Source organism: Trichosurus vulpecula, chromosome 7 (assembly GCF_011100635.1).
Source record: "Trichosurus vulpecula isolate mTriVul1 chromosome 7, mTriVul1.pri, whole genome shotgun sequence".
NCBI classification, from domain to species: domain Eukaryota; kingdom Metazoa; phylum Chordata; class Mammalia; order Diprotodontia; family Phalangeridae; genus Trichosurus; species Trichosurus vulpecula.
This window is the reverse complement of record NC_050579.1, coordinates 243,884,135-244,028,313: the sequence shown is the minus strand read 5'-3', so window position 1 is coordinate 244,028,313 and position 144,179 is coordinate 243,884,135. Positions and strand designations below refer to the sequence as shown.

At 40.1% G+C, this 144,179-nt stretch overlaps 2 protein-coding genes and 1 pseudogene across 2 annotated transcripts; all 3 read left to right on the top strand.

Moving 5' to 3' along the window:
* The first annotated feature begins 83,358 nt into the window (after positions 1-83,358).
* LOC118856566 (HLA class II histocompatibility antigen, DR beta 4 chain-like) lies at positions 83,359-94,168 on the top strand. The gene is made up of 6 exons (XM_036766939.1): positions 83,359-83,534; positions 89,614-89,877; positions 91,919-92,200; positions 92,682-92,792; positions 93,271-93,294; positions 93,462-94,168. The coding sequence occupies exons 1-6, from the start codon at positions 83,435-83,437 to the stop codon at positions 93,473-93,475; spliced, it is 795 nt and encodes a 264-aa protein (XP_036622834.1). The 5' UTR covers positions 83,359-83,434; the 3' UTR covers positions 93,476-94,168.
* Positions 94,169-98,673: 4,505 nt separating this feature from the next.
* Positions 98,674-99,422, top strand: LOC118857872 (annotated as a pseudogene).
* A 5,448-nt stretch (positions 99,423-104,870) lies between these two features.
* Positions 104,871-143,923, top strand: LOC118857871 (HLA class II histocompatibility antigen, DQ beta 1 chain-like). The gene is made up of 6 exons (XM_036768353.1): positions 104,871-104,898; positions 105,070-105,351; positions 105,837-105,947; positions 143,360-143,456; positions 143,649-143,734; positions 143,823-143,923. Exons 1-6 carry the CDS (start codon positions 104,871-104,873, stop codon positions 143,921-143,923), a joined length of 705 nt encoding a protein of 234 aa, XP_036624248.1.
* The last annotated feature ends 256 nt before the right edge of the window (positions 143,924-144,179 follow it).

The window sequence follows — 144,179 nt, the reverse complement described above, 5'->3', positions numbered from 1 at the left end:
TTTTTGTGGTCAGTTCATTTCCATGCAAGGAGTCGGGCTGCCCAGAATTTGCCTTTTCCTAATGAAGTTCATGGGAGGCTGTTCTTGACCAGCAACAGAAGTGTCAAGATGGGTGGAAATGAGGATGCTGGGCTTCATCTGCTCCACATCCAAGTTGGGCTCTTCTCCCTCTTCAGAGAATGCAGAAGCCTGTCAGGGTCAGAGCAGTAAATGTGAGCTAGGGAGGGAGAGAATGGCAGCTCCTTTAGGGAGGCTGGTGGGGGATGGGACACCCAAGACTGCTCAGCGACATTTCCTTTTGTACAGAAACAATGTCATCTCTGAGCAATGTTTCAGTTTTCCGTTTCTTATAGGTTCTAACCCATTGGAATATTTATGTTTTTTATCTCCACTAAGGAACTGTTGGAAGGATGTGGACATTTGTCTAGATTCTTAGAATCTAGGCTACCAGACTCCTTCATTTGGACAGATATGAATATCATGTATGAAATCATCATTTCTGGAAACAGATCTCAGGAATTTAGGGGTCTAAGGTAAAGTAGGAGAAAGGCATAAATCCCACAGGGAAGCAAGAAACTAAACGATTGTTAGGAACAGGTGTATATCAAGGGAGTTCTCTTTAGTCTCTAAGTAATCTGTCCATTTCCAAGGGAATTGCCCTTATGGCATGTTCTTTGGTGAGAAAGCAATAGACCATGGATTCAAAGACTTCACTGTTTCCTTTGATACACTTTTCCAGCAATCAGTACTCTTTGATTATGGATCATAGATCTAGAGTTAGAAGTGAAGGTGCCCTATATGGATAGAGGGAAAGGAAGGAGTAAGGAAGAGAAGAGGGAGGAAGAAAGCTGTGTTGCCCAACTGGCTAGTTCCAGTTGGGTCCCCACTCATTTTCTATTCACAGACGTTGATGTTTGTCCTTCAGAGGTGAGAGTATAGAGTCAAGACTGACAATGATGTGAGTCTCTACCTTCTATAGTCATAGAAGAATGAGGGTGGTGGGGAGTTTGGATTTGGGGCAAAAGCAGTTAGTTCAGTTTTGGACACGTTGGTTTGAAGATAACAAGACTACATCCATTTTAGCAGTATCTGATGAACAGTTAGAGATGGGAGAATGGAGGTCAGGAAAGCACCTAGTGTTGGACAAATAGATATGAAAACCATCTGTCTAGCGATGATGGTTTAATCTGTAGGAGCTGACCAGATCACCAAGCTAAATAATATAGAAGAGGAAGAAAAGAGAGCCCTGGGTTACAGAGGTAATAAGGATCAGAGTCTAGATTTGAAATTCTGTTCTTTTATTTCAGAACCAGTGATGTTTCCAGTGTAACGCTGCTTCACACTGGGTAGCAGGTGCCCAAAATAGGGGGGAAAGGAAGCCTCCTGGCTTTACTCTGTTACTTAGTGGGAAAATGTCATGTGTTACCTCTTTGCACGTAATGCTAGCTTGCAGTTTTAGATATATATTTTCATCATATTCAAAATTATAAAGATATATACACAGACACACACACACATACACACACACACGCACATATGTAGGTCAGAATATTTATGGCAGCTCTTTTTGTGGCACCAAAGCTTTAGAAACAAGATAAGTGCTCATTGATTGCTTAATGACAAAACAAATCATGTTGTGTAAATTTAATGAAGAGGAAGGATTCAGAGAAGACTGGGAAGACATATTAACTATTATAAAATGAAGAAGAACCAGAAAAAACATTATATACAATAATTATAACAATATAAAATGAAAGAATAAATCAGCAAAGTTAACGATGTATATTTATGACCAAACTTGGGCCTCTGAGAAGAGGTGAGTAAAAGGACATCCCTCCATTGCAGAAGCAGAGGATTATGGGTGTGAAATGATACATATGGTATTTCACTGCGTAATTGTCACACTGCGTAATTGTCGCACCCTATTTTTCAGTCCAAGCACTGGTTTATAACCTTACATCAGGTAATCGTTTCATGGTTTGTCTCTATTCATCCCGCCACTTAAAAGGTAAAGCAGCAATGTATTTACCAGTGGCGTATGGACACACATTTATCTCTTAAGTGTTGTAAGCTGCCAGCCTAGACTTCTCAGCAGTTGTGCATTGTCAGTGTATTTCCAAAAGCCAACTTGTGTGGTTTGTTCAGAGCGCCGCAGTACTTCACATAATGGTCACACAATTTTTTTCACAAAAAAATTTGTCATAAAATCTGAGGCGATTATGCAGCAAAATATGGTATACCATCAGAAATAGTTGCTGTGTCGGCTGTTTTGAGTGAAGTTTTTTAACAATTGTTTTATAATTTATGGGAAGGATGTATTCATAAAAATGGTCATGTGAAAACAAAAGATCAGTTTTTTAAAGTAAAGGAATCAGAACATCTGCAAATAGAAAAATAATAAAAGCATTTCCTTGTATATGTTTTGAAAAAGGAAGTAATAGGAAAGCACTGGAGTTAACTGAGTATGTGTGTGGGTCAGACTTATACCTTAGGAAAATTTCCTTGGGAAATCCATAAAGGATTGTTGTGGGAGAAATGAAGTAGGGAGAAAATTGGTAATCATGTGGCGATGGGGGCCTGAATTAGAAGTGGACATATATGACATGTTTTACACACACACACCACAACTAGTGTGTGTCTGGATATGTGAGGAGAGTGAAGATGACACTAAAGTTTCAGATCTGGATGACTGGAAGGATATCGGTACCCTCATCAAGAATAATGGATTTGGGGAAAAGGATTATGAGAGGTCAGGATCACATTGAAGGATAAAACTAGAAAACTTATAAAAGATAAAGAAAAACAGAAGAGAAGAAAAATCTTCTAGGAAAAGCACCAGCAGGACACATCAAGGCCAAAGCTACACTTGATATTTGCCTCAGTAGGTTGAGAACTACATATTAGGGGATACTACAGTAGTCCCAGGGGGTATTAATAAAGACCTCTCCTGTAGTACAGAAAATTAGGAAGAGAGAAGAGAGAACAAATATGAGAGATGTCCTGGAGGTACATTTAGCAGCAAGTAGTAGCTGGTTATGGGAGAGGAAGAATCAAAATTAACACCGGGATTTCCACAGGAGAGGCTGAGTGAGGGGGTTTTGACCAGGACTATGAAATCACAAGGTATGTTGTTACATCAAAAAAAAAAATGTCCAGAGAGTACTGGGAGTTAAGCACTCTGCTAAGCTGGGGGAATGCAAAGGGGGAAAATAGTCCCTGCTCCCAAGATCATGGTATAAGGGAGGAGACAACATGCAAACAGCTGTGCACAAACAAGAGCTATACAGGGTAAATTGGAGATAATCTCAGAGGTCAGGCACTAAGGTGAAGGAGGACTTGGAGAGCTTCTTGTAGAAGGTAGGACTTTAGCTGAGACTTGAAGGAAGTCAGGGGAGCTAGAAGAAGGAGAGAGAGAAGAATGTGTTTCAGGAATGGGGGACAGTGAATGAAAATGCCGGGAGATGGGTGATGGAGTGTCACATATCAGAGTACGTGAAGGGCAGTAAGATATATGAAGGTTAGAAAGTTAGAAAAAGCCAGTTTATGAAGGGCTTTAAGAGCCAAACAAAAGATTTTATATTTGATCCTAAAGGCAATAGGGTGCTACTGGAGTTCATTGCATTGAAGGGTGACATAAACTTGCTTTAGAAAGATCATTTTGATAGCTGAGTAGAGGATGGGGAGAGATGAGGCAGGGAGACTACCCAACAAAGCAGAGAAGGTTTGGGGAGAAATATGATAAACCCATTTTGGAGCAAGTTGAGTTTGAAGTGGTGAGAAATCCAGTTGTTGGTAGTCACAACAGGTTCCCAACCTCTTTTGGTCTAGGACCTCTTTGGTCACCTTGTGAAGCCTATGGACCCAGCTGTGAGAGAAATATCTCCCCTTTGAGCTTGAGTAGGAGGTCACTGCTACTGAAATAAATCCACCACAGCACAGAAATTATAGGATTATAAACTACGTTTTAATGTGCTCAAACATAGGTTCAAGTTTAAAAAAAAACCTGAAAAAAGATCGGAGTTTCTGGTAAATCTTTATACAGAAAATTATGTCAGACAGAGCAATAAATTCTTTTACATATTGCAGTCTCATATTCTTAAATATTGCAATCTAATAAATTCTTTTAGGATATAAAAAGTTTTTAAAGACAGATTTATAATCCCATACTTCCTTTAGTGTCATAAAGATTGAATACATTTTATCAAGCAAGAACACAATCACATACCTCCTAAGGAAACATGCCTGGTTAAACAGACTTGATAGGTAAACTAAGTCAGGTTACAGATTAAACACTAGGTTTGCAAAATGATACCCTTATAAAACATATAAGGCTACTTTTAAAAGATATCACAGTAGGTTAATTGATAGAGAGGGATTTTATATCACTAAGACTCAGTGATAGGTAAATTCTTCCACAAATAAAATGTTTTTGGAGGTTTTAAAGATGTTGTATTCCCTTCCCCTCATTTGGTTTTTTAGCTTGGGAATGTCAAAAGTCTTCTCTTGATACTCATTCCATGAGTCTTTTTCTTTTTTCGTAGCTGGGTGAGATTAACAGTAAATAAGTTTCAGGAGTCAGCCAGATATTCAGGAGAAAGGGCATAATATAAGAAAATGAAAGGTTCCCATCACTGTTTTCCCTGTTTTGGTTATAGAGAGGTCTGCAAAACCTCAGAGATCAAAGAATCACATACTTAATGAGGGAAACACAAGCACCAGGAAACATTAATGGTCACCAATATTAAATAAGATGAGATCCCCTTATTCCCGATTGCTCCTCATAACCCATTCCAAAACTCCTGTTAATCACCTTGTTTCCTCTTGGGCCTTGGCTGTCTCATGTAGCCATCTCATCCCACAAAACATTTAATTTCCAGGGTGGCTCTGGAAAGGACTTCTCCTAGAAGATTTGATTGCCATGTTCCAAGTCACTTGCAGAGGTTCCCTAGATAATGCTGCTAAAACTGCTAGTGATAAGACCTAATACAATTTAGTAAGGCCTCTTCAATTTTGTCTTCCAGTGACTTGTGTGTGGAGAAAACCAGTTCAAGTCTTACAGAACCAACCTTCTTAACAACAGAGCTATAAGAAGAATATCAAAAGAGGAACCCATAATTCACCTGACAGTTCAGAGAATTGCAGTTTTTGTATATCACTTGTTTTTTTTATCTTTACCTGAACACTGTACCTGATGAGGACAATGCTATCTACAGGCTGAAGGAAAACTTTTACAAGGATCCCTGAGGTCCTGAAACGTAAAATGAAGCCCTTCTGTCTCTTAATATTATCAGAGAAAGTCTTTGAAATAGGGGGAAAATCGTTTATCATTAGTGCAATTTTATATGTAAAAACCATAACTAATTTCTGAGAACTTATTATTAAAACATAATTAAAACAGGTATATCCCAGAAGGAAAAAAAGGAAAAAAATGTTTTCACGACAACAAAAAAATTCATCTATGGATGTTTGATTGAACCTGAAGGGTGATTAGTGCTTTTGTTTTTAAATTTTGTTCTTAATTACTTTAGGAACAAAAGAAAAAAATAGATGATCCAGGAATGTTATGTTTACTTGTACTTTTGTCATTGTTATTGTTAGAAACACTTGGAAGACAATTACACACATACACATGCGCGTGCACACACACACACACACACACATATTATTTCTTTTTGAGAAAAGATACTTGCTGCCTTTCTCAAAATAAAGTTTGCGTGAAACTTAAAACTTTTGCATCTTTATCACATCACATCTTCATCAGAGTCCCTTTTTCAGGATATCACACATACATATATATGTACATATATGTCCATATCCACATCTATCTATCTATCTATCTATCTATCTATCTATCTATCTATCTATCTATGTATCTGTCTACCTATCTCTTTCTTTCTTTCTATCTATATCATCAGTTCATCTAGAAAAGAGGTGCTGTTATGCAGACCTGATACTACACATAAATGTACAATCATTAACAAGGAGATGGATGGCCAACCTAAGAACTTATTTACCTGGTTATTTATGACAAGAACTTGAAAGAAATTATAACCACAACTTTAGAATACTCTTTAACACTTGTATAATATTACAGTAAGCCAGAGCTGTTTGAGTATTGCAACAACAAGATTCACTATATTAAAAAACAAACTTTTACAGTTTACCTGCCACGGTAAACACAATCCCAAGAAATTGTACCTCAAGTAACAAATTTCACTAATCACAGTATAAGGCTAGGTACAGTTATTAATATTTTTTGTCATGTTCTTCCTATAACAGTTAAAAATAAACACATAACGAGATCTTACCTTAGTCTGCCTTTACAATTAAAATCCATTCTGGAGCAGATAACAGGAATCAGAAATTAAGAAAATAATCACTTGTAAGTACATACAACATGACAGTTTACTCAAAACCCAGAAAAGTTCTGGCCACCTCAGCAAACCAATGGGAGATCCTGAGCCCCACTGTGGGGGAGGAGGCAAACGCAAACACCTAGGGCCCCCCATATGCCCTAGCTCAGTCACGGAAACTAGCAGACTCCAGCTCCCAGATTAATCAAGAACTTCAGAGAAGCCCCAGGAAAAAAGGAATCCTCCAATGACCAGACCTCCACATGCTTCAGCACAGTCTGGGACAAATAGGTGGATACCAGGCAGCACCTGGCCACTACACTTCCCCTTAACCTTGGGCAAACAGGCAGTTCCCAGAGGCCTGACAGCACATGCTTCAGCAAAACCACTGAAAAATGCAGAATCACCCCCACCAGGCCTCAGCATATGCCAGATACCACCACTAGGACCCTAGCTCAGCACCAGGTAAGCTATCAGACCCCTAGAGCCTCCAGCCCACCAGCCAACCCTCACCCTATCCCTACAGCACAGTACCAGACTTGAGAGTCCCCCATGAGCCTTAGGGCAGCATCAGTTCAACAACAGGTAAACAGCCAGGGCCAGCAGCCACTATCACAAGAAGCTAGAGACAGTGCCTCTCATGTCCTGGGAGGAGAGCTCAAACTTAAAAGAGAGGAAAAAGGGGGTGAAGAGCAGAAAACAACAAAAATGAATTTGACCATAGATAGTTATTATGGTGACAGAGAAGACCAAGACACAAACTCAGAAGAGGGCAACAATGTCAAAACACCTGCGGGCAAAGCCCAAAGAAAAACGAGAAGTCATCACAAGCCCAGAAAGAACTCATGGAAGAGCTCAAAAAAGAGCTGAAAAATCATATAAAAGAAGTAGAAGAATAATGGGGAAAAGAAATGAGAGTGATGCAAGAGAGTTATGAAAAAAGACTTAACAGCTTGGAAAACTGCTTAAAAAGTAGAATTGGCCAAATGGAAAAGGAGATACAAAAATCCACTGAAGAAAACAACTCCTTAAAGGGTACAATTGGCCAAATGGAAAAGAAAGTATAGAAGCTAATTGAGGAAAAAATGCCTTTCTGTCAAAATTGAGCAAATGGAAGCTAATGACTCCATGAGATGTCAGGAATCAATCAAACAAATTCAAAAGAATGAAAAATTGGAAGAAAATGTAAAATAGCTCATGGGAAAAACAACTGACCTGGAAAACAGATCCAAGAGAGATGATATCAGAATCATGTACTACCTGACAGCCATAATCAAAAGGAGGATCTAGGCATCTTTCAAGAAACTATCAAGGAATACTGCTCTGATGTCCTGGAACCAGAGGGCAAAATAGGCATTGAAAAAATTCACTGATCACCTCAGGAAAGATATCCCAAAATAAAAAACCCAAGGAACATTATAGTCAAATTTCAGAACTATCAGTTCAAGGAAAATATACTACAAGTGGCCAGAAAGAAGGATCACACAGGACTTAGCAATTGTAACCCTAAAGGATTGGAGGTCATGGAACATGATATTCTAGAGGAACTAGGGCTACAACCAAGAATCACTCACCCAGTAAAACTAAGCATAATACATCAAGGGGAAAAATGATCATTCGATGGAACAGAAGGATTTCAAGCCTTCGTAAAGAGAAGACCAGAACTAAACCAAAAATTTGACCTCCCATATCAAGACCCAAGAGAAGCATAAACAGGTAACAAAGGAAAAGAAAACAGAAGAGATTCATTGAGCTAAATTGTTTACATCCCAACATGGGATGATGATATTCGTAACTCTTAAAAATTGTATCACTAACAGTACAAGACAGAAAAAACAAACATGTAGAGAGCATATGGGTATAAGGCATATTTGAGGGAATGACACAAAATTATGCAATGGGAAAGGAGTAAAATGGGTGCAGAAAGGAGAGGTAGAATGGGGTAAATCATCTCACATGAAGAGGCAAGAAAGTCCTATTATAGTGGAGAGAATAATGGGAGGGGGGAGGCGATGGGCATTGCTTGAACCTTACTCTCATCAGCATTGGCTGCAAGAGGGAATAAAATACACAATCAGATGAATATAGAAATCTATCTTACCCAACAGGGAAGTAGGAGGGGGGGAGATTAAATAAAGGTAGGGGTGACTATCAGAAAGGAGGGCAGATGAGGGGAGGTGGTAATAGGAAAGGATGAAAGGAGAGGACAAATAGGAGAAAGAATAAGATGGAAGGAAATAAACAGGTAGTCATCATAATGGTGAATGTGAATAGGACGAACTCTCCCATAAAATGGAAGTGGATAGCAGAGCAGATCAAAAACCAGTATCTTCCAGTATGTTGCTTACAAGAGACACACACAGAGCAAAGGCAAAGGGCTGGAACAGAATCTATTATGCTTCAGCTGAATTAAAAAAAAGCAAGGCTAGAAATCCTGACCTTACACAAAGTAAAAGCAAAAATATACCTACTAAAAGAGATGAGGAAGGAAGCTACATCTTGCTAAAAGGTGCCCTAGATAATGAAGCAATCAGATTAGAAGAGGAAGGAATAGTCTACCTGTCAGGTCTATAGGAAGGGGAAGAATTCACAACCAAACAAGAGACAGAGAACATTACAAAATATAGAATAGATCTTATTAAATTGAAAAGCTTTTATAGAAGCAAAACCAATGCAACCAAGATTAGAAGGAAAGCAAAAAGCTGGGAAACAATCTCTACAGCAAGTGTTGCTGACAAAGGCCTCATTTCTCATATATATATATAGAACTGAGTCAAATTTATGACAATACAAGCCATTCCCCAACTGATAAATGGTCAATGGATATAAACAGGCAGTTTTCAGATGAAGAAAACAAAGATATCTGTAGGCATATGAAGAAGTGCTCTAAATCACTTTTGATTAGAGAAATGCAAACTAAAACAACTCTGAAATACCACCTCACACCAGGCAGATTGGCTAATATGACAAAAAAGGATTATGATAAATGTTGGAGAGGATGTCGAAAAATGGGACTAATGGTGGGGTTGTGAATGGATCTAACCACTCTGGAGAGTCATTTGGAACTTTGGTTGGTGCCCAAAGAGCAACCAAACTGTACATACCCTTTTGATTCAGCAATACCACTATTAGGTCTGTATCCCAAAGGGATCATAGAAAATGGAAAAGTACCCACCTGTGCAAAAATATTTATGGCAGCCCTTTTCATAGTGGCAAAATATTGGAAACTGAGGAGATACCCACCAAATGGAGAAGGACTGAGCAAGCTGTGGAATATGAATGTAATGGAATACTATTGTGCAATAGGAAATGAGGAACCAGCAGATTTCAGAAAAACCTGGAAAGGCTTGTACCAACTGATGCAAAGTGAGACAAGCAGAACCAGGAAAACATCATACACAGTATCAGCAACATTGTGTGATGATCAACTATGAATGATTCTGCTCTTCTCAGCCACAAAATGATCCAAGACAAATACAAACATTTCACAAAGGAAAATGCTATCCATACCCAGATTAAAAACTGTTAAAAAAGAGTAATGAACCAAGAATGGATCTCAATCTGAAAACCAGTCAATCCATTCCTCTGGGGATGGTGTCCTGACAATCCATATTTGAGAAATTTGTTACATTCATCCTTTTAGGTCAGTCTCTATGATAGCTCAGATAACAGATGAGGCTTTGCTAGCCTCTACCTTTCTATAAAGGGACTCAGTGAGACAGCCCCAGAATGAGACTGCCCTGGCTTTGCAGATGTAATGGCAAGCAAAGTGGGATTTTTTTTTTTTGCTGTTTTTCTATCTGTGTTGTTTAGTTTCCCAGCCTCAGTCTCACATGCTTCTGCTCTGAACCAATCAGACATTCATGTTGGCCCTAGCCAATCAGACACGTACATGTGGGCTCTAGCCAATCAGATACCTACTAGAACTGTATATAAAGAGAGCCAGTGGCATGAGAGAGCAGACATTGAGAGAGCCAACATTGAGAGGGTGAGCCAGTGCTGAGAAGAGAATGAAGAGAAGAGACAAAGAAGAATGAGCTTTGATCATTGAGCTGAGGGGAAACCTTTATGGGCTGGGAAGAGACCTCTGAGAGCAGGGAGGAGACCTCTCATGGCAGAGATTTGTGGAAGGAGCCTTCAAACTTTGAAGTGAGTGGAGCTGTAGGGCAGAGACCTGCCCATGGGAAGGAGGCTTAGCTTAAGCTCCTTTTGAGAGCTATTAAAGTGAACTGAGATGTTATCACAGGGTTTCGGACTTTGGAGGTGAATTGAGACAGTGGTGTTGGTGGTGTGTGTTGTTGCCCTGCTGTGGGACAGGAGCAGGAAGAGCTTGCAGTGGAGCAGTCCCCATGAGCTGAGACCTGGAACAGGAGTGGAGAGATGCCTACATGTGAATCCAGGTGAGAGTTGGGAGTGGTCAGCCCACAGACGAAGAGCCATGGGACTTGGAAGTCAACTTTGAGTCAAGATGAAAGAGGACTTTAGTTGGACACTTGGTAATGATTAAGGAGATTGTTGTTATTGTGACCTAGGGGTGGACAGCATGGTATTTTCTGCTACCCCTTAAGGATGAAAATACAGTGGCAAGGTAAAACATCTTCCTTAGATTAAATTTTCACCTGATAAAGTCTAAAGGCTACAGACTAAGCCATTTCTCCTTTTTCCTTTCAGGATTTCTAAGCATTCTCTTTTTTCTGTTTTCTTTTTTTTTCCTTTTTTATTACTGAAACTTAAACACACAAGAAGAAAAGAAATAAAAAGCATGTCATGTGCACCACAGAATATGAGAAGATTGAAAATATATAGCAATAAATTTCCATCTCAAGCAAGCTTATATAATAAATACTGTACTTTCTGTTGATAGCTGTCCATCTTTTCTTTGCTTCCTTGTTAGTTTTCTTTTGTTCTCAGCTGTGCACTTTTTACTTTGTTCTTTTTTCTCCCTTCCCCCCCCACCCAAGGCTACAATTAAACTTAGATACATAGAGACGTAGATATATAGATTCACACACACACACACACACACGTGCGCGCGCACACACACACATACATGCATACATATATACATATGTGAATAGATATATACTTTCCCTAACAAATCCTACATCTGATCTTTGTTATGTTTGTGTATATCTTTTATTTCCTATCCTTCCTAACTTCTTTACTTCTCCCCTCTACCTTGCCCTCCTCTTACTTAACCCACCCCCCTTCCAAGGATCCCTCCCTTATCTTCCCATTCCCATAAATCTATACACCCTTCTATACCCCTCTTTGACCTATTCCCTCACCTTCCCCTCTAGAGATCCTTCCTTAATCCTCTCCCCCTCCCTATCCCCTTAGCATTTTATTTCTTTCAGAATTTAGAAGACTTTATACTCTTCTAGATATACGTGTATTATTCCCTTAAAAGCATTCTCTAAATACTGAAATCACCATCTTTCTAAAACAATAAACCTACCACCCTCTGTAGCAGCAATTTAGGTTTGAAGATTTTCCCATCCATTAAGAGGCCATGTGACTTACTTATGTCACAGGAAGCCTAAGTCACATGTGGTGGAAGGAGTTTCCTGAAAGGAAAAGGAATTTATGTCACATAAAATGCTGAGACAGACAGAGAGAGAGAGAGAGAGAGAGAGAGAGAGAGAGAGGAGAGAGAGAGAGAGAGAGAGAGAGAGCTGTTATGGCTGTTAATGGGCCTTGTGACTGTTAGAGCTGAGGTAACACAAATCAACCTCTGAAAGCTGAACAGACTGTGACATCTGTACTGTGAGTCTGTTCTTGGAAGAACCCAGCAAGGGGTCAGAGTTTTGGGATGGTGAGGCTTCATATTGTGATATTATATATATTGAATGCTTTGCTGCTGTGATGAATTGGGTAGATGGCTTATGGGATAGGGTCCTCTCGTGTCTGAATAAATGTCTACCTTCTATGTGGAGAATCTCGTATAGTTTGTGATACAGAACCACACAGGCATTTTCACAATTATCATCTACATTGTTATTATTGTCTCACTGATACACCCTCCAGGGGAAAATGTTATTAAAAAGATCTTAAATGCTATTTGCATATAACCTTAGTCTTAGGGAGCTGCAATCCACCAACCTCCAATATAAAATTACTAAGATATTTCAGCATTTAAACAAACAGTCAAACTAAACTACCCTGCCAACCTTTCCAGGTGCTGGGTGTACCAGCAGTAAGGGAGGAGGATTACCTTGGGATGGAGAGGGTCAGAGTAGGAGATGGCCCTGTGCAGGCCACCAAAATGTTGAGGTAATGGGTGTGTGTATTGGTGTTGTCTTGAAAGAATTCAGACTAAGACTGTCTCCAAACCAAACAATGGTGTTTATTTGGGGTAATGTACCCAGCTGGTTCTTCTCCTTAAGAGAGGCAGCAGACTAGCCAAGGTGAAAGTGGTTCTTTTATGGAGCAAGAGTGCCTAGGATTGGTTGATGAAAAAAGGAGGCAAGCTGTGATTGTGGAAGAGAGTGAAAGGACCCAGTGTGCATGCGATTTCCCAGGGTGCATCACATTACCCCTCTAAGTGGGGGGACCACAATGCTCACTATATGTTAATGATTATAGGGTCACTGAAAGGTGATCAAGGGTTGGGTATGCACAGGTGCCCTTTTCAAGAAATTCCCTTCTGTGGTTTTATGGCCAACATCCTGTTTGCACTGTATATCCACTGGTCAGTTCATTTACCTGTGTTCACGTGAGGCACAAGTAGGAACTGCTTGTTTATTACTCACAGCAGAAAACTTTCTGCCGATCTCATCCTAGGGAACATAAATATATAACCAAGACGCATTCTCCAGAAAATAAGTGCACAAGAACAAACAGTTCTTAAACATAAAATTGCAAACTATTAATGACTAAATGAAAGATACCTTCAAATCATTAAAAATGAAAGAAATTCAAAGCAGAACAATTTTGTTATTTTGCCTTGTACACAGGAAATGGGACACGATGATAAGAAATGTTTATAGTTAATGTTGGAAGGGCTGCAGAAAGGTAGACACTGTAGTACTCTGTTGGTGAGCCTGTGGTCTAACCATTCTGGAGAAGAATTTGGAATGAAGTAGAATAATTGCTTAAAAAGTCCATACCATTTGAACCAGAGATACTACTGCTAGGTACATATACTCCAAGGATATAAAAAACAGAAAGCATGGTACCATACGTACTAAAATATTAATAGAATATATTTTTGGTAGCAAGTGTGGTTGCTCGATTATTGGGAAATGCGAAAATGAATTATGATACAAGAATGATAATTGGGCTAGGGACACTGGTTATGGAATATTCAGAAAAAACATTAGAAGAATTAAATGAGCTAATAAAGAGCAGAGTAAGTGGAACCAGGAAAACAGTATACACAGACTATAACACTACTTATTGTAAGCCTCCAAACCAACAGATGTCCATCTCTTAAGGTGTTGTATGTTAAACCCGTTAAGCAAACATTGATCTTCAACACTGGAGTCTATTGAAAATAAGTTAGCTCAAGATGTAACTTCAGTATATGCCATCCTAGACATATTTTCATAATTTCTGTCAAACACAAATCATCATATAAATGACTTTTTTTTTACTATAAACAAACTTGTAAGTCCTATTGCCCTCCCCACTTGAGCAGAGAATGTTTGTAATAGAAAAGGGGATCCCAGTTTCTCAGTAATTTTTGCTGTTGTTCAGTTGTGTCTGACTCTCCATGACCCCATTTGAGGTTTTTTTTGGTAAAGACAGTGGAAGACATTTCTTTTTCCAGATCATTTTACAAATGAGAAAACTGAGGCAGAGTTAAATGACTTGCCTGAGGTCACACAGCTAGTAAGTGTCTGAGGCCTCATTTGTACTCAGGATTTCCTGAATTTAGTCCTGCCACTCTATCCACCGTACCACATAGCTGTCTGTTTTTCAGTAAATAAATTCATTATTTTAGAATTTCACTGCGATTTCACTAATGATTTTATGACCTTGCCCAAGGAACCTGGTGAGTTTACAGATAAGGAGATTTTTAAAAGTCCTTTTTTTTTGTACTTTTCCCACACAGGAAATAATTTTCATTTTTCTTTTTAAAAACAAACCCAATTAAATACTTGATAGGTTTTAACACGACAATAGACTTCAATAACTGAATTAATATTTTCACAGCATCCATATCAAAAGAGAAGGTATTTTGCAATGACCCAACTGTTACATCCTCTTAACATTATTTCTTATTACAATAGTTTCCAAAAAAAATTAAATTAGAAGAAAATTTAGGGACACAATAATAAAACACCCAATATTCTGGATTTAAATCATGAAAAAATTTTGCCATTCAAATGACATCAGTTTAGTTTCTGAATTCATTTCTGAATTCAGTTACATAGAAAATAACCCCATTCATCTTATCAGTTTTGGCATTCTATAATGTTTGCATTCAAGACTAGCATATAGAGTAATTTTGATCCTATTTTTTGTATTCCTGAACATATTGCCTTAATACCAAATATTAAGTGTATTTTTCATTAAGGCCAGATTTGCTTATAGAGGGTCAAAGATTGCAAGTACTCTAATAGTAGAACACATTTTACTCAAAATGAGATTAGAATAAACTCAATCACATCTGGATCTGTATGTGTGAAAGGCATCATACCTAACCTTAATTTTCCTTAGGGTAATTTACTACCAATATTTCAAATTATCGGGCTTTCTCTTTTTAGTTAGTCTACTGCCAAATATTTAACGTGGCAGTCCTGTATTTTTCATCCCCTCTTTTAGAGTCCATGAGGATTTTCTGAAACATGGAAATTTCCAACATTACCTCTGTTCAATATTAAAGAGATTATATAAGTATATTTCTTATATAATGACTAAAATACACCCCTTAATGGTTTTCCAAAGACAACATTTTAGTATGCTATCATCATATAATTCCATGCTGTACATTTTTAATATAGTTTTCCATTTATTAAATGTTATAACTGGATAGAATCCTGCCAAGTTTAAAATTATTTTCCATGGTTCCAGCTATTTTCCCATAGCATAAAATAGAGCCGAATCAATGAAATAAGGTTCAGAGACCACAAGAAGCCTCAGAATTGATTGTGCGTTTTCCCAAATAATCTTTGCAAATATACAGGCGTAGAAGGTTTCTCTCATCCTTCTTTCCATACATTGCAATTCTTACTTTACATTTTCCCACTAATTGGGTTTCATATTTACACTCTGTCAGCATGGATTCCAACTTTCTTTAACTTTCCACTTATTCTCCTCTCATCTCTACTTCCTTAAACTTTCTCTCTTTCTTTTTATTTTCTTTCAGTGGATTTTGATCAAAACTCTTCAAACTTCTTTTTTTTTTCTTTTAGTATTCTGTTCTGACTCTACCCTTACTTTTTTCCTACTTTATTAATTTCTCTAGCTATATTTTCCAGTCATATCCCAGACTATCTATTGAAGTAATCTTCACTCTACTCCAAGGATTTTCTCCTTTCCAAATGATCTGAATGATTTATTATACAATACCAATTAATTGCAATATTTTTACCTTTTGGGGTTCTTAAGAGTTTACAAATGAATGGCCTATTCATATTTCTTTCAGGCAACTTTACTTCAAGTTTACCTAAATAATTAAGTTCATTCCCAAAAGAAAATACAGTACGAAACCCAAAACATTCTCCCGAATTAAACTCTTATTATTTTTAAGTTGCTCCTTGATTTTAAAGTCTTTCTGTTTTTGTGGTCAAGAGAAGAGTTAATAATAGGTGGTTTTTAAGTACAAGATGAATTTTAACTGCAGACTGAAAATTCATTGATTTCACTTTCAGACTTCACTGATAATACTTTCAGTTCTTGTCTTCTTTTTTTATTCAATGAAAATTACCTATCTCCCCTTCACTTAAACAATTTATCTGTCACTCTTGAGGGAATAAGTGATCAAAGGTCTAAGTGCTGTTTCAGTGTAAGGTTCATAAAGTTTTATTCTTATTATTCCTTAAAACAAGTTCTACAGGGTGGTATTCCAAAACTCACTAAAATATTTCAGCATTTATAAAAACATTCAAACTACAGTTTGGAAATTCATAATACAGAACTTATATCTCAATCACAAATTTAGTCTCTTGTTTACTCCACAAATTTTGGCAGACTGTGTGTGTGTGGGGCAGGATTTCCTTCCTTATTATCTGTGTCTCTTGTCTGTCTTCCCTTATTGATGAGAGAGAGGCAGCGGGGAATGGGGAGGAGGATTTTTTAGATGGCTTTAAAGTTCCATAGAAAAGTTTTCACCTTTGCTCTCTTTTTCTTTTGGTTGGTCAGGCCACAGGAAAAATCAATTTATCTTTACTAAGCTACAAAGCACAGAAATGCTTACAAAGAAAACCCTTAACATTTCAGGTTCCTGAAGCTTACTAGATTGGCCCGTTTGTCCTGAAGCATAGCAGATTGGTCCTATTTCTCCTTAAAAATACCAGAATGAGCAGCTTTTTAAACTGCTTCCCCAAAGCAGTCACCAAAGGTACCTTTGGCTGTCTAGATGTGCATTATGATCAGACCTTTATTTAGAATTCCCTTTTCAGGGCTGGCAGAGTGAGAGCAACCAAAGGAGAGGCTTTTTGATAGAAATTGTAGGGCCTCTTACTAACTTAGTAGTGGCAACTTTTCTACATGATAGGTTCACTCCACCTCAAATCCACCAGAGGAATCATATTATCATTACCATGATTGCTGGGTCTTAGAATCAGGAGGTAGAAATTATCTAAAGATAATGATAGGTTTACTGATTTTCCCATGCAGTAGCTAGAATACACGTAGGTTGAATACATGTGATGAGGTAGCTTGTGTGAGGGAATACACAATTCCCTTATTTAATTCCAATTTTTATGTCCTTCACCAAAAAAAATTCTGAGTGTTTGACATAATATTGATTCAAGTCCTTTTTCTTTTCCTGAAGACATTCTGTTTTTGAGGTCATCTATGCATCTCCTGTCCAAACAATCTTTCAGTTAATCAACAGCTCCATTACCTTCTTTTTCCGTTTTGCAGTCTTGTACATTGGCATGAATTATTTTCCCTTCTTCTGTTACACTCAAAATTTTAACCTTCATTTTAAGCTGGGGAAGGGGACATGATAGTGATTGTCAGCTACTCTACATTTGGTTTTTTTCATGGACCTGAAGAGAAGTTGTAATTATATGTCTTCTTTAAACAGCCCAGATCTCTTTTCTTTGTAGCTCTCACAAATCCTACCTGCCCCTAATATAGTTGTAGATCATTTAGTAAACAAACTCCACTAATGAGGAGAGCATCCCATGCAATTGGCCCTTTGAGTCAATGGTTACACATGTAAAAATATTACTATGATAAGTCATTCATAGAGTTCATCCTACTGCCAAAGAAGTCCAACATTCAAAAAAAGTTAAGAACCCTTTTAAAAAGATAGGGAACCAAACTTCTCAAAAGAACCAATGGTTACATTCCCTCAAAGAAGCTTTGTTATCAAAATATTTTGACAATTTTTATTTGGAAAAAGAAAACACAAAGTTAAAGAAATGTGCAAACTAAAAAAGGGTGTAGCATGATGAAAAATATTAGTAATTCTACAAAAAACTGACACAAAGTTGCCAGAAATAAAAAAAATACAACAAAATGAATCCAATATATGACCTCAGGGGAAAAGAAAATCTGAAACTTTCACAAGGCACATCCATGAGGATAATTAACATATAGAAGGAAATTACAGAACAAAATAATTGGCAAAGAAAGAATAGAACAAAATGATGATAATGCATAATACCTTGTATATATCTACTGAAAATTTATCTAAATCATGATTGCTCTGAGAAATAAAATCGTTCTTTTGGAAGAGAGAAGTTGAGGAACAGCCAGTGAATCAGCCAAGAGAGCTTCAAGTACAATTAGAAGAATGTTTAGAATTTTTGTTTTGTTTTGTTTTGTTTTGCTTTTTGGCAGGGCAATTGGGGTTAAGTGACTTGCCCAAGGTTACACAGCTAGTATATGTGTCAAGTGTCTGAGGCCGGATTTGAACTCAGGTCCTCCTGACTACAGGGCCGGTGCTCTACTCACTGCGCCACCTAGCTGCCCCCATGTTTAGAATTTTTACAAACAACTTTTACAAACAAATTTTTGATTTTGCAAATCAAGAATTATTTATTAAGTATTTACTATGTCAACAATACAAATCAAGAATCATTTATTAAGTACTTACTATGTCAACAATACAAATCGAGAATTATTTATTAAATATTTACTATGTATGGGACATTGTGCTAGATGCTGTGCATTCAAAGAAAGCAAAAGCATTCCTTGCCCTCAAGGAGCTCACATTTAAATGGGGGAGACAACATGCAATCAACAATATACTAACAAAATATATACAAGTAAATGAAAGATAATTTCAGAGGAAAAGTACTAGCATGGGCAAGGATAAAAAAGGGTTTCTTCCAGGAAGCAGGATTTCACCTGAGTCTTGAAGGAAGCCAGACAAGCTAGAAGGCAGAGGAGAAGAAGGAGAGCATAGAAGATAGCCAGTGAAAAGCTATGGAATCAGGAATGGAGTTGCTTGTACAATGACCAACAGGAAAGCCCGTGGAGTAAAATGTAACAAGACTAGAAATATAGGAAGGGGCCAGGTTCCTAAGGGCTTTAAAAGACAAACAGTGCTATGTATTTTATTCTAGAGGTAATAGAGACCCACTGTATTTTATTGAGTTGGACAGTGATGTGCTGAGATTTATACTTTGGGAAGATCATTTCAGCAGGAGAGTAAAGGATTGACTGGAGTGAGGAGAGAATTGAGACCAGATACCTGTGGCAATAGTTTAAACAGAAGTGATGAGGGGAAGAGAAGGGGGCTATGTCAATGATATTATGACAAGATTTAACAACATATTGGATACATGAGTGCTGGTGAAGAATAGAGCATGGCACCTAGGTTGTGAGTAACTGGGAGGATGGTGGTATGCTAGTAAGTAATAGGAAAGTTAGGAAGAGGAGTGAGTTTGGGGAGAAAGACAAGGGAATTAGTTTTGGAAATTTTGAGCATCATTTATCGGCAAGGCATCCATTTAGAGATGTCTAATAGGAATTATGAGACTAGAGGTCAGGAGAGAGTTTAGATCTAGATAAATAAATCTGAGAATCATCAGCACAGATGTGATAATTAATTTTGCAGAAGCTGACAAGGCCACCAAACAAAGTAGCATAGAGTGTAAGGAAGAGAATTCAGGACAGACCCTTAAAGGACATCCACAGTTAGATGGCATGGCCTAGATAAAGACTCAACAAAGGACATCTAGAAAAAGCATTCCAACAGCTAGGAGCATATCCAGAAGAAAGAATTGTTATGAAAACCTGAGACTCCAGAAGAAAAGAGTGATTGACAGTGCTAGTCTACAGAAAGGTCAAGAAGGACGAGGAGTGAAGAAAGCTTTGCCATTAGATTTAGCAAATAAGAAATCGTTAGTAACTCTGGGGAGATCAATTTCAGTTAAATGATGAGGTTAGAAGTCAGAACGCAGAGCGTTAGAAAACAGACTAAGGGGGGTGGAAGTGGAAGCATCAGTTTTAGATGGCTTTCTCAGTGAGTTTATCCATTAAGGTGTGGAATGACGTAGGATAATAGGTAGTTAGGATAGTTTGATAAAGTCAGGTTTGTTCTTTTTAAGAGTGGGAGAGACATATTTATTTTTGTGATCAACAAAAAAGCACCTAGTAGACAGGGAGTGACTGAAGACCAATGAGAGTTGGGATGGTAAAGGGGAATACTAACTGGAAATGGCAGGATAGCATGGAATCAATGGTACATATAGTGGGGTTTGTATTGACAAGAAGGGCCACTTCTTCATGGGAGATAATTCAAGGGAGGCAAGGATAAAGAAAGGCATCTAAATTATGTGTGATGAGCAGGAGGGGAGAAGAGGGAACTCTCAACAAATAGTGTAATCAACAAATGGATGTAGTCAACTGAACAGTGGTGTAGTGGAATATGTCTCGCAGGCAAAACTTGAAGAGAATACCCAAGACTTAGCCAACTCTCTCAAAAAATGTGAAAAATATAACAGCCTAAACACAGTACTTGGGAAAATCCACAAGAAAATATTTAATTCAAAAGACATTAGAAATTCAACAAGAAGGAGAAATCACCAAAGTAAATTTAATGGAAACTTTACAAGTAAAATGATACATCATTGACTCAATGTAACTTCAAACAAAAGAGAATTATGTTGATTCGTAATTTTAGAGCTTCCTCAAAGGAGGAACAAGGGACAAGGAAGAAGAGCAAGGAGTTCTTTTGGCGCCCTCAAGTGGCCATCTGTGGGAAACATCAGGTTGTCACAATACAGGGAATATGATTCACCAAGGCACCCATCTTTTTCTTTTAATGGTTCTTGATCTTGAAGGATGGCCAGATCCAAAAGGTTTGTCTATGGATAGACAAATGAGAACAGAAGTAGGAGTCTGAGGGCTGGAAAGGGAAGAGAAGAGGAGAAGATGGGGAATAAGTATTTCTTGAGTGTCCACTTAACCAGTGTTAACAGGATTTTTACTGAGCCAGTCTCTAACCTGAGAATGTTAGGAGCCGCACAAATCAGACCTAGAAATGGGAGTGCCAGTAATCATATAGTTTAATTAATCAATTTCACAGTGATGAATTTTCTCTTTGCTGAAGTAAATGCACAGGTTATATATTTAAATCACAACTGGGGAAGGTGGATTACAAACAATCATTTAGCAGTTTCCCCACGAGAAACCCGTAAGTCCCACAATAAATCTTTGGGAGTTGTGATCACCTCCCCTAAAGTACAGAAACAGAATTCTGTGATAGGAACAGGTTCTACATTCTTTGATTCACTTCACTTACCTTGAAAAGGTGAATATAATCCTGCAAGGCTGGGGAGAAGGTGGGGGAGGTGGCTTTTGGGAAGAGAGAACTGGAAAACTTTTCTGACAAAAAGACAAGATATTAGTAGGAACCTGAAGTACAAGCACAAGAATCAAGAGAAGGGAGGTGCATTTATTTGAGAAATTATAAGGGACAGTTTGATGATGGGGGAAAAGAAAAAATGTCCTTTCAAACCTTTAATGTCTTCAGAGGAGTTTGAGGACATTAAGCAAGAAAAACAGAAGGCTTGGGGTGTAGAACGGTTCTTCTCTGAGGGTTTTGAGAAGGAAAAGAAAGAGAAGCATCAAAGGAATAAACTGGTATAGAAAGGAGGAAGAAGAAGGTAGAATCTGCATAAATGCAGTGCATGAGAAGAAGTATATACACACGTGGTAGAAGGAGTGGGGGGCCGGGAATGAGCTTCATTACATGAATCTTAGTCTTATCAAAAATGATGGGATGATTGAGCACAGTTTGGTGTAGAAAGACATCAAATTCCCCAAGGGAAAAAATGGAGGGTGAGGTGGGTATGGTAATCAGGAATACAATACTAGGAAGGAAATAGTTGAAAAGAAGGAAAGAAGGAATGAATGAATGAAGGAAGGAAAGAAGGAAAGAAGAAAGGAAGGAAGAAGGGAAATGAGGAAAAGAGAAAGGGAGGGAGGAAAATCTTCCTGATCCTTAAGGGAGGATTAAAATAAAAAAATAAAAGAACTAGAATCTAAGAGCAGGTTCCCCATCAATTGGGAATGAGTGAACAAACTGTGGTGTAAGAATTAATGAAATATTATTGAACCATAAGAAGTGATGCCAAAGACTATCTCAGGGGATACTAGATAGTGTGAATTGAAGTAGAGTAAAGTTTGCAGAACCAGGAGAATAATTTATACCCAAAACCAACATTGCAAAGGAAAACAACTTTGAAAGGTTTAAGAACTCTAATTAATGCAGTGACCAGTCACGTCTCCTGAAGACCTGTGCTCATGCATGTCACTCACATCATGACAGAGATGTACTGGACAAAACCACATCCATTTTTTATCATGAGAATTCATTCTGCTTGAGTATGCTTATTTGTTACAAGGTTTTTTCTTTCTTTCTTTACTTTAGTTTCTTATTTGAAAGGCCTAAGTGTTTAAGGGGGAAGAGAGAGTTAGCAATACTGATGCCTAAAAAGAAAACCATTGAAATATTTTTTCTTTATGCACAGAAGACAACAGAAGGAATTTCAGATGGAAGCATAGACAGAAAGGTCAGTCTCGAAAAAAAATTATTATACTTATTTTAAAAAGGAGCATGGAGATAATACCTGGGGCGGAGCCAAGATGGCGGCTGGTAAGCACGGACTAGAGTGAGCTCCGTACCCAAGTCCCTCCAAAAACCTATAAAAATGGCTCTGAACCAATTCTAGAACGGCAGAACCCACAGAACAGCAGAGGGAAGCAGGGCTCCAACCCAGGACACCCTGGATGGTCTCTGGGTGAGGTCTATCCCACACGGAGCTGGGAGCTGGGAACGGAGTGGAGCAGAGCCCAGCCTGAGCGGCGTGGACCATCCAGACCAGAAGCCGGGCGGAGGGGGCCCTAGCGCCCTGAATATGTGAGCTGCGGCAGTTACCAGACCCCTCGACCCACAAACACCAAAAACTGCGGAGAAGGTTAGTGGGAAAAGCTGCGGGAGTGGAAGGAGTTCGAGGTTCGGCTTCCAGCCCCGGGGGCAGCGGAGGTGGGGCAGCTACAGCTGCTGCTGCTTCCGGCTCCAGGCCCACCTGGTGGAAGGAATTAAGTGGCGGATCAGAGCAGGAGTGCAACAGCCTGCTAAAGATCTAAGCCCAGTCTGGACTGGGGGTCCTTGGGGAAGGAGGAGTGCGGCTCTGACAGAGCTGGCACCTCCCCCCCAAACGTAGAACATAGAACTCGTAAGTCTACAAGCAGTCATACCCCACTGAAAAACTCAAGGGTCAAGTTAGTTGGTTGGGAATATGGCCAGGCAGCGAAAACGCACCCAGATTCAGTCTCAGACTTTGGATTCTTTCTTTGGTGACAAAGAAGACCAAAACATACAGCCTAAAGAAGACAACAAAGTCATAGAGCCTACAACCAAAGCCTCCAAGAAAAACATGAACTGGCCCCAGGCCATAGAAGAACCCAAAAGGGATTTGGAAAAGCAAGTTAGAGAAGTAGAGGAAAAATTGGGAAGAGAAATGAGAAGGATGCGAGAAAACCATGAAAAACAAGTCAATGACTTGCTAAAGGAGACCCAAAAAAATACTGAAAAATACACTGAAGAAAACAACACCTTAAAAAATAGACTAACTCAAATGGCAAAAGAGCTCCAAAAAGCCAATGAGGAGAAGAATGCCTTGAAAGGCAGAATTAGCCAAATGGAAAAGGAGGTCCAAAAGACCACTGAAGAAACTACTTTAAAAATTAGATTGGAGCAAGTGGAAGCTAGTGACTTTATGAGAAATCAGGATATTATAAAACAGAACCAGAGGAATGAAAAAGTGGAAGACAATGTGAAATATCTCCTTGGAAATACCACTGACCTGGAAAATAGATCCAGGAGAGAGAATTTAAAAATTATTGGACTACCTGAAAGCCATGATCAAAAAAAGAGCCTAGATACCATCTTTCAGGAAATTATCAAGGAGAACTGCCCTGATATTCTAGAGCCACAGGGCAAAATAGAAATTGAAAGAATCCATCGATCGCCTCCTCAAATAGATCCCAAAAAGAAATCTCCTAGGAATATTGTTGCCAAATTCCAGAGCTCCCAGATCAAGGAGAAAATACTGCAAGCAGCCAGAAAGAAACAATTTGAGTATTGTGGAAACCCAATCAGAATAATCCAAGATCTGGCAGCTTCTACATTAAGAGATCGAAGGGCTTGGAATGCGATATTCCGGAGGTCAATGGAGCTAGGATTAAAACCTAGAATCACCTACCCAGCAAAACTGAGTATCATGTTCCAAGGCAAAATATGGAGTTTCAATAAAATAGAGGACTTTCAAGCTTTCTCAGTGAAAAGACCAGAGCTGAATAGAAAATTTGACTTTCAAACACAAGAATCAAGAGAAGCATGAAAAGGTAATCAAGAAACGGAAATTGCAAGGGACTTACTAAAGTTGAACTGTTTTGTTTACATTCCTACATGGAAAGATGATGAGTATGATTCATGAGACCTCAGTATTAGGGTAGTTGAAGGGAATATGCATGTATATATATATGTATATATATGTTTATATATATATAAGTGAATGTGTATGTATGTATATATCTATGTGTATATGTATGTATGTGTATGTATGTGTATATATATATATGTGTGTTTATATATATATATATACATGTAAAAGAGAGAGAGAGCAGACACAGGGTGAGTTGAAGATGAAGGGAAGATATCTAAAAGAAATAAAATGAAATTAAGGGATGAGAGAGTAACATACTGAGAGAGGGAGATAGGGAGAGATAGAATGGGGTGGATGATCTCGCATAAAAGTGGCAAGAGGAAGCAGTTCTATGGGAGGAGGGGAGAGGGCAGGTGAGGGGGGAATGAGTGAACCTTGCTCTCATCAGATGTGGCCTGAGGGGGAATACCATACATACTCAGTTGGGTATCTTACCCCACAGGAAAGAAGAGGGAGGAAGATAAAAAAAAATAAAAGGCAGGGGGATGATGGAGGGGAGGGCAGATGGGGGTGGAGGTAATCAAAACAAACACTTTGGAAAGGGGACAGGGTCAAGGGAGAAAATTCAATAAAGCGGGATGGGTTGGGAAGGAGCAAAATGTAGTTAGCCTTTCACAACATGAGTATTGTGGAAGGGTTATACATAATAATACATGTGTGGCCTAGGTTGAATTGCTCAACTTCTTAGGGAGGGTGGGTGGGAAGGGAAGAGGGAAGAGAAGTTTTAAAATCAGATGTTCAAAAACAAAAAAAGTTTTTATATGCAACTAAAAAATAAGATACACAGGCAATGGGGTGTAGAAATTTATCTTGCCCTACAAGAAAGGAAGGGAAAAGGGGATGAGAGGGGAGGGGGGTGATAGAGGGGAGGGCTGACTGGGGAACAGGGCAACCAGAATATAAGCCATCTTGGAGTGGGGGGGAGGGTAGAAATGGGGAGAAAATTTGTAATTAAATCAATGCTGAAAACCAAATATGTTAAATAAATAAATTGCATTTAAAAAAAAAAAGGAGCATGGAGTATGACATTCATATTCAATCCTATATTGTTTCATAGTATATATATATACACCCATTTTATTGTTTGAATTCAAAATTTAAAAAACAAAATATGAAATGTGTACATATACACTCTTATAAAGATAATATACAAAAGAACTACAATGTTATTTCATTTCCCTACCAGTCATCCAAGTCTTCCTTTAATATTAGTCTCCTCCTCCACATGACTCCTTTTCCTGGTCCTTGTGTAGATTTATGTCACTTCATGAGGCCTTCAATGTAGGGCTGAGACAAGAGAAGATTGATGTAAGGCCATTAACCTGGATGAGCAGCACACGGGATGGGCCGTCAGCTCTGATGTCCAGTAGAAGAGGGCCAATATCTTCAGAGACAACATGGCACAGGAAAAGGTCTAAGGTGGAGACCAAGAAATTCAATTTCTAGCCTTGGTCCTTCCACTGATTAGTTATAAAACCTTGGGGAAAAATTCAAGGTGGGGGGAAGGGGAAGGGAGTGTAGAGGTAGCTGGATTCTTAAATTTTTCTTCCAGGATTCTAAGATTGGAAATGGAAAACATGAACACATATTTGAACTCAAACATCCCTTCCATAAATTATGTTTCAGACAAGTTAGGATGTCTGCTAGCTTGTACTTTGCAGCATACCCTCCCACTTGAATGGGAAGAGCTGGTCCCTAGGCTTGGGATGTTTTTCAGGATGTCAGGGACTTCAGCTAATCAGACTTTTCAGGTCTCGACTCCTCACACAGATTGATCTTGCTTCTCTCACTCAATTTCTCACCAATATGAGGCCAATTCTTCTGAGTAGAGTGTGACCCATTCTGCCCCAGGGACCTGGGTAACTCACACTCTTCTCCTCCCTCCTTGACCTGAAGGCTTCTCAGCTTCCCACTTTAAAGACCCCCTCCCAACTCAAGGACAGAAGACACTATGACATTTGTTTCTTATCCAAAGGGAGTCTAATTCAATCAGTCAACTCAAGGTGAACAGGGCTGAGTTAGGGGTATACAAAGAAAGACAAAATCATTCACTGCCCTCAAGGAGCTCACATTCTAATGAGGGAGACATGTGAATAGCTAAGTGGGCACCATTCAACCACAAAAAATATATGTAGGTAGGTATTTGTGTATGCATGCATTCATGTATGTGTATATATATATACACATATACGCATATTCATCAATACATACACACATTTATAGATATATAGGCATATATCTACATGTATAATGTATACATGCATATGAACATATATGGAGAGAGAGAGTGGGAGAGAGACAGAGAGGGAGAGAGAGAGGGAGAGAAGGGGGGGAGAGAGGGGGGGGGAGAGAGAGATGGGTGATGAGAGATGAGAGATGAGAGATGGGAAATGGGAGACAATCTCAGATGATTTGGCTGCTAGGGGATGTGCAAAAAGCCTCCTGAAGGAGACTGAGGTTTGAGGTCAATCCTGGAGGAAGACAGTCAGGGAAACTAGGAGGTAGAGGTGAGGAAAGTGAGCATGTCAGGAATGGTGGATGGCTAATGACAAGGAACAGTGATGGGCAATGAAGTGTCATGAGTGAAGGTAGCGGGTAGGCCAGGGTAGCTGAATGTAGAATAGGGGCAAAAGTCAAGTGCATGAAGACCGGAAAGGGAGGAAAAGGGAAGTTCATGAAGAACTTGAAATTCCAAATAGAAGAACCTGGAGATAATAGGGAATCAATGGATTTTATGGATTAGGAGAATAACATGAACACATCTATGTTTTATGAAAAAAAATTGTACCTGAATGGAAAAGGGATTGGAGGGCAGAGAAACTTGAAGTAGGAAGATAAATTAGAAGCCTATTGCAATGGCCCAGAAAAGAGTCACATCACCAAGTCTACAAGCATTTATGAAGCACTTACTATGTGCCAGGCTCCCCCTAACCCCGCCCCCCCAAGTACTAGGGATATAAATACTAGCACAAAGACAACCGTGCTCTCAGGTTACTTCCATTCTAATGGGAGGAGACAACATTTAAAAGAAGCTCACAAGGCCTTGGAGGCAGAGGGAGAGAGGGAAGATCCCGTGGAAGGCATGGTGTTGATATTCAGAAAATGAAATAGGACTATCTGAGGCCATTCCTCAAAATGGAGCTTCTGGGAGAAAACATCAATGACAGAAGAGGACTTTAGGGGCAAAGGAGGAAAGCAGCTGAAACATGGCAGCAAAGTCCAGAGAGAAGCATCTCAAGGAGTGATGAGGATCTGGATGAGGATGGTGGCTGTGTGAGGAAAGAGAAGGGGACAAATAGGAGAGATGTGATGGTAGAAAAATGGATCAAGGAAAAGCTAGAAACTTCTTGAGCAAAGGCTTCAAATTGACTTGTCTCCAAAGAACATGCCTCAAGACAATTTCCCTTCCCAGGAGGTACGTACAGGGACCTTCCTTATGTTCTAGGGTTCCCATCTGTTCATTTTCATATTTACCTATGTAATTATCTCCCACTGTTTTGAGTGGGAGAGATGATATCTCTAAATTCTGTGAAGTCTTTCCTGTTTCAAATGTTATGATTTCATAGATAATGATCATTTTTCCCAAGTGGGGACCATTGTAGCACTCTAGCTCTAAGAGCTACAGAGAACGTAGTCTTACATCCTCTTAAGAGGTTTTTGGAGGTTATCATTATCCACTAACCTACCACTTCTTCCCAGACTTAGTAGAGTCTCTCATTGAAATGAATTAAAATTGGTCCCGTCTGAGAAAGCACATCTCGTGAATCTCTAGAAATAGAGACAAAAGAGATGCCTACCAATCACAAAATATCTGAAGGATCTGAGCAGTACTACATCATAACAAATAGCAGAAAAACAATACTCAGAAAGACCTTAGAACTCTGATTAAAAGACAAAACAATAGTGACTTCGGAAGCTGGAAGTAAGTCTTCCCTTCTTCAACTAAATTGTGTGCTCCCCACAGAGCTTAACAATGCTGAGGATCAATACTGCTCAGATAGTTACTGACTCACTGATGCTCCTTATTCTTACTTCTATCCCATCCTACTAGAAGTTATATCCAGCCTGTGATCCTGAGGGGAGACGAATAAAGAGTGGAGATTAGTTGGTTGGTTTCCTTCATTTTCAAAGTAGGCCAAAATGACATCCCTAGGCTATTGTCACGTTTCAGTGTGTCTTACTGTGGCTGATCAGACCAATGTGAGCTTAGAATGCTCTACCACAAGTCAGGCACAAATAGTCTGTGTGAACATTTGGGGTAGATACACCAAATTAGCGCATCCTGCATTTCCTTTGAGCTGTCTCAATTCTGCTTTGCTTATAGAGCGTGGCACCAATGGTCTTGTGCCAGTGTCTCCCACATCATACAATCAATTCCAAAGTTCTTAACAGAGACCTTGAGAGTGTCCCTGCTTCTTCTGACCACCATGTGAACACTTGACCTGTGTGAGTTCTCCATGTCTTTCTGGCAAACTTACATTTTGCATTTGAACAATGTGGCCAGCCCATTGGAGTTGTGCTCTCTGAAGCAGAGTTTGAATGCTCAGCAGTTTAGTTCGAGTGAGGACCTCAGTGTCTGGTACCTTATCCTGCCAGGTGATCTTCAGAATCTTCCTAAGACAATTCAAATGGAAGCGATTCAGTTTCCTGGCGTGGTGCTGGTAGACTGTCCTGGTTTCAGAGGCATACAACAATGAGGTCAGCACCACAACTTTGTACACCTTCAGTTTGATAGTCAGTCTAATACCTCTTCTCTCCCATGCTTTCCTTCAGAGCCTCCAAAACACTGAGCTAGCTCTGGCAATATGTGCATCAACCTCAATATTAATTTGTACAGCCTGGAAAGTACACTACCAAGGTAAATGAACTTATCCACAGCATTCAAAACTTTTCTATTTGCTGTAACTGATGGCTCCAAGCATGGATGGTGTGGTGGTGACTGATGGAGCACCTGTGTTTTCTTAGTGTGAATTGTTAGGCCAAAATTAGGACAACCAGCAAAGAACTGATCCATAGTTTGTTGCAGCTCAGTTTCAGAGGCTGCGTTGAATGCAAATCATCTGCAAACAGAAAATCATGTACCAACACTCCCTCCACTTTGGTCTTGGCTTGTAGCCTTTTCAAGTTGAAGAATTTACCATCAGTGCAGCAGCTGACTTTGATGCTGTGTCTGTCCTCATTGAAAGCATTTGACAACGTGGCTGAAAACACTGTGAGGGCTTAGGGAAAATTATGTCAATATTTGGTTGCTTGGAGAAGTTCATCAGCATTGTACATCACTTTCATGACAGCATACTTGCCCAGGTTCTGGATGATGGACAATGCTCTCAGGCTTTCCCAGTCACTAATGGAGTAAAACAAGGTTGTGAGTTTGCTCCCATGCTTTTTTACATGATGTTTTCAGCCATGTTGTTAAATGCTTTCAATAAGGATGAACATGGCATCAAAGAGTGGAGATAAAGAAAAAGTCAATATTACCGAGACATCTGAAGTATTTGAACCCTCACTTACCCGCAGGGAATTCCCTATCCCCCTTTCTTCCAAGCATTATTCTGAAATGGCAGGTTCCTGTGCTGCCCAGATGGATAGCTGGGAGACAACTACCTCCAGGTGTTGATGGTGATGATGACAATGATGATGATGAAAGTCATCATGCTCCATTTGGCAGGTGCAGACATCTCCACAACTGGGGGGTGGTGGTGGTCATTTCCAATATCAGTAAGGGCCTGGAAAGTTCCAAGTCCATTATGGATTAAGCATGTCAAAACACTAGCTGCCTCTTCCTGTCCAATCAAGAGCCATTTGCTTTTAATAGTACCAGGAAGAAAACCAATGACAGAGCAGGCCGTCAGGTTGAGGCATCTGAGAGAACCATCTTTGTTGGATACTCAGTCATTCCATGCTGTACTAGAAAAAAAAAGAATACAATTCTGCCTGAGAAAGTCAGTGTAATTTTTTCTTATAAAAATCCTAACTCAGTCTCCATTTCATAGAAACGTTCCAGTGAGCCTGATTTTTTTTCCACACCATGGATGTAGGAATGATTCTCCGTAAGCCATACACCTTGGCTAGCAGGAAGCAGCCAGGGATCCACCAGGCTGAATTATAGCAGGTCAGACTCATCAGCATTCAGGGATATAGTATATTAGCAGATGAGGTTTCTGATTGTAGATTTTTCAACTTTACACCTGGGCACTTAGGTCATTTTTTTTGTAGATGCTTGGCCACTTCAAGAGTTTTTCAGATCAAACATTAAGAGATATTGCCAGACCACTGAATAAGTTATTTGAGTAAGTGTTTGCACCACTTTTGATAAGCAGTTAATTATCCAAGTTTTTCCTCCAAATCTCTCTTCTTTTTTAATTCTTTTTGTGTGCACTATTCTTTCATTTGCAATGTCACCTTAAACTCTTTTTAAAAGTATTTTTATTAATTCATTTTAGTCTTCCATATTTATTTCCACAAGATTTTGAATTCCAAATTTCTCCCCATCTCTCCTCTCCCCACCACCCCAAGATGGCATGAATTCTGATTACCCCTTCCCCCAGTCTGCACCCCCCTCTATCACCCTACCCCCTTCTGTCTCCTCCCCCTTACTTTCTTGTAGGACATGATAGATTTCTATATCCCACTGCCTGTACATTTTATTTCCCAGTTGCATGTGAAAACAATTTTTAACATTTGTTTTAAAACCTTTGAGTTCCAAATTCTCTCCCCTTTTTCCTTTCTCACCCATCATCATTGAGAAGGCAAGCAATTCAACATATACTATACATGTGTAGTTATGAAAAACACTGCCATAATAGTCATGTTGTGAAAGACTAACTATATTTCTCACCATCCCATTCCACCCCCCCCATTTATTCTCTTCTGTCCTTTCACCATGTCCCTCTTCAAAAGTGTTTGTTTGTGAGTACTCCCTCCTCCAATCCCCCTTCCTTTGTATCATCTCCCTCTTGTCCCCTTCCCCCTACTTTTCTGTAGGGTAAGATACTCAACTGAATGTGTATGTTATTCCCTCTTTAAGCCAAATCCGATGAGAGTAAGTTTCACTCATTCCTTCTCACCTCCCCCCTCTTCCTCTCCATCATAAAAGTTTTTTCTCACCTCTTTTATGTGAGGTAATTTACTCCATTCTATCTTTCCTTCTCCTAATATATTTCCCTTTCACCTCTTAATTTTATTTTTTACATGTCATCCCTTTATATTCAACTCACCCTGTGCTATCTATCTATCTATCTATCTATCTATCTATCTATCTATCATCTGTCTGTCTGTCTACCTATCCATCTGTCTGTCTGTCTATCTCTCTATCTCTCTCTCTATCTATATTATTAAGCTAGTTGGAGGGAATATATATTAGGGTAGTTGGAGGGAATACTCATTCAAATATCATATTTCCATGCAAGAATCTGAAAAGTTCAGCTTTAATAAGTTCCTTATGATTTCTCTTTCATGGTTACTTTTACATGCTTCTCTGGATTCTTATATTTGAAAGTCAAATTTTCTATTCATTTCTGGTCTTTTTATCAAGAATGCTTGACAGTCCTCTATTTTGTTGACTATCTATTTTTCCCCTGAAGTATTATGGTCAGTGTTGCTGGGTAGGTGATTCTTGGTTTTAATGCTACCTCCTCTGACCTCTGGAATATCATTGATCCCTTAATGTAGAAGCTGGTAACAGCAAGGAGATCGCTCCAATTCCCCTCTGATCATCCCCTCTATTCCCACACTATCTGTGGGTCCAGAGCTCTGGAAGCAAGTGCTACTCCTCCTCCTCCTCCTGCTGCTGCTGCTGTTCCTGCTTCTGCTGCTTCTGCCACCACCTCCACTGCACGGGGGTTGGGGCCAGACCATGCTCCTCTCTTACTAGGGTCAGACAGAGTTTCCCCATTGACCTTTTATGCTGAATTTGGTGTTTGTGGGCTGAAAAGTCTGGAACGGCCATCGCTGCCAGTGATTCAGTTCCCTGAGTCCTGCCATGGCCTGTCTGTGCTGATGTGGCCCTTGCTGGACTATGCTCTGCTTCCAGTCTGGTGCAATAGACCCTTCCTGTCAACCTTCCAGGCTCTCTTGGGCTGGAGATTTGTTTCACTTCATCATTTTGTAGCTTTAGAATTTGTTTAGAGTAATTTTTAGACATATTTGGAGGGGTTTGGCAGAAAGCTCAAGCAAGTTCCTGCTTTTACTTTGCCATCTTGGCTCCCCACCCCTTTAGAAATATTTTTAAAAATTATTGCATCATTTTTTCTAGGCATTACAACAGACCTGTCACCAAAACACCAAGTTCTTCAATCTATTTCCTGAGTTCTTGTCTTCTGAGTTGAATTCTCTGCACTCTAGCATTTATTTATACTGAGGGTAGCTTTGTCTACTCAATCTTCCAGATTTACTTCCCAAATTGATATTAGACAACATATTTCTCAAGCATAAATCAAGGTATTGAATGGTCATGGTCTAGATTCCTGCTGCTGCTTTCTCTGGGTATTGCCTTCTTTAAGAATCTCAGGGGCAGCTCAGACCATTAAATTGTTTCAAATGCTCTGACCTAGGGAATGGCCTGATTATTTTCCTCCTGGACTTTCCAGGCTCTAAACCTTTGGTTAAACCTCAGCAATTCAATTGCAGGACCCTCGCAGTCATTTGGTCCATCCTCTCCCCAACCTCTGTTTTATAGTTTAGGAAACCGAGGGCTACAGAATTTGAACTCCTGGACCAAGATTACACAGCAAGTCATTTGGAGAAAATCATTCCTTTTCTCCTCAGTTTAAATCTCACATGTTCTTTCCTGATCTCCCCAAGCTACAGGAAGATCATTTCTTTGAACATTTTTTGGCCTCCTGTATCAAAGTCTTGTTTGCAACATACGTGTTGTGCAATAAATTATTAGTTATATTCTCATATGGACAGGGACTATGTACAGTATTATTTTTGGATGTCCCATAACCCCAAGCTTGGTGCTGAGTAGTGAGTAATTCCTTAATAAGTATTTGAAGTTTGGATGACTGGCCACATGGGAGTGATTCCTACTTAGTATATCCACAGCTAACACAATTTCTGACTAGAATTGTGTGTTCTTTTAAGAAACCATGCCACCCTCCTGGAATTGAGAGTTCCTGCTGTCTTCCCATTGTCACTGCCCTGGTCCTGACAGGTGATCCCTGGCAGGCCCCTGTCTTAGGCTCAACACCTAGAAACCAGTGCTCTTCATGAAAAATACACCTACAGAGGTTGTACAGGATAAAATCATGAAGAAGTTCAAGGTTCTGACAGGTGTCAACCAAATTTTAGACACCCCCCAAAGATACAGTTATTGGGAACTCAAGCCACTGTACCAGGCCACGCTACAAGTGAGATAACTGGATAGTGTTAGAAGATCCTTCATCTAATACTTTCTACCTACAAGATAGCCTTGGCTGGAAGATAGTTCTGTTACAGCCCAGAGGACTCCTATTGTGTGATTCAAGAGCTGCTGGCTATAGATTCCAGGACCAGCAACTAGAAAAAGGAGTGGTACTAGTGGATTTGGGGTCAGGGAATTTGTCTGTCAACAGCAACAGGAAATGAACCCTACCAGGTTTAGAGATGGGGAAGTGAGAGAGGGCTTGATGAAGGTCTGAGAGGGCATGGTTTTTTTTTCCAGTTCATTAACATGCAATCATGAAGACAAAAGAAATTGCATCCCAGATCAGCCCCTCTTCTCTCCAGCACAGTATTGACTTCTGAGATGCTTACATAGTGACAGATGGGGAAAACTCCCTCATGTTATTCCCATTCCATAATGTTTTCTATAATGTCTAAGGTTGGGTACCAATGACCTCAGATTTATTGAAATACTTCCAGTCTTACCTGTAATGGGAAAACAAGCAAAGTTATGACCCAATAACAACAAAATTAAAATGAGCTTAGCAGTTTAAGCATGGCAGTGAAAATGGTAGGCGAAAAAAAACTTAGGCTGAGGTTTGATGGGAAAAGTTGGGACTTTTAGGCCCTCTGCATCTATTTTGGGGAAGTGAAGAAAAAGACTTTTGAGAAAACACCAACTTACATTTATTGTTGTCAGTTTTTTGGGGGGCAAAAAAAAGAATAAATGGACCTTTCCTTAGCATGGGAAATAATATCTATCTAAAACCAGAGTTAACATTATTTGTAATAGAGAAACAGCACTAAAGGACATTCCAATTATGTCAGGGCTAAAACAAGGATGTCCGTATTTATCATATTTATTTGGTATTGTTATAGATATGTTATCTTTTTTATTTTTTTAATCTTTTTTTTCCTTTTTAGTTGAGTTTCTTGTAAGCAACAGCTAGGGAGACTTTGTTTTCTTATCCAATCTTTCACTCACTCTAGTTTTATTGGATTGCTCAATATGTTCATGTTTAGTTATGAGAGTTAGCTTTATATTTTCTGATTGTGAACCTGCTGGTACTGAATATGTCATCCTTTGTTGGGAACATTCTAGGTAAATACTAAGCATCAACTCCGCAGAGAGCCCTGGCTGGGAGTACAAGGGAGGTATTCTTCCCTTAGATTGCTTGGGCTAAAGGAGTGGAAGTGCTTTTGCTTTTTCTTTGTGTCCACAGCACTTATCACAGTCTCTGTCACATTGTAATCCCTTAATAAATGACTGTTGACTGACTGACTGACCCATCGATTAGGAGCCAGGCTGACTTTCAGTCAAATCCCAAAGCAGGAGAAGCTGGTATTCAGGGCCCCCAAATGCTCTTCCTGTTTGCTCTCCTTCCTTTGGCCCATTTCCCCAAAATTTATTGCCATCTCCCCCTGAAACCTGAACCAATAGCTCTTTACACTTTTTTCTTCACTATTTTTATTTCTGAATTAGGACTTTATTCTCCTTCTAAATGATTACTTTTTATAGTTACTTTTCCTTAAAGTACTTTAAAAACTACCCTGTTTTCTAAGACTCTTTTCCCGTTATTAATAACCACTCCCTCCTGTTTGTAAATCCTTTGCCCAGTTTAAAAGTTTTTACTTCATTTTTGTTTTTTCTTTTTTCCTTATACTTAGTTACCTATTTTTCCTCTTCTTTTTCTTCTCTCATTTAATTCAAAATCCTCCCCCTCTAACTGTTCAAATTGTTCCTAAAAAATTACATTCTCTTCTGTAAAATGTATTTCTAATTTTTTCTATACTTTAATTTTCTCCCCCAATATGTATTTTAAAACTTTATTCCTCGATTCTTGGTCTGGATATGTATTTATTCCTTCATTAATGTCTTTGTGTTCCTCATCAAATTAAGGCTTCAAAAATACCAAGTTTTAGTTTCCTCTTCAAACCAATTTTTGATGCTATTTCTAATGAAGTTCTTGCTTCTTCTTCCCTCTTTCCTATTCTGCCTTGTTCTTAAAGTATCAATCGTAGGAAAATTGATGAGTACAGAAGCCTTGTCCCAAAGGAGAAATTTGCCCGTGTACCAGTTCACTCAGTCCAGTTTTGCTCCTCATTTTCCTTGTGACCATTTTTTTTCCATTTGCCATGCAATATTCTCTTTGAGTCCTTACCTTCTCACCCTTCTGGATTCCAGGAGCCCCCAGTAACTCTGATGTCCGTTCTGCTGAACAAGATTGTGGACCACTCTCTCAGAGGAAATAGTTTCCCCATGGATCATGGTGTCCCCATGAACCAACCCATTTTAGACTAGACATATCACTTGTTATGGAATATCTCTCTTCATATATAATGCTCTTCACTGAAATTCCTCCTCCTCTCCATAGAGTTATGATCTCTCTCTCTCTCTTTCCTCTTCTTTCAATCCCTCTCTGTCTCCTAAATTCCCATGTACCTTTTCCTCTTCCTGAGAGTTATCAGAACTCATTTTGATTTTTTTGTTTGCCATCAATTAGATTAGAGTACATCAAATATCCCCCTCCAAACTTACCTCCCCTCTACACTGGGAAATGTAGTGTTCAAAGATATATTGCTTCACCTGTAGGGTGGTTTATGCGGTTTAGTCTATAGCAGTGATTTTCATTGTTTTTTGATCCACAAATCCCTTTCAGCAGAAAAATGAGTTGTGAATGCCTGGGGTTATTTTACATAACAATCACAAAATTCCTTTATATTTATTAAGTGCTTACAATAACTACACTGGTAACTTCTGCTCCCAAAGCTCCAAATTAAAAATTGTATTATGTAGTAATGAAATACAAAATTTTGTTATACTTATGATTTTGAAAACACTAAATATAAAATTATAAAACTACAAAATAATATGCATATTTTATTTGAGATATTCTGTAAAATTAGAACAATAATTCAGGAAGCCCTCATATGCTTGCTGTTATTGATAAGACTTCATTTTAAATTTCTTTATTTTCCAAATTTTGTTGAAGGCCCTGGAGCAAGGCAGGCCCAGGTGGCCAGGCTCAGGGACAACTTTAGGTTGTTGGATTCCTTCTGGATACAGAGAAGGAGTGAGTGGGAGAAACAGGAGGGGAGGGGAAAGAGGAGGGGATTAGGGGAAAAGAAAGGGGAGGGGAGGAAAGGAGGATGAGATGAGGAATGGACAGGAGGAGATCAGGTGAGGAGAGAAGAGAGGAGAAGGGAGCAATGAGTGGAGTGTAGAGAGAAGGGAGGGCAGAGTGAGGGGAGTTGGCAGGGGAAGGAAAGGGAAAGGGGAGGGGAAGAGATGAGGGCTTCATTTTGAGCTTGTCTACTTCACAGGGACCTGGTCATATCTCTCTCTACCCTAGGGTCACCTGGCTTCAGGATACTGAAGGCCTAGACTTTTCCCAAAGACACCCTCCTGCCCAGAGATTTCTTCAGTGGATTGAAAGGGGAGGTGCTCTGGGAAGGAGCCTGTTGTAAAACTGAGAAATCGGTTTGCAATAAGAAAACCCCCAGCTCATAACCTTGATCAGTTTCTCTGAATGTGGATGAGTCCAAGGACTCATGGGGCTAGTTCTTGTCATCTAAAATGTCTAGCTGAATGGAAGTCTTGCCCATATTCTGGCCTTGGGGAAAAAGGAGACCTGAGCCTGGTTTTAGATGAGGGGACAGAGGTGAGGCCTGGACTAGGAAGATCTGCTCTGGTTTTCTCACTCAGAATCTTTCTTTTTTCTTCCAGTTGAGCCTGAAGTAACTGTGTATCCATCAAAGATGGCTCCTCTAGAATACCCAAACCAGCTTGTCCTGTTTTGTTACTGGTTTCTATCCTAGAGACACTGAGGTTAGGTGGTTCCTGAATGGTCAGGAGGAGACAGCTGGCGTTGTGTCCACAGGCTTGATTAGCAATAGAGACTGGACCTATCAAATCCTAGTGATGCTGGAAATGATCCCCAAGAGTGGCTATGTCTACACATGTGAAGTGGAGCTCTCCAGCCTTCAGAACCCTGTCATTATGATCTGGGGTGAGAAGCAGCTCCTGATCCTTCAGAACCAACATTCCGCAGGGCATACAGCCTCTATTTTTGGTCTCCTGTTGCCCTCTCTCCTCCCCTATAACATCTTCTCCTTTCCCCCAGTGAAACCCCCTGCTTGCAGTGCTGAGCTGAGGACTATGGGGCCCTAGGACCTTGGCATCCTCAGTGGCCCCCACCCTAGAAGCTAGCCTCCTTTGGGGATTCTGTACTTAGTCCATATGCTCCTTTCTCCTGGAATAGGGCAACTAGGTTTCTCTTCCTCCTTCCCTTTAACCAACTACTCAGATTCTAAGACTTGTCTGCTCACCACACCAGCATGGCTGCTGGAGGGAACATTGTGATTCTTGCTGTGTCTTCTCCCTAAAAGGATAGTCCAGATTAGCCCAAAGAAAGATGCTGAGTGGAGCTGAGGGTCTTGTGCTAGGGTTGGTCTTCCTTGTGGTTGGCTTTACTGTTCACCTTAGGAGTTCAAAAGGTGAGAAACTGGTGGGATGGCTCTGAGGCCCCCATATTCTCTCCAAGGGAGGAGGTGGGGACTGGATTTGCCTGGGGCTGTGATCTGGTGCAGGGATGAGGGAGTCCTCTGGCTCTGACTACAGCTCTTCATCACCTTGACTTTAAAAAGGAAGGCCAGATCTCAGGCCTCAAAGGGCTTTGGAGAATGTATTTTCATAGAGACAGCTCTTTGAGACATCTTGTGTTCCGCTCAGAGAGCCCACACATGCCCAGTAGCACAGAAGGACCTTCTTATTCCACTTTGCTCAGATGATCTACTCTCTTCCCTTTTATGGATCATGGATTCAGAAGGGTTTTGTGTGAATATTTCTATCTGTCAAATCTCCTAGGAAACCAAGGCTACTCACCAATGGGTAACTGCCTCTATCCAGATGGGGCTTAGTTCTTATAACAACAACTTTTTCTCAATAGGTCACCATCTGTATTCCTGCAGCCCTGATCCTTTATGCAATGCTCATAGCATGTACCACATTCAGCCTTGGTGCACATCACTTCTGGGTGTGTACTTTTGTCTCCTAGCTAGATTACAAACTCTCGGGGACAAAGGCAACTTTCTGTACATTTTAGTGAGCCCCATAGCTCCTGTCACAGTGACTCTCATGGAGTAAATTTTCAATAATTAGTCCTTGAGTAACTGAAGGAGGCATGTAGGTGCTCTAGGGGATAGAGCATCGTACCTGGAATCAGGAAGACTGAGTTAAATTCAGCCCCAGACACTTGCTAGTCGTTGACCCTGGGCAAGTCACTTAGCTTCTGTTTTCCTTAGTTTCATTACCTGTAAAATGGGGATAATGATAGCATTCACCTTCCGTTCTTGTCTTGACAATGAGATAATATTTGTAAAAAAACACTTTGCCAACCTTCAAACACCATATAAATGCAGGTAATATAGTGAAAGAACACTTAGGGACATTTACCCTGTGCTCTCTCTCCATATGGTGGCCCAGCTCAGATCCTGCCTGTTTCTTCCTTGCCCATCCCACACCATAGGAATTTCCCTCTGCTTTCCACTCGTACTGTACTTCCCCTCTATATCACACACAGATAGTTAGGGAGGAACTTGGATCATTAACTACATTTTCACGTGATACTTTGTATTCCCCAGACCCCCAAGCACAGGGGAACATTTACTTACTAAACTGAGCAGAGAACATTTACTTACTAAACTTTTTCATTTTGGATGACTGCTTACATGGGAGCACTGCCTGCTGAATCCACTAATGGCTGCCTCTAGGCTTCACTGAGTCTTAGGAACTGTCTAAGCAGCCATCATATTGTTGAGACTGAGATCCCCCTGCTGGGTTTCCCTTGTTCAGAAACTGACTGTTCTACCTCAGACAGCTCCGTCTCAGGTTTAGCCCCTGTCAATGGGAGTTACACATGGGACACTCTACCCAGAGGGTTTTACTAGGGTTGCAAGCATTAAGAAATTAAAGGGTTTCCTAGATACATCGTAGATGATGGATCCAAGCCAGAGGATTGACCTGATTAGGGAGAAGGTGGTTAGGCTGGGCAACAGGACAGGCTCTAGGGGAGATATTTGGGAGAACATTAAAGGGATTTTGATCTGATCACTATCTATCTGCAAACCTAGCTCTAGTTGGTGGGGTTTCTATCATAGTCCAGAAGGCTCCCTTTGGATGATGGAGGATTTTTGACAGTGTGGCCCAAACCTACCTTTTCAGTTTCATTATATACATTTTTTCCCCTCCATGAACTTTATGGTCTCACCAAATTAAGTTTTTTCACTGTCCCTATACTTGTATCTGTGTTTTTGCATTGACTGTTCCTTGTGCCTGGAATGCAGCCCCTCTTCATCTTTACCTCTTGGAGGCCCTGACTTCCTTCAGGACAAAGATCCAGCACCATTTTCTACATGAAGTCTTTCATGATCCCCAGACATGCTAGTGCCCTCTCTCCCTAAATTAGTTTGTACTTAATGTTTAATTCATTCTTTTGTTTCAACACTCTGGCTAGCAGCTTCTGTGGGGGTAAAAGATCCACCCACAGCCAGCACCCAGAAAGCTGCCAACAGCACAGGTTCTTTCGATCTGCTTAAGTAAGGGAAGCAAGGTGAAGAGGTTGACAAGCTTACTTTTAATTCAGCATTCAAATATTATTCAGTTAGTTCAGGGGAAAAAGCCAGCACCCTGAACTTCAAAACAAAATAAAAACAAATTACAAACATCAACAGACTTTATCTGATTCAAATCCTAACACAGTTACCAGAGTTCAACAAAGTTTCAACATCTGGGTTTACAAGCTGGAGGGCTCCTTAGTTACAGCTGCCCAGAGTCTCCTCATCAACACCACCTCCAGAGCCCCACACAAATGGCTCTGTCCTCCCTTCTTATAGGGCTTCAGACATCAAACATCATCTAAATCACCAGAGCTCAGGCTCTGGTGATTGGTTCTTGAGTTGGCCCCTCCCCTTAGAACCCTGGGAGGTTCACATCCACCTGGATTACATCAACACCTAATGGGGTTTGGGCCCGGGGCTTAGCACCTAGTAAAGCTCACTGAGATAAATTGAGTCACTCAAAGAAAACAAAGGCCATTCTGGTTACATCTCTGTAGAGTTCTATCTATACAACCTGTCTCCTCTCACAGACTCTAGGGCCCTTGAGGGCAGGAACTAGTTTGGGTCTTTTCCTTTCCTATCCCCAGCACCAAGTATAGTGCCAGATACATGGGAGGTACTTAATAAATGCTTATTGATTGGTTAATGGGTGCTATCTTCATGCAAGAAGTCCTATGATCCAGATCCTGGGTTCTGTGAGCAGTAGCAAGGAGAGAGGTGATAGCAGTGGCTGATTTGGGTGAGGATCTGTCAGCCACAACAGGAAATAATCCCAGACTGGAACAGAGAAGTGGAGATTTAGGAGAAATTGAACCTGGAATATTTCTTCAGCCTATTAACAAGGGATTATGAAGATAAAAGAAATCCCATCCTGGCTCAGCCTCCTTGGTCTCTCTGTTTCATAGTTGGCCTCTGATCTGCCTCAGGGAAATGCATAGGAAAAATGCCTGCCAATGCCTGCCACTACTACTTCAACCCTTAAGCTAGGGATGGATTCCAAATACCTTGGCTTCACACAAGGCTTTAAAATCCTCCAATTCTTCCAGGGAGGGGTAAGCAAAATGGGAAAACTCTTCCCCTATAAACCGCAAAGTTGAAATCTATTTAGCAAACTAGGCCATCTACGGGAAGGTGTTCAGGAGGACAGGAAAGTTTAGGTGGGAGTCTGATGAGTAGAGACTCAGAGCCCCTGAGAATGGGTAGGTTTAGGGATGGAGAAAGGGAGAGGAAGCAAAAGCATACTTGGAATGTGGATTAAAAGGAGGAAGGGAGCACAGGAACAGGATGATGGGACTTTAGAGACAAGATTCTTCCACCTTCCCATACTGCCAAGTGCCAGCCTGCTCCCAGACCTTCTTTGGTCTCAGTCACATGGAGAGGAGCCTTTCTCTTATTTCTCTACCTATCCTGTCTGGGGTGCTATTGCTGTATACTTACTTGGGCTGTCTCTGCCTGCAGCCATCAGGGAATTCAGCACCATTAGGGTCATCATCAGAACTTTTGCCTACAACCAGAGCATCCTCGGAACAGGGAAAGGACAAGAGACGCAGAGGAATGGCAGTCAGGGTGATCCCCAGCCCACAGGAACTGCCCTGAAAACTTCCAGACTAAGAACTTAAGTGCTCTCTTCTGTGCTCCAGGATTGGGCAGCCTCAGAGCCTCTCCTCTTCCTAATTATCCTACTATTGTGGAGGGCAACATCATCTTCCCATTCACCCAAGTTTACAACTTAGGTATCATCCCTGAATACTCACTCATGCTCTTTGTTTGGAAGCTGTGACCATTCTCTTTTCTGACACTGCCACCTCCCACACTACCTAGTATATGGATGATTGATGCAAGTTTAGAAACTCTGATTAACATGATGGTCAACGATTGATTTCTGAGAATATTGAAATATTTAACTAATGATTAAAAAGAATAAGACATATGCATAGATACATACATAATAAACATGTACAAGAACACAGAGAAAGCCAGACATACTGACGGAAAAATATGGCATGGCAAAAGTAGAATTTTGTTTTGCTTGATTACATGTATTTGTAAAAGGGGTTTTGCTTTTCTTTTGATCTCAGTGGGAGTTGTCAGCAAGAAAGAGATTCTTTTCCTGATTGAAAACAAATTTACCAAAAGAATGTATAAGACAATACAGATATGAGAAAAATAAAACCTACAGGATTTACTGAAAGGGTATATAGGTAGGGAAAAAAAGAAAATAATTAACCTTAATTTATTAGACAAAGCAGCACCATTAACAATAGGAAAGAAAGCAAAGAGAAGAATAAGATGAGGACCCTAAGACTGGAGAGAATTCTGAAAGATTTGTGAAAAAAGACAAGCCTAAGGGTAATTTCCAGAGATATTCTGCTCCTGCAAACTCAAAGGATCTAGATTATGAATTTTTAAAGGAATAATGGATATAATATTCAATTTTTTACTAACCCCAAAATTATATTTTAAAATTAGGCAACATAATTAATCTGATATAATATAATGCAACATATGAGATCATTCTCCTATAGATAATTTTTGAGGTTTTTTAAAAAAGACTTTACTCCTTTACACTGTTGAAAAAACAGCAATTCTCAAATGTAAGATCAAGATGCATTCTAACCTGTAGAGGACAGTTAAATTGTCATGAAACCAGAAATTATTGCCTTCTTTATTAGTTTATTACATTTATAAATTTGTTTAGCAACTAATATATCTCTTCCTGTCTTCTGCACTAAGACAAAAAGGAGCAGGAGTTTAGGAAAGGGAAGAGAGAGTAGCGAGTACAAGCAGTGATAGCCTGAAAGTGAGAGAAACTGAAAGTCACAGTAAGGATCAAAAATAGGATTAATGTCATAATACATAGGGACATGTGGTATTCCATGATAGAGAATAGGTAAAGGATACATAAAGGAATTGCAGAATTTCAAAACACTGAAGTAAAACATCTGTGGGTGATAGGAACAATAAAAAATATGAACATCCTCCAGCGAGTCAAAAACCATTCATTATGCACTTAATATGTGCCAGTCATAATGTTAAATACTGGGAATATAAACACACACACAGAATTGTTAGCATATAGGAATTCATATTCTAAAGGCAGAAGGCAACACATGAAAGAAAGCTGAAAATGGATTACTTGGAGAGATAAGGTAAAGGAAAGCCGGAGTGTAGCAGAGAGTGGGATAAGACATGGCTGGTCTGGTTTTCCTCCTTAAAAGGAGATTCTTGGAAAAAGTCCCATCAGAAGAAGCAGTATAAGCAGACAGTACTTCTAGAGTGTGAACTCTAGGGAGATAGGGATGCTTCAGAAGTAAGAGCTCTGGAGCCCAGCCTGGAGAAGAATGAATGCACCCCGGGTGAAAGAGAAGAATAAGTCATGGTGGCTGAGTACACTGGGGAAATTAGTGTTTGTTGTAGTCCTCGAGTATGAGGAGTTGGGATGGAAACTAAGACTGTCAAAATAATTGGAGAATTCCCTAGGGGAAGATAGACTAACAGGAATCAAAACCTGGATTGGGTGATAAATATGGCTAGGATGAATTTGACTGCATAAAACACAAAGGAAATTGAGTCAATCAATGGTGATTTGGGAATAGTCTGTATGTAGTAATGGGGAGCAAAGAGTATTTTATGACCCTTCACTAATAACAGTTGGCAGAACAGAAGTTATGAAATAAACTATAGCTACAATTGGAAAGGGTGTGCAACACAGTAGTGTCATTAAGAAGAGACTCAGGTTTGATTCCAGGAGATGGAGGTAAAAATAGAAAAGTTTTAAATGAAAGCTTATTAATTAAAAAGCTAATGATCCAAACAGAAAAGTGGAAGTAAAAAGGCCCAGTGAGGAGGGCTGAGTCAAGGAAGATGGAAATGGGAGTGAAGAGTATGATTTGAAAATACTCTGAATTCAGATTACTAAATTACCTTTTAGTTGTATATAAACATTTCCTTACTGATATAAATTAGATAAATTTCTACTACTCAGATGTTTTATGCAACAATATGCATCTAGAATGCCTATGAACTTAAAATTTAGAGTTAATTCTGAAAAGTCATTATTTGATCTGTTTGTACCGTACTTATTTTTCATGCACAAAGTAGCAAGGAAACTAGATTTTTCTTCATTCTCACTTGGTAAAATGGCAAAAATCCACTTTTTTATATGGAAGCTTTCTATGCTGCAAGTTCTCCAAAGGGTATGAAAAACATGATTTGCTGTCAAAATGAAATATTAATTTCTAATTGAGAAAGACATGCCATATTCCATATGGCACAATTATATTCAATAATTTAGGGGGTTTTCCAACCTTTCTCATTCCTTAACTCAATTTTGTAAAAAAAGGTTTCCATGTTTGATGCTGAGTTATTGAAACAGTAAGGTAATAATAACAATGAAGATGATAATTGCCAAAATGCCTATGAAGTTCTACATCATGAAGCAAAAGCACTCTCCACATAGAAGGCAGAGGTAAACCACTTATTCAAACATCAGAAAATCATATCCCACAACCAAATGCCCAGCTCCCACAGTCAGTCAGTCCACTTCATCATAAGAAGGAAGTCAAAACATTCAATACAGAATATCATAACCTGGAGGCTCAACATCCAGAAAACTCTCTGAACCCCCTGCTGGGGTCTTCCCCAAAACAAACTCACAGTACAGCTAAGTCAGCCTGGTCAGCTCTAACAATCACGAGGGCAGCCATTAGCAGCCACCAGCAGCCATGACATTTCTCTCTCTCTCTCTTTCTCAGCATTTTCTGTGACAGAACTTCCTTTTCCTGTCCAGAAACTCCTCCAACCATGTAACTTAGGCTTCCTGTGATGTAAGCAGGTCACATCACCTATTAATGGGTGGGAAAGATCCTCAAATCTAATTACTACTACAGTTATGTCCATAAAATGTCCTAACTTTCTTTGTGTTGCTATGATGCTCATTTATTTTATTTACTCTCATTAGTAAATAAAATTTCAATGACATTAATTCCTTAATTTTACAACTCCCTTGCTAATAAAAGTTCTAAGCATTCAAAGTCATTTAGTCACTAAATTTGTGATTACCACCTGAAGTACAATTCTAAATTTAGAATGCTAAGCATTTATGAGAATATGAAGGAAATATGCACTGTATTGTATATCCCTAGAGAACAAGAATTAAAATCAATAAATAATTAGAGGAAATAACATACTGGAGAAAGAAGGATACTTCAAGTCCTGTCTCTGGAATATGTTAGGCAAGTCACCACAGGTAAGTGAATTCGCATCTACCCGGCCCAGGCAAATCTGTTCATACTGTAAGTTACAGATGAGTTGCTTGTCTATATAAGGAGAAAGAATCCAGAAGAAAAAACAAAAAAGGGAGGAAAATACTAAAAAAAATATGACTACCAGCCACCCGTGTTTAGCCTTTAAAATTTCTAGATACTTCTCCCGCTCTCTATCCTTCAGAAAAAAAATGGAAAAAAAAAGGACACACAAAGGGGTGATAAAGCAATGAACTGTGCTCAATGTTAGGTAGCAGTGAATTGATATGATACCCAACAGGTGATATCATGTTAACTAGAAATGTGACGATAAGGAAAAGATAATTCTGGAGAAGTAAGCATAATTGAATCATTTCCTTTAGGAATTGCATTCCTCATTAAAAAGTGGAGGCCACGGAAACTTGGGAGGACAATGATTTAACAATATGAAAGCAATTGGGGAAAGAGACAGTCAATGTCACAGATTCAAGAAAAGGAGAATGTTCAATAGCTATAGTCCAGTGACCAAGAGAGATGGCAACTCTCAACATTTCATTGGGATTGGTGCTACATAGAGCACTAACAGTAGAACACTTACTTACTCCCAAAGTCCAACTGAATTTTCTTTTAAAAGAAGCAGTACAAGGAAGAGATACAGAGGACCACAAAAGTAACCCAGCTAGAACAGGAGGTAGCGTCTAGGGTAAAGGGTCTGTTTTAGATGGTAAAAGGTTTTTTATTTTCTTTTTCCCTGTGGGGCAGGTTATTGTTTTATTTTTGTAGAGAAAGAATTTATTGGGTTCACTTTGGTTTTACTTTGTCTTTTATTGTGGAGTGGAGTGGCTGTTATATTTAAAGGCAAAAGAAAGTCACTGGAGAAGGAGGGGTTAAAAGCTAAAAAAGAACATGACAGATCCTTATTGGAGTAAGTACAAAGCAGCAAAGTATGAGAGCCAGAAGAAGAAATAAATTATTCTCTATAGAGCTATAAGAGAACTGGGGAAAGAAGAAATACAGAATTCTGAATATATGATGATATCAGTAAAGAGTAGCTGGGGAACTTCACACCTAATGTTCCCCACCTTCATAGAGATGTATCTTAAAATCACCAGCTGCCAGGGTAGAGCACACTAGTTTTAATTTTTTTCCTTTCTTTTTCTATGAATAGAAAAAACCCAATACTAGAGACATGAATACGCTATTATTTCAAATGTAGAAACAATGAAAACACCCAATTACGCTCTCATTAGCAATAATATCAGGTTAGCTATATCGAAATGTGGAATAGCCTAAATTAGACAACATGTAATTCAACAATACACATGTAAACATGGTGGAAGGGAGGACAATGAAAAAGTATAACACCAGAGATTCGAGGGAGTAAGGACCTCAGAGATAGTCTAGTCCAACTGTCCTCATTTTGCAGATGATGAAACTGAGGATCACAGAGGTTGTAACATGACCCAAGGCCATACAAGCATTTAAGTAGCCAAGCTGGGATTCCAAACCAAGTTCTTCAATTCTTATTCTAGCATTCCCTTTCACTAAATCAGATATAATGTCCTTCACATATTTCCTACCTTGGTTTAATGCCAAAAGTATGACATCTAGAGTGTGAAGACCAGGATTCAAATGACAACTCTTTTACTTAAATGACATATGGACTTGGGTGAGTGACAGCATCTAGGTTTTAATTTCCCCATTCTGTAAAATGAAAGAGTTCACATGAAGTGACTTCTAGGGTGCCATCTAATTATAACTTTCAACACTCAGTCCTGTTGGTCCTAGAGTAGGGAGGGACTGAGGAGGGCAACTGAGAAAAGACAGAAAGATGGAGAATCAAAAGCTGAGTAAGAAAAAGAGACACAGATACAGACACACAAACAGACAGTGAAAAAGAGGGTGGGAGAAAAAGATAAGGACAGAAGAGGAGGAAGTACCTACGAAACTGGAAATATACCAATTTGAAAAGGAAAAACAGAATTTCAAAAAAACAACTATATTGCTTCTTTCCTTCATCCTTTCTTATCTTGTACACGACTCTCAAACTCAAAAAGTAGTGTGCACACAGAAAAATGCAATAAACCTAAAAAAACCCTAAAGGTTACTACCTTACCTGTTTATAGCACATTTACATTCTTATTCCATGTTACATATATTCAAGGTTCTTCCTGGTGAATAATTCCATGATACTGACACAATTTCCCTGACCTGCTCTTTTTTAATGTCGAAATTCAGGAAAACAAAAAGGAAGGAGTTCAAACAATATTCCTTTTTTTGTACTATCTTAGGCCAAAGGTTGGATAAAAATCTAAGCTGTACCACTGTAAAACTTGAATATCTTGCTGTTTAATTTAATACCTGTTCTGCTCTGGGATACTTTGAAAACATTTGCTTTGACAGTTTGAGCCTGAAACCCAGTTTTGATAGTTTTGCAGAGGGAACATTTCTTTGAATTTATCTTGTACAGCATTACTCCTTCATCAAGATAACAAAAGGTAGCTCCATGTGTTCCATGAATATCCAACTAATCCTCCCTCACGGCTACAGAAGTTAAAAACTCTGTAAGAGATGAAGAATACATCAATATTATCACCCAAAATTATTTAAAATCTATTTGATTCAAATAACAGGCAATTTTGAATCTACTACCTCTGAAGTACCCAACGCTGTGTAAAATATATAAGGCAAGGTGCATCTATTTTCCAAGTTTGCATTCTTGTTAATAAGTTAAAATTGACACAACTGAAACTGTTAAATATAGATAACATATAATATGATCTTGAAGGTAAGCCTTTTGAGCACAGGTTGATCTCAAATAACAGATAGGATTTGGACAAGCAGAAGAAAAGATAAGCGAAAGATATGACCAAAGAGATCAGTCATATTGGAACAAAAAAATATACACTAGAGTTAAATGTGTCACAGAATAATAGATGTAGAGCTGAAAGAGAACTTAGACATCATCAAACCCAATTCCATCATTGTACAGATAAGAAAATTGGTAATAATGTTAAGTCAAGGATTTGTCTAGGATCACACAATTACTTTCCAACCCAGGATTCTTCCTGGCTCCAATCAATGCTCTATTTACTCAGATGGTGGGTGTTTAGAACTTGCTACATTAGAGAAAGAGGTATTCCTAATAGGGAGGAGGGAGAAGATATGAAAAGAAGAGAATTAAGTGAGATAGTGGGAAGCACACTACACTTGTATTCAGGTGACTGGGGTTCAAATCTCAGTAGTGCCATTTATCATGACCACAGCCAGTCACCTGCTGGACACTAGGCTCTGGGCAATTTCTTTGGCTGTCCTCCATTCCTGGAAATCTGTCCCTCCTTTACTGTGACTATCAACCTCCCTAGCATCCTTTAAGACCCAACTAAAATTCCACCTTCTAATGGAAGTCTTCGGAAATCCTTTTCGATTCCGGTGTTGCCTCTGTTAATGACTTCCTATTTGTCTTTTGTATATATGTGTTGTCTTTCCAAATATATTCTAAGGTCCTTGAGGGCAGAGACCCTCTTTTGCTTCTTTTTGGGTTCCCAGCACATTAACACAGTAGCCCTCACAGAGTAGGCATATAATAATCATTTCCTGGGTAAATGAACAAATGGAGCCTTAGTTTCCTCACCTGTAAAAAAAGAGAAATGATTTGATGATCTCTAAGATCTCATCTAACAGTAAAACCTAAGACCTTATGAACTGATTTGACATAAATGAGAAGTTAGTTTTGAAGTATTCAGGATAGGTTGAAGGAGGCTGGGACATGAAATAACATGGAGTGACCAGAGAAGGTAAAATGTCCTGTATACATCACATCTTCCTCCCCACCAGAAGTCAAACTTTATGTGCAATTTTAGCTATTGCATCCGGTTTTAACTTACTATTTCCAGCACCTAGGATGGTGCTTTAGACACAAGACACTTAATAAATGCTTGTGGCATTGAACTGAACTTTCAGTTACTAAGGTGTTAATACATGAAAAACAATTCTGAAGGTGTCTTGCAATCTGCATGATAGAAAGACTCTATTTTCCTAAAAGGTTCGTATATACCAAATAGCATTTCATTCAATTTGCAGAAATACCTTCCTACAAATCCCTAAATCTAGTAATCAGGGCAAATTCTTGCAATGAAAAAAATTTGAGGTCATTCATGCAGAATAGCTATACCACCCAGAATGACATAAATAACATGAATTAGGGAAAATTGAGTTAAAGGACCACACCAGGTTTGTAATTCAATTTGTCCCATGCTTTTTTTGGTTAGCTTTCTGCCCTGAGCAAACAAAGCACTGTTTAAAAATTTCATCAAATGGTAAATACAAAGAAAGAGAACTCTATAATGAAAATATATACTATAAAGAATTACATAGTATCTACTTAGGTACCAATTTAGAAAAAGTACATTATAAAAACTAAATGTAATAAAACTTGTTTAGATCGCACTTCAGCTTTCAATTCAGGCAGATGAGTGAAAATTCTTGCCAATTTCTTACTCTATCACCAGCTCATATCCTACTAACTTAATATAAAATATTTGATGTGGTGATTTTCTAATTCCATGTGCACTTCAGACGCTAAATTCAGAAGTGAATCACAAAGGAAATCTCAGTCAGGGATAGTATATTTTTTGACACAAAAATACTTTCAGCAGACTTTGATACTCTTGAATATAAGGTGCTGACAGAATTGGATATTCATACTACTGTCATCAGAATATTGGTCATAATATTCCACTGAAAGGGTCTAGCCAAGTTAGCCATGTCCCTATAAGAATGCATAGATGCCTCTAATCCTGGGATAATTTGTGAATTTGTGAGCCATGCTGAATTTGATAAGTCAAGAAAAACAAAGTTTATTAAAGATTTGCGATATTCGTTAAGACTCTTGGGGATGTTCATTTCTGACGCTAATGCTAACATACCAGATTAATATAAGCTGAGCTAAATTCAATCTGAGCACCTTCATGGAGGCAAAATGAGACTTAATTATGGGAGAGCTTGAGGGGTGGTCAAATACTCTGGGGTGACTAGATGAGGGTTTAGGAAGGGTCTTGTGGGGTGATTAGAGGTTAAGACTCCAGGAAAAAAAGAGAATGGGATTTGGATGGGATCAAAGGTGGGAATGAGGTGGACAAAAGAAGGCTAGGCTAGGTAGAGATTTGGGCCTAGATAGGGAAAGGCCTATGGCCTTCAGTGAAGTCCAGATCAAGTGGGAAGATTCCAGGAGAGTTCAAGAGGGTTCCCATAGTCTAAACCCAATCATCCCACCCTTAAATCAATGACACCCAAATTCCTTTGGGCTGAGGGACAAAGGTCTCAGCTTCTGAAATTGTTTCCTTCTGGTAAGTGGTGTGGAGCTGTCCCTGCCTCACTGGGTCTCATTATTGGCCTACATAATCTGCCAAGCCATCTGGAAGTTGATGGCTTGGAGGAGGGAGAATACAAATCTGGCAAAGAGGTTAAGCAAACCAAAACCAAACAGGGACTAAAGAGTTTAGAGAGAGGACAATTTCCCAGCTTTTACCTAGGGGGCAGGGATTTATCCTCTATGGTGTGATGGTGAATGACTACATAACTCTCCTAACCACTTGTTCTGTGTCCCACACTACTTCAGGTTTCAGGAGAGTATATGTGGCATAACCAAATTAGGTCAGGGATAGCTAAGAGCAAGGTTTGGTAATTGGTGAGACTGTGGTTAACCAGGCACTGGTGGCTCTCTGCTCCTAGGATAATCTGAATTACATAAGGAGTTAGAACTTCGAAGGGCTGGCTAACTAGAGGTATAGAAGGTTCCTCAAATAGTGAGGCTGTAGCAGCCAAGGAGTCTAATTGTTTTGAAAAATAAGCAACTAGCTTAGGGTCAGGTCCGAAGGACTGGATTAGGACTCCCAAAGGCAGTTTTTCGCTTAATCAACACACTGAGTTAAAGGTTTTTCTAGATTAGGTAGAGTTACTGCTGGCATGGTGATCAACTTGGTTTCGAAAGTCTCAAAACCTTTAGCCTGGTTTGGGGCCCCTGTAGAGGGAATGAGTCAGGGTCTTGAGTAGCATTTAAAGGTTGCAGTCCCTCTCAGACCTTGGGCTTAACTGAATGTTGATTGCAATGGGGGAACACTTTAGGAAACTGGAGGGCAACTATGGCTGTAGGTGGCCCAAGAATTCCCTGAACCAAACAATTGGCTCAACTCTCTCCCACACCTCTGGGGGAACATGAGGAGGTCTGGTAAACTGAGAGAAAAGGAAGCTGGGAGGACTAACTAGAGAAAATTGGCTTCCCAATTTCACCATCAGCTCCCTACCAAACAAAGGGGCAGGACCAGAATCTAACAGAAAGAAGGAATCAGTGTTCAAATGAAAGATCGTCAAATAGACCGCTGAGGAGTGATGTATTGAGACATCCTTTCCCTGCCAGAGACTCATTGGGTTGAGGAGCAGCTGGGGGCAGAGTAATTACTTAAAACAAGAGAACATAGCCATGATAAAATAGGTAATCTTACCTTCATCCTTAATTTTGCCCAGGGCTTGGCAAGAGGTGGTGAAAGTGGGAGCAAACTCCAGGATTAGACTGCAAGGCCAGAGGATTACCGGAGGGGTAGGGGTCAGATGAGGAAATACCCAAAAGACTTGAGTGGGCATCACCTCAGAGAGAGGAGCCAGGAGAGAAAGCACTGTCTCAGGCAGGTCCCAAGGACAGAAAATGAGCAAATGTTGCCTCTAGTAAGAGTTACTGCTTGGAGAGGGGCTGAAGGGGAGCAGGAATTGGGAAGGAAAGGGCTGGGTGATGTTGGCGAGCAGGAGGAGGGGCTAGGGCTAAAGCCCTGGAGGCCATAAGGGGGTCATCCAAAATGTCCTGTTCACTCCCATTCCACCTTTGGGCATATACCTATGAGCATCTTACAGTCTTTTCTGTGAACCAAGTTCCAAGAGAGCTCCACAAAGGGAATCATGTAGGAAACGTCTACCCATTTTCCTTCTCTATGACAACATAATTCTAATTGTGAGTGTATTGTTTTAAAGTTCCAAAAATGGGCCACACTTCAGGACCCTCTAGGGTGACCCAGAGGCCAAACAATGTTGCCAAATAACATCAGCTTTTCCCTTTTTAAGTTCTCTAGGCAAACTAGGTTTTTCCCAATTTTTTAAAAGACCACCCAAAGGTGAAATGGTAGTAATTGAAAAGGATTGACCCGTTTCAGGAGTCTGGGCTGGAAGTTCCTTCCTCGGTATTAAAGGAGGTTTACACCTTCTCCATAGAGGGACAAATTAAAACAAGGCAAAAAAAGTGTGCCAAGTTTTCCAAATTCCCTAGTGCCGAAAGATCTGAAAGAATCTGGCATACGCTTACGCATGAAGCATCTATCCATGTCCACAAAGGTCCAGAAGCTGTACCCAGATCCATGGCCTCCAAATTAATCATTGGACTGAGAACCACCTGAAAGCTGAGCCATAAGGCTGAGTAAGAGAGAGCCTCCCAGCAGTCTGACCAACTGGGATCCAAAAGCACCTCCAAAGTACTTGGAGATTGAGAAGGGAATAGGGAGAGGATGAGGCTTACATCCCTTCCCAGTCTGGGCTGGAGAAAAACTTGAGACTGGCAGTATTACCCGTCTCAGGGAACCATATGATGAGGTTTGGTGTTGAAGGGTGCTTGAGATCCCAAGATAATGACATGTCTGGTCCTGCCAAATGAATTCAACTCAAGACTTCTCAGACAAGGAAGAAGAAACTTTGTTAAAGATTTGCCATGTTGGATTGACTCTTTGTGAGCCTAAGCATTTGCGATGCTAATGCCAACAGACCAGATTAATCAGACCTGATCTAGATTGAGTATGAACCAGGTCTTTTGAATCAGAAACTTGAAACCAGGTATTAATTAATGGCCAATTTAAATGTCAAAAAGAAGTCCATTTTCTAATCGAAGAGCTCATAACAAACAAAAATGGGGCTGCCTATAGAAAAGATTTTACATATGCCCAAACAGTAGATGAGACTTTAATTTTAATAGAGATCTTAAATTTAAATAGTGGTACGCCCAAAAACATGAATTACAACCCAGATTAAAAGTAAAGTAGAAACCCAGGAAACAACTGATAGTAAATACAGAGACAACTGACTCAAATTTTTAATAGAAGCCATTCCATCTTGAAAATTGTCAAACAGACAGTTTTTGGATGAAGAATGACAATGTTTGATAATTTCAACAATAATATGATTCTTCTTGGAATTGTGAACTGATCCAACCAACTGGAGCTCAATTTTAATGTGTCCGCCTCATTCAAAACTGTGCATACCCTTTGATCCAGAAATATCACTACTGGATGTGTATTCCCGAGTGATTAAAAAGGAAAATGACATATTGGTAAAAAATTCTATCACCTTTTTCCAGTAGCAAAGAATTGGAAATGAAGAGGATGCCCATCAATTGGGTAATGGCTGAACAAGTTGTGGTAATCAAATACTACTGTGCTATAAAAAATGATAAGCAAGATGATTTTCAGAAAAACCTGGAAAGACATGCATTAACTGATGCAAAGGGAAATAAGAGAAATGAGAACATTGTACACAGTAACAGCAACACCGTACCATGATCAACTGTAAGTGACAATTATTCTCAGCAATACAGCGATCTAGACAATTCCAAAGGATTTATAATGAAGAATGCCATCACCTACAAAGCAAGAACCGACATGGTATGAATGAAGACGCATAACGAAGACCAGAACACGCAATTTTTTTCACTTTATTGTTTTCAGTTTTTTCCCCCACTTAAGTCTGCGTCTTCTTTCCCAGCATCACTAACATGACAATGTTTTGCGTGACTGAATATGTAATAACCTGTATCAAATTCCTTACTATCCCAGAGAGGCTCAGAGAGATGAGGGAAGGAGGGAGAAAACTTGGAACTCAAAATTTTTTAATAATGAATGTTAAAAAATTGTGTTTACATATGATTGGAAAATTTAGAATAAAAAATAATTGGGCATAATAAGAGAGAGTTGCCCCCAAAACAGAGAAAGAATCATTGAAGCTTGACTTTTAAAAATCACAAGGAAAACGAAATAAAAACTAATTTTGGAAACATGAAGAATAATTCCAATTGCTCCTCAGAAATGTAAAGAAACCAAAATTAAAATGATTTCAAAATAAATTATTTCCTCATCTTCACAGACTAGGGAAGTAACTCAATTTATCAGCCTAGTTCTATTTCCTTCATAACAGCATTAAGACAATGCTTTCAATAACAGTTACCGTGATTTAGACAGTCAATATGAACTCCTACTAAAATTTCAAAGTCTACCAAAGCATGGGAATGGTCATGATTAAGAAAACCTAAAAATGATAACACAGTAACTATCACTCATACCATGTAGTATTGTAATAAAATTCATACTTTCATCTTAAATTTCATCACAAATCCAAATTTCATCTTCATAACAATCCTGGAGGGCAGGTGCTATTATTATCCAAATTTTTCAGATGAAGGAACTGAGGCTGAGACATTAACTGACATGCCCAGCGTCAAACAGCTAATAAAATGAGACAGAATTTAAACTCAATCTTCCTACCTCTAAACTCACAATGCTCCATTTATTACGACGTGTAGCTTTGCAGAGGACATACCAATGGAAAGACTTGCTGTTCTGACTCACCAAAAAAGCCATTTATACAATTTATGTATGGTTCAGTCTATAAAGAGCTCTTACATTGTCAGCTGCTCTACAAACTTCTTTAGAAGCTCTTCACCAGTTATCTGTAAACATCTATTTTGCTAACTTTAGCCTCTATGATTTAGTTCATTTAATACATTTCTATTCTCTTTTTCTTCTCTGGTTCCCTTAGTATTATTTTGTTTCATCTAATGAATTTTGGCATTTGAAGTTTTACTATTGGGGTTATTATTGGGCTACTTTTCAGCTGACCTAATTGGAAATCCCTGCTTTCAGGCCAACACCACCAAAAGCCTACCCTCATGCTTACTTTCTCTATTCTGCATAACAGGCTGGAACAGCAAAACAGAACAACACAGAGAGAAAGTGAGTCCATACTTAACACTTAAGAGTCAAAAGGATGCTTGGAGATCATCTTAAAGGAGAAAGACTCTTATTTAGTTTCAGAGCACTTGGGTTGAAATCCTGACTATGCCTCTTAGTACTTTTGTTATTCTGCCTAAAGCACTTCACCTGTGTAGGCCTCATTTTCATCATCTGTTAAGTGGTTCATTAAGCTTTCATAGCAAAACCCTAAGTGAAACAGAAAGCAAAAAGAAATTAGCCACCCGTGATAGTTAAGCAATGTAATACCATTTTGGTGTCAAAAATTCTAAAAAATAACAGAACCTGGAAGGCCTTACATCACAGATTTTGTACTTGTTACTGTATTTTACACCACTTTCATTTTCACATATATCCCTCTCCCAATGGCTTCACAATTAAATGCATTCTTATAAGAAAAAAAGTTTAAAAAATCAGTTCAGAAAAACTAAATAATGATGGAACTACATTTCTGGCTCTTTTCCAGAGTCAAGCTTCAAATTTTCCCTATTTTCATTTACATTGTAACCTTTTTATGTATTACATTTCTGGTCCAGTTCATTTCACTTTACTTCAATTCAATTAGATTTTCTAAATTCTTCATATTAATTCTTCCTTATGGTATAATAATATTCCATTACATTTTCATATGATAATGTCCTTTATTTGATTATTTTGCTATTATAAAAAGCATTTATTTGAATGGCTAATGGAATACATGGAACATTTGCTGATTATCTTTGACAACCATGGCACATATGTCTAGCAGGAGGACATGTGGATTAAAGTACATGTACAATTTAGTCATTGCCACAATTCCAAACTACTTTTCCCCAATGGTTGGATCAATTGACAAATCTAGCAACTTAGTGTATCTCATTCCACAGACCTTCCAACGCTAGACTCATATTTTGTCCTCTTTGCCAATTTCCTACGTCTGAAGTAAAACTTCAGTTACTTTTCTTCACCATTTCAGTGATATGTACTTTCCATAGCTATGTGTTTTTTCAGTTCTTTTAATAATAATTATTTGTTCATATCCCTGCATCACATCCACTTGGGGAATGTTTCTTATAGATTCTTATAAGAAATTTCATATAAAATTATCAAAATGTACTTTTCTTTCTGATCCTAGTGTGATTGATTTTTAATTTCTTCAGATATTTCATGCTACTGAGAAAACCGGAGCATTCTCTCCTTTCTCTTAACCAATTTATTCTGTATTTTCCTTGTTTCTATGAATAATTGATTACATGTCATTTCCCTTGTTATACTATGACTGACTGTCATAGAAGCAGGGACTATTTTTTGCCTTTACCAGTGTTAACCTAGTGCAGATCACATCAGGCAGGCCAGAAGCCAGATTATGGTTTTTACAATTTTTAAATATTCTCATCTCAGGGCAACATTATTAAACGGGCATAGTTACAGATTTGCCCGAAGGGATAAATAGTGGTTTGGTGACTTAGGGATTAAATTTGCCTTGGTGATGATTTTGTAAAATGAATTTCAATAATTATAAATGTAAATTCCTACATCTGGTTTTAAAAAAACAAAACTGGTTATGTTTAAGCTCATTTGAAGGACTGTCACAAGGAGAAAAAACTAGACTCTTTCCCTGCCAATTTGGCTGCAGAGGGCAAAACAAAAAAAAAAAAAGAAAGAAAAGAAAAAAAATGCAAAGTGCAGTCAGTGTCAAGAAAAACTTCCTCATAACGAGAGCTATCCCACAATGAAACGAAGTGCGTAGACCATACGAGTTCTTCAATAAGAGAACAGCTGACCACTTATTGGGTATATTATCAGTAGGGATTTCTTCTGCTTATGCATAAGAATATAATTTCTTGAATAGTACGATTCTAAGACTGAAACTTATTTTTATCTTTGTAATCTTGTTGTCTTCTATGTAAAGTGCCTGAAAAATGTTCTGGGCATCTAGGCAGGGCAGTAAATGAAACACTGGGAATGATATCAGAAATACGCACTTGGATCCAGTTTGCTCATCTGTTAAATAAGCTGGGTCAGGAAATGGCAAACTATTCCACTATCCTTGCCAAGAAAATGCCCCAAATGGGGTCACAAGAGATTTAGACAAATGGAGTAAGTGAAGGACAACAATAACAAAAAGTTTGTTAAACTGAATTCCTTATCTGTAAAACTGACAAGCTGGAATACCCAGCTCTGCCATTTCTATTACTTGTGTGATCTGGCACAAATCACTGACCCTCTCTAGGAAGGGTAGAGGATTTGTTCTCTAAAATACTTTCTAAATGTCAATCTATACGGTAAAACCCTATTACTTCCAGATAACCAAACCACTACTCAAACACTGAATTGTACTATTTAATTGCTACAGATTCTATGGCAAATACACATGGGAAAAAGTGAGGTGCAAATTATATGTTATGTTGTACAAATATTACTTCACCTTTAGTTTCTGGCAATACTGTACCACATTTTCACACACTTTACTTCCCCAGAGGTTTCCATGCTGTTCATTAAATACAATCACTTCTTATCTTGCAGTCCAGGTAGTAGTTTTTACATTCACCCATAATCACAAAGTAATGTTTCTCCTATTTATTGCTATATCGATGGAAGGCAACAATAAAACTTATCTAGCCCAGGAAGATGGAAGTCTTACTTATAGCAGCCTCACCTGCAACCATTCTCCTTATACTCTTCACCTGCCTCACAATATCATTAGTATTATAGACCTATAAACAGAAACACAAGTCAGCTTTAAGAAACATTAACAAACTATCTTCACGTGTATCAGTAAAATAAAATACTATTAAGTGAGAAAAATGAATTATACCATGGAACAATTTCATGATGAAAAAGCTGAACCAAATTTTTGGACTCAGAAAAAAACCCCAGCAACTGGGTGTGAAATTTAGGCAGTGGGGATGATTATACAATGAAATATACTTTTCCAAGAAAAAATTCCTATCTGTTCATCAAAAGCCAAAAATCCCCAATTTCCTTTTTAAAAATGGCATTTGAAACAATTTAATGGAATAAATAAATACATAACCAAAAATGCAAACAATAATTATTAGTTCTTGAGACGCAGCTATCATCTCATATTTCTTTATGTAACAACAGAGTATGACAGGTGCTTATTAGTTCCATGCACCTATTAGTTATTTAAGAAAAATCTACTGAATGAGGAAAGAGAAACATATTTACCAAGGTTAATAAGGTGATTCTAAAGGCAAACTATAGACCTGCATGGTAAAAGAAGGACACATAAAATACAACAGTTCAAATTTGCTTTTATTTAGAGACCTTTACAGAAGGAGAAATATTATGAAATGCAGAAATACACTAAGAAAAAGAAAAAAAAATTGCTTGTTAGTACTAAACATACTGCTTCAGTGTATATATGTCTATTATAATTCCATGTCCTAACAATTTAATTTATATTGAGACTTTAGGGAAAAAGCCATCAAAATAAAGGGCCCAAGAAATAATAAAATACAGAAATGCAAAGAAAAAGCATCTAGTAAACGAGTCAGTATTTTGAAAGGAGCCAACTCCCTACTGTATATTGACAGCTGAATCACTTTTTAAAACTTTCTAAGTAACAAAGCCAACATGCTAGAAATTTATATTTACTGAGATAATTCCCATTCTTAGAACTATTCTTGTTTCTCAGGAATATACTAACAGCATTTCATGTAAAATATGTTCAGATTGGCTCCCATTCCCTGCTTTTATTTCTCTATTTTGAAAGCTCTAACCCACTTTTTTCAAACTCAAATATGGATGAGGGTCACTAAATTGTACATAAGGATCTCTATAGGTGTATATTAAGAAAACTACTTAATAACTCTATTGATGTTTATATACTTTCATATCATTAAATATTTCCCAATTACATGTTGATGTACTTCTGGTTGAATGTGGGTTTTGACACCTCTCATTTTTATTTGCTTACACCAGAAAATACCAGATGAATATAGGATAATTACTTAAAATTCTTATTTCCAAAAATAGGGAAATCATATTTACAACGCATTGTAGACCACATTCCAGATTTTTTTAAAAGTCCTTTTCCTTGTTTTCTATTCATACCAGTTTCATGGTGATTCTTAATCAAAACACATGAAACTAAACATCTTTTCCAAAAAGAAATTACGTGTATATTACTACTGACAGAAACTGAAATTTCCCCAAACTACCTAAGAATGTTTCCCGCCCTCCAGTAACTTACAGTCTGATGTGGGTACAGGCAGTAAATGCAAGATAATGATGGAAATTAACAACTATAAGCTAAGGAAATCATGAAAGTTTTCCCATTGAGCTGGAATTCTTAATCCTACAAGTAGTCTATGGATAGATTGGAGGGGGATAAAGAATATATAGAGGGGGATAAAGAATATATATCTTTTGTCATTCAAACTGCTTTTCTTCACCTTACTATGTGTGTTATTATTTTGAGAAAGATTTCATAGAATTCATCAGATTACCACGGGGGTCCATGACACAAAAAAACTTTTAAAATAACCCTGGCCAAGCAGAGAAACAGCAAAACTTACCAGGATCCAAAATCCAATCCTGAAAGAAGTCTTTTTTTCTTTTTCTTTTATTTAGTTTTCAGCATTGATTTTCACAAGAGTTTGAGTTACAAATTTTCTCCCCATTTCTACCCTCCCCCCCACTCCAAGATGGCATATATTCTGGTTGCCCTGTTCCCCAGTCAGCCCTCCCTTCTGTCACCCCACTCCCCTCCCATCCCCTTTTCCCTTCCTTTCTTGTAGGGCAAGATAAATTTCTACACCCCACTACCCCCCCCTTTTTCTTGTGGGGTAAGATACCCAATTGAGTGTGTATGGTATTCCCTCCTCAGGTCAAATCTGATGAGAGCAAGATTCATTCATTCCCCCTCGCCTGCCTTCTCTTCTCTTCTCTTCCTACAGAACTGCTTTTTCTTGCCACTTTCATGCGAGATAATTTACCCCATTCTATCTCTCCCTTTCTCCCTCTCTCAATATATTCCTTTCTCATCCCTTAATTGGATTTTATTTCTTTTAGATATCATCCCTTCATCTTCAACTCACCCTGTGCGCTCTATATTTTGGTCTTCTTTGTCACCAAAGAAAGAATCCAAAGTCTGAGACTGAATCTGGGTGCGTTTTCGCTGCCTGGCCATATTCCCAACCAACTAACTTGACCCTTGAGTTTTTCAGCGGGGTATGACTGCCTGTAGACTAAAGAGTTCTATGTTCCACGCTTGGGGGGATGTGCCAGCTCTGCCACACCAGCACTCCTCCTTCCCCAAGAACCCCCAACCTGGACTGGACTTAGAACTTCAGCAGGCTCTTCACTCCTGCTCTGATCCTCCACTTAATTCCTCCCACCAGGTGGGCCTGGGGCTGGAAGCAACTGCAGCTTTACTTCTGTAGCTGCCCCATCTCCACTAACCCTGGGGCGGTAGCTGAACAGCGAACTCCTTCCATTCCCGCAGCTTTTCCATTAACCTTCTCTATTGTCTTTGGTGTTTGTGGGTTGAGAAGTCTGGTAACTACTGCAGCTCACTGATTCAGGGTGCTAGGGCATGCTCCGCCCGGCTCCTGGTCTGGTTGGTTCCCGCCGCTCATGCTGGGCTCTGCTCCACTCCTCTCTGCTCTGCTCAGAGCTCCGTGCAGGATAGACCTCACCCAGAGACCACCCAGGCTGTCCTGGGCTGGAGCTCTGCTTCACTCTGCTGTTTTGTGGGTTCTGCAGTTCTAGAATTGGTTCAGAGCCATTTTTTGTAGGTTTTTGGAGGGACTCGGCAGGGAACTCATGCTAGTCCCTGCTTTCCAGCCGCCATCTTGGCCGAAAGTCCCCAGGGATTATTAATAAAGACCTCTCCTATAGTAGAGAAAATTAGGAATAGATAGGAAATAGGAGAGATGCCCTGGAGATACTGTTGGCAGCAACTAGTAGATGGTCATAGGAGTGGAAGAGTAAAAACTAACACTAGGATTTTCACAGGAGAGGCTGAGTGAATGGAGCTGACGACAATAAAATCACAAGGTTTGTTGTTACATCAAAAAAAATTGTGAAGAGTGTGCTGTGAGCTAGGCATTCTGCTAAAGCTGGGGGGATATAAAGAAAGGCAAAAATCAGTCCCTGATCTTGGGCTCAGGGTGTAAGGGAGGAGACAACATGCAAACAGCTCAGAACTAACAAGAGCTATACAGGGTAAGTTGGAGATAACCTCAGAGGGTAGGAGGACTTTGAAGAGCTTCTTGTAGAAGGTAGGACTTTAGCTGAGACTTAAACGAAGTCAGGGAAGCTAAAAGGAGAGGAAGAAGAATGTGCTCCAAGAATGAGAGACAGCCAGTGGAAATGCCAGGAGTTGGGAGATGGAGTGTCACAGATCAAAGAGTACATGAAGCTCAGTAAGGTGAATATTAAGACTGCAAAGTTAGGAAAAAGTCAGTTTATGAAGGCTTTAAGAGCCGTTATATTTATATTTGATTTTAAGGGCAGTAGGGAGCCATTGGAATTGATTAAATCAAGGGGTGATGTAAACTTGCTTTAGGAAGATCAATTGAAAAGTTGAGTAGAGGATAGGGAGAGAATGAGGCAGGGACGTTACCCAACAAGGAAGAGAAGTTTTGGGGAGAAATGTGAAAAGCTCATTTAGGGACAAGTTGAGTTTGAAATAGTAAGAAGTCCAGCTCTTGGTAGTCTATATGCAATAGGTTCCTAACCTCTTTTGTGTCCCGGACTTCCTTGGCAACTTTGGCAAGCCTATGGACCCTATTATCAGAGAAATATCTCCTTTCAGCTTGTATAGGTGGTAACTGCTGCTAAAACAAATCTACCACAAAACAGAAATTGTAGAGGTTAGAAAAACTATGTTTTAATACGCTCAAGCACAGGTTCAGGATTAAAAAACAAACAAAGAAAGATCAAAGTTTCTGATAAGGCTTTATAGCGAAAATTATATCAGGCAGAGAAATAAATTCTTTTCCATATTGCAATCTCATATATTATTTTAGGCTATAAAATTGTTTTAAGACAGATTCATAATCTTGTGCTTCTTTAATATCATAGAAGTTGTACAAATTTAATTAAACAAGAACATCATTGCATACATCCCCTAAGGAAACATACCTGGTTAAAGAGACTCAGTAGGTAAACTAAGTCAAGTTACAGATTAAACATTAGATTTGCAAAATCCTACACTTGCAAATTCTATAAAGCTACATTTTAAAGAAGTCACAGTGGGTTAATTGATGGAAAGGGATTGTATATCACTAAGACTCGGTGTTAGGGAAATTCATCCACAAATAAAATATTTTGGAGGTTTAAAAAATGGTATATTCACTTCCTCCCATTTGATTTCTTATCTTGGGAATGTCAGAGGTCTTCCCTTGATGCTATCATTCCATGAGTCCTTTTTTTTAGCTGGGTGAGGTTAACAGGAAACATATTTCAGGAATCAGTGAGATATTCAATAGAAACAGCATAGTAAATGAAAATGAAAAGTTCCCATCACTGTTTTCCCTGTTTTGGTGACAGACAGTTCTGTAATATCTCAAAGACCAAAGAATCACACACTCAATTAGGCAAATACAAGCACCAAGAAACATTGAAGGTCACCAGTGTTAAATAAGCTGAGATCTTATTCCACATTGCTCCTCATAACCCATTCCAAAACTCCATTTAAACAGCTTATTTCCTCTTGGATCTCAGCTGTTCCTCTTGGATCTTAGCTGTTGCACGTAGCCATCTCATTCTGGGAAACATTTTCCCTTTGAAATTCTGGAATAGTCCTCCCTACCAGGGTGGCTCTGCATAGGGCTCCTCCTAGTAGATTTGCTTTCCTGATTCCAAGTCACTTGCAGAGGTTCCCTAGATAATGCTGCTAAAACCTGCTAGTGATACAACCTAGTACAATTTAGTAAGGCCGAATAAAGCCTCTTTAATTTGGTCTTCCAGTAACTAGTTCATGTGGTGAACACCAGTTCAAGCCTTATAGAACTAACTTTATTAACAACAGAGCTATAAGACAAGTAATAAATTAGGAACCAAAAATTCACCTGAGAGTTCAGAGAATTTCAGTTTTTACATACCACCTTTTTTTTTCTGTTTTACCCGACCTCTGTACCCGATGTGGACAATGCCATCTACAGACTGAAGGAAGAACTGTTGAAAAGATCTATGAGGTCCTGACATGTAAAATGAAGTCCTTCTGTCTCTTAATATTATCAGAGAAAGACTTGGAATAAGGGGAAAATCATTTACTATTAGCACAATTTTATATGTAAAATCCATAAGTAACTTTCGAGAATTTATTACTAAAACATAATTAGAACCCATGTATCCCAGAAGGAAAAGAAGAAGCAACAACAACAAAAATCATCTATATTTGATTGAAATTGAAGGATGATTGGTGCTTTTCTTTACTTTTTCATTCTTGTTCTTAATTACCTTCAGGACCAAAAGAAAAAATTAAAAATATGTCATCCAGGAATGTCAAGTTTACTCATACTTTTGTCATTGTTGTTAATAAAAACACTTAGAAGCCAACAGCATACATGCACACATTCTATTTCTGAGAAAAGTTTTGTTGCTTTTCTCAAAGTAAAGTTTGTATGAAACTTAAAACTTTTTTGTCTTTATCACATTGTGCCTTTGTCCTAGCCCCTCTTTGAGGATATACATATGTATATATCATCACTTCATGTAGAAAAGAGATGGTACTGTGAAGAGCTGATATTGCACATGTATGCATAATCATTAACAAGGAGATGGATGGCAAGCCTAAGAACTTATTTACCTAGTTATCTGAGATAGGAGCTTGAAAGAAGTAATAATCACAAATTTAGAATAGCAAAATTAAAAAAAATTAAGCTCTTTCCTACTTGCATCCCATTGTAGTAAGCCAGAGGTATTGAAACAAGAAGATTCATTATATTTTTTTAAAAGCTTTTATGGTTTACCTCTTATGGTTATAGACATTTGCTATGAAAGGAAGATATAGGAAGATGGTTGTAACAATTCCTAGACTGTTTCTTCAAGGATGCAGACTAACCTGACATAAGTGTAATAGAATAAAGTTTTCCTAGCTCTGTCTTATTCCAGGAAAGAGGCATTGTTAGCTTTTTAAAATTAGTTATTCTGCAAAATTTCACATTATTCACAGGGATCATAGCCAGGCTCATAGGAAGCATGTGGGAAATTTTCTTTTTCAGAGGGGAATTAGAATAATGGAGAAACTAGCTCAAGAAGATCATGTCTTTATCCTTGTAAGGCCATTTCACCTTTCCCAGGTGTAGACTACCCACCTACAACTGTTCTCAGATTGCATCCTTTTGAGCACTACATGGCATTTCATTTGAATGACGATTTGTCAATCTGATGATAATTTAGACGGTTGTACCTAAAGCCAAAACTCAGGATAATATCAAAATACAGTCCCAAGAAATTTTACCTCAAATAGCAAGTTTCATTATGTACAGTTTAAGGCTAGGTACAGTTGTTAACATTATTTTTCCTCATGTTGTTCCTATACCTGTTAAAAATAAGTGCATACAAGGCATTATCTACCTTTCCTGTTTAAATCCATCCTGAAGCAGATATCAAGAATCAGAAATTAAGAAAACAATCTCATTCTGTAATTATACATATATGGTAATTACATGATAGTTTACTCAAAACCCAGAAAAATGCTGGCCACTTTGTAAAGCTTCAAGGCAGACAGATATTCATATATGAAGGGGTAGCATATCAACCCCTAAGGCAAAAATAAAACCTAACCTGATAGGAACCTGCCCCTTTAAATCTACAACCTTAGGGATGCTCCAAAAAAGTTTTCAGGATCCAGTCCCCATTTGCCCCTCTTTACCCCTCTCTCACCCAGGAGAGGCGTATAGAGCCACCCCAAATCACTTCCTTGAATGGATACAGGGGCCACCCTGTTGGTCTTGATCCTTGGAAATTGCCCACCTCTCTTCCTTGGAGTAACGGTAACCTCTTCATGATGGAGGTTTTCTAATAAGCACCTCCAAGATTTGAGACTTCCTCTCTCCCTATCATTGATATTTATCTGTGTCTGTCTCTATGTTATAAAATGTTAGTGCCATGTTTGTTCTGTGAGCTATATGCTGTTGCCTTGAAAGATCTAAAATGCAGTCAGCCAGAAAAACTTCTAAAGGCTGTAGCTAGAGAAGATACTGGAAAAATGTAACAACAATGCTACTTGCCGCTATTGTGGCTGTGCAAGGCCAATAACACCAGCACACAGAAGGCTGCTAGCACATGTTCTTGCATCTGCTTTTCTATGCCAAGCAACTTTAAGGGGTTAACAATCTTACTTTAATTAAACATACATATATCATTCACTTAGTTCAGGGGAAAAGTCAGCACCCTGAACTTTAAGAGAAAATACAAATAGAAATTAGAAGCAGAGAGAATAACAGAAACCAAAAGATAGGCTTGTATCAGTCTGACCAAATCACAATACATAGTTACCAGAGAGACAAGCACCAAAATCTGAGTTTTCAAAGTTCGGGGGCTCCAACAGTAACCCAGAGTCTTGTCTGGCCAAATCACCAATACTCTTCCAATGAGTGTTCCCCCAAAAGCAAAATGCCAACTTCATAGCACATATATACCCTATTTAGGGCCCTGAACTTAGTGCCTACTTAGCAAAAGGGTGTGGAAAAGATCTTTAATCACTAGCACCACATCAAATATATTGTTTGATTGTTTCCAAACAATGACTTGATTCAAACAAAGGCAAGACTCAAAAGCACTTGATTGACTTAAGTGCTGAGAAGCACTCCAAAACAAAAGAAAACAAAAAGTCCCACCCTGCTTGTCATTACAGAAAGATTAATGAAATTTCTTGTTCTTTTCAGGTAATAGCTGAAAGCAGGACAAATTAGATTATTTTCAAAAGAGAAAAACCTGTAAGACTTTTTTGTGATCTCAGCTCTGGCCAAGTTGAGACTGAAGGAAAAAAGTTAGTACAGCTAAAATAGCTTAGCAGATTCTAGAGGTTTTGAGATTGATCATTAAGGAGTTTGGAAATTAATTATTTTAAGATTGCAGGAGAAAACTCCTGAGACTTTGAGGTAATTCCAGGAATTCACCCCTTTCTGAAATGCTTTTCATAATCCTGATCACTCAATATTTCCCACTCCCTCCCCCAGAGTCAAGAATATATCTCAATATGCGACTGCAAACAAGCTTATGTTTTCCCTGTTAACTGCTCTCATCCCAGATCACATTAAGAAAAGAAAATGCCAGAGAACTGTAGAGGAAATTTGAATCACCCTACCCCACCTGATGGAAAGATGTGGAAGGGGGAGGGGTGAGGTAGCCATAGCCAAGGCCCCAATGGCAGTGACCCCAATGGCCATGTGCCCCTGATCAACCTGTAGCCCACTACTCCGGGCAAAGCCTGGGAGTATTACAACCTTCCCACACTGCCCCAGCAGCTGCAAGTTTTCCCAGCTCCAGCAGCATCTGCAAATGTGGGGAGGGGGAAAGTGCGATGGGTCAGGCCCCATGGCCAGCATTCCCTAAGCCTTACCACCAAGAATTCTTTGTTCCAGTTGCAGAAATATATCAGCTATGTAATTTATGGAAAGTTACTTTATCTCAGTTTGCCCCATTTCCTGATCAGTAAAAGGAAAAGTCATAATGGTTGTTGTAGGATCAAAATAATATGGTGATTGGAAAGCACTTAATGCAATGACTGGCATATGCTAGACACAAGATTATTATTATCTCTCTAATGAAATTTTTCCCAACTGATAAATTTAAAGTAGTTTTACAATGCCAAAGATAGTAAGATCTATAATTTCTTATGTGATAATTTGGAAATGCAATTGATGGCATCTGAAGTTTATTGTTTGTGTTATTGTTGTATTTCTAAATTGTATTGTATTTCTAAAATTCTCTTATATTGTAAAATTTGAGAGACCATTGTGAGGCAGACAAGGTGTTAGACAAAGCAATTTTTAAATTTATTTTTAGTTTACCACACATGGTTCTACATAGTTTTGAGTTCCAGATTTTCTCCCCTCCCTCCCAACTCTCTCCCCAAGACGGCCTGGGATCTCATATAACTACCATGTATAACTTCACATTGAATTAATTTATACACTAGTCAAGTTGTGGAGAAGAATTATGACCAATGGAATGAATCATGAGAAAGAAGAAACAGAACCAAAAGAAAAAAAACAAAAACAAAAAAACCCCCAAAAACAAAAACAAAAGAGAAGCCAAAAAAAAGCGAGCATGTAGTGCGCCTCAATCTGTATTCAAATTTCATAGTTCTGTCTCTGGATGAAGATAGCATTCTCCATCGTGAGTCCCCTGGAGTTGTCCTTGCACCCTAGGTTGCTGAGAAGAGCGAAGTATGTCAGGGTTGGTCCTCACGGAATCCATATATCTGTGGTTGTGTACAAGGTTCTCCTGGCTCTGCTCCACTCACTCAGCATTATGTCATGTAGGTTTTTCCAGGTTGTTACGAAGTCTGCATCATCCCCATTTCTTATGGCACAATAGTATTCCATCACCTTCATATACCACAGCTTGTTCAGCCATTCCCCAATTGATGGGCATCCCTTTGATTTCCAATTCTTGGCTACCACAAAGAGAGCCGCTATAAATATTTTTGTACATATGGGTCCCTTTTCCTCTTGTGTGATTTGTTTGGGATACAACCCTAGAAGTGATATTGCTGGGTCAAAGGGTATGAACATTTCTATAGCCCTTTGGGCATAGTTCCAAACTGCTCTCCAAAATGGCTGGATCAGCTCACAACTCCACCAGCAATGCAACAATGTTCCAATTTCCCCACATCCTTTCCCGCATTTATCATTTTCCTGTTTTGTTATTTTAGCCAATCTGACAGGAGAGATGTGGTATCTAAGAGTTGTTTTGATTTGCATTTCTCTAATCAGTAGTGATCCAGAACATTTTTTCATATGCCTATAGATAGCTTTAATTTCTTCCTCTGAAAACTACCTATTCATATCCTTTGACCATTTCTCAATTGGGGAATGGCTTGTATTCCTATATATTTGGCTCAGTTCCCTGTATATTTTAGATATGAGGCCTTTATCAGAGATATTAGTTGCAAAGATTTTCTCCCAATTTTCTGCTTCCCTCCTAATTTTTGTTGCATTGGCCTTTTTTGTACAAAAACATTTCAATTTGACATAATCAAAATTATCCATTTTGCATTTTGTAATGCTCTCTATCTCTTGTGGGGTCATGAATTCTTTACTTTTCCATAAATCTGATAAGTAAACTATTCCTTGCTTTCCCAAATTACTTATAGTATCAGCTTTTACTCCTAAATCATGAACCCATTTTGACTTTATTTTGGTATATGGTGTAAGATATTGGTCTATGCCCAGTTTTTGCCCTACCATTTTCCAATTTTCCCAACAGTTTTTTGTGAAATAGTGAATTATTAGCCCAGAAGCTGGCCTCTTTGGGTTTATCAAAGAGTAGATTGCTAAACTCGTTGATTTCTCCTTCTTGTGTACCTATCCTATTCCACTGATCCACACCCCTGTTTCTTAACCAGTACCAGGCAGTTTTGATGACTGCTGCTCTGTAGTACAGTTTAATATCTGGTATGGCTAAGCCACCTTCTCTAGTATGTCTTTTCATTAATACCCTAGATATTCTAGACCTCTTGTTTTTCCAGATGAATTTTGTTATTATTTTGTCCAGCTCAGTAAAATAATTTTTTGGTAGTTCGATTGGTATGGCACTGAATAGATAGATTAATTTAGGTAAAATTGTCATTTTTATTATATTAGCTCGGCCTACCCATGAGCAACTGATATTTTTCCATTTATTTAGATCTGATTTTATTCACGTGAAAAATGTTTCATAGTTATGTTCATATAGGCCCTGGTAGACTCCCAAATATTTTATAGTGCCTTCAGTAACTCTGAATGGAATTTCTCTTTCTATCTCTTGCTGTTGGGCTTTGTCAGTAATGTATAGGAATGCTGAGGATTTATGTGGGTTTATTTTATATCCTGCAACTTTGCTAAAGTTGTTTATTATTTCAAGTAGTTTTTTACTTGATTCTCTAGGATTTTCTAAATAAATCATCATATCACCTGCAAAAAGTGATAATTTAGTTTCTTCTTTTCCTATTCTAATTCCTTCAATTTCTTTTTCTTCTCTTATTGCTACAGCTAATGCTTCCAGTACCAAATTGAATAATAGGGGTGATAATGGACACCCTTGTTTCACCCCTGATCTTATTGGGAATGCATCTAGTTCATCCCCATTACAAATAATGCTTGTCGATGGTTTTAGGTAGATGCTATTTATAATTTTAAGGAAGGTTCCACTTATTCCTATGCTTTCTTGTGTTTTTAATAGGAATGGGTGTTGTACTTTGTCAAAGGCTTTTTCTGCATCTATTGAGATGATCATATGGTTTCTGCTAGTTTTGTTGTTGATATGGTCAATTATGCTAATAGTTTTCCTAATATTGAACCAGCCTTGCATTCCTGGAATAAATCCTACCTGGTCATAGTGTATTATTCTCATGATGAGTTGCTGCAATCTTTTTGCTAATATTTTATTTAAAATTTTTGCATCAATATTCATTAGAGAAATTGGTCTATAATTTTCTTTCTCTGTTTTGACTCTACCTGGTTTGGGTATTAGTACCATATTTGTGTCATAAAAAGAATTCAGTAGGACTCCTTCTTCACCTATTTTCCCAAATAGTCTACAAAGTATTGGAATTAGTTGTTCTTTAAATGTTTGATAGAATTCACATGTAAAACCATCTGGCCCTGGAGATTTTTTCCTAGGGAGTTCGTTGATGGCATGCTCAATTTCTTTTTCTGATATGGGGCTATTAAGAAATTTCACTTCCATCTCTGTTAGCCTGGGCAGTTTATGTTTTTGTAGATATTCATCCATATCTCTAAGGTTGTCAAATTTATGGGCATACAGTTGGGCAAAAAAATTCCTAATTATTGTTTTGATTTCCTCTTCATTAGAGGTGAACTCACCCTTTTCATTTTTGATACTGGTAATTTGATTTTCTTCTTTCTTTTTTTTAATCAAATTGGCCAAAGGTTTATCAATTTTATTGGTTTTTTCATAAAACCAGCTCTTTGTTTTATTTATTAATTCAATAGTTTTCTTGGTTTCAATTTTATTAATCTCTCCTTTGGTTTTCATTATTTCTAATTTGGTATTTAATTGGGGGTTTTCAATTTGCTCTTTTTCTAGCTTTTTCAGCTGTATGCCCAGATCATTGATCTCCTCTTTCCCTATTTTATTCATGTAGGCATTTAGGGATATAAAACTTCCCCTAAGAACTGCTTTTGCTGCATTCCATAAGTTTTGGTATGATGTTTCATTATTGTCATTCTCTTGAATGAAGTTATTAATTGTTTCTCTGATTTGTTCTTTGGCCCACTCATTCTTTAGAATTAAATTATTTAGTTTCCAATTAGTTTTTAGCTGATTTTTCCATGGTACTTTATTAAAAATGATTCTTATTGCATCATGATCTGAAAAGGATGCATTGACTACTTCTGCTTTTCTGCACTGGATTGTGAGGTTTTTATGCCCTAGTACATGGTCAGTTTTTGAGTATGTGCCATGTACTTTTGAGAAGAAAGTATATTCCTTTTTATCCCCATTCAGTTTTCTCCAGAGGTCTATCATATGTGCCTTTTCTAAAATTCTGTTTATCTCCTTAACTTTTTTCTTATTTATTTTGAGGTTAGATTTATGAAGTTCAGAAAGGGGGAGGTTGAGGTCTCCCAATATTATAGTTTTGCTGTCTATTTCTTCCTGTAACTCCCTTAACCTCTCCTCTAAGAATTTGTAAGCCTTACCACTTGGTGCATATATGTTAAGCAATGATATTGCTTCATTGTTTATGGTGCCTTTTAGCAGGATATAATGTCCTTCCTTATCTCTTTTAATTAAATCTATCTTTACTTTTGCTTTGTCTGAGATTAGGATTGCTACACCTGCTTTTTTTACTTTAGCTGAGGCACAATATATTTTACTCCAGCCTTTTACCTTTACCCTATGTGTATCCCCCTGTTTCAAATGCGTTTCTTGTAAACAGCATATTGTAGGATTATGGTTTTTAATCCATTCTGCTATCTGCTTCTGTTTTGTGAGAATGTTCATCCCCTGCACGTTCAGGGTTATGATTTCTATCTGTGTTTTTTTCTCCATCCTAATTCCCCCTGTTTATGCTTTTATTTCTCCCTTACCCCTTCTCCTCCTCAACAAAGTTTTGCTTTTGACCGCCGCCTTCCTCAGATAACCCTCCCTCTTTATTCCCCTCCGTTATCTTAATGTTTCCCACTTGCTACTTCTCCTCACCCTTCTGACCATCCCCTCCCTTTTTCCCCCCTTCCCCTCCTACTTCCCGTAGGACAAGTTAGTTTTCTAAACTTATCACGGTATGTTATTCCCTTCTTGAACTAGATCAGATGACAATATAGCTCAAATACTGCTCTTCTCCCTCCCTTCTTTCCCTCTACTATAATATGTTTTTGTGCCACTTCATTTGGTGTAATTTTACCCTTTTCTACTACCTCCTTACTGCTTCTCTCATAGCCCTCCCTTTATATCTCTTACTTTTATTTTATATCTTTACATCAGTTAATTTATACAGGCATTCACAACCTATGTATATCCCTTTCAATTGTCATAATAGCTGTACCATTCTCAAGACTGACTTATATATGTTTATGTATATATATATATATAATGTGTGTGTGTATATATATATATATATATATATGTAAAACATACATAAGATGATATAATCCCACATAAAGATGTAAACAACCTGCCCTTATTGGTTAATAAGGTTTGTGGGGTTTTCCCCCTGGTTACCTTTTTATGTCTCTCTTGAGTTTTGCATTTGGAGATCAAATTTTCCATTGAGTTCTGGCCTTTTCATCAGGAAGGTCTGGAATTCCCTTATTTCATTGAATGTCCATCGCCTTGCCTGGAAAATTATGCTTAGTTTTGCTGGGTAGTTGATCCTCGGTTGTAGTCCAAGCTCCTTTGCCCTTCGGAATATCATATTCCAATCTCCCCTGTCTTTTAATGTGGAAGCTGAGAGATCCTGCGTGATCCTGACTGTAGTTCCACGATATTTGAATTGCTTCTTTTTCGCTGCTTGCAGTATTTTCTCCTTGAGTTTATAGCTCTGAAATTTGGCTATAATATTTCTTGGTGTTTTCAGCTTGGGATCTCTTTCAGGGGGTGATCGGTGAATTCTTTCAATGACTATTTTGCCTTCTGGTTCTAGGACCTCTGGGCAGTTGTCTTTGATAATTTCTTCGAAGATACTGTCAAAGCTCTTTTTTTCATCGTTGATTTCTGGTAGACCAATAACTCTTAAATTGTCTCTCCTGGATCTATTTTCCAGGTCAGTTGTTTTGCCAATAAGATATTTCACATTTTTTTTCTATTTTTTCATTCTTTACGTTTTGTTTTACTACTTCTTGGTGCCTCATGGATTCATTAGCTTCCACTTGCTCAAGTGTAATTTTTAATGAGTTAGTGTTTTCATTTTGCTTTTGAGTCTCCTTTTCCAATTGGTTGATTTTACCTCTCAGGGTGTCATTTTCTCTCTCTAGATTCTGAATCTCCGTAGCCATTTCGCCAATCTTTTTTTCCATATTTTCTTTTAGCTCCCTAATTTGGTTTTTAAAATCCTCCTTTAGTTCTTACAGCAGTGCTTTTTGGGCTGGAGACCAGTTCATATTACCTTTTGAGGTATCTGATGTATCGTTACTGTCCTCTTCCATATTGGTATTTTGATCCTGCCTGTCTCCATAAAAAGAATCTATTGTCCTCGGTTTTTTTGTGTTCTTCTTCATGTTGGTTTGCCTTTTCCTGACTTTACAACGAATTTCTACCTTTGGGCCTCAGGGCTTTCTGTCCCAGCTTTCTTATTCTGGGGGTTGTGAGTCCAGAGTTACAACCCTGGCATCTCACTCCCTATGGGGGCTCTCCAGCACTTGCTTATCAGCAATGGTCTCAGCTGTTTGTTGTTTGAGCTGATGTCTGGCACTTCCCCTGGGGGAGCAAGGTTACGTCTGGGCTCCTGGTGTTGACCCCTGCCGACTCTGCCCCTCTGGGACTGATGAACTTCTACTATTTGACCACTGAAGCCCCACTACTTTCTGCTCAGTTCCAGCTTTCTCTTTTTTTTTTCCCCGAGGAATTCTCTGGGTGGGGAGGGGAGGGATTAGAGCCCTTTACCTGGCCATTGTGTGTCCCAGAAGTTCAAGAAGCCACATTTAATACGTTTGGGCTGCAAGCCTCAGGATTGGGTATTTCACGGCCAGTGGCGTTGCGCTGTCTCTCGTCGCTTCCGCAGACTGCCGTCCTGTGTTGGGAGGCCTGGGGATCTCCGCCGGTTTCGGGCGCCCAGCTTTCTCCCAGCCCGTCTCCCATGTGGATTTCCCGGCCAGCCGCTTCCGCCTTGGTCTGGAACAGCTCCGCACCGAGCACTCTCCTGGCCTACAGGTTCGTGCTTCCGGCTTTTCAGACTCTCCTGGCTCGGAAATTTGCCCCACGCAGACTGCTCGCAGTTTCTGACTCTCTCAAATCTGCTCAAATTCACTTTTTTAAAGGAATCTGACTGACCTTGTGAGAGAGCTCCGGTAAGACGCTGGCTTCATGCGACCATCTTGACTCCACCCCCCCACCGACAAAGCAATTTTTAATCTGGATTTTGTTGCATATGAATTGGACTTTCAAAAGGATGTGATAAAAATGAGTTTGAAAAGTGTTAAATATTTAACGATGTATCAGTTGTAAATGAGTAGTAATAATAACAATAATAATTCCATTTGAAAATCTTGGCTATTATGTAGGCATACAGAATGTAATTATTAATTTATAGTGATATATTTAATGGTAAAAGAAGAAAAAAATACTGAGTAAAGTTTTAAAGGTCTGGTAAACTTTGTTATTCTGATAAGGCTAATTTAATTGGGTATAATCTCCTTGACTTATAAACACTGAATTTCCTCCCCATTACAAACACCCTTTTGACTAGAGGGAGGTAACTGGGAATTTTGTGATAATTAGGAATTTTGTGGTAAGTAGGAATTTGGTTTGTTATCGTACTTTGGGGATTAACTGGTGTTGCTTAACAATATTTTACACCAACTTAGTTTTGATAAATTCTAATTTGAAAGATTTATTTTTGTTTTAAGGTGAAAAAGAGAGAGTGAGATCTATCATTTTAGAAGTTTCCAACTAATTTACTCCATAAAGGTTTGGTGATTATTCCTTTCGATGTCAGGATAATTTTAAAGCCATTTTTGAGAGAGGGAAATACTTTTAGGAAGAAACATTTTGTAAAATTATTTTGTGTGATTTTTAGAAGGGTCACTAAATTTTCATTTGCAAGCTAATTTATGGCTAAATTACTGTAATGAGCTGTAAGTGGAAGAGATCTTGCTGTTTGATCTGAATTTGTAGTCATTTCATATGCTAAGCAAGTTAAATTAGTGTTTGAACTCAACATATGTATAAGATTCAATTCCTGAAGAATCTCATTCTTTCAGTGATGAGTATAATTAGAGGACAAACAAGTTCATGAAAGAAGTTGTGAGGTTAAAGTCAGGAACCACTTCATTACAAACAGTTATGTGAGCGAAGAGTAGTAACTTTTGAGCTGTCTTGTGTTGGCTTAATGGGAAATCTGATTTTACTTATGTCTGTTATTTAATCTGGAATTAGAATATGTGCAGAAATATATGCACTATTTAAGACTCGTCTTAATGATGTTCCCATTGTTTGAAGGGATTCTGAGAGCAGCAGTATTTTTCTGTGATAAAGCTCTGATTATTGGAACTTTCCATTCAAGACTTTGGGGGACTGTAATTTACTATTGTTTTGATCTTTGATAACGGGCATAGTTGTTTCAATTGTCATGAAGTCAGTAATAGAAAATGGTATGTGCTGCAGGCTGAGGACTGCTAAAGGTGGATATCTGGCTGTGGGAAAAGTTTTGGAGACAACCTGGGACACTGCCTAGGTAGGATACTCCTGACTCTATTTCCCAGTTGTGCTCATTCCTTTCTTAAAAGGAAAATTCTCAACCTGGTTAATCCTAAGCCCTGCTTTTAAAATCTTTTGACTCCATGATTTGCTGTCAGATATGACTCATGCCTGAAATCAACAGAGCTAAGGAAGTTTTTCCCCTCTTTTATGATATATGATAATGTTATAACTATGTCCCTCTTTTTCCTTTTATAGCAAATTTCTATAATCAGGAAATTTGTAAATGTAATACTAAATCTATCAAATAATGGATTATATATCTATATGTATATATATATGCATGCACACACATACACACACATATATACATATATAATTTTAAAAATTGAAGCATCTCTGAGTATGATGCAAGTATGAATATCTTACAATTTTAATCTATATTTGTGGCCAAATAATAACATAGGAATGAAATCCTATTAAGGGAGGAATGATTAGATTTCCCATTATTACAATATCTGTCTGATAATTTTTCTTTTTTTTTTTTGGATGGGGGAAGGCAAGGCAATTGGGATTAAGTGACTTGCCCCAGGTCACACAGCTAGCAAGTGTCAAGTGTCTGGATTTGAACTTAGATCCTCCTGACTCCAGGGCTGGTGCTCTATTCACTGTGCCACCTACGTTACCCCATCTGTATGATAATTTTAAAGGGCAGAAGAGTTTATTTTATGGTTGGAATTGTACTGTTTGAACTTCACCCTCTGTGACTGGGAAACTGGACCATCTGTTTGTGCCTTTAACCAAGGATCCATGTTATGCTGTTTTCTCTCCATAGTCAATCCATATGTCTTCTAAGAACCCCTATCAGGTCTTTCTGACTTCTCCCACAGCTGCCAACTTGTGGGTATGGACCCTGGATCATCTGAAAATGGTCCCTGCTCTGAGTGGTCATCTGAGCTCACAGGAGACTTTGTTCTCCAATTCTCTAAGGCCCTGAAGAGGATGACATCTAACACAGACCAAGAATCCAGACAGGCCTGGGAGAGGAATTGCTCCCTCCTCATTTGAGCTCCCCTTTCCAGATCCTTGTGTGCCATACATCTCCAGGCTGTCCTAATTTTGGTTTGATTGCCTGGCTCTATGGCTTTCTTTTGCCATGCCCCTCATTCCCTTACCTTGGGCTCCCTTTGGTGCCTCCTTGCCGGCTTTTGGGTGGAGTTGCAAAGGACTGTTAGAACTCCTCTTCCAGTGGAAGAGTGAAGTTTTACCCATACCTTCCTTGGTCTGCAGGTGGTGCCTTCAGCACACTTTTGACCACAAGGAGGGGAATTGTAAACCAGTTTGAGCTCCTACCTGGAAAAAAAAAAAGTAGGCTTTTCAGGATCTGCCGGCACCAGCTGCGGAGAATCTCAGGTGTCATCATTTTAAATAGTTTCAGATATGTTTTTAAAGTTCCAGAAGTCCTTAGTTCGGTTACTAGCACAATGCATCTCTTTCCCTTAGTGCAAGACTCCCAGAAGTCATAGAATCTAAGATGTTTGGATGTTGCAGGCCTTTCAGCATTTCGGCTTCTTCTTTAAATCTTTGTCTCTCCAGCTTTGTCAGTTTTCTGTCCTGAAGTTCACACCAGGCCACTTCCACCCAGGTCTCGGTGTCCAGCCCCTTGTAGACTGTCTTGAAGGAGCCCCGACCCAGCTCAATATGGAATTTGAGGAACCTGCCATCTGGGGATGTTGCCACCGTCTTCAAGCAGTCTTCATCGTCTTCCTCCTCCTCCTCGGGCTCCTCTTTTTTGGTGGGCCCGGGTTCAGACTTCACCTGTGCTGGGGACGCTGAGGCCACCACAGTGGCGGCCTCCTTCCGCACATCTTGGCTGTTCTCCGCGGCCGAAGAGACGACTGCACTCGCAGCGGCCGCTCTATCCCCCTGGCTGCCGGGGCCTGGGCTCGCTTCTCGGGCACCTCGGTTACCGGGGCGCCTGCTGGTGGCTGTGGGGTCCCTGGGAGTTCAGGCACCGCCGCGCGCTCCCCTCCGCCCTTAGCCCGCTCCACAAGGAGCCGGCGAGTCTTGGAGAGCAGCAGGACTTTGTGCGAGGGTTGCGGGGGTTGCGGGGAAGGCTCCGGCTCTGGGGACTCCAAATCTGGCAACTCCTACTGGTCTGAGTCCACCACGCTGCGCCGCAGGAAGCGCTGGTGCACTAGCCTTGGATCCCTGACGCACCGATTCGGAACTGCCCGGCTGCCCGTGGGCTGTGCTGCTGCTGCAGCCACCACATACAAGCTGTGCTGCGGCATCTTCTCGTATTGGGGATGGGCACTGGGATCTGCTGCAGCGGAGGACTCATCACCATACGCGTTGCCGCCGCTGTCCCCCGGCTGAGCGTCATCCCTAGCCTCAGTCCGGGTTTCCAAGAGCGTTCCGCGGTGGTCTCTCTTGGCGGCATCGCGGTCCATCTAGGGCGAGCGGGCGCCTTTCATCCTCCCAGCCTGGCCGGAGGAGGGGGCGGCTGTGCCCGGCTCTCCTATGCCACTGGTCTCAACTCTCTCAGCACCTGGGCTCTTCTCCCTCGCCCCTGGTCTCTGGGTTCGTGGCGCTGCACTACTCTGACCCCGCCACAAGATTCTCTGAGTTACCGCAGGAGACTGCGGACCTGTCTCCGGGGTCCTAGCTCGCCTCCAGCCCCAGGTGTCCCGAAGCGGAGGGCGACCTGAAAAAGATCTAAAACCTGAATTGGCCAATCAGGAAAAAGGCATTTTGGGGCACTCTTAGTTAACATACCATAATGCTTTGCATGCACCCCAAAATAATCCCCAAATCCTCCTGCTGTAGCAACATTCACAAGACTGGATGAAGGCAACTGAGAGCATTCTTTTCTTATAACTAATAACAAACAGGCACGTTGAACTGCTTACTATGTTGATTTAGGCACTTCTCCTGTCTTGATGTTTTATGGATACTATCCTGTTATGACATCTCCATGTTTATTATGGCTGACAGATATGGAAAATATAATTTTGGCTGACTCAGGCATCCTGAATTAGGAAGAGAAAGCAAGGGGGGTGGGGGTGGGAGAACTCCTCTCTGATCTATGGGTATATAGTCTCCTTCAACTGGCATTTCATTGAGCTCATTTTCCAGTGAATAGGCAATATTCCCCTGCTCTGAGAGAAATAAACATGAGCAGACAGCCTATTTTTGTTTGTCTTTCTTAGAATGAACTCTGCAAGGTTGACACTTGACAGTATACTTTTCCAGGATATACATGTAGATAATGAGGTGGACACATACATTCCTAGAGTTATCTCAGTGTTTGGGAGCTTCCAAAGCAAAGTGTGGGTATCAGACTGCCTACTACACAGAAGGTCTCCAGAGCTGTTGGGATGACCTCTTTGTTCTATGCCTGTAAAATATGGACAGTATACCAGTGACATGCCAGGAAACCGAATTGTTTCCATATGAATTGTCTTAGGAAGATTCTGAAAGAATTCCTAGTTGCTTCAACTTAGATCTTAAGTATGTGTTCCCTCTTAGTAAAGGAAACAGCTCTGAGAGTGAGCTCAAGCTGACACCTTGGACTATTCATGTGAGTGTAGGGAAGTGTGTGTGTGTGTGTGTGTGTGTGTGTGTGTGTGTGTGTGTCAGAGAAAGAGAGGGAGAGAGAGAGACAGAGACAGACAGACAGACAGACAGACAGAGACAGAAAGAATGAGCTGAGCAGGCCTGAGTATGGGCTCATCTTTCTTACACTTCCCATTTTCTCAGCCACAAGCATTGGCATCCACTCAGCCAACAAGGAGCCGGCCATGTTATTGTCACACCCTCCCCTAGGAACTGGTCAGAGAAATACAGATATCTCACCCCCAGTTCTCCCCATCTCTTTATCTCTAGTCTAGAATTTGTTTCACACCCGTACGGAACTGCTGATTCTCCACTGTCCAGATCCCTCTCGGTTTACAAGCTCTCTGCTTTCTAGGGATCCAAGTGTTCTCTCTCTCTATCTCTCTGTTTCTGTCTTGCTCTGTTTCTCTGTCTCTGTCTCTTTGTCCCTTCCTCTGTCTCTGATTCTCTCTTTCCCCTAATCAACTACCCCAAATGCCTTTTTTCTACACTGATGATTTCTCTGATCCCTTAGACAAGAACCACTGCTAGGTTCCATCTGCAGGAGACAGATGACACTACACATTCCTCTACTCCCTACTAGCTGGAACATCCTGCCCTTCCATGGCAGGATAGGGTTTTCCCCAAACAGCTTCTTCAAAGCTTGTTCTGCAATCTGCAACTTTCTCCTCCACTCCAGGAAGCTCAGGGTCCACCGGCCCTTCCTTACAACTGAAAGAGAACTGCTCTGTCCCTTCCCTCCTGACTGGCTTTAAAGGCTTTGTAGATAGGACCAATGACTCTGAGGGATAAGGCCTGGGAGACAGTCTAAGGAAGATGGAGTGGGGCATGCATAAGTGGAGGTAAGTGAGAGAAAAGGACATGGGTACTCACTGACACAGCTATCAGCAAAGACTCATGATATTCTTCTACTGAGAAAGGCCCTACTAAACACTCCTCCCTCTTCCCTACATCAGACCTTTCTCTGCCTCATTTAGGGCCTCAAGTGGAGATGTTTCATTGAAAGGGCCCTTGTGATTGAGGCAGGTCTGGGCGTGGACCTTTCTCAGGCTTTTCTTTTCTGAACCCTAACTATGGCTTCTTACCCAGAAGAGACCTCAGCATTAACCCTGAACTTCTAAGAGACAATGAGAGCTCAGAATTCGGTCCCCAGCACTTCTTGTATTGGGGTTCCTCATCCCTCGTTAGATCTTGCTGCACACTCCAGTCATAACAACTGTGACCTGGCTCCCACCCAAGTGGAGGAAGTTTGCAATTGGTATAAGAGGATGAGTGGGGGAGGGGCAGTTTTGTGCTGCATGCTGCTTATGTGGAGGGGGATGTGACTCCTGATTGGTGGGAAGAATACTGAATGTGATGTTGTATGATTATGTAAAGGGATTACTTCATTTGGCTGCAGAAACTTTGGAGAGATCATTCAGAGACATGTGGACAGAGGACACCAGGGAGGCAGTGGAAAAAAGCTTTGAAATGACAGACATGCATGGCAAAGTTGCTCCATACTTTCCTTGAACTTACTTGAAATTCTAGAGAGTTTTGAGAATGGTCTGTCTGTGGGTGAAACTGCTCTCTCTCTCTCTCTCTCTCTCTGTCTCTCCCTCTCTCTCTTTTTCTCTCATTCCCTATAACACCACTGGGACTACTCTCCCCCTCCAAATATTTGGGCCCCAGTTTCACAACAAAAGCTGCTTTCCTGATTACTTTTGCTTAATATATATTTTTTTGCCCAATTACATCTAAAAACAATTTTTAATTTTTTAAAAAAGTTTTGAGTTCCAAATTCTATGCCTCCCTTTCTACCTCCCTGAGATGGTAAGCAATCTTATATAATTTATATATGTGCATTCAAATAAAACCTTTACATGTTTAGTCATTTTGTATAAGAAGACAAATTAAAAAATAGAAGGAAAGAAAGAAAGAAAGTGAAAAATAGCATGCTTTAGTGTGTATTGGTATAGTCTCAGTTCTTTCTCTGGAGGCAGATAGTATGCTTTGTCATTAGTCCTTTGATATTGTCTTGGATCATTGTATTGCTGAGAGTAGCCAAGTCATTCACAATTTTTCATTGTACACTGTTGCTGTTACTGTATATAATGTTCTCCTGGTTCTGCACATTTCACTTTGCATCAGTTCATGTAAGTTTTTCCAGGATTTTCTGAAATCACCCTGCTTGTCATGTCTTATGGCACAATAAGATTCCATCACAATTATATACCATAGCTTGTTTAGCCCTCTCCCAATTGATGGGCATCCTTGCAATTTCCAATTCTTAGCCACCACAAAAAGAGCTGCTATAAGTATTTTTGTACAAATAGGTGGTTTCCCTTTTTTAAAAGTGATGTATTTGGATATAGACCTAGCAGTGGTATTTCTGGGTCAAAGGGTATGCACAGTTCTATAGCCCTTTGGGCATAGTTCTAATTACTCACCAGAATAGTTGGTTCCTGATTACTTTTAAAGGGGAAGGTAGTCCCAAGCTTATATCCCTCAGCTTGGCTCCTTACCCACAAATAGTGGTTACACAAAATATAACAAGCCCACTTATTCAAGCAAAACAGCAAACAGAAACCAGAGAAGTGTCTGATTAGAATATGACATAAAATACTAAAGAATAAATGAGCTTTTCATCTGAGTTTCATCTGAGAGTGAGCGTTCAAACAAGGAATGAGCACAGAATCTCACCCAGAGTAGATCTATTCTTACAAGTCTCTAGAATTTCAAGCAAGTCCAAAGACAGGACAGGCCTGACCTTCCATACACACATGTCTTTTCAAAGTCTTTCTTCATTAACCCCCTGGAGTTTCCTCTGCCCATGCTTCTCTCTCAGTAATGCCTCTGAAGTCTCTGAAGGGGATTGACATAAGTCCATGAGCCACATGGGCACCTTTGTACTTGGCATTTTTTGTGTCAACAAAGAGGCATGAGAGGAATAATTAAGGTAATATTTATAAAGGGCTTTGCAAACTTCAAATCTGTAACTGCTGTTATTATGATGTCTCTTCATCAAATAAAGTTACTTGAACAAAGTGGATTTTCAAATTCAAGTGTAGAACTCCTTTATCTCTATCAAATTAAATCTCCTTCCATTCAATTCTCCCATCATTCTGACCTGTCCACAATGCTTTGGATCCTGGCTGTGGCATCCAATATAGCAGCAATGTCTCCCAGTTTCAAGTCATCTGAAAATTCCCTTTGCCTGCCTTCTATGTCTTCATCAAAGGCACTGATAAAAATGCTGAATAGTACGGGACCAAGGACAGATTCCTGGCATACTCTGCTAGGGAGCTTCCTCCAATCTGACTGTCACCCATTAAGGACCAATCTTTGGGCCCCAGCCATTCAACCATTTCCAAATCCAGCTAACCATATTATCATCTAGTCCATATCTGTCCATCTTCTCCTCAAGGGCAGTACTGGAGGCTTTGTCAGATTCGTTGTTGGAATTCAGGTTTACTGTATCTACAGCATTCTCCTGATCCATGAGCTCAGTTATAGTGTCAAAAAAGAAAGGTTCATCTGGCATGACCTCTTTCTGATGAGGTCTTGATGGCCTTTATACAACCACTGTTCCCTTTCAAAATGGTCACAAACCATTTCTTTTATAATGGGTTTTAAATTTTTTTCTGGGAGTCAAAAGCAAAATTCATTGAACCATAGACTGCAGACTCATCCATCTTCCCTTTTAAAAAATATTGGAACATTTGTCCTCCAGTTTTAGGGGACCTGCCACAGTAGTGAAGACATTCATTGATCTACACTAGGAGCTCAGCTTCAGTGCCGTAACATTTGGCTATTGCAATAGTCCAGGTAAGACACGACCTCTGAGGTCCCTTACTTCCCTGAGATTCTATGATTTCTTTGACCTTTTTTTTTCCTTAACCACAAAAACATTTCAGTATTAGAACAGGCCCTGCAAAAGGAACCTCTGCCTGGGAATTGATGATGACCTTCATTCCTAATGCTAATTGGCTCTCTCAACTCGGAGGTTGCCCAACCCTGGGGCAAACAAGAGAATGTAAATTCTTAGTCTGGGAGATGTGGGGGTAGTTCCCATGAAGTGAGGGCCATCCTGACTGTTATATCTCTGAGTCCCTCAGCCTCATCTTGTCTCCAGGATGCTGTGTGTCTTGCTCCCCAAGGGCATCTGGATAGAGGTTCTGGCTGTGACCCTGCTGGTGCTGATTTCCCAGGTGGCTGCAGGCAGACATTCCCCAGGTAAATACAGAGCAGCAGCTTCCCAGAGAGCACAGGTGGGGCCCAAGGGGAGCACTCTTCTCTCTAGGCCCGGACCAAAGGAAGGGCTTGGGACAGGATGGACCTCAGATAGATGGACAGTAAATGAATCTGTTTTCAGGCTCTGCTCCCAACTAACTCTTCCTTTGGTCCTCACTTCTTTTACCCCTTTTCTTCACGGTTCAGGGACTTGATGCAACCCCCCTCCAAGAGCTGAGGGCTCCAGGTACTTTGTCAATAATCTGTTATGAAGCAGCTACTGTCTGCCAGGCACTGTGCTAATGCTAACGATAGAAAGAAAGGCAAAAGAAAGTTCCTGTTCTCAAAATGCTCCCAGTCTAATGGGGGAGACAACAGGACAATGACTGTACAAACAAGACAGATAAAGGATAAATGGGACATAATCAAGAGAGGGAAGGCACTGACATTAAGGGGCATCAGGAAAGGCTTCCTGTAGAAGGTGGGATTTGAGCTGATCCTTGAAGTCAGCCAGGGAAGTGAGGAGGCAGGGGTGGGAAAGAAGAGGATTCTAAGCATGGGGGACAGCCAGAGAGAGCCCAGAGTGGGGTGATGAGGAAATGTGTGGGGGAAGAACAAGAAGGCCAGTGTCACTGGATAGCAAAGTGCTGGGGCCTGGAAATGTAAAGTGTGAGAAGGCTGGAAACGTAGGAGGGGGCCAGGCTGGGAAGGGCCTTGAAGGCCAAGCAGAGGATTTTATATTGGATCCTGGGGGTAATAGGGAGTCACCAGATCTTGTTGTTTAGGGGATGGTATGGTCAGAGCTCCCAGGGTTCCCCCCGCCCCATTTAAACTTTTCTGTCCCACTAAATATCTTCCCAGAGTCTGCCCAAGCTGCTAGAAAGGTTTCAATTTGTCTGTTATTTGGGAAGGAAGGGGTAGACTTTCCTGGATTAATTTCCAAGGTATGGTTTCAAAGCCAGTAAAGCTGGAGTATTTGACACCACCCCTGGTTTTCATCCTGGCACAGTAGGGGAAGGTCTCCCCATCCATCCCTCAGAGGCAGGTTAGAGGCAGATACTTGCCTGGAGGGGCCAAGAGAATGGACCCAGGCTGGCTTTTCTCTTCATGATCCCTTGTTCATGGGCTGAGAAAAGAGGTACAGGCCCAATGTTCCCCAACCCCCCTCCCCTGGATCAGGCAGGCCTTGCACTCTGTGCACCCCATCTGCCAGGGTCATCTCTGGTCTCCACACCCCCGTTGCTCTCCCTGAAGCCGGGGTCGGTATCAAGAAGTCTCTGCTGTGACCTAGCAGGGGTGTGAGATCCTTTGCCCTGGGCAGGGAGGGAGCCCTCTGGGATGGGACACAATCCTCTCCCAGCTGGTGTAAGTATTGTAGGGAAGCAGATAAAAGCCCCTCTGGCCCGGTCCATATTATTTCCTCTCCAGCCTGGCCTGGCACCTGGCCTGGCCAATCACAGTCTCTCTGGGGTCCTAACCTGCCCTAGAGCCGTCCTCCAGGAATCTGACCCACTTTTGGGCTTTGTCACCTGCACTGCCCCTGCCACGTGTAACACCCATTCTCCAGGGCTGAGACAGTCTCTCAGGGCCTGAGCAAGAGAAATACAAGGGCAGGGGGATCTCCCAGTCCTGGCAGGGTGGTGGCTGGTTAACTCAGCTGACAACTCCAGGAATACCCTGGTATCAGCCATGGGTGTACTGAGCACATGCTGCCCCCATGTGGACAATCTTCCAAACTACACAATGTTGAAGTAACCTCCCAGCTAGAAGTTAGTCAAACTTTTACTAAGCACTTACTATGTGCCAGTCACTGGGTTAACCTCGGGGGACACAAAGAAAGGTAAAAGTCTCTGGGGATGACACCATGAAAATAACTGTGTATAAGCAAGTTATATTCAGGATACTTTGGAAATAACCAACAGAGGGAAGGCACTAGAATAATTAAGGAGGATTGGGAAGCTTCCTGGAAGATGGGATTTTAGTTGGGACGGGAAGGAAGCCAGGGAAGCCATGAGTCAGATATGGGGAGGGAGAGCATTCCAGACATGGGGACAGCCAGAGGGAATGTGCAGAGTTGGGAGATGGAGTGTCTACTGGGAGGCACAGCAAGGAAGCCAGTGTCACTGGATCACAGGGTACATGGGTGAGGGAGGAGGGACTCAGGGGTAAGAAGACTGAAAAAGTAGGAGGGGCCAACTTGTGAAGTGCCTTGAAGGTGAAACACAATTTTTAAATTTGATGCTGGAGGTGATAGGCAGCCACTGGAGTTTATTGAGCAGGTGAGTGACAGGGTCTGATCTGTGCTTTAGGGAGATCCATTTGACAGCTGAATGGAGGATGGACTAGAGGGGGAGAGCCTGGAGGCAGGCAGACCCACCAGCAAGCTATTGCAGTAGTGCAGGTGGAAGGTGCTGAGGGCCTGCATCAGGGCTGTGGCAGGGTCAGGTGTATTCAAGATGCCACAAGGGCAAAATTGCCAAGTTTTGGAAACAACAGATTCAATATGGCTGATTAGGGCAAGAATAATGCTGAGACTGTGAGACGAGGTGACTGGGAGGACAATGGTACCTCACCATAACAGGGAGAGAATTGATGTCTGTGAGAGAATGACCACAGAGAAGGTCAAGCACAAGGAGAAACTAAGGGAGTGTGAATAGCCTTTGGCTTGGGCTGGAGTCTCATGTGGGTAGAAGTTGGAAAGAAGGCTAGAAAGGGAAATGGGGGCAGAGGTGGAGAAGGCCTTGCTTTCTAGGCTAAAGAAGTTGTTCTTTATCTAAACGGCAATGGAGAGTCATGGGGTGAGCTGGGGCCTCTGGAGGGGAGATTTTAAACCAAAGAAACCAGTTAGGAGACCACTTCAGATGGTGAAGCTTGAGCCACCATGCCTGACTTCTGGAACTCTCTCTTAATTGCCAAAGCCAATGGTCTTTTCTCAGGCTTCCTCCTTCAGGAGCTTTCTGCTGAATCTGACCATGTCAGCCTCCCTCAGCTCCTAGGTATTCTCTCCTCTCTGGGTTTTTGTGACTCTGCTCTCTCTTGGTTCTCTCCTTACCTGTGTAATCACTCTCTCTCAGTCCCCTTTGCAGGTTTATCATCCACATCCTATGCCCTAAATGGGGGTGTTTCCTAAGGCTCTATCCTGGGCCCTCTTCTCTCCTCTCTGTAACTTCCTCAGCTCCCATAGAGTTCATTCCCATCTCTGTTCAGATGACTCCTAGGTCTGTGTTTCCTTCACAGTGCCTGTCCAGCATCACCTGCTGCCTCCTGGATATTTCAGGCCCTATGTCTCTAAGCTCTCTTAAACACAACATGGCCAAAATGGAACTCATTGCTTTTCCCCCAAACCCATCCCTCTTTTAGACTTTCCTATTCCTAATGAACATAATGCAATTCTTCTCATCTCATGGTTCATGACCTTGGTTTTATCTTCAACACCTCACTCTGCCTGGCGCTGCTGCGCGCCCCCCTCCCCCCCGCCAGAGTCACTGCCATAACCTTCCTTACATGTGGTGGGTAAAACATGAAATGACTAAGGAAACAAAGGTTCGAGCTTTTGTGCATGTGGATTTATTAGCAATGTATGCCGATTACTCCAGGAACTGGGACCAGACTTCCTTAGCTGAGGCCTGGACCCTGAACATAGGATGAGACAGACTTTTATATATTAAAAACAAGGAATCACATAAGGCCAATGAATTAAAAGAAAACAAAACAACATTAGGTAACTTGAATTCTAATTGGAGGAAGGATTAGGGACTTTCCAAGTTGGAAGAGGGAGAGCAAAGAGGTGCAATTCCCTGAAATTAGAAAGAGGTGCCCCCCCCCCAAGGGTCTGTGAACACTCGAAGGAGTGTGGAAACAATAACTGATTGAATAGAAGGGGGCCAGATTTCAGATAAGACAGATGGGCTGCTTGGGATGTACATATGTGACAAAACTCCCTGCCTCAGTCTCCGGATCTGCCCTTCTTTCTGGTCCACACAACCTCGGGCCTTAGTTAAGGGTCTTTAAGCAGCAGGAGAGCTGGTCCAGCCTCCAGCCATGCAGAGCTAGGTTCAAACGATGAAATAAGGTTTTCTCCCAATTCCCACAATTGAACACAATTTCTCACAAGACAGAAACTGGGCTCTTCCCATAATGGGATAGAAAGGGAGCTGAGCTAGCTCCAGAACTGAGTCACAAGAGGGAGTCAGTGGGGTTCACTCAATGCCCATGATTCATCACCTGCTGAACTAATCTCAATTTCCTCCTACATACAACCCTTTCTGCTGCTCTGGCCACCATAAGAGCAGACCCTCATCATCCCTCACCCAGATTATTATCATGGCCTCCTAATCGCTGTTCCTGCCGCAATTCTCTGTCCACTCCAGACCATCTGTCACACACCTAAAAATGAATTTTTCCTCAAGAGCAAATCTGACTAAGTCACTCCTCTCCTCAATAGACAGCATTGGCTCCCTATTGCTTCTGTGATCAGTTAGAACTTCCTCTGTTTATTCCTTCACAATCCGGCTAGAACCCTCTCTTATATGACAGTCCTCTTCCTGTGCTCTGTGATCTGCTCAAAATGGCCTTTTCCTCACAGACTGATCCATCTCCCACCTCTGGGCCTTTGCCCAGGCCATCCCCCATTCCTGGAATGCACTACCTCCTTCCCTCTGCCTCATAGATCCTCTCTTCCTTTAAGGCTCATCTCAATCACCATTTTCTAGGTGAAGCCTTTGCTGATGCCCCCAAATGCCAGTGTCTTCTCTCCCTCCCTCTCTATATTCTACTCACTTGGATTTATTCTGTCTGTAGTTTTAGGGACACTTGTGACTGTCATTTGAACATAAAGCTGGGGATTATTTCCTTCTTTATATTTGTATTCCCAGCAGCTAACATAGTGCCTAGCACACAGTAAGCACTTAATAAATGCCTGTTGATTGACTGACTTTCTTTGGGGAATTACAGCAGTGCACAGAGCAGGAAAGACTGTTAAGTATAAAGGAAGCTAGGAATCCATGGATTGGGGGTGGGGGGTGGGGCAAAGGGCAGGACAGGCATGGAGGCTGTTCACATGTTTGGAGGTAGGAGATGAAATGCTGAGTTTGGGGAGCAGCCAGCAGGTCAGTTTGACTGAATTGTATGTGAGGGGGAATAATAGGAGATGCTGGAAAGGTAGGCTGGACTCAGAGTGGGGAGGGCTCTACGTGCTAAGGTTGGGGTTCTGAAATTTCTCCAAGGATCCATAGGGTGCCACTAAAGGTTCTTGAGGGGGTGAGTTCAGTGGTCAGACTTAGACTTTTTAAAAATTATTTTGTCCTTTGTGGGGTGGATAGATAAATGATATCAGTCAGTCAATAAGCATTAATTTAGTGCTTTCTGTGTGCCAGGCACTTTGCTGAGGGCTAGTTTACACATAAAATGGAGTCATTTTCTGCCCTCCAGGAGCTCACATTCCAGGAGGAGGAGGGTCCAAGCCATGTCCAGAAGGGGTGATGGGGGAGGGGCCCTGGTCCACAGTCACAGGATTGTGAGCAGAACCACACACACAAGCAGCAGATCTCCAAGCCCTTTTCAGTAGGGAGGGTGATACTGATGTGATTAATGTCCCCTGATCAATGGGGAGAGAGGGGCGTGACCTTCAGGGTCATGGAACTGTGGGGAGGGTCTGTCACCCGCCCGGGTCTCTGCAGAGGGGCTGGGGCGAGTGGGATACAAAGATACACTGGAGGGATAATGATCAGACAGTGGGTTAGACTCGGGTGAGGAGGACTTGGGGTGGCCGTTGGATAAAATTTCCTGGGAGTGTTTGCACCAGGCTGGGTGTGGTTGAGAGGCAGCTGTGACACTGCAGACAGACAGGACTGGTCCGGAACCCTGAAGGTCTGGGTTCTAGTCTTGTCTCCATTCCGGATTTGCTCTGTAACCTCGGAAAAGTCGCTTGCGGTCTCTGGGCCTCAGAGGGGCTGGGGTTGAGCATGCGTAGGAAGGGCAGCGGGAGGTCAGCCACGGTCTCATCACTCAGACCCAGGTTGTGTTCCTCGATTCCAGGGTGGGGTGTCGGTCAGGGATGACCCTCCTCCGCTTGTTCCCCCAGAGTCCTTCATCCAACAGTTTAAACATGAGTGTCACTTTGGGAACGGGACGGAGCACATGCGTCATGTGGATAGATTCATCTACAACGGGGAGGAGTATGTGCGCTACGACAGCGACCTCGGGGAGTATGTGGCGGTGACAGAGCTGGGGCGGCCTGAGGCTGAGTACTGGAACAGCCAGAAGGATCTCATGGAGCGCAAACGGGCAGAGATTGACACCGTGTGCAGGCCCACTTACGAGTCATCTGAGCGTTTCTTACTGCGCGGTGAGTGCGCGCTCCCTGCAGTAGAGGGAGCAGGGGAGCCCAGCAGGGACCCAGGGAGAGGGGTGGGAGTTCTGGGGAGGGGGCAGAGCAGGGAGGGAAGAGAAGAGAAGGGGCTGGAAGAGAGCGCAGACGGAGGGGAGGCTGTGATGGGGGGCAGGTGAGGAGGAGAAAAGGTGGGGGGTCAGAGGAGCTGATGCAGGAACAGGGGCCCCCAGAGCAGGTGAGAGACGAGGGGGAGCAAGGGTGAAGGGAGGGGGAGTTGATGAATTGGGACAGAGGAGGAAGGGCGGGGACCAAGAGGAAGGAGCAGGGGAGGGAGGTAGGGGGGAGGGGAAAGATTGGGGTCAAAGGGGGATGAAGAGGAGGGAAGACTTATGGGGAAGGGGATTGGGATGGAGGGAGAAGAGGTGGGGAAGTGAGAGAGGGAGAAGAAAGGGGAGAATGAATGGGGGAGAAGGAGGGAGTGACAGAGAGAAGGGGGAGAGACCCTCCTGTAGCAGCATGGGTTTTGGTTCCTTGAGTCCTTTTTCCTCAGTCAGATTCAGATTTTTTCCCTCCTCCTATTTTAATGGGGATAAATTGCATTGGGAACAGGCCATAGACCCTTCACCACTAAATAACACCCATTCATACAATGCTAAGTGGTTAAGAGGCGGCCAGGTAGGGCAGTGGTTAGAGCGCCAGGCCTGGAGTCATCTTGCTGAGTTCAAACCTGGCCTCTGACACTTACTAGCTCTGTGACTCTGGGCAAGTGGCTTTGATGAGGTCAGAGTTGGGAGAGCTGGTTCATCAGATGTGAAAGGATTCCCTTAGACCTTCTCTGTAGCCAAGGGGAGCTTTATTGACCCAAAAGCAGCGGGCCTGAGACTTAGCAAGGAGCCAAACAAAGGCACTGATGGAGGGAAGGGACCAGACTTATAGAGACAAAAAGCTACACAGCCTGTAGGATGATTTTAGGGCTTCTTGTGGGCATTGGAGATTTAGGGATAGGACAAGCCTCACAGGGTAAGGATAAGATAAGGGAGTCCGGACTGGACACAAGATAAGGTGAGGAGACTTTGGGGTGCCAGGGAGAGAAACTCATCCCTTAGGGTACCTTTGTATTAAGATACATTAGGACATCCCCAGGAAAAAGGCAATTTAGTCCTTAGGGCACTGTTTGCACTCACATCAACTTAACCCTGTTTGCCTCGGTTTCCTCATCTGTAAAATGAGCTGGAGAAGGAAATGGCAAACCACTCCAGTATCTTTGCCAAGAAAATCCCAAATAAGGTAACAAAGAGTTGTACACAGTTGAAAAATGAGAGAACAGCAACAAAATAGTTAACACAAAATTAAATACCCCAATTCCTGACTGCCCAGGCTGCGTGAACCTTTTTAAGTTGCATATAAAACTGTCCCTTTTTTATTCCTGAATCTAAGCTCAGCAGAAGCTCCCCATGCTCTGCCCTCTCCTGTCTCAACCACATTCTCTTCCTCTCTTCCCCCTCCAGCCTTCTCTGATAATACAGAACCTTACAACTGAGGCCTCATCACTGAAATTGTCTTTCTCCAGGGACCCAGACATGTTTCTGCTTCTCCCAGGGCCCCTGGACTCTGGGTCAGGATGCTCAGGTTTCTCCTGGGCCTAGGTGTTCCCCACAGTTCCCCTGATTCAAAATTTCTTCACTGGATTGATAGCATCTCTTAATATTTGAGCTAGAAGTCTTTCTAAAAATAGTTTATTACCTACACTTACGATCTGATTTGGAAATAATCCATTACAAAGTAGCTATTTACAGTGAGAAATCTTGCCTGCTAATTTCTTCCCTTATCATTGAATCCTGATGAGCTGGGGCTATGATAATTCAGCACCATGGACTCCCCCCACCCACTTCCTGCTACTTCAGGGGGAGGTTAAATGTCTACCAAGATGCCCATTTCTGGCCCTGGAGAGGAGAGGAGACCTGAGCCTGGTTGTGGATCAGGTGACAGAGGTGGGGGCTGGACTAGGAAGACCTGCTCTGGCTCCCTCACTCAAGATCTTTCTTCTTTCTTCCAGTTAAGCCCGAGGTGACTGTGTATCCATCAAAGATGGCTCCCCTGGGACAACACAACCTGCTTGTCTGCTCTGTCACTGGTTTCTACCCTGGGGACATTGAGGTCCAGTGGTTCGTGAACGGGCAGGAGGAGACAGCTGGGGTTGTGTCCACAGGCCTGATCAGCAATGGAGATTGGACCTACCAGATCCTGGTGATGCTGGAAATGACCCCCAAGCATGGAGATGTCTACACCTGCCAAGTGGAGCACTCCAGCCTTCAGAGACCTGCCATCTTACACTGGAGTGAGATAGAGCTCCCTCACACTCCAGTTCTAATATTTCTCAGGACATGGAGATCTCTGAGATCCCCTCACTGTGTGTACTGTGCCCTTTTTTCTTCTGCCCTGGGCTAATACAAACCCCATGTGGTGCTACCCACCTTCCCCCTTTCCCCAGTGCAGCCCCCCATGGCAGTGCTGACCTAAGAGCTGTGGAGACCTAGAACCTTGTCAGCCTCCTCACTGGCCCCAGTCCTGGGAGCTGGCCTCCATCTGGGACTCTGTGATCAGCCTATAGATCCCTTTCTCCTGGGGTAGGGGAGCTAGGCTTTGAGATGGATTGATGTCGGTGTACCCTAGTGAGCTTTCACTTCCTGTGGCCTGAAAGGCCCTTCCCAATTCTGTCCCTTCCCTTCTTAGACAGGCTCCCCTGAGTCGTGTCTGCTCCTTACATGGTGCTGGCTCCTGGAGGGACAGTTTTGATCCTTGGTGTCTCTGTTCCTCAGAAGTACAGTCTGAATCTGCCCAGAGTAAGATGCTGAGTGGAGTCGGGGGCCTCGTGCTGGGGCTGATCTTCTTTGGGGTTGGCCTCATTGTCCACAAAAGGAATCAGAAAGGTGAGAAACTCCGGGGAAAGTCCTGAGCCCCCTCCCCTCTATGATCTTCTCGAGGAGGGAGAGGATATTTAATTGTGCCAGAAATCTGGCCCCAGGTCAGGGGTAAAGGGGTGGTCTGGCTCTGGCTTAAGCTCTTCTCCCCCCCCCCCCCAGGAATTTATAGAAGGTGGTGAAGGGGCCAGATCCTGGGGCTCAAGGATCTTAGGAAATCCCATAGTCACTATAGAGACAGCCTTGGGAGGGGTCCCAGGTTCCAGTCTTTAGCCCCTCCCCCTGCCATTCCCTTTGCCCCCATCCACTCACACAGTTGTAGATGGATGGATAAAGCAACAATTAAGTGCTTCCTTTGTAGTGTCATGTGCTGGGCTAAGCAGTGGTAGGAGCCCCTGTCCCACAGTGCTCAGAACCATGGTGCCCTTTACTTATATGGCTCTAGAATTTACAAGGATGTGTATTTCTGTCTCTCTTCCTTTCCCAGGAAATCGTGGTTCACAACCAACAGGTAAGGTCCTTCCACCCAGGTGGGATTAGGGTTCTCATAGCTACAGCATCTGCCCAGTGTGGGGCCTGAAGCTAAGAGGCTTGGGGGCCCTTAGTGGGAAGAGGTTGTTCTACTTGTGGCTTCAGACCCACATGAAGACTCATATGTCTGTTCTCTGTCCTCTGCAGGGCTCCTGAGCTGATCTCTGAGGCTGTGTCCCCTGGAACTGTTGGATCCCCTCAGCCTCCCTCTCACATTTGGAGGCCCCTGCTTGTGTCCAGATCTCCAGGACATTAGCTTTGCTAACCCCTTCCTTGGCATAGCTCCTTCCATGTACCTTTGACTCTGGACTCTTTGGTATTTCCCCAACAGAGCTTCCAAGACACCCTCCATCCTCCTTTGTTTCTTTACTTTTTTATCCATTTTTGTCCCTTGAACCTTCACCCCAAGAATTAGAAGACTGAGAATCAAGTAGTGCTTGGTGATATGGAGACAAAGTGAGGGGAGCAGAGGAGGAAACTTTAGCATTTGGGTTTTGTAGAATCTGTCAAAATGTAAAATGCCTCCAGACGTGCAGATTGCAATCCATCCACATCTTTTGATACTGGTTGACTCATGTTCATTTCCTTCCACAATTCCTATAGAAGTTGGTTAATTAACATGCTGGTAGCCTTCCTATACATTTCTTTATTTTACATAGATACCAGTGGCCCTCACAGGCTGTCTGCTCAGAAATCCTTAGCTTTCTCTATGTGATGGGCCCACCTCATTCTGGTCATCCATCATTCTGCTGATGTTTCTTTTATCACTTCTGCTCAGTTCTTCTTTGATGATATGCTGTAGCCTGTGCTTGCCATATCAAAAGTGCCTCTCCATTGCACCTTTAAAAAATTAAAGTTTTAATAATACATTTTGTGTTTATGTTATATTCATTGCTTAATATATACCCTACCCACCTTGTTTTCACTCATAACAAAATTTTTACTCAAAAGTTCCATAATAACCATCACATCGATCACATATGTTTAACAGTATGTACAACAATAAATACCCATAATTTCCCCACTTCTTCCATGAAGGGTTTATTTTCTTGTCTCTGTGGCCAAGCTTGGTGATATATAACATTCAGCATCATTTCCCCCCTTCCCCATTTTGTCGTCTTGGGTATGTTTCCTTCCTGGCTCTGCTCACACTATTCTGTATCAGTTCATTTAAGTCTTCCCATGTTTCCCTGAATATTTTTGATATATCTGCATATCTGAATTTTTTTTTTGCATCTTTGACACCAGTGGTTTCTCAGGATCAAAAAGTAGGGAGATTTTGACACTTTTGAGCAGGATTCCAAATTGTTTTTCACAATTGTTGTACCAGCTCACAGCTCCATAAATAGGGCGTCAACCTGCCTGTCTTTGTGTAGTCCTTCCCGCATTGACCATTTTCATGTGTTATCACCTTAGAAGATTGGCTGGGGAAGGGGTGAGACCTCAGGGATTTTTAACTTCCATTTCTCTCATTGTTAGGGATTTGGAGCAAACCTGAGAACTATTCATTTCCTTTGACCACTTATCTACTGGCACAGGCTCTTGGCTTTATAGATTAGTACTCACTGCCTACATGTCTTGTATAGTAGACCTTTATCAGAGACATTTGATGCAAACACATTTTCCCCGTCAATAATTCTTTTGGCTGTTGATCTTGTCATGCAAAGCCTTCTCAGTTTCAGCTAATCAAAATTGTTTTCTCCTCTGGTTTCCTCAAACTCTTACTTAGTGAACAATGCTCCCCTTAGCCACAGTTACAGAATCTACTTCCAACCGTTTCCTGAACCTTTGGTAGAAGTTCTTAGCTTTTTATTACCAACGATAATGGCATTTCATCTAAGATTCCCCCAAATTAGTGCTATTTGGGTAAGTTGAAGGAAATTAACTGTTAAAAATTAACATACCATTTGCCCATAATGTTTAGCAGGAAGTGCTTTTAAATGAGTGGATTCTGTGGTTAGTTCATTACCATGCAAGGGGTGGGGCTGCCCAGGACTTCCCTTTACCTAATGAAATTTATGGGAGGCTCTTCTTGACCAGCAGCAGAAGTGTTAGGATGGGTGGAAATGAGGACGCTGGACCTCCTCTGCTCTGCATCATAGTTGGGCTTTTCTTCTTTTTTGGAGAGTGTAGAAACTTGTCAGTGTCAGAGCAGTAAATGAGAGCTGGAGAGATGGAGGGAGAGTGGCAGCTCCCTAAAGGACTGGTGGAGGAGGAGACCCCCAAGATTGCTCAGCTACTTTTCCTTTTCTTACAGAAACAATGTCATTTCTGAGTAATATTTGAGTTTTCAGGTTCCCATAGATTCTAATCTGTTGGAATGTTTATCTTTTTTATCTCCACTAATGAACATTTGGAAGGATGCAGACTTTTGTTATTATTCCTAGCATTGAGGCTGCCAAACTCCTTTATTCAGGTTGATATGAATCTTACGTTTGAAATCCTCAAATGATCTCTGAGATTTAGGAATATAAAGTAACAGAGGAGAAAGCAATAAGTCTCCTGGGGAAGCAAAGAACTAAATGATCGTTTGGAGTCTTTGAATCCTGAGGGAGTTCTCTTTAATCTCTATGTAACCTGTCCATTTTCTTTTTTTTTTTTTTTGCAGGGGGGAAGGCAGGACAATTGGGGTTAAGTGATTTGCCCAAGGTCACACAGCTAGTAAATGTGTTAAGTGTCTGAGGCTGGATTTGAACTCTGACTCCAGGGCCGGTGCTGTACTCACTGCGCCACCAGCTGCCCCATAACCTGTCCATTTTCAAAGGAATTGTCCATCCACCATATTCTTTGGTGAGAAAGCAATAGACAATGGATTCAAGGACTTCATCATTTCCTTCGCTACATTTCCCAGCAGTCAATACCCTTTGATTATATTATAGGTCTAGAGCTGGAAGAGACCTCTGAGGCCATCTAGTCTAAACTCTTCTTTTTACAGATGAGGAAGGTGAAGCTCCATAAGATTAGTCAAATCAACGAGTAAACACTAATTAAGTGCCTTCTGTGTGCCACACACTGTGCTAAGTTCTGGGGATACCAAGAAAGGCAGAAAATGGCCCTTTCTTCGAAGGATTTCATAGTCTAAGGGTCAAACAGGATTTTATTTTTGTTCTTCTGGGTAATAGAAGGCCACTTCAGTTTGTCAAATAGGAGAATAACATAGTCATATCTGCACTTTATTTCTCAAATAGTATGTTATTTTATGTCAATTAGGTGTAAAAAGAATTTTCAACATTCATTTTTGTAAGATTTTGAGTTACAGGTTTTTCTCCCTCCTCTCCCTTCCCTCCTCTTCAAGACAGCAAGCAATATGATATAGGTTATACATGTCAATCATGTAAAACATTTCCACATTGGTCATATTTTGAAGAAAGAAACAGAACAAAAGAAAAATAAAACATGGAAAGAGCAAAGAAAATAAAACTAGTATGCTTCGATCTCCATTCAGGCTCCATCAGTTCTTTCTCTGGATGTGCACAGCATTTTCCATCATGGCTCTTTTAGAAATACCTGAACTTTAGAAAGAGCAATTTGACATCTGGGTAGAGAATGGCCCAGAGGACGGAGAGGCTCTGAAGCAGGGAGACCCCTCTGCAGGCTATCGCAATAGTTCTGGTCTAAGGTGATAAGGTCCTGGGCCAGGTGATTGCAGTATTAGAGGAGAAAGGAGGGCATATGTGAGAGGTGTTACCAAGGTAGAAAGGACAGGACTTGACAACTGATTGGGAGATGAGAGCGTAGAGTCAAAGCTGACAAGGATGTGAGTCTGTGTGACTGATAGGGTGGTAGTGCCTTCCTCAGCCATAGGGCAGTGAGGATGGGAATGCAGTGGGGTTGGAGTGGGGGTAAAAGTAATAAGTTCAGTTTTTGACATGTTGAGTGTAAGATATCTAGAGTGCATCCATTTTAGGAGTGTCCAATATGCAGTTAGAGATGGGAGAACAGAGGTCAGGAAAGAGGTTAGGTTTGAACAAGTAGATACCAATGATCTGTTTAGAGATGATACTTTAATCTGTTGGTGATGAGGAGATCACCAAGCTAAATAATATAGGGGAAGAAGAGAAGAGGGCCCAGGACAGAGTCTGGTCACACAGGGAGTAAAGGTCTGAGGCTAGATTTGAACTAATGTTCTCTGATTGCAGAGGCAGTGATCTTTCTAGTGTAAAGCTGCTTCTCACTGGGTAGCACAATGGCCAAAATAGTGGGGAAAGGAAGTCCCCAGGCTTTACCTGCCATTTATTGGGAAAATGTCTGCTGTTACTCCTTACAAGTAATGCCAGCTTTCAGTTTTAGATACGTACTTTCATCATATTCACAACAAAAATGTCATATATTCATATAGATCAAAATATTTATGGCGGCTCTTTTTGTGGCACCAAAAGAGTAGAAACAAGGTGATTACTCATTGATTCCTTAATGGCAAACCACATTGTGTTATATAAGTTTAGTTAAACAGAAGAATTCAGAGAAGATGTGGATGACATTAACTGTTATAAAATGAAATAAAACCAGGAAAACATTATATACAGTAATCACAACAATATATATGGAAGGAATAAATCACCAAAACTGAAAGCTGTATATCAATGACCAAACTTGGGCCCCTTAAAAGAGGTGAGGAAATGGACATCCCTCCATTGCAGTAGCAGAGGATTATGGGTGTGAAATGATACATATACTGTCAGACACAGTTGCTGTATTGGCTGCTTTTGGTGAAGTTTTGTCTCCTTTAAATAATTGTTTCAAAGTTTGGGGGAGGGGAGGAATGTATACATATATGAAGAAAGGAAAGTAAAAAGATCAATAAAAGAAAAGATCAATATGTTGCTGGGTTTTTTAATAGCAAAGGAAATGGAGAATTTGCAGATAGAAAATCTTAAATAATCAACACATACTTGTATGTTTTGCAAAGCTGGGTAATAGGGAAGCACTGGAGCTAATCAGGTATAAGTGGGGGTCATACCTACACCATAGGAAGATTGCCTCAGCAAATCTGTGAAGGATGGATTGGTGTGGGGAGACAATTTGGAAGCTGTTGCAATAATCATGAGGTGATGGAGGCCTGAATTAGAAAGGGCCATATGCAAGAGATCACACACACACAGACACACACACAGACACACACACACACACAAATTAGTATGTGACTGGATAAGTAGGGACAGTGAAAATGACATTGAAGTTTCAGACATGGATGACTGGAAGGATGTTGATGCCCTTATTAAGAATAATGGATTTGGGAGTGGGGCGGGCAAAGAAAAGTTCTCCCTATGATGGTCCCTGCCTCCCCCACACCACTCTTTTTCCTGTTGCAACACAGCTGCTTGTGGCTGCTGCTGCTGCTGCTGTGGGATGCCTCACCATGGAAGAGAAAGGCAAGGAGCCCCCAACATTAGCCATCCTGCTGGATCATTGCCATTTCTTTCAAATCATCTGTAATTAGGTGGAGAACTTTTACATCCCTAGAGGAGACATCACATGCTATTACACCCTCACTCAACATTTCATTCTGCACTGGAAAGACCGTTGATATCTTTAGGGGAGAGTGGAAGACAACCCGAGAATATGACATCTTTATGGGGCCTGCTTTGCCTGCTGAACTCCACAGCAAATTGTCTTTGCAGCAATAAGTTCAGTTTAAAGCTTCATACCTACTCAAGGACAATGATGTTTTTTGGGGGCCCAGTGTCCCTTTCCAATTCCATCCAGAAAGCATGGAGGACATTTTAGTGGTCACCACTCAGGGAGAGGTGGAGGAGATTGAGTAGCTCAACCGTGAACTGCACCAACAAGAACCAGGAGCTGAAAGACACCTGTGCTAGTCTCCAGAAGCAGTACTCAGACATGCATGTGAACTCCAAAAGTCTAATTAACTGCAGGAGAGACACGAGTCTCTTGACAGATACAACTAAGATGTTAGAGCAGAGGGCCAGTGAACTGAATGAAGGGAATGAGAGTCTGAAAGGACAGAAGGACTATTGGGAGACAGAACCACCTCATCTTAAAGTGCAGAACCAGAATTTATCCTCAGAAAGTGAGAAAATGGGTATCAGGATGAAGACTAGCCTTGATTACCTTGATCAGTTTCAAGCGTGGATTTCAGTTGGATAAGCAAGAGTAATGTATAATTAAAAATTCTGTTCATTCTTGATTGATGAAGAAAAATAATTCTTCATCTATTAAAAATAGCGGGTTTGGGGAAAATGGTTATGAGGTATAAGAGAAATGGGATGTCAATAACAAGTCTAGAAAACACTGAATGGTAGAACTAGGAGACCTGTAAAAAATAAAAATAGAAAACAATAAGAGTTCATTAGGACTCACCAGAGCCAAGGCTACCCTTGATATTAGCCTCAATAAGTTGAGTTGATATTAGAGGATGCCACAGTAGTCACAAGGGGTATCAATAAAGACCTCGCCTGTGATGGAGAAAATTAGAAATAGAGAAGAATGAACAAATATTGGTGATGCACTGGAGATACATTTAGTAGTATGTAATAGCTGGTCCTGGGAGAGGGAGAATCAAAGATAACACCAGGATTTCCACAGGAAAGGATGAGTGAAGGGAGGTGACTTTCACCAAGACAGTAAATCACAAGTTATGCTGTCACATCAAAAAAAAATTGTTAAGAGCACACTGTGAGCCAGTCACTCTGCTAAGCTGGAGGAATATAAAGAAAGGCAAAAAAACCCCAATCTCTTCTCTTAGGTGCTCAGAGTGTAAAGGAGGGGACAACATGCAAACAGCTCAGTACAGACAAGAACTTTACAGAAAAAAATTGAAGGTAACCTCAGAGGGCATGTACTAAGATGAAGGACTACTTTGCAGGGCTTCTTGCAGAAAGTAGGATTTTAGCTGGGACTTGAATGAAGTTAGGGAAGCTAGAAGAAGAATGTGCTCCAGTGTATCAGTAAGGCAAGATTCATGACCTTGAAGATGACCGTGAACATGCCTCTATGGTTCAGAATCAAAAAATATGAAAAACTCTCTAGGTAGAAGGTAGAGGAAGTATAATATTTAGGTAGGCACCAGAGGATCAAATCCCAGAACCAATAATTTCAATTTGATATATCAGTAATTGTATTCCAAAACCAGTAAGCCCACCTCAATGTAGCAACAAAGAAATTATAACACAGTATTATAGTAAAGAACCAAGTCATCCTGTAACCTTGCCCCCTGCTAGGGCCTTCCCGTAAACAATCAATCATGAATCCTAACTATCTGCTTGTCTGCATCCTCTCCTGTAGTTCTGAAAGCCCTTGCAGTTCTCAGAGTCCTTGCAGTCTCCTGGAATCTCTGGATTCTCCGTTCTCCAATCTCTCAGTTGCTGTAGATTCTCAGTTTTTTAGTCGCCACAACTTTCTGGTCTACACTCTCCACTCAGAACTCTCTTCTGCAGTTCTGTCGACTCAGTGGTCTTATTCCTTCTCCTTGGACTGGATTCCAAATTCTTGCTTCTGACTTCTGAATTCTCAGTTCTCAGTGGCTATCTTCTGGGTATATATACTCTTTATAGGACCTGAGGCCTTCACACCTCTCCTGACCTAATTAGTAAAAGGGTGTGGGCCTGCAGCCTCACATCTTGTTAGTGAAAGGGTGTGGGTCTGGAGTTTCCCCACTTAGAAAGTAAAGGCTCTATTGAATGGGTGGGGAAGATCTTTAATCACATTAACACCACATTCAGGCATTGGGTTCAGCCAGTGTAAATGACAGGAATTGGATATGGATCTGTTATGGATCAAAGAGCACATGAAGGGCAGTAAGATATAAGAAAACTGGATGGGTAGGAAGAAGCCAGTTTATGAAGTGCTTTAAGAGCCAAAAAAAAGGATTTTGTATTTGATCCTAAAAGCAATAACAAGCCACTGGAGTCAATTGAATGGAGGGGTTACCTAGCCTTGCTTTAGGAAGATCAATTTGATAGCTGAGTACAGGATGGGGAGAGATGAGACAGAGAGACTAGCCAGCAAGGAAGAGAAGGTTTGGGGAGAAATGTTATAAGCCCATTTTGGGAGAAGTTGAATTTGAAGTGGTGAGAAATCTAGCTATTGGTAGTCTACAGGCAACAGGGTTCTTAAACTCTTGTGTCCAGGACCCCTTTGGTGAAATGCTGAAGCCTATGAACCCAGTTATGAGAGAAATATCTCACCTTTGAGCTTGTGTAGGAGGTCACTGCTGCTGAAATAAATCTATCACAACACAGAAATTATAGAGGTTATAGTTCTCGAGCACTGATTCAGGATTAAAAAAAAAGCCCTGAACAAAGATTGGAATTTATGATTAAGTATTTATAGAGAAAATTACATTACATAGACAAAGAAATACATTCTTTTACATATTGCAATCTCATATTCTTTTAGGTTAGAAAGTTTTCTTTATTTTTTTCTTTTAAATTTATTTCTTTATTTTCAGTTTACAACATTCAGTTCCTCAAGTTTTTGAGTTTCAAATTTTCTCCCTATCCTTCTCCTACTCCCCAAGACAGCATGCAATTTGATATAGATTCCACAAATACCTTCACACTAAACATATTTTCACAATAGTCAAGTTGTAAAGAAGAATTATAACTAATGGAATGAACCACAGGACAGAAGAAACAAAACAAAAACAAACAACAAAAAAAGAGCAAACAGTTTGCCTCAATCTGCATTCAGACTCTATAATTCTTTTTCTGAATGTGAATCACTTTTTCCATCATGAGTCTTTTGGAGTTGTCTTAGAACCTTGCATTGTTGAGAAGAGTCAAGTCTATTAAAGTTAGTCATTATAGATATAATGTGACTGTATCATGTATGATGTTCTCCTGGTTCTTCTCCACTCACTTAGCATCAGTTCATATAAGTCTTTCCAGTTTATTATGAAGTCCATCTGCTCCTCATTTCTTATAGCACAATATAATTCCATTACATACATATACTACAACTTGTTTAGCCATGTTCCAATTGATGGGCATCCCCTTGATTTCCAATTCTTTGCCACCATGAAAAGAGCTGCTATCATTATTTTTGAACATACTAATCCTTTCCCACTTGTATGATCTGTCTGGGATACAACCCTAGAAGTGGTATTTCTGGGTCAAAGAGTATGCCCTTTGGGCATAGTTCCAAATTGCTCTCCAGAATGGTTGGATCAGTTCACAAATCCACCAACAATATATTAGTGTTCCAATTTTCCTATATCTTCTCCAGCATTTATAATTTTCCTGTTTTGTCATGTCAGCCAATCTTACAGGTGAGATGTGGTACCTAAGGATTGTTTTGATTTGCATCTCTTTAATTAATAGTGATTTAGAGCATTTTTTTCTATGACTATAGATAGCTTTAATTTCTTCCTCTGAAAACTGCCTGTTCATATCCTTTGACCATTTATCAATCGGGGAATGACTTGTATTCCTATAAAATTGTCCCATTTCTCTGTATATTTTTTTTATTTTTTTTTATTTCTCTGTATATTTTAAAAATGAGACACTAGTTGTAAAAATTCTTTCCGAAATTTCTACTTCTTCCCTAATCTCGGTTGCCTTGGCTTTGTTTGTTCAAAAACTTTTCAATTTAACATAATCAAAATTATTCATTTTGCATTTTGTAATGCTTTCTATCTCTTGATTGGTCATAAATTCTTCCCCTCTCCATAAATCTGACAGATAAACTATATCTTGCTCTCCCAGATTGCTTATAGTATTAGCCTTTATATCTAAATGAAACATATTATAAGAGAAACAATAGATTTGGAGACTAGATCATGAAGAGAAAATATAAAAATAATCAGACTAACTGAAAGTTATGATCAAAAAAAGAATCTTGATACAATAATACAAGAAATAATTAAAGAAAATTGTCCTGAAGAATTAGGACAAGGCAGGGAAGTAGAAATAGAAAAAAAAATCCGTCAATCACCACTTAAAAGAGAAGCTATGAAGAATATTCATAGGAATATCAGAGTCAAATTCTGAAACCCTTAGCTCAAGGATAAAATATTAAAAGTATCAAGATTAAAGCAACTTAAATATGATAGTGCCACAATTAGAACTACACAAGACCTAACAGCAGAGACATTAAAGCACCACAGGCCTTGGAACACAATGTATCAAAGAGCAAAAGACCTGGGGCTCTGGCTGAAAATATCATACCCTACAAATTTAATTAATGTCTTGAATGAAAAAAAAATGGATATTTGACATACCCTCAGATTTTCAAGACTGTTAAAAAATACTGAATTTAATAGAAGATTCTATATGCAAGAACCAGGAGAAACATAAGGTACGTAACAAAGACTGATTATAAGGGATTCATAAGGACAGACTGTTTACCTTTTATATAATGTAAAATGTAAATGTATGTCTAAGGTTCTTATTAACAATTGGCAAGCTCATAACAAAGATTGGGGTAAACCTGATTACGATATGAATTTAAAAAGTAAGCCCATTTATGAAAAGCTAAAAAGAGTAATTTTTTTTATACAAATGAGGTGCAAGAGGAAGAAAGGATACAGGGGAATTAGATGAGGGAGGAGGGCTGGTAGTTCTGGCAACCTGCTTTCATCAGGAATGTGTTTAAGAGGGAAAAATCCATAGATATTTAGAAGAGTATAAAAGTCTTCTAAATTTAGAAGAAATAAAATGGTAGGAGTATAGAGAAGGGGTAGAGGACAAGGGAAGAGTTTTTAGAGGGGAGAATGAGGGAATTGGTAAAAGGGGGGTATAGAAGGGTATTTAGATTTATGGGAATGGGCGGATAGGGGAGGGATCTTTGTAGAGCGGTAGGCAAGTAATAGGAGGGGAATGTAGTAGGGAGAAGTAAAGTAGAAGAATCAGGACGGATAGAAAATAAGAGATATGCACAGATATAAAAACAAAGCTCAGGAGTAGGGCATGTTTGGGAAATTATATGTTTATATATATTCATATGTGTATGTATGTATCTATAACTATAGAGAAACATACCTAAACTTTATTGTAGCTTTCTGGGGGCGGGGCAAGAACAAAATGAAAAAATGCACAGCAGAGAACAAAAGAAAATTCACAAGGAAGAAAAGAAAATATGGACAATTCTTAGCACAACATGTATTATTTTTCATATAGGCTTCCTTGAAATGAAAATCTGTTGTTATATATTTTGAATACTCTATGTTCTGCAATGCGCATAGCATGCTTTTTTTTCTTCTTACTTTGTATTAAGTTTCAATATTTGAGTTTATGATATGTTTTGTTCCTTTTCTCTATTCTGTACTTGTGTTCTGGGTCTTGAGTCTAAAATAAAATAAAATAAAAAAAATAACCCTGGAAAGACCTGTACAAACTGATCAGCAACATTGTGTGAAGATCAGCTATGAATGACACAACTCTTCTCAGAAACATAATGATCCAAGACAAGTACAAAGGACTCGCAAAAGAAAATGCTATCTATATCCAGATAAAGAACTGATGGACTCTGAATGCACATCAAAGCATATTTTTTCACTTTATTCTTTTTCAAGGTTTTTAAAAATCTGTTTCTTCTTTCACAACTGTGACTAATATGGAATATTTTTTTCATAATAGCTCATATGTAAACAGAACCATGGACTCTTGGGCCCACTTCCTGCTAGGTCAGGTTTCTAGTATTAGAGGGAGCTTAAATGTCTACCAAGATGCCCATTTATGGCCCTGGGGAGAAGAGGAGACCTGAGCCTGGTTATGGTTCAGGTGACAGAGGTGGGGGCTGGACTAGGAAGACCTGCTCTGACTCCCTCAATCAAGATCTTTCTTCTTTCTTCCAGTTGAGCCCAAGGTGATTGTGTATCCATCCAAGATAGCTCCCCTGGGACACCACAACCTGCTTGTCTGCTCTGTCAATGGTTTCTATCCTGGAGATATTGAGGTCAGGTGGTTCCTGAATGGGCAGGAGGAGACATCTGGAATTGTGTCCACAGGCCTGATCAGTAATGGAGACTGGACCTATCAGATCCTGGTGATGCTAGAAATCACCCCCAAACATGGAGATGTCTACACCTGTCAAGTGAAGCTCTCTAGCCTTCAGAGACATGCCATCTTGGACTGGAGTGAGATAGAGTTCCCTTACCCTGCAATTCCAACATTGCTCAGAACATGGAGCTACCTCTGAGATCCTCTCAGTGTGTGTCCTGTGCCCTCTTTTCTTCTACATTGGGTTAATAAATGTAGTGCTACCAACCCTCCCCTTTCTCTAGTACAGCCCCCTAATGGCAGTCCTGACATAAGATATATGGAGGCCTAGAACTTTGTCAGCCTCCTCACTGACACCAACCCTGGTAGTTGGCCTCCCTTTGGGACTCTGTGATCAGTTTATAAACCCATTTCCCCTGGGGTAGGGGAGCTAGGCTTTGAGATGGATTGATGTCAGTGTCCTCTGATGAGCTTTCACTTCTTGAGTCCTTTGCACATCTGTCCCTTTATTTCTTAGACAGGATGTAGTCAACTTCTAAGGCTCCCCTTAGTCCTGTCTGCTCTGCCCATGGGACTGGCTCCTGTAGGGATAGTTTTGATCCTTGGTGTCTCTTTTCCCCAGAAGCACAGTCTGAATCTGCCCAGAGTAAGATGCTGACTGGAGTCAGGGGCCTCGTGCTGGGGCTGATCTTCTTTGGGGTTGGCCTCATTGTCCACAAGAGGAGTCAGAAAGGTGAGATAATCTGGGGAAAGCCCTGGGGCCCCCTGCCCACATGATCTCCTCAAGAGGAGGGAGGATATTTGATTGTGTCTGAAATCTAGTCCCAAGTTGTGGCAACAATTCATCTAGCAGCTGCTGTGGGGGGTGACGGACCCACACAAGCCTAACAACAAGAACACTTCCAGCACAGGTTCTTTGATCTGCTTTACTAAGGAAAGTAACATTAAGGGGTTAACAATCTGTGGTGATAATGTGAGTGACGATGGTTCCCACCAATTCAATAGGGCTCAGGTAGGGCCAGTTAAGAGAGGCAGCCACATTCATTTGTGATGCCAATCAGTGAGTAAAGATCTTTCCCACATACTTTTGCCTCTTGTGCGTGAAGCCCTCAGGTTCTGAAAAGAACATATACACCCATAAAGTAGCTGTTGGGAAATGAGAATTCAGAAGTCAGAAGAGAGAGCCAAGATGGCAGCTGGAAAGCAGGGACTTGCTTGAGCTCCCGGCCAGGTCCCTCCAAAAACCTATAAAAATGGCTCTGAACAAATTCTATAACTGCAGAACCCACAAAATAGCAGAGGGAAGCAGGGCTCCAGCCCAGGACGTCCTGGATGGTCCCTGGGTGAGGTCTATCTCCCACAGAGATGGGAGCAGAGGGGAATGGAGCCTAGCATGGGTGGCAGCAGGACCAACCAGACCAGGAGCTGGGCGGGACAGACCCTAGCACCTTGAATCAGCGAGCTGTGGCAGTTACCAGACTTCTCAACCCACAAACACCAAAGACAACAGAGAAGGTTAGTGGGAAAAGTTGCGGGGGACAGAATGAAAGTTCACAGTTGGGCCACCCCCCCCGGGGGGGGCAGCGGAGGTGGTGCAGCTACAGAACTACAGCTACAGTTGCTTCTGGCCCCAGGCCCACCTGGTGGGAGGAATTAAGTGGTGGATCAGAGCAGGAGTGCAGAGCCTGCTTAAGATCTGAGTCAGGTCCAGGCTGTTGGGTCTTGGGGGAGGAGGAGTGCTGGTGTGGCAGAACTGGCTGTATAGAAATAGCTCTGAAAACAACAGCACATCCCCTCAAGTTAGGAACAGTACTCTTTACTCTACAAGCAATCATACCCTGACAAAAAACTCAAGGGTCAGGTAAGTTGGCTGGGAACATGGCCAGGCAGCGAAAACAGACTCAGATTCAGACTCAGACTTTGGAATCTTTCTTTGGTGACAAAAAAGACCAAAACATACAGCCAGAAGAAGTCAACAAAGTCAAAAGCCTACATCAAAAGCCTCTAAGAAAAACATGAACTGGTCTCAGGCCATGGAAGAGCTCAAAAAGGAGTTGGAAAAGCAAGTTAGGGAAGTAGAGGAAAAATTGGGAAGAGAAATGAGAATGATGCAAGAAAACCATGAAAAACAAATCAATGATGTGCTAAAGGAGACCCAAAAAATACTGAGGAAAATAACACCTTAAAAAATAGGCTAACTCAAATGGCAAAAGAGCTCCAAAAAGCCAATGAGGAGAAGAATGCCTTGAAAGGCAGAATTACCCAAATGGAAAAGGAGGTCCAAAAGACCACTACTGAAGAAAATACTACTTTAAAAATTAGATTGGAGCAAGTGGAAGCTAATGACCTTATGAGAAATCAAGATATTATAAAAAAGAACCAAAGGAATGAAAAAGTGGAAGACAGTGTGAAATATCTCCTTGGAAAAACCACTGATCTGGAAAATAGATTGAGGAGACATAATTTAAAAATTATTGGACTACCTGAAAGCCATGATCAAAAAAGGAGCCTAGATATCATCTTTCAAGAAATTATCAAGGAGAACTGCCCTGATATTCTAGAGCCAGAGAGTAAAATAGAAATTGAAAGAATCCACCGATCACCTCCTCATAAAGATCCCAAAAAGAAAACTCCTAGGAATATTGTCACCAAATTCCAGAGCTCCCAGATCAAGGAGGAAATATTGCAAGCAGCCAGAAAGAAACAATTTGAGTATTGTGGAAACACAATCAGAATAACCCAAGATCTAGCGGCTTCTACATTAAGAGATTGAAGGGCTTGGAATATGATATTCTGGAGGTCAATGGAGCCAGGATTAAAACCAAGAATCACCTACCCAGCAAAATTGAGTATCATGCTCCAAGGTAAAATATGGATTTTCAATAAAATAGAGGACTTTCAAGTTTTTTCAGTGAAAAGACCAGAGCTGAATAGAAAATTTGACTTTCAAACACAAGAATCAAGAGAAGCATGAAAAGGCAAATAAGAAAGAGAAATCACAAGGGAGTTACTAAAGTTGAACCGTTTTGTTTATATTCCTACATGCAAAGATGATGTTTATGATTCATGATGCCTCAGTATTAGGGTAGCTGAAGGGAATATACATATGTATATACATATTTATATGTGTGTGTGTGTATATATATCACATATATGTATATATGTGTGTATAGATGTATATTATATATATACATATATAATATATATATATATATGTATAGATAGATAGATAGATAGATAGATAGATAGATAGATAGAGGGCACAGGGTGAGTTGATTATGAAGGGATGATACCTAAAAAAATAAAATCAAATTAAGGGATGAGAGAAGAATATACTCAGAGAGGGAGAAAGGGAGAGGTAGAATGGGGTAAATTATCTCACATAAAAGTGGCAAGAAAAAGCAGTTCTGTAGGAAGGGAAGAGGGAGCAGGTGAGGAATGAGTGAATCTTGCTCTCATCAGATTTGACCTGAGGAGGGAATATCATACACACTCAATTGTGTATCTTACCCCACAGGAAGAAGGAGGAAGAAGATAAAAAGGGGGGGACAATAGAAGGGAGGGCAGATGGGGGAGGAGGTAGTCAAAAATAAACACTTTTGAAAAGGGACAGGGTCAAGGGAGAAAATTCAATAAAGGGGGATAGGTTAGGAAGGAGCAAAATATAGTTAATCTTTCCCAACATGAGTATTGTGGAAGGGTTTTACACAATGATATGCATGTGGCCTACATTGAATTGCTTGCCTTCTTAGGGAGGGTGGGTGGGCAGGGAAGAGAGGAGAGAATTTGGAACTCAAAGTTTTAAAAACAGATTTTCAAAAACAAAAAAAAAGTTTTTTCATGCAACTAGGAAATAAGATACACAGGCAATGGGGCATAGAAATCCATCTTGCCCTACAAAAGTAAGGGAAAAAGGAATGGGAGGGGGTGGGGTGACAGAAGGGAGGGCTGACTCGGGAATGGGGGAATCAGAATATATGCCATCTTGGAGTGGGCAGGAGGGTAGAAATGGGGAGAAAATTCAAACTCTTGTGAAAATCAATGCTGAAAACTAAATATATTAAATAAATTAAATATAAAAATACATACAAGTATATAAAAAAGAAGTCAGAGAAGCTAGACTTCAAAATTCAGCCCAACAAGAAGAACTCCAAGTCCACAGAGCTGCAGAAGAGAGTGCTGAGGAGAGAGTGGACACCAGAGAGCTGCAGACCAGAGGACTGAGTAGGGAGAGGCACAGGCAAGCAAAACAGCTAGGATTCCTGAATGAATGTTTATGGGAAAGCTGTAGCAAGGAGGAAGGTTACAGGATGACTTTGCTCTTTGCTGTGGCACTGTGTTTTAATCTCCTCATTGCTACATTGATGTGGGCTTACTGGTTTTGGAATACAATTACTGCTATATCCAATTGGACTTACTGGTTCTGGGATCTGATTCTTTGGTGCCTAAATAAATGTTATACTTCCTCTGCCTTCTACCTAGAGAGTTTTTATATTTTGCAATTCTGAACCATACAGGCATGTTCATGGTCATCCTCCAGGTTATGAATCTTGCCTTACTGATATCTGAAATACAATCCAATATATATATGTATATATATCATTCACTTAGTTCAGGGGAAAAAGCCAGCACCCTGAACTTCAAAGCAAATACAAACAAATTACAAAGATACATTATAAACAGAGCAAATACAATTCATAGTTACCAAGAAGGCATCAACATCTGGGTTCAGAAGCTGGAGGGCTCTTAACTTTAGCCACCCAGAGTCTCCACATCAATACTCTTCCAAGAGTGAGACTCCCAAGCAAACTTCTCTGTTCTCTCTTTTTATACACTCTTTTGACATCATCAAATGTCATCTGAATGACCAGAACTTAAACGCATGCTATTGTATCTGGTCTTAGCAACTCCACTTAGGGCCCTGGGGGCTTCATGCCCACATCTGCTTAGCGTGTAGTAATTAGGGCTTTGGGTCTGGGAACTTGCACCTATTAAGACTCAACCAAAGAGACTTAATTAATTTATCATTCTGAAATAGTAAGAAAGTCCTTCTTTAGTTACCAATGCACAGGTCAGGCATGAAGAGGTGGTTTGGCTTTGGCTTCACCTCTTTCTCCCCAAGAACTTATAGAAGGTGGTGAAGGGAACAGATCCCAGGGCTCAAAAGTCTTTGGGAATCCCATATTAACTAGGAGACATGTCCTTGGGAGGTGTGTCAGGTTCCAGCCTTTAGCCCCTTCCCTCTGCCATTCTCACTCCCCACCATCCACTCATACATTTGTAGATGTTTGGATAAAGCATCAATTAAGTGCTTCCTTTGTGGTGTCATGTACTGGGCTAAGCAGTGGTAGTAGCCCCCATCCCACAGTGCTCAGAACCTTGGTGCCTTTTGCTTCTATGACTCTAGGATTTACAAGGATTTGTATGTCTGCCTCTCTTCTTTCCTTTCCAGGAAATTAGGCTCCAACAACCAACAGGTAAGATCCTTCGACCTAGGTGGGATCAGGGTTCTCATAACTACAGTCCCTGTCCAGTGGGGTCTGAACCTAACAAGAGCCTTGGGGGCCATTATTGGGAAGAAGTGGTTCTACTTGTGGGTTAAGACCCTCATGTAGAATCTTCTATGACTTTTCTATGTCCTCTGCAGGGTTCCTGAGATGACTCCCAAGCTTGTGTCCTCTGGATCTCTTGACCCCTCACAGCCTCCTCTAATATTTGGAGGTCTCCTGCTTGTGCCTTGATGTCCAGATTAGTTTTGCTGGCCCCTTCCCTGGAATAGCTCCTTCCCTGAACCTTTGCCTCTGTCTGGACACTGGAATTTCTCCAACAGAGCTTCAAAGTCCCCCTCCACCCTCCTTTGTCCTGTACTAGTGATTTATCCATTTTTTGTCCCTTGAGCCATCTCCCCAGTAAATTGGAGGAGTGAGAATCAACTGGTGCTCAGTGACACAGAGACATAGTGGGGGGAACAGAGGAAACTTTAGCCCTTGGGGATCTGCCTTTGGAGGTGAAGATTGCAACCCATCCACATCTTTTCATCCCAAGTTCCTCTTGTCCATATCCTTCCATAAGTCCTACAGAGGATGATTACCAAGCCTCCTGGTTGCCTTCCTCTACATTTCTTAAAATTGTGTAAATACCAGTGGTCTTTATAGGCTGTTTGCCCAGGAATCCTTCACTTTCCCTACCTGATGGGTCACCTCATTCTTGTCATCCTTCATTCTGATGACATTCCTTCTATCACTTTTGCTCATTTTTCCTGGCTAATATGTTGATAAAGCCAATGCTTTCCCATCATGTGCCCCTCATTGCATTTTTAAGAAAGTAAAACTTTATTAATACCATTTGCTTTTGTATTGACTTTATTGCCAATGTATATTGCAGGGATGTATTCATAAGTGGAGGTTATGTAACGACAAACAAAAGATTCTTTTTTTTAAACAAAGGAAACAGAACATTTGCAGATAGAAAACTCTTAAATAATAAACATTATCCTTGTGTACGTCTTGAAAAAGGAAGTAATAAGGAAGCAGTGGAGTTTATCAATTATATGTGAGGGTCAGACTCATAGCTTAGGAAAATTTCTTCAGTAAATCTGTAAAGAATTGGTGTGGGAGAAATGAAGTAGGAAGCTGTTGCAATAATCATGAGGTGATGAAGGCTTGAATGAGAAGGGGACATATATAAGAGACATTGTACACACACACACACACACACACACACACACCCCACACACATACACACACAAATACCCACACACATACATTATGTGACTGGGTATGTGAGGAGAGTGAAGATGACACTGAAGTTTCAGACCTGGATAACTAGAAGGATGTTGATTCCCTCATTAAGAATAATGGATTTGGGTGAAATGATTATGAGAAGTAACAGGTCAGGATCATATTGAATGAAAATACTAGGAGACCTGTAAAAGAAAACAAAAATAGGAGAGAATAAGAATCTTCTAGGAAGAGCACCTAGCAGGACCCATCAAGGCCAAGTCTACACTTGATATTTACCTCAATACATTGAAAAGTTCATATTAGGGGATAGTACAGTATTCCAAAGGGGAATTAGTGAAGACCACTCCTGTAGAAGAGAAAATTAGAAATAGAGAAGAGAGAACAAACATGAGAAATACCCTTGAGATCAATTTAGCAGCACCTAGTAGCTGGCCATGGGAAAGGAAGAATCAAAAATAACATGGGAATTTCCGCATGTGTGAATGGAGGTGAAGACAGAGAAATAAGAAGTTATATTGTTACATGAAAAAAATATTAGAGCACACTATGAAATAAGGACTCTGCTAAGCTGGGGGAATTCAAAGGAAAGTACACACACACACACACACACACACACACACACACACACCCCAGTCCCTGCTCTCAAGCACATGGTGTAAGGGAGGACACAACATGCAAACAGATGCATAGTAACAAGAGCTAGACAGGGTAAATGGAGATAATCTCAGAGGGCAGGAGAACTTTGAAGAGCTTCTCGCAGAAGGTAGGACTTTAGCTGGGACTTGAAGTCAGGGAAGCTAGAAGAAAGAGAGGGGGAAGAACGTGTTCCAAGGATGAGAGACAGCCAGTGAAAATGCCAGGAGTTGTTGGATAGAGTGTCACAGATCAAAGAGTGCATGAAGGACAGTAATACATACATACATACACACACACACACATACACGTATATACATATATATATATATATATGTGTATATATATATATATATAAAAGCCAATTTATGAGGGGCATTAAGAGCCAAAAAAAAGATTTTTTTATTTGATCCTAAAGTCAATAGAGAGCCACTGGAGTTGATTGGATCAAAGAGTGACATAAACTTGTTTTAGGAAGACCAATTAGATAGCTGAGTAGAGGATGGGGAGAGATGAGGCAGAGAGACTAGCCAGCAAGGAAGAGAAGCTTTTGGGGAGATAAGCCTATTTTGGGATAAGTTGAGATTGAAGTGATGAGAAATCCAGGTATTGGTAGACTACACACAACAGTTTCCTAACCTCCTTTGTGTCCAGGACCTCCTTGGCAACCTTGTGAAGCTGATGGACCCAGTTATCAGAGAAATATCTCCCCTCTGAGTTTGTGTAGGAGCTTACTTCTGCTGCAATAAATCTACCACAACACAGAAATTGTAGAGATTAGGAAAACTATGTTTTAATATGATCAAGCACAAGTTCAGGATTAAAAAAAAACCTGAATAAAAATTGGAATTTCTGATAAACCTTTGTAGAGAAAATTATGTCAGAGAAATAAATTCTTTTCCATATTGAAATCTCATATATTCTTTCATATTGCAATCTCATATATTCTTTTAGGCTATCAAAGTTTTTTAAGACAAATTAACAATACTATTCTTCCTTTAATGTGATAAAAGTTGAACAAATTTAATTAAACAAGGAAATCATTGCATACATCCACTAAGGAAACATATCCGGTTAAACAGACTCAATAGGTAAACTAAGTCAGGTTATAGATTAAACACTAGGATTGAAAAATCCTACACTTATAAAATCTATAGGGCTACATTTTAAAGACATCATGGTAGGTTAATTGATACCAAGGATTTGCATATCACTGAGACTCTGTGTTAGGGAAAATCATCCACAAATAAAATATTTTTGGAGGTTTTAAAGATAGTGCATTCCCGGCCTCTCATTGATTTCTTACCTTGGGAATGAAAAAGTCTTACCTTGATAGTATCATTCCATGAGACTTTTTTTATTTTTAAGCTGGGTGAGGTTAATAGGAAACATATTTCAGGAATCAGCAAGATGTTCAGTAGAAACAGTATAACAAAAGAAAATGAAAGGTTCCCATCACTGTCTGCCTTGTTTTGGTTATAGAGAGGTCTTCAGTACCTCAAAGATCAAAGAATCACATACTTAACCAAGCAAATACAAGCACCAGGAAATATTAATGGTCACTAATATTAAATAAGATGAGATCTCCTTAATCCAGATTGCTCCTCATAATCTATTCCAAGACTCCATTTAAACAGCTGATTTCCTCTTAGGCCTTAGTGGCTCATGTAGCCAACTCATTCTGCAAAACATTTTCTTTTGGAAATTCTGGAATATGCCTCATTTCCAGTATGACTCTGGACAGGGCTCCTCCTGGTAGATTTGCTTCCCTGTTTCCAAGTCACTTGCAGAGGTTCCCTAAATGCTGCTAAAAACCTGCTAGTGATAAGACCTAATACAATTCAGTAAGGTCAAACAGAACCTCTTTAATTTCATCTTCTGGTAACTATTTCATGTCATGAAAACCAGCTCAAGTCTTATAGAACTAACCTTATTAACAAGAGAATTATAAGAAGAATATCAAAATAAGAACCTGTAATTCACCTGAGAGTTCAGAGAACTTCAGTTTTTACATACTGCTTGTTTTTCTGTCTTTACCCGAACCCTCTACCTGATGTGAGTAATGTCATGTACAGACTAAAGGAAGAAATGTTAAAAGGGTCCATGAGGTCCTGATGTGTAAAATTAAGCTCTTCTGTCTCTCAATATTATCAGAGAAAAACTTTGAAATATGGGAAAATAATTGACTATTAATGCAATTTCACATGTAAAATCCACAACTAATTTTTGAGAACATTACTACAACATAACTAAAACCTGTATATCCCAGAGGGAAAAGAAGAAAAACTGTTTTCACAATGACAACAAATCATCTATGTTTACTTGATTGAACCTAAAGGATGATTAGTGCTTTTCCGTACTTTTTCAATCTTGTTCTTAATTACCTTCAGGATCAAAAGAAAAAAAATTAAAAAACAAATCATCCCGGAATGTCATGTTTACTTGTACTTTTGTCATTGTTATTAATAGAAACACTTAGAAGCCAATTACACCAGGAACACATTCTATTTCTGAGAAAAGAGTCTTGTTGCTTTTCTCAAAGTAAAGTTTGTATGAAACTAAAAAATTTTACATCTTTGTCACATCACATCTTTATCCTAGCCCCTCTTTGAGGATATACATATGCATATATCATCATTTCATCTAGAAAAGAGGTGGCATTATGCAGACCTGATGTTACACATGCATGCATAATCATTAACAAGGAGATGGATGGCAAGACTAAGAATTTATTTACCTAGTTATTTAGTATAGGAATTCAAAAGAAATAATAATTACAAATTTAGAATAGTAAAATTAAAAAAAACACAAAAGTCTTTCATACTTGCAAACTATCACACTAAGTCAGAGGTGTTTTGAGTATTGCAACAACAAGATTCATTATATTAATTAAAAAAAAACTTTTATATCTTACCTGTCATGGTTATAGACATTTACTATGAAAGGAAGAAGTAGGGACAGGGTTATAACAATTCCAAGCTTGTCTCTTCAAGGGCACAGACTAACCTGACATATGTGTAATAGAATGAAGTTTTCCTAGCACTGTTTGATTCCAGACAAGAGTCAAAGTTGGCGTTTTTCTTTTAAATAGTCAATTATTCAGCAAAATTCCACATTATTCATGGGGTATAATAGCCAGGCTCATAATGAAGCATATGGGAAAATTTCCTTTTCAGAGAGGAATTAGAATAATGGAGAAACTAAATTAAGAGGGTACTGTCATTATCTTTGTAAGGGCATTTCACCTTTCCCAGGTATAGACACTCACCTATAACAATTCTCAGATTGCATTCCTTTCACGCACTAGATGGCATTTCCCTTGAATGATGATTTATCAATTTGATGATTATTTAGATAGTTATACCTAAAGCCAAAACACAGAACAATATCTAAATACAGTCCCAAGAAATTTTACCTCAATTAGCAAGTTTCACTATGCACAGTCTCGGGCTAGGTACAGTTGTTAACATTATTTTTCCTCATGTTTTTCCTATAACAGTTAAAAGTTAACACATACAAGAGCTTATCTTACTCTATTTTTCCAGTTTAAATCCATCCTGGAGCAGATATCAAGAATCAGAAATTAAGACAACAATATCTCTATAATTACACATAAGGTAACTACATGATAGTTTGCTTAAAACCCAGAAAAATGCTGGCAACTTTTTAAGCTTCAAGGCTGACTGATATCTGTATTTGGAGATGTAGTATATCAACTCCTGGAGAACTGTAGGGGAAATTTGAATCATTCTTCCCCACCAGGTACTCCTGATTCTATTTCCCACTTGTGTTGGGGGTCCCCGACCAGCAAGGACCCCAATCTTGGGATGCAATGATGAGGCGGGAGTCAGAGTGGATACAACTCTGTCTGTTGTTTCAGCAAGCAGGATTTTTATGCAGTACTAGCCTTCATTACCGGGTGCAAACAAGCTCGTGCACGATCCTCTGAGCCTATCAGGAGCCCCAAGGCCAGGCATCACAGCTGGTGGACAACTCATGTCCAGTGCTTATTTGGAAAGGGGGCATGTGCTGTTCACAGCCTGCCTTATCAGAGGAGGAGGAGCCGAGCCGGACTGTGTAGCCCCAGATAATTCCTTTTTTCATGGAACTGTGCTTGGGTTTCAACTCCCAAGCTCATTAGGCTCTCAAGAACCCCTTACACACTTGTGCTAATTCTTTCCAAAATGGAAAATTCTCACCTGGTTAATCCTGAGCTGAGCTTTTATCATTTTGTGACTACATGATCAGCTGTCAGATATGACTTATGCCTAGAATCAAACAGAGGTAAGGAAGTTTTCCCCCTCTGTTATGATATATGACGTTGTTATAACTATATCCTGCTCTTTATTTTTATATCAAATTTCTATAATCAAGAAGTTCTGTAATTATAATACTAAATCTATTTAATAATAGATTTATGTATATGTAAAATATATAATAATATATAAAATAGTATATACTAAAAAACTGGAAAATCTCTGAGTTACTATAATAGGATGCAAGTATGAATATCTTACAAATTTAACCTATATTCATGGCCAAATGATAATGTAGGAATGATATTCTCTTAAGGGAGAATGATTAGATTTTCCCATTATCAAAATATCTGTCCAATAATTTTAAAAGTCAGAAGAGTTCATTTTATGGTTGGAATTGTACTGTTTTAACCTAACCCTGCATGGCTGTGAAACTGGACCATCTCAGTGTCTTTAACCAAGGATCTATGTTATGCTCTTTTCTCTCAATAGTCAACCCATATGTCTTCTAAGAATCCCTCTCAGGTCCTTCTGACTACTCCCACAGATGCAAACTTGTGAGTGTGGACTCCTGAATCATCTGAAGATGGTCCCTGCTTTGAGTGGACATCTGAGCCCAGAAGAGGTATCATAGTCCAGTTCCATAAGGTCCTGAAGAAGACATCTAACACAGGACAAGAATCCAGACCAGGTCTGTGAGAGGAAGTGGTCCTTTCTCATTTGAGCCCCCCTTTCCAGATCCTTGTATGCCATACACAGTTGGCCTATATCTCTAGGCTACCCTGGTTTTGGTTTTGTTTGCCTGCCTGTATGACTTTCTTTTGCCATGCCCCTCATTCCCCTACCTCAGGCTTCCTTTGGTGCCTTCCTTACTGGCTTTTGAGAGGAGTTGCAAAGGACTGCTAGAACTCCTCTTTCCACTCCCTGAAGAAGAGTAAAGTTTTCCCAATACATTTCTTGGTCTGCACATGGTGCCTTCAGCACACTTTTGACCACAAGGAGGGGAATTGTATGCCAGCTTGAATCCCCACCTGAAAAACACCTAAAACCTGGATTGGCTAATTAAGAAAAAGGAATTTTGGCTCGCACTGAGGTAACATATAATCCTTTGCATGCTTCCCAAATAAACCCAAAATATGCCTGCTTTGTCAGCATTCACAATACTGGATGAAAGTGAATGGGAGCATTCTTCTGTTACAACTGATAAGGACCAGGTGTCTTGAACTGAACACTATCTTGATTAAGGCATTTCTCTTATCTTGACGTTTTATGGGCACTATCCTGTTGTGATATTCATGTTTTATGATATTCCCCCATTTCTGGTTGGCAGACATGGAAAATATAGTTTTGGCTAACTCAGGCATCCTGAATCAGTAAGGGAGGGAAGGGGGGCACTTCCCTGATCTATGGTTATGTAGTCTCCTTCAACTGGTATTTCATTGAGTTCATTTTCCAAAGAACTCCAATGCATCAATATGCATATTCACCTGCTCTGAGAGAAATAAACATGAGCATACACTCTATTTTTGTTTGTCTTTCTTGGAGTGAACTCTGTAATGTTGACATATGATAAGGTACTTTTCCAAGATATACACATAAACAATGAGGTGGACACATGCATTCCCAAAACTATCTCAGTGTTTGGGAGGTTCTGAAGGAAAGTATGCATATAAGGTTATCTACCAAGCAAAATGTCTTCACAGCTTTTGGCTGACCTCATGTATGTCCATGAAACAAAGACAGTATATAAGTGTCATGCCAGGAAACTGAATTACTTCCATATGGATTGTCTTAAGAAGATTCTGAAGATCACTGAGCAAGGTAAGGTAGTGGACACTAAAGCCCTTTCTTGAGCTGAATTGCCAAGCATTCAAATTCTCCTTCAGAGAGTGCAACTATGATGGCCTGGCCATGTGTTTCCAATGCCAAATGTATGTTTGCCTAAAAGATTTTTTACAGAAAACTCACGCAGAGCAAGCTGTCACATGGAGGTCAGAAGAAGCAATACAAGGATACTCAAAATCTGTCTGAAGTATTTTGGAATTGATTGTCATACATGGGAGATACTGCAACAAGACCACTCAGCATGTCATGCCCACATCAAAAAAGACTCTGTGCTCCATGAGCAAAGCAGAAAAGGAGTAGTTCAAAAGAAATGTGAGATGCATGAACATCTCCATTCCAAATGGTCATACAGATTATTTGTGCCTGGCCTGTGCTAGAACCTTCTGAGTTTCCCTTGGTTGGATCAGCCACAGTCAGATATAATGTACATTGACCCTGACATAGCAATGTCATCTTGGTCATCTTTAAGTATGGAAGACTAACAATCAACTAATTTTAAGCTCCCTAAACTTGCTCCAAGTCTCTGGAGCACCACTTTTCTTGGGAAAAGCATAAAGCATATTGTGCTAGGAATTAGGGCTAGGACTCTTGCTCCTTGCTTTTATTAGGAGGCAGAGTGTTCTGGTTTTCAAAGCCTATAGATGCATTTGTAGAGATAGATGCCAACGCCGATTATTGGGTAGTATTTTCAAATTACGGCAGAATTCTTGATTCTCAGGGCCTGCTCAAATGTGCTGATAAGCTGTCTTTTAAAGATACTGAATTTTCTGTAGCCAGTCTAAGACCACATAGGGTGTTAAAACCAAAGTATCCTTCTTGGGAAAAATACACACACAAACATATACACACATATACATACATATATAATACATATACACATATGCATATATATATACATATGTATGAACAAACTAAACTTTGGATACTTTTAATTACTTCAAGTGAATCTTTTCTAAATTATTGAGAAGACAAACTATAGGGGTGTCTTTAGAACAAACAGGCTGACTAGATCCCATACTTAGAGTATAAATTTTTTCCAAGAATAATTGAACCAGAATCTTAGAGACCCCAAAGAAGAATGATTTCAGAATCAAATTTTTCTACAAAACCAGGATCACTGAAACCAATTCACTGAACCAAATTAACTGAAAGTAAATCACTGAGCCCTTCAGAAATGTTTATGTCAGTCCAAAGCTTTCAATGGTGGTGGTGACAGCAACATTATATGCTAGAAATGTATTTTTAATTTATTTTTTATTTTTAAAAATTTTTAAAGTATTTATTTATTTTTAGTTTAAAATATTTAGTTCCACAAGTTTTTGAGTTTTAAATTTTCTCTCCCTCCTTCCTTTGCCCCTCCCCAAGACAACATGGAATCTGATATAGGTTCTACATGTACATTCATATTAAACAGATTTTTCATATTAGTCATATTGTAAAGAAGAATTATAACCAATGGAATGAACTAAGAGAAAGAAGAAACAAAATAAAACAAAAGAGAAAGAGAGAGAGAGCAAATAGTATGCTTCAATCTGCATTCAGACTCCACAATTCTTTCTCTGGATGTGGATAATTTTTTCTATCATGAGCCTTTTGGAGCTGTCTTAGAACCTCCCATTGCTGAGAAGAGCCAAGTCTATTAAAGTTAGTCATCAAACGATGTGGCTGTAATTGTATACAATGTTCTTCTGGTTCTGCTCCCCTCACTCAGTATTAGTTATATAAGTCTTTTCAGATTTTTCTGAAGTCCACCTGCTCATTTCTTACAGCACAATAGTATTCCATTACATTCATATACCACAACTTGTTCAGCCATTCCCCAATTGATGGGCATCCTCTCAATTTCCAATTCTTTGCCACCACAAAAATAGCTGCTATAAATATTTTTGTACATGTGGGTCCTTTTCCCATTTGTATTATGTCTTTGGGATACAGCCCTGGGAACGGTATTGCTAGGAAAAATCGTATGCACATTTTTATAGCCCTTTGGTTTTAGTTCCAAATTACTCTCCAAAATGGTTGGATCATGTCACAACTCCACCAACAATGCATTAGTGTTCCAAGTTTCCCACATCTTCTTGAGCATTTATCATTTTCCTGTTTTGTCATATTAGCCAATCTGGCAGTTAAGATATGTTACCTAAGCATTGCTTTGATTTGCATTTCTTGAATCAATAGTGATTTAGAGCATTTTTTCATAAGTATATAGATATCTTTAATTTCTTCAAGAGTTGTATTTTTACAATCAGATACAACCACCCAGGGATGAATTTTAACCAGGCCAGGAAGGGGACCTCTAATTAAATTATTAAACTATTTTTGATCAGACCAGAACTTCTGAGGCATTTCTAAATCCTTTGACCAATTATACCTAACCATTTAGACCATTCCAAAGAGTTAATTTTAGACCACCTGGTGATCACCTTTGACCAACCAGTCATCAAGCTGGGGCTCAGAGACAATGGCCAAAACATAGAGTTGTGTTACTTATGTGCCTCAAAAACAAGTTGCACAAGGAATTTAGGCAAAAAAGGTAAAAGGCTTAGGAGATAAATGCCTTGTCCTACTCTTGTGGTTAAGTTACTACTACTGCTGAAATCTACCACAATACAAAAATTACAAAGGTAAAAACTTAGGTTTTATTATGCTTAAGTATAGGTTCAGAATTTAAAAAATCCCTGAGAAAAGACTAGAGGTTTTGACAAGCCTTTATAGTGAAAATTATATCAAAGGGACAGATTTATATATTTTTTACATATTGTGATCTCAAATATTCTTTTAGTCTATAAAAGTTTTAAAAAGACAGGTTCATAAACCTAGGCTTCCTCGAATGCCATCCAAGTTGGAGAAAATAATTTAAACAGAATCATAATCTCATCTATCCCATAAGTAAACAACATTGTTAAACACACTCCTTAGGTAAACTAAGTCAGGTTGCAGATTAGAGGCTGACTTTTCAAAATCCTACACTTCCCGAGCTCTCTGCCCATAGATGGTGGGCAGATTGAGCTGCTGATTAGAGGGGGATTGCAAAGATCCCTTTGCTGGCACTGAGGTAAGATTCTTTTGCTTTGCCCACGCTTAGAACTGGGTCTCATACCTGAGTGGCAGTCCTGGGGCAAGGAAAAGTGCTGGTGTAGTGGAGCTTGTGGTAGTGGAAGAGAGGGAATCCTCCTAACAGCTCCAAGGAAGAAAAGAGTGCTTGTGGTCACTTACAGACCAGAGCACAGACCAGGAGAGCAGTAAACATCTCTCCTTTGATTATGCCACCTTGGAAGAACTGAAAATTTCCAGGTCCCTAGAAGTATCTCTGAAAACAGCTGCACAAAACCCCTGAAACTTGGGACAGTACGGCCTCCACACTGGAAGCAGAGCCCTAACTTAACAAAAAGTTAAATAGTCAAGTAATTGGCTGGGGAAATGACCAAAGTATGGAAAAATACTCACACTATAAAATTTTACTCTGGTGACAGTGAAGATCAAAAATATAATTGCAAGACAGCAAAGTCAAAGCTCCTATATCCAAAGCCTCTAAGAAAAAGAGGAATTGGTCTCAGGACACGGAAGAGCTCAAAAAGGATTTGGAAAATCAAATAAGAGAAGTAGAAGAAAGACTGGGAAGAGAAATGAGAGTGATGAAAGAAAATCATGAAAAGCAAGACAACACCTTGCTAAAGGAGAACCAAAAAAAATACTGAAGAAAATAATACCTTAAAAATATACTAACTCAAATGACAAAAGAGGTCTGAAAAGGTAATGAGGAGAAGAATGACTTAAGAAGCTAAATTAGCCATATGGGAAAGGAGGTCCAAAAGATCACTGAAGAAAATAATTCTTTAAAAATTAGAATGGAGCAATTGGAAGCTAATGACTTTATGACAAATCAAGAAATTATAAAATAAAACTAAAAGAATGAAAAAAGAGAAGATAATGTGAAATATCTCATTGGAAAACAACTGACCTAAAAAATAGATCGAGGAGAGATAATTTAAAATTTTTGGGCTACCTGAAAGCCATGATCAAAAACAGAGCCTAGATATCATCTTTCAAGAAAATATCAAGGCAAACTGCCCCAATATTCTAGAACCAGAAGGTAAAATAGAGATGGAAAGAATGCACAGATCACCTCCTGAAAGAGATCCCAGAAGGAAAACTCCTAGCAATATTTTACCCAAATTCCAGAGTTCTCAGGTCCAGGAGAAAATATTTCAAGAAGCCAGAAAAAAACAGTTCCAGTATTGTGGAAACACAATCAGGATAACAGAATACTTAGTAGCTTCCACATTAAGGAATATGATATTCTGAATGTCAGAGGAGCTATGATTAAAACCAAGAATCACCTACCAAGCAAAACTGAGTATAATCCTCCAGGGTAAAAATGGATATTCAATGAAGTAGAGGCCTTTCAAGCATTCTTGATAAAAAGACTGACCAGGGCTGAATAAAAAAATTGACTTTCAAATACAAGAATCAAGAAAAGCATTAAAAGGTAAAGAGGAAGGAGAATTCATAAGGGACTCATTAAAGTTGAACTGCTTACATTCCTACATGGCAAGATGATATTCATAATGCATGAAACTTTTCTCAATATTAGGGTAGTTGGAGGGCTGAGTTCAATATGAAGGGATGATATCTAAAAATAAAATTAAGGTGTTAGAGAGGAATGTAATGGCAGAAGGAGAAAGGGAGAGGTAGAACAGGGTTAATTATTTCACATAAAAGAGGTAAGAAAAAACTTTTATACTGGAGGGGAAGAGGGGGCAGATGGGAGGGAATGATACTTACTCTCATCAGATTTGGCTTAGGGAGGGAATAATGTACGCCCTCAATTGGGTATGAAAATATCTTACCCTACAGGAGAGTAGGGGAAAAGGGGATAACAGAGACAGGGGATTATAGAAGGGAGGGCAAATGGGAGGAGGGGGTAATCAGAAGCAGGCACTTTTGAGGAGGGACAGGGTCAAAGGAGAGAATAGAATAAATGGGGAGGTGGGATAGGATGGAGGAAAATTAGTTAATCTTTCACAACATGACTGTTGTGGAAGTGTTTTCCATGACTACACATGTATAACCTGTATTGAATTGCTTGCCTTCTCAGTAAGGGTGGGTGGAGAGAGAGGAAGGGAGAGAATGCGGAACTCAAAAAATTTAAAAATAAATGTTAAAAATTGTTTTTACATGCAACTGGGAAATAAGATATACAGGCTATTGGATATAGAACTATCTTGTCCTGCATGAAAATAGAAGGGGATACGAGAAGGGAGGGGTGGTAATAAAAGGGAGGGCAGATTGGGGGAAAGGATAATCAGAATATATATTGGGGTGGGGGAAGGGGAGAGATGGGGAGAAAATTTGGAACACAGAATCTTGTGAAAGTGAATATTAAAGATAAAAAATAAATTAATAGGAATGATAATTTTTTGAAAAAAAGGAAAAAAAATAGAAAATGTATCCCAGGGTCTAAATATGTTTGGGGTACTTAGGGCACTGGGTCAGTGACATCTGCATCCAGAACAGGGGTTTTTGTTCCTAGGAGGTCTGTCACCATTTTCAGTAACCAGTTCTAGATTTTTTTGTGAACTCCGCATGTAATAGAAGAGATAGTTAATTATATCCTGCATTTCATATCACGTGAGCCTCCAGTTGCAAGAGTAAAGGCAAACCCTAATCACTCTGTGGAATACCATTTCCTACCCAGATGTTTTCTGGGACTTCACGGTCTGTAGAATCTCATCATTCTACAAAATGAAATCAAGTCTGAGACCCATAATTTCTCAGCATTCCCTGCTCCTGGGGTCCCTCCCTCCCTCTGTTTAGAGAAGATGAAGGGTGGATATTGGAGAGCTCCTCCCAGATCTCCTACCATTTAAGAAGGGGCTCCCCAGGCATTCACCTCATCAGTTCCCACCCCTCTCTTCTCCTGGACTTTATAATATGCAAAAACTCATCATCCTGCAATCAGTCCCTTTTGTCTCCTCAGAACATTTCTCACCTGGGCTGCAGAACTTCACCATGCCCCAGATTTAGGTACCACATCCATGCTTTTTCAGCTTCCTTTCAAATATTGTTTTCTTCCAGGCAATTGAAGATCCTTGAAGGTAGAGATTGTCTTATACCATTCTTTGTATCCCTAACACTTGGCACCGTGCTTGGCACATAAAGTGCTTAATAAACATTTACTGACTTAGCTTAGTCAGTGAATAGAAGTTTCTTACTTCATATACTTTGTGGCTACTATGATACCATCCTCTAGTCCACTGGCTTCTTTATTATAGTCCTCAAGATCTATATTGTCACCTAGTCTTTACAATAAGCTCTGTCCTAAAACCTCCAATGAGAGAAGCATTGAGACTCAGTTCCTTTCTTGTGGAGAGGCAGGTCAGACTTACCTTGAGAGCTTAAGAGGGCAAAAGAGGCAGGTCCTCACAGGGAGACAGGATGGGAATTCTAGCTCCTAAACCCTGACCTCTACAGGAAACCTTCTTCAGTGCCTTCCCTTAATTTCTTCTGCCCTGTCAATCATAGGCTAGCTGGCACAACCTTCAGTCTCTATAACTAGGCCCCATTTAGGCTGTTTATATATCAAGGCCTCCCCTAGAAGGATACTTTGGTTGCTGCCTCTCTGGACATGAGTCAGTTTCCAAGTAGGATATGTGAATCTGATAATGGTAGAAGAGAATTTTTAACATATCAAATCCAGAAACACCAGGCAGGCATAAAGGTATCCCTCCCAAACTACATCTATATTGTAATAGCACAGAAATTAACAAAGATGAGATTGTAGAGGCAAGAATGAGCAGGTTGGGTGAACCCCAATCAAGGGCTCAAATCTAAAGATGTTGGGGATTCTCTGTCCCTGAGTTTCACAGCTCCTCACCTTACTCTCCCTTATGACATGGTCTTTCCCCTTTCCTCTTAACCAATCTGAGTAACCATTTACCATATTTTCCCTCAGTTTTGGGAGGCAGGTGGGTATTTTGGACAGAGTTTCTTCATCCTTGTGAAGATTCAGGTAGTCTCTGACTGAGCATTGTAAGGTTTAGAACTTGCTGTCATCAATTCATGAGGATTTTGCTTTGTTGGAGTTCACCTTTTTTCCTGTCTGTAAGGCTTGAATGGAGAAACAATCCAATATACAAGTTATAGAGAGACAGGTTTCCACATGTATAACTGAATGAGGGATAGGCTCCCATTTGTAGGGAAACACAGAGATGTTTCCACACGTAAAACTTATAGGTGTCTATTTCCTTGAATGGTTTACCATTGGTTGCCTGGACAAAGGGATTAGCTGACAGGACAATGTTTGGCTGAGGGAGCCCTCTAGGCATAAGCCTCCTTAACTTTTCATTTCAGTCAATGTCCAACTCTTTGTGACACTACTTTTGGACTGTTTTCTTGGCAAAGATACTGGAGTGGTTTGCCATTTCCTTTTCTATATCATTTTACAGATAAGGAACTGAGGCAAACAAGGTTAAGTGACTTACCCAGGGTCACATAGCTAGTAAGCATCTGAGGTCAGATTAGAAATCATGAAAATGAGTCTTCCTGACTCCAAGCCTGGTGATCTATCCACTGCACCTAAGGGTGTCTATGTGTATGCACAGAAGTGTCATTTTTTTCTTTGCTTATAGGCTCACCTGTTTGTGGAAAAGTACCTCTGTCTATGTGAAGCATGATCTCAATATGGTGCTCTAATTTATTTGGGTCTCCAAATTAACCAGTCTGCTCTTCTTCCCCTCATACCACAGTTTTGCAAACTAGGGATGTGTACCCCATTACTCTACAAAGATCCAAACTTCTCTCCAAATCTCTACCCACACCAGCATTAATGGCAAGAGAAAAGGATTTAACAGACACCAAACTTTCTTCTCTATCAAGGATGGGGTGGGGAATGAAATTATAGCAATGAAAGGACAGTGAAACAGGTGGGGTGGGTGCAGTTCATTTTCGTAGGAAGAAGATTGCAGAGCCCGTTCCTGGCTGTCAAGGCCTAATCAGAATTTCCTCCTGAGTTCAGCCATCTTCTAAAGTGTCAAGTAATTATCCACTATTTTAATGAAAATACAGGTTTGAGCTAATCCCTCTATAATATGCGAATGAGGAAGAAAGTAAGGTTACCTATAGTTACAGTCTCACCAAGATGCCCATTAGTTCTTGCCTGGTGATGGGAGGAAAAACCACTCCCATCCTTCAAGTCATATCATATGTACTCGGAGCTTATTGGGTTGAGGACTAAAGGCAGATGAACCACCATTCAGAGATCAGATGGCCTTCTTGACCCTGTCCGTGTTTTCTCCCATGTGGCTGATGGTTGAAATGGTTGCTAGTTTTAGTGACCAGGTTCTCTCTGCCAGGAATTCTCTCAAGTCCAGTTCCAGAACTGCAAGTTCCCTCAGTGCCACCAGCTGGTGAACTCTGCTTGAGCATCTCTTCTTCATACCAGTACACACAAATACAGAGGTCAGAAATCCATATGTAATTGCTCCATATTGAGTACATGATTTCTTTCCTGTGGGTTGGTGTGTCTCTGATGTTTTGTATTCCCCATGCCCCATGCTGATCAGAGAAGAGTTGCTTAATAAACATTTCTTTTTTTAATTTATTTTTAGTTTTCAACATATACTTCCACAAGATTTTGAGTTACAAATTTTCTCCCCATCTCTACCCTCCCCCCTAAAATGGCATGTATTGTGATTGCCCCTTTCCCCAATCTGTCCTCCCCTCTATCACCCCACTCCCCCCAATCCCATTTCCCTTTACTTTCTTGTAGGGCAAGATAGATTTCTATGCTCCATTGCCCGTATATCTTATTTCCCAGTTGCATGTAAAAAACAATGTTTAACATCTGTTTTTAGAACTTTGAGTTCCAAATTCCCTCCCTTCTTCTCTTCCCACCCACCTTCCTTGAGAGGGCAAGCAATTCAACATAGGCTATACATATATCATTACGCAAAACACTTCTATAATAGTCATGTTGTAGACGACTGTATTTCCCCCATCCTATCCTGTCCCCCTTTATTTAATTTTCTCCTTTCACGCTGTCCCTTTTCAAAAGTGTTTGCTTTTGACTACTGCATTCCTTTCTATCAATCCCCCATCTAGTCCCCTTCCCCTCTACTTTCCTGCAGGATAAGATACCCAATTGAGTGTGTATGTTATTCCCTCCTTAAGCCAAATTCAATGAAAACAAGATTCATTCATTCCCTTTCACCTACCCCCTTTTCTCTTCCATTATAACAGTTTTTTATTGCCAATTTTATGTGAGATAATTTACCCCATAATATCTCTCCCTTTCTCCTTCTCCCAATATATTCCCCTCTCCCCCATTAATTTTATTTTTCTAGATACCATCCCTTCATATTCAACTCACCCTGTGCCCTTTGTCTATAATATGTATATATATGTATACACACACACACACACACATATATATATACACACACATATATATATGTTCCCTTCAACTACCCTAATATTGAGAAAAGTCTCATGAGTTACAAATATCATCTTTACATGCAGGCATTAAACAGTTCAACTTTAGTAAGTCCCTTATGATTTCTCTTTCCTGTTTACCTTTTCATACTTCTTTTGATTCTTGTATTTGAAAGTCAAATTTTCTATTCAATTCTGGTCTTTTCATCAGGAATGCTAGAAAGTTCTCTATTTCATTGAAAATCCATATTTTGCCGTGAAGTATTGTACTCAGTTTTGCTGGGTAGGTGATTTTTGGTTTTAATCCTAGCTCCTTTGACTTCTGCAATATCATATTCTAAGCCCTTCAGTCCTTTAATGTAGAAGCTGCTAGATCTATGTTATCCTGATGGTTTTTCCACAATACTTAAATTTTTTTTCTGGCTACTTGCAATATTTTCTCCTTGACATGAGAACTCAGGAATTTGGCTACAATATTCTTAGGGGTTTTCTTTTGGGATATTTTTCAAGAAGCGATTAGTGGATTCTTTCAATTTCTATTTTACCCTCTGGTTCTAGAATATCAGGGCCATTCTCCTCGATAATTTTTTGAAAGATGATGTCTAAGGTCTTTTTTTTGATCATGGCTTTCAAGTAGTCTAATAATTTTTAAATTATTTCTCCGAGATATATTCTCAAGGTCAGTGGTTTTTCCAATGAGATATTTTACATTGCTTTCTATTTTTCCATTTTCTTGGTTCTGTTTTATAATTTCTTGATTTCTCATAAAGTGACTAGCTTCCACTTGCTCCATTCTAACTTTTAAGGAATTATTTTCTTCAATAATCTTTGGATTCCTTTTCCATTTGGCTAATTCTGCCTTTTAAGTCATTTTGCTCCTCATTGGCTTTTTGGACCTCTTTTGTCATTTGGGTTAACCTATTTTTAAGGTGTTACTTTCTTCAGTATTTTTTGTGTCTCCTTTAGCAAGGTGTTGACTCATTTTTCATGATTTTCTTGCATTGTTCTCATTTTTCTTCCCAATTTTTCCTTTGCTTCTCTTAGTTGATTTTCCAAATCCTTTTTGAGTTCTTCCATGGCCTGAAACCAATTCATATTTTTCTTGGAGGCTTTTGATGTAGGATCATTGACTTTGCTGACTTCTTCTGGCTGTACGTTTTGATCTTCTTTATCACCAAAGTAAGATTCCATAGTCTGAGTCCTTTTACATTGTCTGCTCATTTCCCCATCAAATTGCTTGACTTTTGAGCTCTGTCAGGGTATGACTGCTTCCAGAGTGGAGAGTCCTCTGTCCCAAGCTTCAGGGGTGTTGTGCTGTTGTTTTCAGAGCTACTTCTATCCTGAGGTGGTATGATACTCTTCCTCTGGCCTGTGCTCTGGTATGCAAGTACAAGCACACCTTTCTGCCATGTAAATGCCAGGAGGACTCCCTCTCCACAGCCACCACAAGCTCCACCTTACCAGCACTCCTCCTCCCCCAAGGACCACCAACGAGGACTGCCACCCAGATCCAAGCAAGGCAAAGCAAGATAATCTTACCTCAGCACCAGCAAAAAGATCACTCCCACTATGATCAGCTGCTTGATTTCTCCCACTGTCTGTGGACCTGGAGCTTTGGAAGCAGCTGCCACTGCTGCTGGTGCTATTGCCTGTGCTGCTGCCTCCACAGCTTCCTCCACTGCCCTGGGGCTGGGGCTGGACCATGCCTTTCTCTCATCCAGGTCCAACAGCTTTTCCACTGACCTACTAAGTGGTCTTTGATGTTTTCAGGTTGAGAAGTCTGGAAAGTGCCACAGCTTCCAGTGATTCAGGGCCCTGAGGCCTGTTCCCCCCGGTCTTCTCTGACCTGGTCTTTCCTGGCACAGCCCAAGCTGTGCTGTGCTCTGCTCCCAGCACCGTGCAATAGACTCTTTCCAATGACCATTCAGGTTGTCTTGGGCTGGAGACTTGCTTTGCTCTGGGTTCTGTAGCTCTAGAATTTGTTTAGAGTCATTTTCACAGGTATTTGGAGGGATTTGGGGGAGAGCTCAAGGGGGTCTCTGTTTTCACACTGCCATCTTGGCTCTGCCCTCCTTAATAAACATTTGTACTTTGGATCACTGGTTTCATTGGAGCACTGCCTCCTCATTGCACTAATGGCTGACTCTCAGCTTGACTGAACCCCATCTCAATTGTCTAAGCAGCCATCATTCAGCTGAGTCTGAGATCCCACTGCTGAGTTTCTCTGGTTCAGGACCTAACTGTCAAACCCTGAACAGCTCCCTATCTCAGCATCTGCCACATGGGATACTACCCAGAGGGCTGTGTTGCTGCAAGCAACAAGAATTTGAAGGTTTCATAGACACATCCTGGATGACAGATCCAAGGCAGATTATTGAATTCATTAGGGAGGAGGTAGAGAGGCTGGAGGTGAGGAACAGCTCTAGAGGAGATGTTTGGGAGAGCATTAAAGGGACTTTGATCTGATCACTATCTAGCTGCTAATCTAACTCTCATTGGAGGGGTTTCTGTCATAGGCCAGTAGGCTCTTTTTTGAAGATGGAGAATTTTGACAATGTGGCCCCAACTTAGAAGAATGGCTTGTGGCCTATCTTGTAAATGTCTTAAAAGAAATATCCACTTTAATTAGAGGTAATTTATTTGCACATGGTTAGAAGTTGGAAATATTTTATTATAAATGACTTACTTGATATGAACTGTTTTAAAATCGATTATTCAATGTATTTATTTATACTATCCCTGAAACTTTTGTTACAATTGTAGTTAATCTGGCAACTCTTAAATAAATTCATTTATTTATTAGAGTCCATCTTCTTATCAAAAGTGTTCTGTTATTAATTATTTAGTGGAATCTCTTCCTCCTAATGGGGGAATGAATAATGCAGAGTATAAAAATTGGGTTCTAATTTTTCTGTTTTTAATGTGAGTTTATTAGATATATCAACATGACAATTGGGCAACTGTATCATCTATATTTTGATTATTGCCTTGCTGATACACCAATCTAAAATAAGTTCGCTGGTCTAAATATTTCCAAATATGATTTTATAATAATAGAGACATAAGGGTTGAGTTAACTTTCATTATTTGACCTGGTTGTTTGAAAAGTATTTAAAACTGTGTTAAGACCAAATTTATAGATTTTATCAAAGAAAGAGGATCACTACAAGAAACCTAAGAAGCCAGTCAGCTGGAAGCTGCTTAGAGCACATCTAGACCAGAGAGTTTCATCAGATGGTGCGTCCAGACGTTTATATGAAATGAGACTTTTGAGCCTTTGATGGACAATTTCATTCATTGTTTACTTGTTCCCTTTGTATCTTTTATCTGTATGTTCTGCTTACTTCTGGGGACTGCCTCCTTTAGTCTTGTCATTGAACTGATCAATTTCTCCTCTCTGTTCCCCCACGTTGTTACACATTGTAAGTCCCCAAACCCTTGATGAATTATTAGTGATTCGCTGAGGAGGCACACCTCTCATTAGAATCAGATGGTGGAATGTGACCAATGATTTTTAATAATCATTATCTTGGAGATTCAGCCCCCTTCTTCCAAAGTTCTGACTTGAAGTTCAGTTTTTCTTCAGAAGAACATTACTGATAATGAGAGTGCATTGACTCTCCTTATCCTGGTCAAACCTATCCCAATTTCCCTAGTGATTTAATCTAAGGTAGGGAAGCCCATTGTGTTTTGCTCAGACTCGGGTGTGGAGACACATTCTTTTGTCTAGGTAGTCCAAATCCAGGGGGCAGTGTGGTAAAAGAGGTATTTCCTCTTTCCAGAGATAAAATGATGGGGGGAGATCACCCCTGTGCACCCTGTATAAACTGTGCACTCTAACCCCAAAATGAGTTCAGTTCCAACATTGCAGCTCCCATACGTGCATGCCACCTGCTTTGAGAGAAATAAACAATTGACACAATGTAATCATGTTTGTCTTTCTTAGACCAAAGTCTGCAGGTTGACAATACAAACACACACACACACACACACACACACACACACACACACACAGAGGTAGGTATATGAGTATGCATGCATGTATGCGTATGCGTGTATATATACACATATACAGACATGTAGCTACAAATGTACATCGATATCTATATATACACACATATACTTGCGTATTTGTATGGAGGGAGAGAGGAGAGAGATGAGAGAAAGGAAGTTTAAGATAATCTTATATCATTTGGCTGCTAAGGAATATGAAAAAGGCCTCCCAAAGGGCAGGAGATTTGAGGTGAATCTTGGAGGAAGCCAGTTGGGGAAAAAAAGAAGTAGAAATGAGGAAAGAGCATGTCAGCCACGGGGGATGGCCGATGACTTGGAATAGTGATGAGCAATGAAGTGTTTTGAGTGAAGGCAGCAGGTAGGGCAGGGTAGCTGAGTGCAGAACATGGGAAGAAAGTCAAGTGTATGAACACTGGAAAGGGAGGACAGGGGAAGTTTATGAAGAGTTTTAAAGGTCAAATAAAAGATCCTGGAGATAATAGGGAATTACTGGAGTTTATGGATTGGGAGAATGACATCGGCAAATCTGTGCTTTAGGGAAAACATTTTTTGCACCTAAATGGAAAAGGAATTGGAATGTAGAGAAACATCAAGTAAGAAGATCATTTAGAAGCCTATTGTAATGGTCCAGACAAGTATCAAATCAACAAGTCCACAAGCATTTATAAAGCACTTACTATGTGCTAAGCACTGTCCTAAATGCTGGGGATACAAATACAAGCCCAAAGACAATCCTGCTCTCAAGGAGCTTCCATTCTAATGGGAAAACACATTTAAAGGAAGCTCACAAGGCCTTGGGGGCAGAAAGGTGTCCTTGGAAGGTATGGTGCTGATGTCTGGAAAATGAAGCGGGACTATCTGAAGCCATTCCTCAAAATGGAGGTTCTGGGGAAAATCATCAGTGACAGAAATGGATTTTAGGGGCAAGGGAGGAAGACAGCTGAAACATGGTGTAAAAATCCAGAGAGAAACATCTAGAGAAGTGATGAGGATCTGGATAAAGATAGTGTCTGTGTGAGGACATAGAAGAAGACAAATAGGAAAGATGTGATGGTAGAAAAATAGATCATGGAAAAGCTAGAAACTTCTTGAGCAAAGGCTTTATATTGTCTTGTCTCCAAAGAACAGGCCTCAAGACAGTTTCCATTCCTGGGGCCAAATTATTTAGAAATGGTTACTTTCCTTACAGGTCTCCCATCTGTTCGTTTTTATATTTACCTATGTAAGATATCTCCCACTATTTTGAGTTATATCTATAAATGCTGGGAAGTCTTTCCTTGTTTACAAAAATTATTATTTCATGGATAAAGATGATTTTTCCTAAGCAGAGACCATGGTATTTTTACATCCTCTTAAGAGAATTTCACTATCCACTAACCTACCATTTCTCCCCATACCTAATAGAGTCCTTCATTGCAATGAGTTAAAATTGGCCCTGTCTGAGAAAGAACATCTCCTTGTTTATCTCTAGGAATGAGATAAAATAAGTACCTACCAATCACAAAATATCTGAAGGATCTGAACAGTACTATACCATAGCAGGTAAAGAAAATTCTGAAAAACCCAGAACTCTGATTAAAAGAAAAACAACAGTGACTTCAAAAAGCTGAAAGTAAGTCTTCCTTTCCTCAACTAAATTGTTAAGTAACCAGAAGACAGAGACTAAACTGATAATTCTCTATTCCCCACAGCACTTAACAATGCTGAGGATGCAATAGTGCTCTGATAATTACTGAATCACCGAAGTGCTCTAGTCTTACTTATCTCCCATCTTACTAGAAATTATATCCTTCCTGTGATCCTGAGGGGAGACAAAGAAAGAGTGAAAGTGAGAAAAAAGTGAATATTGGTGAGACATCTGGAGTATTGGAAGCCACGCTAATCCTCAGGGAGTTTCCTATCCCCTTCCCCTCCATGGGATAATCTGAAATGGACGGTTTCTGTGCTGCCCAGAGAACTACCTCAAGATGTTGATGTCAATAATGATGACAATCATGATGATGTAAGCCAACATACTCCATTCATCAGATGCAGACATCTCCATAGTGGGGAGGAGGGGGTCATTTCCAACATCACTAAGGGCTAAGAAAGTTCAGACTCCTTATCGATTAAGCATATGTCTACAACCCTAGCTGGCTCTTCCTGCCCAATCAAGAGTCATTTGTCTTTAATGGTAGCAGTAAGGAAACTAATGACAGAGTGCACAATCAGATTGTGGCATCTCAGGAGAACCATCGCTGCTGGCGACACAGTCACTTCATGCTGGACTGGAAAAAAATACAATCCTGTGTGTGAGTCAGTGCAGATTTTCTTATCAAAATTCTCGCTCAGTCTCCATCACATAGAAAGGTTCTGATGTCCTCCAGTTTTCCAACACCTTGGATGTAGGAAAGATTTGCAGTAAGCCATATGGCTTTGCTAGTAGGAAACATCCATGGATTATCAATGCATGGTGCCAAATTATTGCAGCTCAGGATCATCAGAATTCAGGGTTATAGTGACATTGGCAGGTGAGTTTTCTGATTACAGATTTTTCAGCTTTATAATTGAGCACTAAGAACACTTTTTGTAGATCCTGGACCACTTCAAGAATTTTTCAGATCAAACATCAAGAGATATCGCCAGTCCACTGAAGAAGCTAGGTGGGAAAGTGTTTGCGCCTCTTGTGTTAAGCAGTTAATTATCCAAGTTTTTCCTCCAATCTCTCTTCTTTTCTAATGCTTTTCTTTGCACTATACTTTCATTGATGATGCCACCTTAAGCTCTTTTAAAAATACTTTTTAAAATTCTTGTATCATTTCTCCTAGGAATTACAGCTGACCTGTCACCAAGCAGTATTTTTGTTAAATCTATTTCAGTTGTTTTCTTCTGAGTTGGATCCTCAACCCCCTAGCAGTGATTTATACTGAGGGTTTCTTTGTCTCCTCATTCTTCCAGCTTTACTTTTCAGATTGGTACTAGATGACATATTTCTCAAAAGAATATCAAGACATTGAATGGTCATGGTTTGGAGTCCTGCTGCTGCTTTCTCTGGGAATTGCCTTCTTCAAGAATCACAGTTGGGGGGGGGGAGGGGGGTGCAGCTCAGAACAGGGAACTACAAATATTCATTGGGCTCAAATGCTCCAACCTAGGGCATGGTCTGGTCATTGTCCTCCCAAACATTTCCAGCTCTGGACCTTTGGTTAGATCTTGGCAATACAAAGGCACTTTAGGACCTTAAAAAACCCTAGCAGTCATTTTGTCCATCCTCTCCTTAACCACCCTTTTATAGTTTAGGGAACTCAAGCCCACAGAAATTGAGCTACTAGACCAAAATTACACAGCAAAGTCATTTGGAGAAAATCATTCCTTACTCTTCCATTCAAGCCTAACATGCTATTTCTTGACCTCCCCAAGCAATGGGGAGATCATTTCTTTGAACCTTCTTTGGACTCCTGTGTCAGTTTCTTGTGTGTATGTTTTGTATTAACTTAAATTATTAGTTATACTTTCATATGGACAGGGATTATGTACAGTATTATATTTTGTATGTCCCACAACCACAGGCATAGTGCTGAGCAGGGATCAGTTACTTAGTAAATATTGGTAGTTTGGAAGACTGGACACATGTGGGTGATTTCTGGTCACTGTATCCACAGCTAACACAAGGCCTGACTAGAATTGTCAGTTCTGTTAAGAAACCATCCCACCCACCCTCCTGGAAGCAAGAGTTTCTGCTGTCTTCCCATTTTCACTGCTCTGACCCTGACAGATGATCCCTGGGAAGCCTCTGTCTCAGGCTCAATGCCTAGATGTTGGTGGTATTCATGAAACACTCACCTACACAGATTGTGCAGGGTGAAAACATTTAGTTCAAGGTTCTGACAGATATCAATCAAATGATAGACACTCAAAGATAGAGTTATTGGAACCTCCAGCTTCCCAGTCAGACAATGCTGCTGGGGAGATAGCTGGATAGTGTCAGAAGATCCTTCATCTAATACTTTTTACCTACAAGATAGCCCTGACTGGAAGATAATTCTTTTGTAGCCCAGAGGATTCACTCCCTCGGAACAAGGGATCCCTCACCTCCTATTGTGTGAGCAGAGAGCTCCTGGCTATAGATAATCGGGATCATCAGCTTGAAAAAGAAATGATAGGAGTGGATTTGGGGTCAGGGGATGTATCTGTTAGCAGCAACAAAAAATAAGCCCTGCCTGTCAGAGATAAGGAAGTGAGAGACAACTTGGTGAAGGTTGGGTAGGGCTGGTTTTTTCAGTTCATTAACGTGCAGTCATGAAGACAAAAGAAGCTTCATCCTGGATCAGCCCTCTTGGTCTCAATAGCACCACACCAACTTCTGAGTTGCTTCCATAGTCACAGACAGGGAAAACTCCCTCCCTATTATTCCCATTCCATAATGTTTTCTATAATGTCCAAGGTTGGGTACCAATCACCCCAGCTTCATTAAAATCTTTCCAATCTCATATGTAATGAAAAAGCAAGAAAAGCTTATTCTCCAGTAACACCAAAGTTAAAATCAGCTTAGCAGTTTAAGCATGGCAGTGAAAATGGTAGGATAGAAAGATTTAGAATGAGGTTTGATTGGGAAGTGTTATGGGGCCAGTTAGAGCCAAGCCCTGCCCTCCTCGGACCTCCACGCCCAGGGCCTGCTGAGGTAAACTCAGGGCTCTGTGACATGGGTGGAGCCAGGAGGAGGGGTCTCGCCTTTGTTGTTTCCATAGCAATTCCAGGTCTTTGCCCGGACCTGCTTCACCACATGGCACTTCCGGCTCTTTGTCTGGGCTTGCCAGAGCACATGGAACTTCCGGTTCTTTATCTGGACTGCCTGATCGAAGGGAGCTTCAGGTTAGCTTGGGAAGAGAAGGGGAGAAGAGTAGGCGGAACCAGGGCGGTCCTGGTGCCTACGTAACCAAAGATATAAAAGTTTGCTTTTAACCTGAATAAAATGGAGTTACTCACCACCTTTGGCTCCCGCCCCATTCATTGTCTACAGAGATCAGGTCCTTTGCTGGACAAAGGCCTGGGTGTTGGGGGATAACAGACCCCAACAAGTTGAGTGTTGGGGCAGAGGACCCCAACAGGGAAGGTTGAGAGTTTTAGGCCCTCTGCTACTTTGGAGAAGTGAAGAAAAAGGCTTTTGAGAAAACAACAACTTACATTTATTTGTTTTATTTTTTAATGTTGAAAAATATAGGAATAAATGGACTTTTCTTTAGTGTGGCAAATAGTATCTATCTAAATCTAAAGACCTAACATTATCTGTAATAGAGAAACAGCACTAAAGAACATTCCATTTATGTCAGGATTAAAGCAAGTATGTCCATTTTTAGTGTGATTGGTATTGTTATAGAAATGTCACCTTTTCAATTTGTTTTTTTTGTGGGTTTTTTTTTTTTTTTGCTTTTCAGTATAGTTTCTTCTAAGCAACATGTTATAAGGCTTTATTTTTTTATCAAATCTTTCGCTCTTTCTAGTTTTATTGATTTACTCAATATATTCACATTTAAAGTTATGAGAGATAGAGGACGGAGCCAAGATGGCCATGTGAAAGCAGCATCTTACCGGAGCTCTCTCACATGTTCTGTCACATTCCTATAAAAAAGTGAATCTGAGCAGATTTGAGAGAGTTAGAAACTGGGAGCAGTCTGAGTGAGGTAAATTTCCAAGCAAGGAGAGTCCTAAAGGCTGATGGGATGAATCTGTAGGCTGGGAGAGCCCTTGGTGGGTGGAGCTGCTCCAGACAGCACCAAAGCAGAAGCAGCTGCAGAAACCAACCAACGTGGGAGACAGGCTAGAAGAAAGTTGGGTGCCCAAAACCGGCAGAGATCCCTAGGCCTGCCAAAACAGGATGGCAGTCTGTGGAAGAGACAGGAGACAGCAGCACAATGCCACAAGCCATGAAACATCAACACCTGGGGCTTGCAGGCCAAAGGTATGAAACTCATCTTCTTGAACTTCTGGGAGACAAATTGGCCAAGTAAACAGCTCTAATCCCTCCCCCCCCCCCTCAACCCAGAGAATTCCTTGGGAAAAAACGCTGGGATAGAGGAGACAGAAATGGGGCTTCAGTGGCCAGACAGTGGGAGTTCCTGAGTACCAGAGGGGCAGAGCCAGCAAGGGTCAACACCAGGAGCCCAGATGTACCCTTGCTCCCCCAGGGGAAGTGCCTCTCTTCCCTCCCCACCCACACTGGGCTTTGCTCTGCTCCCAGTTCCATGTGATAGACCCTTTCCAGTGACCCAGGCTATAGCCCTGCTTCCATCTGCTATTTGTGGGTTCTGCAGCTATAGAATTTGTTCAGAGCCATTTTTTACAGGTTTTTGGAGGGATCTGGAGAAGAGCTTAAGCAAGTCCTTGCTTTTCAGCTGCCATCTTGGCTCTGTGTCCCAAAAAACTTTTATTTAATGTAATCAAAATTATCCATTTTGCATTTCATAGAGCTCTCTGTCTCTTGTGTGGTCATAAATTCTTCCCTTCTCCAGAAATGTGACAAGTAGACTATTCCATGCTCCCCCAAATTAGTTATAATATCAGCTTTTATATCTAAATCATGAACCCATTTTGACTTTATTTTGGTATACAGTGTAATATATTGGTCTATTCCCAGTTTTTGCCCTACCATTTTCCAGTTTTCCCAGCAGTTGTTGTGAAATAGTGAATTATTAGCCCAGAAGCTGGCCTCTTTGGGTTTATCAAAGCGTAGGTTGCTATAGTCATTGACTACTGCATCTTGTGTACCTAACCTATTCCACTGATCCACCACTATTTCTTAGTCAGTACCAAGTAGTTGTAATGATTGCTGCTTTATAATACAGTTTACTATGTGGTATGGCTAGGCCTCCTTCTTTAGCTCTTCTTTTCATGAATTCCCTTGATATTCTGGACCTTTTTTCATCCAGGTGAATTTTGTTATTATTTTATCTAGCTCTGTGAAATAATTTTTGGGCAGTTTGATTGGCATGGCTCTAAATAAATAAATTAATTTAGGTGAAATTATACTTTTTATTATATTAGCTTGGCCTACCAACAAGCAACTGATGCTTTTCCATTTATTTAGATCTGACTTTATTTGTGTGAAAAGTGTTTTGCAATTGTGTTCATTTAGGTCCTGATTTTGACTTGGCAGGTAGATTCCCAAATACTTTATGGTGTCCACAGTAACTTTATGTGGAATTTCTCTTTCTATCTCTTGCTGTTGGCCTTTGTTAATAATATATGGGAACGCAAGGATTTTTGTGGGTTTATTTTATATCCAGCAATTTTGCTAAAGTTTTTTTTTTCTTATTTCATGTAGTTTTTTACTGGATTCTCTAAATAAATCATCATATCATCCGCAAAGACTATTAACTTAGTTTCGTCTTTGCCTATTCTAATTCCTTCAATTTTTTTTCTTTTCTTATTACTAAAGCTAACAATTACAGCACCAAACTGAATAATAAGGGTGAGAAAGGACATCCTTGTTTCACACCCAATCTTATTCAGAATGCATGTAGCTTCTCCTCATTACATAGAATGCTTGCTGATGGGTTTAGGTAGGTGCTACTTGCCATTTTAAGGAAGACATCATTTATTCTTATGCTTTCTAGTGTTTTTAATAGGAATGGATGTTGTATTTTGTCAAAAGCTTTTTCTGCATCTATTGAGATAATTGTACAGTTTCTGCTAGTATTTTTTGTTGACATGAACACTTATGCTGATAGTTTTCCTAATATTAAACCAGCCTTGCATTCCTGGAATAAATCCTATCTGATCATAGTGTATTATTCTTATGATAACTTGCTGTAATCTTTTTGCTAATATTTTTAAAATTTTTTGCATCTATATTCATTAGGAAAATTGGTCTATAAAAATTTCTTTCTGTTTTTTGACTCTTCTTGGTTTAGGTATTACTACCATATTTGAGTCATAAAAACAATTTGGTAGGACTCCTTCTTCACCTATTTTCCCAAATAGTCTATAAAGTATGGGATTGTTCTTTAAATGTTTGATAGAATTCACATGTAAAACCATCTGGCCTTGGAGATTTTTTCCTAGGGAGTTCATTTGTGGCTTGTTCAATTTCTTTTTCAGTGATGGGATTATTTAAGTATTTTACTTCTTCTTCAATTAATCTGGGCAATTTGTATTTTTGTAAATATTCATCTATTTCCCTAAGATTATCAAATTCATGGGCATACAATTGGGCAAAATAATTCATAATTATTGTTTTGATTTCCTCTTCATTGGAGCTGTGTTCACCCTTTTCATTTTTGATACTGGTAATTTGGTTTTCTTTCTTTTTTTTTAAAATCAAATTTACCAAAGTTTTATCTATTTTATTGTTTTGTTTTTATAAAACCAGGTCTCAGTTTTATTTATTAGTTCAATTGTTTTCTTGATTTCAATTTTATTAATTTCTCTTTTCATTTTCAGTATTTCTAATTTGGAATTTTATTGAGGCGTTTCAATTTATTCTTTTTCTAGCTTTTTCAGTTGCATGCCCAATTCCTTCATCTCCTTTTTCTCTATTTGATTCTTGTAAATATTAAGAGATTAAAAACTTCCACTAAGTACTGCTTTCACTGCATCACATAAGTTTTGTTGTCTCATTACTGTCATTCTCTTGAATGAAATTTATTGTTTCTTTGACCCACTGATTCTTTAGGATTAGATTATTTAGTTTCCATTTACTTTTTAGTATATTTTCCATGGTCCTTTATTACAAACAATTTTTATTGCATCGTCATCTGAAAAGGATACATTGACTATTTCTGCCTTTCTGCACTGGATTGTGAGGTTTTTATGCCTTACACATTGTCAATTTTTGTGTATGTGCCATGTACCACCAATAAAAAGGTATATTCCTTTCTATCCCCTTTCAATTTTCTTCAGAGGTATAGAATATCTATTTTTTCTAAATTTCTATTCACCTCCTTAATGTCTTTCTTGTTTATTTTGTGGTTAGATTTATCAAGTTCAGAAAGGGGGATGTTGACGTCCCCCACTAAGACAGTTTTCCTTTTTATTTCTTCCTGTAACTCCCTTAATTTCTCCTGTAAGGATTCGGATGCTATACCACTTGGCACACAAATTTAAGTAATGATATTACTTCATTGTCTATGGTACCTTTTAGAAGGATATAGTGTCCTTCCTTATGTCTTCTCATTATATCTATCTTTGCTTTTGCTTTGTCTGAAATTAAGATTGCTACCCCTGCTTTTTTTTACTTTAGCTGAAGCATAATATATTCTGCTCCAGACTTTTACTTTTCCCCTGTGAGTATCCCCTGTTTCGAATGTGTTTCTGGTAAACAACATATTGTAGGATTTTAAGTGAGAATTCATCCCATTCACTTCCACAGTTATGATTACTATCTGTGTCTTTTTCTCCATTGTATTCCCCCCTCCCCATTTATGTTTTTTTTCCCTTCTCTCTTCCCCTCCTCAAAAGAGTTTTGCTTTTGACCTCCACCTTCCTCAATATTCCTTTCCTAACAGCCCCACTCTTAACCTTTTCCTTTACTACTTCTTCCCTCCCTTCTAACCATCCCCCTTTCTTTCCATTTTCCCCTCCTACTGCTTGTAGGGCAAGTTTGGTTTCTATACTTCACAGAGTATGTTATTCCCTCCTTGAACCAAATCCATGAGAGTAAAACTCAAACACTGCTCTTCTCCCTCCCTTCTTTCCCTCTACTATAGTATGTTTTGTGCCACTTCATGTATTGTAATTTACCCTTTTCTGCCTCCATCTTCTTTTCCCATTATAGTCCCTTTACATCCCTTAGTTAGATTTTTATCATCAGTTAATTAATACCACAGCCTCTGTCTATGTATATCTCTTTTAGATGTCATAATAACTATACCGTTTTCAAGATTAACAAATATCACCCTCCCATATATGGATGTAAACAGTTTGCCCTTGTTGAATAAAAAGCTTTTTTCTCTCCCCCCCTCCCGCTTTACCTTTTTATGCCTCTCTTGAGTCTTGTATTTGAAGATCAAACTTTTCAAGCTCTGGCCCTTTCATCAGGAAGATCTTCAATTCTCTTATTTCATTAAATGTCCATCTCCTTGCCTGAAAGATTATGCTCAATTTTTCTGGATAATTGATCCTTGGTTGTAGTCCAGTTTCTTTTGCCTTTCAGAATATCTTATTCCAATTGCTCTGATTGTTAATGTAGAAACTGCAAGCTCCTGTGTGATTTCGACTGTAATTCCGCAATATGTGAATTCTTTCTTTGTGGCTGCTTGCAATATTTTCTCCTGGAGTTGATAATTCTGGAATTTGGCTACAATATTCTTTGGAGTTTTCAATTTGGGATCTCTCTCAAGGGGTGATCAGTGGATTCTTTCAATGATTTTTTTTTACTTTCTGGTTCTAGGACCTCAGGGCAATTTTCCTTGTTCATTACTTTGAAGATATTGTCCAGGCTCTTTTTTTTTTTCATCATGGCTTTCCTGTAGACCAATACTTCTTAGATTATCTCTCCTGGATCTATTTTCTAGGTCAGTTGTTTTTCCAATGGGATATTTTGTTTTCTTCTATTTTTTCATCCTTTAGATTTTGTTTGACTCATTCTTGATGCCTCATAGAGTCATTAGCGTCTACTTGCCCAATTCTAATTTTTAACAAATTATTTTCTTGAGATACCTTCTGTATCTCTCTTTCTATTTGGCCAGTTTTACTTTTTGAGGATTCATTCTCTCCTGTTAGGTTCTGTAATTTTTTTTTACCTCTCTAATTTGACTTTTAAAATCTTCCTTGAACTCTTCTAGGAATGCTTTTTGAGCTTGGTTCTAGATCATATTCCCTTTTGAGGTTTCACATGTGGGTATAGTTAATGCTGTTCTCTTCTGAATTTGTATTTTGATCTTATCTGCCCCCATAACATGATTAAATTGTCTTTTTTTTTACTTTTTTAGTTTGCTTCTTCATGGTAGTTGCCTTTTTCCTGGCTTTTAAAGTGGATCTCTGGGGTCCAGAGGCCTCTGTCCCAAACTTCTTTGTTGTGAGCTAGGGGCCTGTGTGTGTGGCTTTGTGTGCTGTGGCCTCAGATTTTATCAGCTAGAGGCTATATAATGGTACATCTCCCCTGGTGCTGAGCTGGAGCTGGCTGGTTTGTGCCCAGGTAGAGGTTGGTAAAGCCTCTCTGAGTTTCCCTCGGGTTACCCTCACACTCCCAATGTGAGATGTAGCAGAGGGGTGGTCTGGCTGCTGGAAGTCTCCTCTTCTTCTAGGGCTCTGCTATAACATGGGTGGCCTCAACCATCAGTTTGTGCTGGTGTCTGCCAATTCCCTTGGCTGCGTGAAGGCCTGTCTGGGGTCCTGGTGTTGGTACTTGCAGGCTCCACCCCCTTGGGGCTCAGGAACTCCCACTGGTCTGCTGAAGTGGGGCTTGCTGGGATGCCTGCCTTTCTGCACTGGTCTCCTCCCACCACCACAAGAGGGGTCCATCTCCCTAGCTTCCCCAGCTAAAAGACTTTTGAAGTCCGACTTCTGGCTCTTCTATTCCCGGGTTTTTCCTAGGGCAGTATTCCCTGGGGTATTCAAGGTCAGCAAAGGAGGGATAAGAGCACTTACTTGGTCATCACAGCTCCCAGAAGTTCAGGAAGGTGAGTTTCAAACCTTTAGACTGTATGCTGCCAGCCCTAGGGGTAGCTGCTGCCACTGCCGCAGGTTCTGTGCTTCTGTCTCACCTAGCTCCAACAGACTCCTGTCCTAAGCTGAGAGTCCTGGTTATCACCACTGCAGCTGGTGATTCAGCCCAGGGCCTGCTCATGCCCCAGAATGTTCAGGTGTAATTCCTCATGTTTGGTGATCTCCCAGTCTGGTCCAACAGAACCTTCCAGTTGACCCTCCAGACTCTCCTGGGCTAGAAATCTGCCACACTCTGCCTTCTGGTAGATTCTACCTCTCAAATTTGATCAGATTTACTGTTTAAGAGATATGTGAAAGAATTTGTGAGAGAGTTCTGATATGTCCCTGCTTTCATTCTGCTTTGTCTCTGTTTCTCAATCCATTATACTCTAACTTATCAGATTAGGAACATCAGAGTGA

What these genes read in the sequence shown, in the direction of transcription:
- LOC118856566 (XM_036766939.1), top strand. Translation starts at nt 83,435, where the DNA reads ATGCTGTGTGTCTTGCTCCCCAAGGGCATCTGGATAGAGGTTCTGGCT. An exon ending in TGCAGGCAGACATTCCCCAG is followed by an intron (nt 83,535 to 89,613) that starts GTAAATACAGAG and finishes TTGTTCCCCCAG; the next exon opens with AGTCCTTCATCCAACAGTTT. An exon ending in ACCTGCCATCTTACACTGGA is followed by an intron (nt 92,201 to 92,681) that starts GTGAGATAGAGC and finishes TCTGTTCCTCAG; the next exon opens with AAGTACAGTCTGAATCTGCC.
- LOC118857871 (XM_036768353.1), top strand. Translation starts at nt 104,871, where the DNA reads ATGGACTCTTGGGCCCACTTCCTGCTAG. An exon ending in ACATGCCATCTTGGACTGGA is followed by an intron (nt 105,352 to 105,836) that starts GTGAGATAGAGT and finishes TCTTTTCCCCAG; the next exon opens with AAGCACAGTCTGAATCTGCC. An exon ending in TGTCTGGGGTCCTGGTGTTG is followed by an intron (nt 143,457 to 143,648) that starts GTACTTGCAGGC and finishes GGTTTTTCCTAG; the next exon opens with GGCAGTATTCCCTGGGGTAT.